Source organism: Oncorhynchus mykiss, chromosome 15 (genome assembly GCF_013265735.2).
Source record: "Oncorhynchus mykiss isolate Arlee chromosome 15, USDA_OmykA_1.1, whole genome shotgun sequence".
Lineage (NCBI taxonomy): Eukaryota > Metazoa > Chordata > Actinopteri > Salmoniformes > Salmonidae > Oncorhynchus > Oncorhynchus mykiss.
Window position 1 is genome coordinate 12,667,810 of NC_048579.1, and position 134,756 is coordinate 12,802,565.

Sequence of the window (134,756 nt, forward strand, 5' to 3'; positions counted from 1 at the left end):
ACCACCTTCATCTCTAGTGGTCAGGTGATGAACTTCAACGCTGACGTCATCGTCGTCTACGTCAGCCAGACGTCTCTAGGCAACGAGGGGGAGGGGCCAGACGATGCGTTCGGAAGCCCCGTCCAGGAACAGGCCAATGAGAGAGCTCCGATGTTCCATAGTTCCATCTCCTCCAAAAGCGTCAGCCATTCGTCAGTGGCGTCCTCAGTAAACTCCATTACCCATAACCCCCTACGGCAGGAGGACAACCTGCCGGTTCAGGAAGTGACTGATCAGTGGCCGAGGGAGAATTGAAACGTGAAAATGGTGGATAGTGTACCATTAAACCACGAGAGGAGCGAAGCCTGTCCAAAATCTACTGCTACGACCTACTCCAAACAATCGTCCACGGTCTTCCTGGGTAGGTGTTAAGTATTGGAACTGGGCCATAGACTTGGAACCTGGAGGACTGTGATCCTCATCTGCCCTTGTGGTTGTTTCTCAATAGTCTCATGTAGAGCTTTGGCGGTCATGAAATTTTGTCAGCTGGTGATTGTCAAGCAAATAACTGCCTGTCTCACAGTAATTGACTGTTAATTAACATAAACACATTCAGCGTCTCCTGGCTTCCACTTCCTACAAGTCACTGATGCAGACCTTTAAAAATGGAATAAATCCATGTAATATAGCCTAAACCATCACAGTAAATCCATTATTTATTTTAGACAGGTCTAAAGAAACATGATATGAAGAAAATGTAGACTATTTCAGAAGAACAGAATAGCATACTGAGTTGTCTTTATGTTAGGTCCTGATGTGGCTATGCCATATGGCTGTGGGCTGCACTATTTCATTTAGAAGACAAGATTTGTTTAGAATTCCGTGGCATCATTTTATATTTTATAATATGAAGAATATAATTGAACAATGGGCTAATGGAATAAAGCTGAATAATAATGACATGGTGCTATTCTGTGTTGAGAGGTTAACAAAGAATCAGGTACAGTACTCTCATATGCTTCATTTAGAGTTATTTGTGTAACTTTAGTTGTGATACAAATGTTGGGCTATGTGTATTGATTTCTAATACATTTTAAGGCTGCATGATGCAACTCTAATGACCATTTGAAAAAAAGTTGCATTAAAGGCATGAGCTCTGCTTTGTTTTTCTGTGCAGGATGTACACACTTCATCAGTCTCTCGTTCACAATTTGACAAGCACTTGATAATGCCTCAAATTTCCCGGCTACATCCCCTTTGTGTGGCCGTAATGCCCCCTAAATGAATCCATGCCCTTTGTGTGGCCGTAATGCCCCCTAAACGAATCCATGTCTTTTGCAGCCAGTGGGCATTGTGGGCATCTACACTATCTACACTAAAGTGACATCAATAAGGGATCACATCTTCCACCCAGACTCACCTGATCAGTCTATTTCATGGAAGGAGCAGGTGTTCTTAATGTTTTGTGGACTCAGTGTATAATATACATGTAAATGTTTGTTTTGTAAATGTTTTTTATGCTGTCAGGTGTAGGACTAATTAAGAAATCTCTGGAACCAAAGACCTTATTGTCTTACTATAAAAACCATGGAAGTGGTTTGGTGATCCACACTCTTGTGAGTAACCGTGTTTAAAAAGACTGGTGTTAGCTTTAGCTCAGAGGGGTAACAATCTTGTGCCCAGCAGGAGACCTAGGATTCACCCACCGAGATAATTAAACACCTACTCATGATTTATTATTGACCTTCATTAAGAACTGAGAGTTTGTTAATCTGGCTCCACAAGTCCAGGTCTGAAACCAGGTATTTAATAGCTAACTAATCAAATATAGCTTTCAGGAGTTGAAAGTGGAAACTTTTAACTTGTTCATATCTGTAAATAAAATGTACATATTGATTCAAATCAAATTGCAATAAATGACAGAACTGTTTTGATAAAAATTCAGTGTGTTTTTTCATCAAGCCCCATTGTGACAGCAGTCGTACTGTTACTTCATGGTTTACTGTCTACTATCTGGTAATTACAATGAATAGTTATTCATCTTCTCTCAGAGCCATAATGGCTGTGAAAACAACGCTAATTACACATGCGGCCAGGCTTCAGTTTCTGTCACTGTCCCAATGCTGACAGACAGACTGACAGTCTTTCATTATCACACAAGATGACTGCCAGCTGGCAGTATAGGACCAACAAAGCATAGGCCAAGTTTAGATAGCGTAGCATTTAGGATTGGACTATTTTCTCTATAACCACATGAGAACGGCTGGCAAAGCTGATTTTGAGCCTGGTTTGTTTGTTTGTGTGTGTGTGTGTGTGTGTGTGTGTGTGTGTGTGTGTGTGTGTGTGTGTGTGTGTGTGTGTGTGTGTGTGTGTCATGCCTCCAAATTGTTAATGAACGATTGATAGGCTGCAGATGAAGTCCCTCTTTCATCAGAGGAGAGTTATGTCACAGAGCAACTCTCACAAAATGTCTATCTGAATAGTAACAGTATTCTCATTCTGTGCCAAGTAGGACCATAGAGGAAGTTCTATTTTTTAAGGAGGCTCCTTAAATTAGCTGGGCATCAAGTTTCACCTGACCATTGTGACTTGACTGTGAAAACCTAGTGTCACATCATCAGGTAAAACCCAGGCCCCGACATGAGAGAAACTGTAAGAAATGAATCTCACACTCCCATGCAGGTTCTGTTTCACCTCAGGTGTAATTCAAGCCTGTCTAAACAGCAGCTGAAAATATTCCAGTTTCAGCGTTTCTCTCTGAGATGTTTCTGGTAGTTTCCAGGTGAGCATCTGTTGCCCTGTGTCACCAGCATCAAACCAGAAAACCTCATCCCTACAGGGAATGCAGTGTGTGTGTGTGTGTGTGTGTGTGTGTGTGTGTGTTTGTGTGTGTGTGTGTGTGTGTGTGTGTGTGTGTGTCTGTGTAAATCCTGCACTAGGTGGAATCCTATCATAGTTAGGTGCCAATGTTATCCAACCATAAACTGTTCAAGAAACCAGCCTTATATTATACACTTCTCTCTTCTGTTCTGTAGAAGCAGCTGAGGACATCTCATTTAAACCATGTGCAGACTAGTTATAACTTCCTGTTTTCACAAACAACAGAAAATACCCTCCTCTGCTGGTGGGCCTCGGTGCCACTACCACACAAATGCACACACACACACACACACACACACACACACACACACACACACACACACACACACACACACACACACACACACACACACACACACACACACACACACACACACACACACACACACACACACACACAGAGTTCTCTAACACATCCATTACTGTGGCAGAAAGACAGACTGATTGAAGAGGGGTTTTCTGAAGTCTCTCAGAGGATATTTGCTTTCTAAGCACAGAGACAGATTGGTCTACCTTCTCTACAACCACATGAGAAGGGTTGGTAACGCTGATTTCGGGCCTGGTTTGCGTATGTGTGTGTGTCTGCACCCCGTTGCATGGAGACTGGATCTAAGCATGTACCAGTGTGAGTGTCTAATGGCTTAGCCACCAACATTAAGGGGTTGGAAATGGAGCAAAGATGCCCTGAGCACTTGTACAAGAAGATGTTTTGTGTGTGTGTGTGTGTGTGTGTGTTGACAGGTCTAGGTGTGACAGCCTATGCAGTGCCCCCATGGGTAGTGATCACTGATCTGATTGTGTTGCATAAAGTGCCCCCTACAGCTCATGTTTAAGAAGTTCAGCTACTTCCTCAAGTCGCCAGCAGAGAGAGCCTATACCACTCGGGACTGCAGCTGACACTGACCTCTGAGGGTTACTACAGGTCAGGGACCTTTCACCTCTCACACCTGACCCTGAACAATAACCCCATACTGTACTTGATTTGAGCTAAAAATTATTATAATTATCTCTCCTTCTCTATCAATCAAATTACATTTGCTTAATTGGCATGATGTAACAATGTCTCTCTGCATGCTGGGAGTGTTTGGTGCATGCTGGGAATTGTATGAGCGAGTGTTGTCTGGAGGTAGATCGCCTGTTTTTTCCTTCTTGTTTTACTTTTCTTGGTGGTTTTCCTTTTTCTATGCATGATTAAGGTAATTATTTTTTTATTTTATTTGTTGTGGTAGAATTAAATATATTGTTTTTCTTGTCGAAAATTGCCCTGGCTTTGGCGGGGATGTCGACCTCACTTCGGCATGGCTTTAGGTGTGTTACTGAAGCTACTGTCACTGTGGAGGAGTTTCTGGTCGCCGTAGGAGAGAAGGTAGGATATGAGAATGTTGCTTATGCGTCACGGATGAATAAAGAGGTGGTGTTTTTTCTTAAAGAAGAGCGTCTTGTTGATCTGATAGTTGAGCATGGTGTACTTCTTAAAGAAGAGCGTCTTGTTGATCTGATAGTTGAGCATGGTGTACTTCTTAAAGAAGAGCGTCTTGTTGATCTGATAGTTGAGCATGGTGTACTTCTTAAAGAAGAGCGTCTTGTTGATCTGATAGTTGAGCATGGTGTACTTCTTAAAGAAGAGTGTCTGGTTGATCGTATGGTTGAACAAGGTGTACTTCTTAAAGAAGAGTGTCTTGTTGATCTGATGGTTGAGCATGGTGTACTTCTTAAAGAAGAGTGTCTGGTTGATCTGATGGTTGAGCATGGCGTACTTCTTAAAGAAGAGCGTCTTGTTGATCTGATGGTTGAACAAGGTGTACTTAAAGATTTGTTTATTCAAGTAACGAATTCAAATGTACCGCCGTTTACTCCCAATGAGCTATTGGAGCGCACGCACGTTATTGCGGTTTGGGAAGTTTTCAAGTTCAATTAATGAATTCATTATTGTTCCACTGTGTTGCAAACACTCTGAAACAGGTTATGTCATTTCGGCGACAGGTGTTTATGTTTTTGGACTCACCGGAGCAGACTTTAGAGTCATCGTTTAAAGTCAAGTATGACAACAGACTGTATATGGCTTATGCTAGTATGGTTAGTCAACGGTGTTTTGAGTGTGGTGATGTTGGCCGTAAGCGACATGCTTGCCCGAAAAGGGAGAAGGCCGAGGGAGGGGCGCAGGTGGTCATCGTAACGCCTGGGCCCACTGATGTAGGGAGAGGTCGTCCTCGTAACGCCTGGGCCCACTGATGTAGGGAGAGGTGGTCCTCGTAACGCCTGGGCCCACTGATGTAGGGAGAGGTGGTCCTCGTAATGCCTGGGCTCAATGATGTAGGGAGAGGTGGTCCTCGTAACGCCTGGGCCCACTGATGTAGGGAGAGGTGGTCCTCGTAACACCTGGGCCCACTGATGTAGGGAGAGGTGGTCCTCGTAACGCCTGGGCCCACTGATGTAGGGAGAGGTGGTCCTCGTAACGCCTGGGCCCACTGATGTAGGGAGAGGTGGTCCTCGTAACGCCTGGGCCCACTGATGTAGGGAGAGGTGGTCCTCGTAACGCCTGGGCCCACTGATGTAGGGAGAGGTGGTCCTCATAATGCCTGGGCTCAATGATGTAGGGAGAGGTGGTCCTCGTAACGCCTGGGCTCAATGATGTAGGGAGAGGTGGTCCTCGTAACGCCTGAGCCCAATGATGTAGGGAGAGGTGGTCCTCGTAACGCCTGGGCCCACTGATGTAGGGAGAGGTGGTCCTCGTAACGCCTGGGCCCACTGATGTAGGGAGAGGTGGTCCTCATAATGCCTGGGCTCAATGATGTAGGGAGAGGTGGTCCTCGTAACGCCTGGGCTCAATGATGTAGGGAGAGGTGGTCCTCGTAACGCCTGGGCTCAATGATGTAGGGAGAGGTGGTCCTCGTAACGCCTGAGCCCACTGATGTAGGGAGAGGTGGTCCTCGTAATGCCTGGGCTCAATGATGTAGGGAGAGGTGGTCCTCGTAACGCCTGGGCCCACTGATGTAGGGAGAGGTGGGCCAACAGTGGTAGAACAGCCACAAGCACCTGTTGCTGAGGAACAAGTTGCTTGTGTTGAGGGTACTGAGTTGCAGCATGTACCAGAGGGGAACATAGCGTCTGATGTGCAGCAGAAACATATTGTTGCAGGAGGTAAGACAGAGCCATTTCCCCAAACTGGTGAGTAGATGCCCAGTATGAGAGATGGGGTAGAGGAGGGGGTTCATGTGGAGCTAGTCTCCCAAGTAGTGGAGGAGATGCCCAGTACGAGAGATGGGGTAGAGGAGGGGGTTCATATGGAGCTAGTCTCCCAGGCAGTGGAGGAGATGCCCAGTACGAGAGATGGGGAAGAGGAGGGGGTTCATGTGGAGCTAGTCGCCCAAGTAGTGGAGGAGATGCCCAGTACGAGAGATGGGGAAGAGGAGGGGGTTCATGTAGAGCTAGTCTCCCAGGTAGTGGAGGAGATGCCCAGTACGAGAGATGGGGTAGAGGAGGGGGTTCATGTGGAGCTAGTCTCCCAAGTAGTGGAGGAGATGCCCAGTACGAGAGATGGGGAAGAGGAGGGGGTTCATGTGGAGCTAGTCTCCCAGGTAGTGGAGGAGATGCCCAGTACGAGAGATGGGGTAGAGGAGGGGGTTCATGTGGAGCTAGTCTCCCAGGCAGTGGAGGAGATGCCCAGTACGAGATATGGGGAAGAGGAGGGGGTTCATGTGGAGCTAGTCTCCCAGGCAGTGGAGGAGATGCCCAGTACGAGAGATGGGGAAGAGGAGGGGGTTCATGTGGAGCTAGTCTCCCAAGCAGTGGAGGAGATGCCCAGTACGAGAGATGGGGAAGAGGAGGGGGTTCATGTGGAGCTAGTCTCCCAGTCAGTGGAGGAGATGCCCAGTACGAGAGATGGGGAAGAGGAGGGGGTTCATGTGGAGCTAGTCTCCCAGTCAGTGGAGGAGATGCCCAGTACGAGAGATGGGGTAGAGGAGGGGGTTCATATGGAGCTAGTCTCCCAGGCAGTGGAGGAGATGCCCAGTACGAGAGATGGGGAAGAGGAGGGGGTTCATGTGGAGCTAGTCTCCCAAGTAGTGGAGGAGATGCCCAGTACGAGAGATGGGGAAGAGGAGGGGGTTCATGTGGAGCTAGTCTCCCAAGTAGTGGAGGAGATGCCCAGTACGAGAGATGGGTAAGAGGAGGGGGTTCATGTGGAGCTAGTCTCCCAGGTAGTGGAGGAGATGCCCAGTACGAGAGATGGGGTAGAGGAGGGGGTTCATGTGGAGCTAGTCTCCCAGGCAGTGGAGGAGATGCCCAGTACGAGAGATGGGGAAGAGGAGGGGGTTCATGTGGAGCTAGTCTCCCAGGCAGTGGAGGAGATGCCCAGTACGAGAGATGGGGAAGAGGAGGGGGTTCATGTGGAGCTAGTCTCCCAGGCAGTGGAGGAGATGCCCAGTACGAGAGATGGGGAAGAGGAGGGGGTTCATGTGGAGCTAGTCTCCCAAGTAGTGGAGGAGATGCCCAGTACGAGAGATGGGGAAGAGGAGGGGGTTCATGTGGAGCTAGTCTCCCAGGTAGTGGAGGAGATGCCCAGTACGAGAGATGGGGTAGAGGAGGGGGTTCATGTGGAGCTAGTCTCCCAGTCAGTGGAGGAGATGCCCAGTACGAGAGATGGGGAAGAGGAGGGGGTTCATATGGAGCTAGTCTCCCAGGCAGTGGAGGAGATGCCCAGTACGAGAGATGGGGAAGAGGAGGGGGTTCATGTGGAGCTAGTCTCCCAGGCAGTGGAGGAGATGCCCAGTACGAGAGATGGGGAAGAGGAGGGGGTTCATGTGGAGCTAGTCTCCCAGTCAGTGGAGGAGATGCCCAGTACGAGAGATGGGGTAGAGGAGGGGGTTCATGTGGAGCTAGTCTCCCAGGCAGTGGAGGAGATGCCCAGTACGAGAGATGGGGAAGAGGAGGGGGTTCATGTGGAGCTAGTCTCCCAGTCAGTGGAGGAGATGCCCAGTACGAGAGATGGGGAAGAGGAGGGGGTTCATGTGGAGCTAGTCTCCCAGTCAGTGGAGGAGATGCCCAGTACGAGAGATGGGGAAGAGGAGGGGGTTCATGTGGAGCTAGTCTCCCAGTCAGTGGAGGAGATGCCCAGTACGAGAGATGGGGTAGAGGAGGGGGTTCATATGGAGCTAGTCTCCCAGGCAGTGGAGGAGATGCCCAGTACGAGAGATGGGGAAGAGGAGGGGGTTCATGTGGAGCTAGTCTCCCAAGTAGTGGAGGAGATGCCCAGTACGAGAGATGGGGAAGAGGAGGGGGTTCATGTGGAGCTAGTCTCCCAAGTAGTGGAGGAGATGCCCAGTACGAGAGATGGGTAAGAGGAGGGGGTTCATGTGGAGCTAGTCTCCCAGGTAGTGGAGGAGATGCCCAGTACGAGAGATGGGGTAGAGGAGGGGGTTCATGTGGAGCTAGTCTCCCAGGCAGTGGAGGAGATGCCCAGTACGAGAGATGGGGAAGAGGAGGGGGTTCATGTGGAGCTAGTCTCCCAGGCAGTGGAGGAGATGCCCAGTACAAGAGATGGGGAAGAGGAGGGGGTTCATGTGGAGCTAGTCTCCCAGGCAGTGGAGGAGATGCCCAGTACGAGAGATGGGGAAGAGGAGGGGGTTCATGTGGAGCTAGTCTCCCAAGTAGTGGAGGAGATGCCCAGTACGAGAGATGGGGAAGAGGAGGGGGTTCATGTGGAGCTAGTCTCCCAGGTAGTGGAGGAGATGCCCAGTACGAGAGATGGGGTAGAGGAGGGGGTTCATGTGGAGCTAGTCTCCCAGTCAGTGGAGGAGATGCCCAGTACGAGAGATGGGGAAGAGGAGGGGGTTCATATGGAGCTAGTCTCCCAGGCAGTGGAGGAGATGCCCAGTACGAGAGATGGGGAAGAGGAGGGGGTTCATGTGGAGCTAGTCTCCCAGGCAGTGGAGGAGATGCCCAGTACGAGAGATGGGGAAGAGGAGGGGGTTCATGTGGAGCTAGTCTCCCAGTCAGTGGAGGAGATGCCCAGTACGAGAGATGGGGTAGAGGAGGGGGTTCATGTGGAGCTAGTCTCCCAGGCAGTGGAGGAGATGCCCAGTACGAGAGATGGGGAAGAGGAGGGGGTTCATGTGGAGCTAGTCTCCCAGTCAGTGGAGGAGATGCCCAGTACGAGAGATGGGGAAGAGGAGGGGGTTCATGTGGAGCTAGTCTCCCAGTCAGTGGAGGAGATGCCCAGTACGAGAGATGGGGAAGAGGAGGGGGTTCATGTGGAGCTAGTCTCCCAGGTAGTGGAGGAGATGCCCAGTACGAGAGATGGGGAAGAGGAGGGGGTTCATGTGGAGCTAGTCTCCCAGGTAGTGGAGGAGATGCCCAGTACGAGAGATGGGGAAGAGGAGGGGGTTCATGTGGAGCTAGTCTCCCAGTCAGTGGAGGAGATGCCCAGTACGAGAGATGGGGAAGAGGAGGGGGTTCATGTGGAGCTAGTCTCCCAAGCAGTGGAGGAGATGCCCAGTACGAGAGATGGGGAAGAGGAGGGGGTTCATGTGGAGCTAGTCTCCCAGTCAGTGGAGGAGATGCCCAGTACGAGAGATGGGGAAGAGGAGGGGGTTCATGTGGAGCTAGTCTCCCAGTCAGTGGAGGAGATGCCCAGTACGAGAGATGGGGAAGAGGAGGGGGTTCATGTGGAGCTAGTCTCCCAAGTAGTGGAGGAGATGCCCAGTACGAGAGATGGGGAAGAGGAGGGGGTTCATGTGGAGCTAGTCTCCCAGTCAGTGGAGGAGATGCCCAGTACGAGAGATGTGGAAGAGGAGGGGGTTCATGTGGAGCTAGTCTCCCAAGCAGTGGAGGAGATGCCCAGTACGAGAGATGGGGAAGAGGAGGGGGTTCATGTGGAGCTAGTCTCCCAGTCAGTGGAGGAGATGCCCAGTACGAGAGATGGGGAAGAGGAGGGGGTTCATGTGGAGCTAGTCTCCCAGGCAGCGGAGGAGAAGCCTGGTACTAGTGATGGGGTGCAAGTGGGGAGTGTTGAGAGGGATGTGGCAGAGGGGAGTCAGGGGTCTGTGTCCTCAGTTGAGGAGGATCAGGAGAAGGATATGGATATCTCTCTTGATATGATAGCAGCTGGTGACAACTCAATTTACAGTCTAGAGGAGGTAAATAGGTTCCTGATTCAGACTTTTGGGAAATCTGTCAAATTGGCAGATGTTTTTGATGTTGGTAAGTTTGTGAGGTCAGCTGTGATGTTACAGAAGACGGTGGGGTTAGACCAGCTGAGTGTGAAGAAGCATTTCCGCTTGAGGAAATATGTTACTGCTGTCACGGCAACAAAAGGTTGTGGGAAACGTGGGAAGGTTCAGAGAAAAATAAAACAATGATGATGATCATGCCTCATAAGGTGTTTTCTTTCTCTTTGTCTGGTTTCTCTGTGGTTTCTTCTGCTTTTCTTTTCTCTTTTCTATATGGAGGTACTAAGGGTAGGTTCTCTCAATATTAATGGGGGAAGGGACAGGAATAAGAGGGCTTGGGTATTAGAAGTAATAAAACAGAAAAGGCTTAATGTAGTTTTCCCACAGGAGACACATAGTGATGAGGCTAAAGAGGTTGACTGGGGTACATGGTGAGAGGGGCAGCATATACTCAGTCATAGTACTAATTACCAAGAGACATGAACTGAGGTTGTTTCTACATGAAGAGTGCCTTGATTAGGTCTCACTTTGCTACCCTCAAGGATATGGATGCTCCTAGTGCTTTTTTAACCTGGGGAAGTCGACATTGCAAACAGATGGTCTGCCTTGATGGGAAGGTGACCAGGGATGACAGTGAAATGCGCCAACATGCCGTGGATTTCTACTCGGCCCTCTATAAGGTGGAGGATTGGGATTCTCTGTGTACTGAACAGTTGTTACAAGGTCTTCCTCAATTGGACCCTGAGCAGAGTGTTGCTTTGGACTCTGACATTACTCTGCAGGAGCTGTCCACAACAGTTATGCAGCTCTGATCAGGCCGAGCCCCTGGCATCGGTGGTTTACCATCTGAGTTCTATAGGCAGTTTTGGGGGTGATGTGTGAATCTTTTCATGAGGTTTCTCTTCCTGTATCCTGTCAACGTGCTGTGCTTTCATTGTTGGGGGGATCTGGCTGTTCTAAAAAATTGGCGACCTGTTGCATTGCTGTATGCAGAATATAACATTATATCTAAATGTCTCTAAAACAGGTTGAAATAATATCTGGAGGGACCAGTCTTACTGTGGACCTCACCTCTCTATAGTTGATAACTTGTTTCTAATAAGAGATGTTTTAGACATTTGTAAACTGTCTGATGTGAATGTGGGTTTACTTTCGTTGGATCAGGAGAAGCCTTTGACCGTGTGGACCACCAGTACTTGTTCAAAACAATGAAAGCCTTTGGGTTTGGGGATGTTTTTTGTCTTGGATGAGTTTACCGTATGTTGGGGCCTCATGTATGGTGAAGGTAAGGGGTGGTTTGAGCTGCCCCATCCCCGTCCAAGGGGGTATCAGGCTGGATGCCAATTTCAGGGCATTTATATTGTCTGGCAATTGAACCAATGCATTGTTTTTTAAGAGCGAAGCTTACTGGTTTCTCTGTGCCAGGGGTAATGAAGGGTCCCACGATAGCACTGTCTGAGTATGCAGATGACATGCCAGTTTTAATTACAGGAGCTGAGGAAGTTGAGGTTCTCTCAAACGCTTTAAAGGTGTATGAGGGGGCCTCCTCAGCTAGAGTTAGTTGGGGAAAGAGTGAATCACTGTGGGCAGGGCAGCTTCAGATAGGGTCCGCTCCACGGTTACTATGGGGGCTTCAGATAGGGTCCGCTCCACGGTTACTAGGGGGGCTTCAGATAGGGTCCGCTCCACGGTTACTATGGGGGCTTCAGATAGGGTCCGCTCCACGGTTACTAGGGGGGCTTCAGATAGGGTCCGCTCCACGGTTACTAGGGGGGCTTCAGACGGGGACCGCTCCACGGTTACTAGGGGGGCTTCAGATAGGGTCCGCTCCACGGTTACTAGGGGGGCTTCAGATAGGGTCCTCTCCACGGTTACTAGGGGGGCTTCAGATAGGGTCCGCTCCACGGTTACTGGGGGGGCTTCAGATAGGGTCCGCTCCACGGTTACTAGGGGGGCTTCAGATAGGGTCCGCTCCACGGTTACTAAGGGGGCTTCAGATAGGGTCCGCTCCACGGTTACCAGGGGGGCTTCAGACGGGTACCGCTCCACGGTTACTAAGGGGGCTTCAGATAGGGTCCGCTCCACGGTTACTGGCAGGGCTTCAGATAGGGTCCGCTCCACGGTTACTAGGAGGGCTTCAGATAGGGTCCGCTCCACGGTTACTAGGGGGGCTTCAGACGGGGTCCCGCTCCACGGTTACTAAGGGGGCTTCAGATAGGGTCCGCTCCACGGTTACTGGCAGGGCTTCAGATAGGGTCCGCTCCACGGTTACTAGGGGGGCTTCAGACGGGGTCCCGCTCCACGGTTACTAGGGGGGCTTCAGATAGGGTCCGCTCCACGGTTACTAGGGGGGCTTCAGATAGGGTCCGCTCCACGGTTACTAGGGGGGCTTCAGATGGGGTCCCGCTCCACGGTTACTAGGAGGGCTTCAGATAGGGTCCGCTCCACGGTTACTAGGGGGGCTTCAGATAGGGTCCTCTCCACGGTTACTAGGGGGGCTTCAGATAGGGTCCGCTCCACGGTTACTGGGGGGGCTTCAGATAGGGTCCGCTCCACGGTTACTAGGGGGGCTTCAGATAGGGTCCGCTCCACGGTTACTAAGGGGGCTTCAGATAGGGTCCGCTCCACGGTTACCAGGGGGGCTTCAGACGGGTACCGCTCCACGGTTACTAAGGGGGCTTCAGATAGGGTCCGCTCCACGGTTACTGGCAGGGCTTCAGATAGGGTCCGCTCCACGGTTACTAGGAGGGCTTCAGATAGGGTCCGCTCCACGGTTACTAGGTGGGCTTCAGACGGGGTCCCGCTCCACGGTTACTAAGGGGGCTTCAGATAGGGTCCGCTCCACGGTTACTGGCAGGGCTTCAGATAGGGTCCGCTCCACGGTTACTAGGGGGGCTTCAGACGGGGTCCCGCTCCACGGTTACTAGGGGGGCTTCAGATAGGGTCCGCTCCACGGTTACTAGGGGGGCTTCAGATAGGGTCCGCTCCACGGTTACTAGGGGGGCTTCAGATAGGGTTCGCTCCACGGTTACTAGGGGGGCTTCAGATTGGGTCCGCTCCACGGTTACTATGGGGCTTCAGTGGGGCAGAGATGGGATGAAGACTTTGCAGGTTATTCTAGGCTCCGATGTCTTTAAAAAAATAACTGGGAGGGTCTAGTGAAGAAGGTGTTTGCCAGATTGTCTAGGTGGCAATGAGTGCTACCCCAGCTGTCTTATAGGGGAAGGGTGCTGGTAGCCAATAATCTAGCTGCCTCTAACCTGAGGCACAGACTAATGATTTTACAGCCACAAGAGCATCAGAGGACCCTTGTCAATTTCTTTTGATCTGGACAACATTGGATTAAAGATGCAGCCCTGTACCTGCCACTGACATTTCTTCCAGGATCATGGCTTTCCTGGCTTCAAGTAGACCAGAGACTGTTGTACTGTGACTGTTCTAGCTGGGTCAACACAGCCTATACATTGATAAGGAGAGCAGCTGTTTGGGCTTCTTTTCCTCTTAAAGCACATTTTACTCTTAAAGCTAGAGGGGGGGTTGATTTGTCTGGCTTGACTCCATTTTATGAGTCTGTATGCAGGCTTGGATAGTTTTTGTCAAGTCCCGTAAGGCCTGCACGCCACCAGGGATGTGGCTTATTGAAGAGCCTCTCTTTTAGAACACTGCTGTCCAGTCCTGTGCAATGGGTTCAGCCAGCCTACGTTCATGCCTGTTAGGTGTGGGGTGTACCAAGCTGGGTCATCTGAGCAGATCGTTGGAGGAGCTGGGAGAAAGAGCGGGGATCCGATCATCTCGCCTACTGAGGAAGGTCGTCTCTGAGGTCTGTGATTCCTTGCCAGTACTTCATCGACAATATGTGACTGACACTTCCCATTCTGATCGGTGGACGGAGGGTCTGGATTATGTGTTCCCTGCGCTGAATGTTTGTGCTGCGGTTGGGGTATTCGAGGAGGACGTGGGGATGCTGCTTTCCTTCGATACCCCGGAGCTGGGGGAGTTTAAGGATGCTGCTTTCCTTCGATACCCCGGAGCTGGGGGAGTTTAAGGATGCTGCTTTCCTTCGATACCCCGGAGCTGGGGGAGTTTAAGGCAGTGGGAAAGAAAGCCATGTACAAAATCTGTGTAAAAGTGTCCCATGTGTCTTCCCTGGAAGTGGTAAAATCAATGAGGTGGGTGGGTGTGTTTGGTCCAGCTGCCTCCCCAAAAGGCTGTTGGCAGTCTTTATATAAACTGCCTATTGATTAGAGGACAGCTGACCTTCAATGGAGGATAATACATGGAGCGATAGCCACCAATATGCATCTTGTACACCTGGATTATACTGTTGGGGAAGGGTGTCCATTCTGTGCTGAGTCTGAAACTCTACCACATCTGTTCTTACAGTGTCCCAGGTTGGTCGGGATGATTGACCTGATCACTAGCTGGTTCTCAGCTCTGGGAGACGTATTTGGGCTACAGTACAGGTTTAGTCAAAGTGGTGTAGTTATTTTTCTTAATTTTGTGTCAGGGGCAGCTAAATTAGCAATATGGAAGACACGAAAGAACAGTTTTCGGGGACAGGGGTCTGTGGAGGTGGTGGGCATGCTGGAGGGGATGTTGAGTTTGCCAATTACAAACTGGTTAACAATATTGATCTGTTTATGAGTATATGGGGTATTTAGAGACGGTTGTGTTTAGTTACTGTGGAGGAAGATTTGGTGTTGTGTTTTTAATTGATGTGTAACCATGCTTTTGCATGGGTGTTTATCATGTTGTGGGTTCCCAGACCCAATAAAGGTCATTTAAAACTCTCTCTCTTTGAATGAGTGTGCCCAGGCAGTGAATGGTAGTGATGAAGGCTGTGAACTGTCATCTACTGGACATCAGCTGGAGATTAACAGACACACAATAATAATGTTATCTTTACACCAAATACAGAGACAATAGTTCCCCTAATCAAATTGTAAATATGAGGGTAGAATGTGAAGAGGGAGAGAAACAGGTGATGCATGATGGGGCTGGTGGTCAGTGTAAGTCGTACAGACAGGTTCTAGAATGTTGAGAGACGGTGTTGAAGTCAGTAAAATATCTGAGACTGGTGGAAAGTAATATATCAAATAATCAGTCAAGAAAAAAACTGCATACAGTATTTCAAGAAATTGCTGTTTTACAGAACACCAACTCATAAATAGCTAGAGCACACTTTCACAACTTTCATGATTCAATATGTACTTTTGGTATTTGGTCAATAAGCAAGTTAAAACGAGAACATCTTCTGTTTCTACACCTTCGATTCCTGAGCTTTCTGGATAAAAGTAAAAAGCTATCAAATAAAATGGCTGAATGACAGAACCCACAATCTGTCTGTTTTCTTCTTTGTAGCAATTTAGACGTTATTTAAACATGCAATATCTTTCTCCACAGAAATTGTCCCATGGGGAAATGTAGTGGTCAGAGCATAGCGCTCAGTCATACAAGAAGATGATGATGAAGATGATGTAGCAGTAAACTTCACCTCGGATTGTAAAAAGAAAAGGTTGTGAGTTTTCCTACACAACATTGACATTGTCTCACAAACGTTGTTAATCACTCAGGATGTGTGGGACAGTTTTTCCAGGAAAGAAAAGTTAATATTATTCTAACCAGGAAATATATTATTTTTTAATATTTGTTCTCTGACAGTCCTTGGTAATGTAAACTGCCATCATCAGCCATGTTTTGTGTCTTTTTGTACTGTAGGGAAAAGGAACAAACATTTTGAAAATAGGCCTTTACAAAACCTGAATAGCGGTATGCTATCTCAGAACTGTTAATAAATAACTGAACGGGTCAATTAACCAATCAATCCCAAGGCAATGGGCGCATTCGAACGGATCACTTTTGTCAAGTCTGTGACCATCGTTGGTCACCGCCTTTTAAAGTGTGTTGCATTATGGGGATAACAATTGTCCGACTTGCTCCTACATGTGGACTGCATGAACTTCATAGAAATCATGTGATCAAAGGTCTTGAAGTTTTGACTGAAGGCGAATGCAAGTTTGTGCAGGTGCTCTTCACCAACGTCATCCTGCAGCCATCACCTGCATTGTGGGAGGTTAATTGTCAACCAAATCATTAGGGTGTTTATGTTTGACACCTGCAAACGTGATCAAAGACTTGACTGATAGAGGAACCAACTTTGAGGCTCTCTCACCAATTGATTGTAGCCTACAATGTTTACATTTGCATTTGTATACATTTTCAGTTTGTACGTGTGTGAAATGGGGGTTGGGGACATTATAAAGATAAACTTTTAGAAACAATGGCAACACTGCCATGCCAATTGACTTTCGGCTGACGCAGATGCACATCCCCGACTTCATTCCTCGACTTTCGTTTACAGTCAGTTGATTTCGCCTTACCACTGAAAAGAGTCCAATAACTTCACAGAATGGAAATCGATCACCCCATTTAACACATTGAACTATGTAGACCAGAACCAGCTGCTATTGCATTGATCTCTATGAGAGAGACACCTAGTTAAGTAGACCGGAATGGATTTGTTAAATATATGGTAAAAGGTCTGAGTGAACTATCTTAAATGATCCACAATCTTTGAAAAAAATGTCACTCTGTTCATTTGGGACATTAGTCAGAGATGAGCCCTGATTGGAGTAGCTGTCATTTTCTTGGTGTTCCAGACAGTAATTCAACATCTGGAAAATAGGTGTACATTCCAAAATATATTTTATTTTGTTTGCTCATTTAACCATTATTCAGCCAGACAATCATAACCAGTTCTCAATTAGCCACTGCTACATTATGGTAATAATAAAATACATATTGTATCATTATATTCTCCAGCAGTTGCCTTTTTTTTCCCCCCGCCAAGCGAGGATATTTTTCATCGAAGTCAATGAAAGAGTGTCAAATTTTGGTTAACAAAGAATTGTATTATCGAATAGAAGTGTTGGTGTGATTAGGTTGTTATGAGTGTACTGATATAAGTAGGACATGACATTCTGGCAACTTTAAGAAAAAACACTTCATATCTGAGTTATGCCATAAAGTCATAAACCCTGCCTATTTAAAAAAGGTATCTAATTTAAAAGTGGTTTTTAACCTAACCATATGCCTATCCCTAACCTCTTTTTTTCATGAATTCTTATAATGTTGTCAATTATGACTTTGTGACTGTGGTAACTAGTGGAAGCCTACTGACATGAAATTGTTTTGCTGCGTTCATCTTTCCTTCGATCCTGACTAGTCTCCCAGACCCCGCCACTGAAAAACACCCTTACAGCATGATGCTGCCACCACCATGCGGGCTGTCATGTGTCTTTTACTGAAGAGTGGCCAAATTGGTGAATGGTCTGCAGAGATGGTTGTCCTTCTGGAAGGTTCTCCCATCTCCACAGAGGAACTCTAGAGCTCTGTCAGAGTGACCATTTGTGTTCTTGGGGACCTTTTAATGCTGAATATTTTTTTCAGGACCCTTCCCCAGATCTGTGCCTCCACACAATCCTGTCTCGGAGGTCTACGGACAATTCCTTCGTCCCCTTGGCTTGGTTTTTGCTCTGACATGCACTGTCAACTTTGGTACCTTATATAAATAAGGTATTTCTGTTTTTGCTTTGTTTATATACATTTGCAAAGATTTCAGAAAAACAGTTTTTGCTTTTGCCTATTGATGAGAAAATAAGTACATTTAATACACTTTAGAATAAGGCTGTAACGTAAAAACAAATGGAAAAAGTCAAGGGGTCTGAATACTTTCCAAATACACTGTACATACAAGATCATAACCTATGGCACTGATCTACAGTTAACCTTTGACTGTAGTGGGCCAAATCAGGACCACATACTGTTTCTTGGTAATGTCATGACGTGGCCCTTTCTGGGTGTAGATCGTGGCTTCCCCCTCTCGCACTCTCTCCTACACCCAGGTTCTGTTATCTCAGGTTGTAAATTCCTGGCTGAGACTCTCTCCCCCTCTCTCTCACTCTCTCCTACACCCAGGTTCTGTTATCTCAGGTCGTAAATTCCTGGCGGAGACTCTCTCCCCCTTTTCATGCAGAGAGAGAGACCACAGAGTGAACAAAGGATTTCACGTGGCCGAACTCCTAAATCCCCAAAATGGGAAAATGAAACTATATGTCCACTTGTGAGAATGTGGGAAGGGTCCGTGGACACTTAAGGGACATTTATGTTGAATGTGTTTCATTTCGTGACTTCACGAAGGACTGGAGACACACATACAGTGGGGCAAAAAAGTATTTCATCAGCCACCAATTGTGCAAGTTCTCCCACTTAAAAAGATGAGAGAGGCCTGTAATTTTCATCATAGGTACACTTCAACTATGACAGACAAAATGAGAAAAAAAATCCAGAAAATCACATTGTAGGATTTTTAATGAATTTATTTGCAAATTATGGTGGAAAATAAGTATTTGGTCACCTACAAACAAGAAAGATTTCTGGCTCTCACAGACCTGTACTTCTTCTTTAAGAGGCTCCTCTGTCCTACAATCGTTACCTGTATTAATGGCACCTGTTTGAACTTGTTATCAGTATAAAAGACACCTGTCCACAACCTCAAACAGTCACACCCCAAACTCCACTATGGCCAAGACCAAAGAGCTGTCAAAGGACACCAGAAACAAATTGTAGACCTGCACCAGGCTGGGAAGACTGAATCTGCAATAGGTACTGTACATAACCGTCTCTCTCTTTCTCTCGCACACAAAACATACATAACAGTCTCTCTCTTGCTTCCCTCTCTCTCTCTCTCTCTCTCTCTCTCTCTCTCTCTCTCTCTCTCTCTCTCTCTCTCTCGTGTAGCGAAATGCTTGTTTCTAGTTCCAACAATGCAGTAATAACCAACGAGTAATCTAACCTAACAATTCCACAACTTCTACCTTATACACACAAGGGTAAAGGGATAAATAATATGTACATAAAGATATATGAGTGAGTGTGTCACGTTCTGACCATCGTTCGTGTGTGTTTTCCTTGTTTTAGTGTTGGTCAGGACGTGAACTGGGTGGGCATTCTATGTTGGATGTCTTGTTTGTCTATTTCTATGTCTGGCCTGATATGGTTCTCAATCAGAGGCAGGTGTTAGTCATTGTCTCTGATTGGGAACCATATTTAGGTAGCCTGGGTTTCACTGTGTGTTTGTGGGTGATTGTCCTTAGTATCATGATGTCCTTGTTCTGTGTTAGTTTTACACAAGTATAGGCTGTTTCGGTTTTCGTTACGTTTATTGTTTTTGTAGTGTTTGTATTGATTCGTGTTTTACGTTTGTTCATTAAAACATGGATCGCAATCTACACGCTGCATTTTGGTCCGACTCTCCTTCTCATCAAGAAAACCGTTACAGAGTGATGGTACAGAACGGCATAGGCAAGATGGAGTAGATGGTATCGAGTACAGTATATACATGAGATTTAAAAAATATATATATATTTTACCTTTATTTAACCAGGTAGGCAAGTTGAGAACAAGTTCTCATTTACAATTGCGACCTGGCCAAGATAAAGCAAAGCAGTTCGACAAATACAACGACACAGAGTTACACATGGAGTAAAACAAACATACAGTATAAACAAGTCTATATACAATGTGAGCAAATGAGGTGAGATAAGGGAGGTAAAGGCAATAAAATGCCATGGTGGCAAAGTAAATACAATACAGCAAGTAAAACACTGGAATGGTAGATTTGCAATGGAAAAATGTGCAAAGTAGAAATAATGGGGTGCAAAGGAGCAAAATAAATAAATGAATAAAATAAATACAGTAGGAAAAGAGGTAGTTGTTTGGGCTAAATTATAGGTGGGCTATGTACAGGTGCAGTAATCTGTGAGCTGCTCTGACAGTTGGTGCTTATGAGTAATGTAGGGTATATAAACATAAAGTGGCATAGTTTAAAGTGGCTAGTGATACATATATTACATAAAGATGGCAAGATGCAGTATATACATATACATATGAGATGAGTAATGTAGGGTATTTAAACATTATATAAAGTGGCATTGTTTAAAGTGGCTAGTGATTCATTTTTACATAAATTTCCATCAATTTCCATTATTAAAGTGGCTGGAGTTGAGTCAGTATGTTGGCAGCAGCCACTCAATGTTAGTGGTGGCTGTTTATCAGTCTGATGGCCTTGAGATAGAAGCTGTTTTTCAGTTTCTCGGTCTCAGCTTTGATGCACCTGTACTGACCTCGCCTTCTGGATGACAGCGGCGTGAACAGGCAGTGGCTCGGGTGGTTGTTGTCCTTGATGATCTTTATGGCCTTCCTGCGACATCGGGTGCTGGAGGTGTCCTGGAGGGCAGGTAGTTTGCCCCCGGTGATGCGCTGTGCAGACCTCACTACCCTCTGGAGAGCCTTGCGGTTGTGGGCGGAGCAGTTGCCGTACCAGGCGGTGATACAGCCCGACAGGATGCTCTCGATTGTGCATCTGTAGAAGTTTGTGAGTGTTTTTGGTGACAAGCCAAATTTCTTCAGCCTCCTGAGGTTGAAGAGGCGCTGCTGCGCCTTCTTCACAACGCTGTCTGTGTGAGTGGACCAATTCAGTTTGTCCGTGATGTGTACGCCGAGGAACTTAAAACTTACTACCCTCTCCACTACTGTCCCCTTGATGTGGATAAGGGGGTGCTCCCTCTGCTGTTTCCTGAAGTTCACAATCATCTCCTTTGTTTTGTTGACGTTGGGTGTGAGGTTATTTTCCTGACACCACACTCCGAGGGCCCTCACCTCCTCCCTGTAGGCCGTCTCGTCGTTGATGGTAATTAAGCCTACCACTGTAGTGTCATACGCAAACTTGATGATTGAGTTGAAGGCGTGCGTGGCCACGCAGTCATGGGTGAACAGGGAGTACAGGAGAGGGCTCAGAACGCACCCTTGTGGGGCCCCAGTGTTGAGGATCAGCAGGATGGAGATGTTGTTACCTACCCTCACCACCTGGGGGCGGCCCGTCAGGAAGTCCAGTACCCAGTTGCACAGGGCGGGGTCGAGACCCAGGGTCTCGAGCTTGATGACGAGTTTGGAGACTACTATGGTGTTAAATGCTGAGCTGTAGTCGATGAACAGCTTTCTTTCTTTCTCTCTCTCTCTCTCTCTCTCTCTCTCTCTCTCATAAAATATACATAACCATGTTTCTCTTTCTCTCTCTCTCAGAAAAGATATAACCTATACTCGCTCAGTCTAATGTCAGTCCAGTAGCGGTGAAGTTGAGCAGGTGGGGCTTCTAGTTCTCAGTTTCAGGAGTGGAGCATGGTTAAAATGACTGGGGAAGCCAAGACAGAAAAAAAGCCATGTTACAACATACAGTGTTGTGAAAATTCCTTTGTTTTCTCTATAACCTGTTAGTTCATATGCATGGAACCTAAAAGAGTTCTAATTGGATCCAAAAGGGTTCTACCTGGAACCCAAAAGAGTTCTAATTGGATCCAAAAGGGTTCTACCTGGAACCCAAAAGAGTTCTAATTGGATCCAAAAGGGTTCTACCTGGAACCCAAAAGAGTTCTAATTGGATCCAAAAGGGTTCTACCTGGAACCCAAAAGAGTTCTAATTGGATCCAAAAGGGTTCTACCTGGAACCAAAAACAGTTCTTCAAATGGTTGTCCTATGGGGACTGTTGAAGAACCCTTTTAGATTCTAGATAACACTACACTCTTAGAGAAAAAAGGTGCTACGGTAAGAGTTGAATGGGGAAAGCTTTCTTTTGATACTATCAGTATCGACACGTGCTCCAACGACACACTTAGTGAATGTTCTCTCTGCATTGACACCGTGATATGTAGGCCTAAAGCCGAGAAAATAAGAAGACAGTGGCAGAATAAATTCATTCACACCTTTGTTTCATCACAAAACCGGACAGCGACCTCTGTCTGATGAAGTCCACAAAGCATGTTGAATGTAACAGACAGTTGCATGACCTACAGCATGGTCAAGCAAGTTAATGTTTCCCACATTTACAGACTACTAAACAACTATTGTTTGAGAACACTGGAGAGCTATCGCAAGTCACAAAGAAAACAGGAGCTGCCTCCACTATTCCAGCACCATTTACACTTCAACATCTCAACATCATCAAATCACCTCTGCTTTGTCTAATCCAGTGACAACTAAAAGATCCCAAAAACAATTTAGTCCAATCAGCGTAAGCTAAATATCATGTGGCTGTCCATGGTAATGATTTCTGTGTCGGTGTGTGTGCTTGTGCGCGTACGTGTTTGTAGAAAAGAGATGCTGACTCACACTTCTTGTAGGGTGAGTCAACATGCCATGATCCTCCTCTCTTTCATGTTGAGAAACGGTCTATCACTCTGTCATTCAGTACACGCTTGTTTTTTGTTGTTGTCCTAGGCTACCTGGCTATAATGCTTGCTCACTAGCCTAACTTCCTTCCATGGGCAACAGTAGCTAAATAACATTAGCCGTCTACATCTAGCTACATATCGAACTTCCATCCTCTCAGGCCAGGGGCACAACAATGTATGAATTAAAGGTTGGATCAGAATAGTCGTTTTAATCATTGAGAATGAAGTAAAACCACAAGTCTAAATCCCTATCTCCATCCATGGCTAACTTAGGAAAGGGAGGATTTTAGCTAGCCACCCGGAGGACAATGACATTTGGTTTTTAATGTGATGTGATTTGTATGACGCAAAATCCAAACTGGCTTTCCTTTACACTTTTTTTGGGTGCCCACGACCAATCACAGCTAAGCTCGCCCAGTTTAGCTCAATGCTGATTGGCTATTACTGTACAATTTTTTTAATAAATCGAGGCCAAATGCTCGCTGGCTTCCATTGCGTTCAATGCTACGGGCGGCAACAATATCATACTCTTTTTGACCAGACAGCATCAGATAGATGGGCTACACATACAGAGACAGAGCGCTGTTTCGCTCGCCCTGAGGCTTTCTCCATTGAGATATGGCTTCCTGCGAATTGAAGGAAAATTATGAAAACACAGAGACGAAAGTAAGATATTTTATATTTTTTTCTTGGTCAATATTTGGGGGAAGCCTGGCTTCCTTTGGCATCCATGAATATATGCCACTTTTTCAGCTCCAGTGTCTTTATCAGAAAGAGTTTAATGAGAAATAGTTTTTGGATGAAGACCGTCAAGTGTAAATGTCTAAAACAGTTTTGTTCTGATGTACACGTACACTTGATTTTTGGCTACACCTGAAGTCACATCGGTTGAAGTGTTTTTATTCCCTTCCTGAGATCAACCTGCTGGTGATATTCTCAGTAGCAGTTATTAAGGATCCAGGAGAGGTTGAGACAGAGAGGGCATTGTCAGAGTAGACCGTTAACCATCTGTCCTGGCATGCGATGGGACACACACACACAAACAGAAGGAGATGAAAGCTTGTTCTGCACACGTTGTCTGCTTAGTGCCGTTGGCTGCACTTGAAAACTTGGCACCAACTTCCTCTTACAAAACACAACTGTGTGTGTGTGTGTGTGTGTGTGCATGTGTGTGTATAGCAAGCATAGTTTTTCTGTTGTTGTGTAATTGACCACAGCCGGGACAGGCCTACCACTTTCCTAGCAATAGAATAAATATCATAAAGACCTTTCACTCATTCACAGCTGAGGTTTGAGCTGGGAACCAAAGATACATTTCTTACACAAGGAAATATTGATCATACTTTATGGTGTCAAGAAGTAGGCTAGAGGAAATAGTTGAAAGACATTGGTTATATGAAGTTATCAAATATATCATTGTATTACACTTTCTTTCATTCATCTTTAATTTGACCAGGAGGTTAATTTGAGATTTGCTTCTGTTTTTCCAGACAGGCCGGGCCAAGATAAAGCCTTACTTTACATTCGTGACATTCTATTTCCTGGCTTGGAAAACAGTCTTACACTTAAAAAACTGGAAACAGAATCCTCAAGTTACATTCCTCTGTCCTTCAACTCACTTTGGTGTAGTTTAAAATGTTTTTTAAAATAGAATCCCTAAATGTGTTTATTATGCACAGTAAACAACAGCTAGAGAAGCTAATGTTGTAGTGTCCAACACACACACACACACACACACCCACACCCACACACAACTCACCCATGTTGAACTAATAACTGACGTCAGCGTAAGATCACCCTGGATCATCATGGTGTGCGATTGGCTTGACTCAAACTCTAACTTCCTCCTAATTGTTTGTTTTTTAATTATGATTGGTTCCTCTGTCAGTGAACTCAGGAAACAATTCAGATTCCCACATCAGAGTAGAGAGAGAGGAACAAAGGCACTTTGATAGCTTCCAGACGGAACGCTCCATTGGAATAACGACTGGCTTCTATTCCATAATTACTGGGCCCTGACAGCTATTGTGTGTGTGTATGTGTGTATGGGCAAGCGTGCGTGGGCTCATTTAGAGATTATGTACAGTAAAATGTTGAATACAGATGAAATAAACACAATGTCATCTGCTTATATAGTGACAAACATTGTGAAATGAACAGTTGAATATTCTGTAAACTGAGATATTATGCTTGTGTTTTGACAGACGATATTTACCGTATAGAACGAAGCATACTATGATGATTTAAAACGCAAATGTACAATGCCATCTCTCACATTTATCCTCCCGTATGCTATTAACCTTATTACCTGCCTCTGTGTACCTTCTGACCCCCCCATGCTCACTCAGTATTTCTTGGTAGTCTTAAAGAAATCTACTTTGAAACCAAAGTATACACCTCACACACATGGTTATGGGCTTAAAAAAAGAAGACACCTGTACCATCTCAGATATAATGCATTGAACATTTATTACATTTTGAGTTTGCATCACAGAAGACTGAACTGTAACAACTGTTTAACATAGAAACACTGGATTTTCAGCAGGTTATTGGAAATAATGTTTAATTATGAAATGATGACACATTTTTAATAATGTTCCCCTTGATGAGGCCACTAGAGGGCGATGTGGTTACTTGACTGCAGGAAAGATACCTCCGATATACTAGACCCACTCAGTTTGTGTGTGTTATCAGATTAGCTCCACTAAATCAGTGTATGTATGCCAGTGTTTTAACGATGTAGCGTTCCTGCAACAGCCAAAATATATGACATGTATTTCCCAAAACACAATGCGGAGATAACATTCACTAAGTATGTCGTTGGATCACGTGTCGATACTGATAGTATCAAAAGAAAGCTTTCCCCATTCAAATCTTACCGTAGCACCTTTTTTCTCTAAGAGTGTAGTGTTATCTAGAATCTAAAAGGGTTCTTCAACAGTCCCCATAGGACAATCCTTTGAAGAACTGTTTTTGGTTCCAGGTAGAACCCTTTTGGATCCAATTAGAACTCTTTTGGGTTCCATGTAGAACCCTTTCCACCTAGGGTTCTAAAGGGTTCTAAATGGAACCCAAATTGGTTCTACCTGAAACCAAAAAAGTGTTCTCCTATTGGGACAGCCGGAGCAACCTTTTATTCTAAGAGTGTAGAATTATTCCACAATACTGTTGACGATCAGCTCCTACACAGATATTATCACCTAGGGCCCCAAAAAATATTAAGGCATCTTATTGTAAAGCTAATCCTTTAATAATGCAGTAAATCATAGATTTTCATTGTGCATGTTGTTACACATAATGAAATATATTGAGGCAAAAAAATACAGACAGTAAGCCTACAATTAGCAAAATAGAAGTCAATTGAATGAACATGAAATTGATTTCAGTATGTCAGTATGTAGCCTGTACTGAATTTATCTTCCACTCTGGTCCCCCGCCTGACTCTCCACCAATGCTACCAGATGGTTCTTTCTGCTGTTGCTATTTATTCGGTAACGTTCCACAAGTACATTTTAATAAATAAAACAAATCAATGAAATAGCTCAGGTCTGGAAAATAAGTCAAACCTGTTCTTAAGTTTTTTTTATGTCTGCTTAGTAGCCGAGGCTATATGGCTGTATCATTAACTTGTTCATTAGCAGACACCACTTGTTGTGTCTACTCAACACATATATTTTAAGAACATAACAAAACATTTCAGATTCTCTTATAATAAAAACCTGACAGTTTTAGTTAGTAATATACTACAGTCCAGTTATAGATTCTACTGACAAAGTAGAACCAGAAAAATAAGTGTGTTTTTTAGGGTGTTCTCGCAGGACAGAGGAAGAGGAATTCTTACATTATTGTTCTAAATGTAATCACCCTTTTCTTCTTCGTCCTCATCATTCTGTTAATTCAAACTCAATTGTGAAGTCATGTGCACAATTATCAGTCGCTATTTGGTTTATATCGCCCAGTCATTGACATCATTAATTCAGTGAGGAGAGAGACACAATAGCGCTTTGGTACCAGTGGGGGTTGGTGGGAGGAACTATGGCTGGAATGGAATTCACAGAACTTCCTTGTTTGCTGCTGACACGCACACTCAGGCATGCACATGCACACTCAGGCATGCACACACACACACACACACTCAGGCATGCACACGCACACACAGACACACAGACACACAGACACACACACACACACACACACACACTGTAGTAACTCTCACCTAATCCCGTGATTAGGTTTTTATTGGATGTATATCACCCTTGGGTGGCTTGTCTCGTAAAAAAAGCTACACGATTGGAATGTGTAACATGTAAACTTGCGCTTGTGCACAAAACAGGGCGCCCATGTTTAATTTACCTTGCACAAGTAATCTCTCTGAACAAGTACAATCAAGCATTTCATGTGGGGATTTGTTTAATCTCAAGTGTTTGTTTCAGATAGAAATGTAAAAAAAATTAAAATTGTTACAGTGTTATTGAATGTTGAGCATCATAAATGATAAACTACTGATCTGAAAGGGAAGGATTCAATCCATAGCGCTGCAGTTCCATGTTGTAGCCAATTTGACATTTAAAGGCAACAGTGTTGGCAGAGGCTGCTTTCACCGGTAAATTCTGCAGACTCAATCCGACATTGCTTTTGAATTTCAAGTGTGCTATAGGGCTGAACTTCAGTGAAATGGATTGAATAGGGCCCCTACCAATGATGTGTAAACCCTGGATGACTGACAGAGGGCGCTGTACTGAAGCCACAGTGCAGCCGTCTTTAGGAAGTTACAGAAATGCATTTATTAATGTCTATCATCGTTTTTAGCAAGTATGTTCTATTACAGACAACTTAAGTCATTCTTTTAAATTATTTAATGTTAACTGAACATGACAATTAAAAATGTATTAATGTACTAATGTTACTGTCCACACATCATTTTGACGTAAAATGGCGCCGGAGAAGAAGAGAGACGTTTACGTGTCCCCAACCGATTGTGTATTTTGTTAATTTATTTGCGTCGTTTGTAACTAATTTTTTTACTTATTTTTTACATAATGTTCCCGCTACCGTCTCTTATGACCGAAAATAACTTCTAGACATCAGGACTGCGATTACACACCATGGACTGGCAGAATACATGTTTTCCTGCAACGAGTCTGACGAGCCCGATGCAAATTATATATTCTCGGGAACAGGCCCAGATCCCTGTGATCTACGCGAAGAGGAAGCAGAGAAAATGGGGCCGGAGGGCGAGCTGCCTTCTGAGAAGTTGTAGGTGATCGAATAAACCCCCACTTCCTTCCATTCTGCTCGCAAACATGCAATCTTTGGACAATAAAATAAATGACCTACGCGGAAGAATAAACTACCAACGAGACATTCAAAACTGTAATATCTTATGCTTCACGGAGACGTGGCTGAACGACGACACCATCAACATACAGCTGGCTGGTAATACGCTGTACCGGCAGGATAGAACAGCGGTGTCTGGTAAGACAAGGGGCGGCGGCCTATGTATTTTTGTAAACAACAGCTGGTGCACGATATCTAAGGAAGTCTCGAGCTATTGCTCGCCTGAGGTAGAGTATCTCATGATAAGCTATAGTCCACACAATCTACCTAGAAAGTTTATCTGTATTTTTTATAGCTGTTTACATACCACCACAGTCAGAGGCTGGCACTAAGACAGCATTGAATGAGTTGTATTCTGCCGTAAGAAAATGCTCACACAGAGGTGGCGCTCCTAGTAGCTGGGGAATTTAATGCAGGGAAACTTAAATCAGTATTACCTCATTTCTGTCAGCATGTTGAATGTGCAACCAGAGGGGAAAAAAACTCTGGACCACGTATACTCCACACACAGAGATGCATACAAAGTTCTGACCGTAATTCTATCCTCCTGATTCCTGCTTACAAGCAAAAATGTAAGCAGTACGCACCAGTGACAAGATCAATAAAAAAGTGGTCAGATGAAGCAGATGCTAAACTACAGGACTGTTTTGCTATCACAGACTGGAAAATGTTCCGGGATTCCTCTGATGGCATTGAGAGGTACACCACATCAGTCATTGGCTTCATCAATAAGTACATCGATGACGTCGTCCCCACAGTGACCGTACGCACATACCCCAACCAGAAGCCATGGATTACAGGCAACATCCGCAATGAACTAAAGGCTAGAGCTACCGCTTTCAAGGAGCGGGACTCTAACCCGGAAGCTTGAAAGATATTCCGCTATGCCCTCCTTACGAACAATCAAACAGGCAAAGCATCAATACAGGACTAAGATCGAATCTTACTAGACCGGTTCCGACACTCATCAGATATGGCAGAGCTTGAAAACCATTACAGACTACAAAGGGAAGCACAGCCAAGAGCTGCCCAGTGACACGAACCTACCAGTCGAGCTAAACTACTTCTGTGCTCGCTTTGAGGAAGATAACCATGCATGAGAGCACCAGCTGTTCCGGAAGACTGTGTGGTCACGCTCTCCGCAGCCGATGTGAGTAAGATCTTTAAATAGGCCAACATTCACAAGGCCACAGGGCCAGATGGATTACCAGGACGTGTACTGCGAGCATGCCCTGACCAACTGGCAAGTATCTTCACTGACATTTTCAACCTCTCCCTTTCCGAGTCTGTAATACCAAAATGTTTTAAGCAGACCACCATAGTGCCTGTGCCCAAGAACACTAAGGTAACCTTCCTAAATGACGACCGAGCCGTAGTACTCACGTCTGTAGCCATTAAGTTCTTTGAAAGGTGGGTCATGGCTCACATCAACACCATCATCCCAGAAACCCTAGACCCACTCCAATTTGCATACCGCCCCAACAGATCCACAGATTATGCAATCTCTATTGCACTCCACACTGCCCTTTCCCACCTGTACAAAAGGAACACCTATGTGAGAATGCTATTCATTGACTACAGTTCAACACCATAATGCCCTCAAAGCTCATCAATAAGCTAAGGACCCTGGGACTAAACACCTCCCTCTGCAACTGGATCCTGGACTTCCTGACGGGCAGCCCCCAGGTGGTAAGGGTAGGTAACAACACAAGTTTTCCGATGACACAACAGTGGTAGGCCTGATCACCGACAATGACGGGACAGCCTATAGGGAGCAGGTCAGAGACCTGGCAGTGTGGTGGCAGGACAACAACTTCTCCCTCAACGTGATCAAGACAAAGGAGATGATTGTGGACTACAGGAAAAAGAGGACCAAGCACACCTCCATTCTCATCGATGGGGCTGCAGTGGAGAGCTTCAAGTTCCTTAGTGTCCACATCACCAACAAACTAACATGGTCCAAGCACACCAAGACAGTTGTGAAGAGGGAAAGACAAAACCTACTCCCCCTCAGGAGACTGAAAAGATTTGGCATGGGTCCTCAGATCCTCAAAAGGTTCTACAGCTGCACCATCGAGAGCATCACTGCCTGGTATGGCAACCGCTCGGCCTTCGACCGGCCCAGTACATCACTGGGGCCAAGCTTCCTGCCATCCAGGACCTCTATACCAGGCAGTGTCAGAAGAAGGCTCTAAAAATTGTCAAAGACAACAGCCACCCCAGTCATAGACGGTTCTCTTTGCTACCGCACGGCGAGTGGTACCGGAGCGCCAAGTCTAGGTCCAAGAGGCTTCTTAACAGCTTGTACCTCCAAGCCATAAGACTGCTGAACACCTAATCAAATGGCTGCCCAGACTATTTGCACTCTTTTACAACACTGATACTCTGTCTGTTGTTATCATCTATGCATAGTCACTTTAATAACTCTACCTACATGTACATATTACCTCAACTAACCGGTTCCCCCGCACATTGACTCTGTATTGTCAAAGACTCCAGCCACCCTAGTCATAGACTGTTCTCTCTGCTACCGCACGGCAAGCGGTCCCGGAGCACCAAGTGTAGGTCTAAGAGGCTTCTAAAACAGCTTCTACCCCCAAGCCATAAGACTCCTGAACATCTAATCAAATGGCTACCTATATTTGCATTACACCGCTGCCACTCTGTTATTACCTATGCATAGTCACTTTAATAACTCTACCTACATGTACATATTACCTCAACTAACCGGTGCCCCCGCACATTGACTCTGTACCAGTACCCCCTATGTATATAGTCTCGCTATTGTTATTTCACTGCTGCTCTTTAATTACTTGTTACATTTAGTTCTTATTTTAATCTGTATTTTTTTTAACTGCATTGTTGGTTAGGGGCTTGTAAGTAAGTAAACCTTGTGGGGAAATCCTGCACGGAGCCTTCACCGTGCGCTGCCACTTTAAGAGAGCATCAGCAGTAAGGAAGGAGGAAATAAAGACAGCTCGTTCAGCTCTTTGGGGAGGAACTCTTGGTTGGCGCGACAGTTTGATTTTGTGTGCAATGCTGCAGAAGTTTGGTTTATTTTCAGCGTGTGTAGTTTATAAAGTATTTAACTCAATCATCGGTGTGACAGTTCTAGGTCGTGGTTGTTATCGTTTGGGACCGCGCCGGTTATGGATCGCATGGATTAGTAGCAACATTGTTGTGAAGCTTTGACATACAAACCAACAAACAATCGAACGGTCAGACAGTACACCGGCACGCCTGAAGACCACAACTAGGATCTCTCATTCTTTCTCCCTCTTTCTCTTCCCGCTATTGTTCCAGTGCTTTACCCTGCAACCAAACTTTCTATTTTTCAAATGCACTTCCCATTGAAGATCATTAGAGCTGGACTAGTATTGCCCTGCCAGAAGTATTTGGGTGGACATTTTAGTTAAGTGAGGTTGCTTGTAAGTTGTGTATTGTTATTTGAACTGTATTGAGGTGGGGTGTACTAATGACACGTGCCCAAGAAGATTGTGGACATTTAAGGCCTTTGTGTCTATGAACACCCCTCACATTCATACCCTCTGCACTCCTCCACTATGAACACCCCCCCCCCCCACCCACACACACACACATTCATACCCTCTGCACTCCTCAACTGGAAAATAATACATATTACTGCAAATCCTCTGACTGGGTTCTTTCTGGTATGAAGTTGCTGTTCAATTGCTCTGCCATTTATTATTATTGTATGAGGTATTCTTGTTGGGGTTACCCCTGTGCTGTGATGTGGGTTTTATATGGTGTGTATTCTCTTTTCTCTCCACTGGCTATCTGGTAAACAGGCTACACTCTAGGCAGTCTCTTCTGCTGATGTGTGTGGGTCTGGTAGTGGTACTCTCTCTATTCTACTCTTTTCCTTTCGGCATGGTTAATACCTGCCTGGCACCCAAACAAAATCTTTATCTCTCATAAATACCGCTACAACCTGATCAACTCTATGAGAAGGAGATGTGTTGCGCTGCATGAGTGAAATGGTGGTCACATCAGATACTGAGTGGTTTTCTGATCTACTCCCCTACTTTTTAAGGTATCTGGGACCAGATGCTTATCTGTGTTCCCAGTCATGTGAAATCCATAGATTAGGGCCTAATAAGGTTATTTCAATGGACTGATTTCCTTATGTGAACTGTGGCTCAGTAAAATCTTTGAAATTGTTGCATGTTGCTTTATATTTTTGTTCAATGTACATGATTGACTCCTACTCATCATTATGTCATGTGCACAGTCTATCACACCACTAGGACGTGACACCCATGTTGATACAGTCAATTGATGAATCAATCATATTTATTTATAAAGCCCTTCTTACATCAGCTAATGGCAAAGTGCTGTACAGAAACCCAGCCTAAAACCCCAAACAGCAAGCAATGCAGGTGTAGGAACAATTGATCCATTCACATCAGATGGGTAAGAAGTCTAAGTCTACGGTGAAGTGCATTTTAGCAAAGATGGTCTATTGTGTTGAAAAGATATTTGGGTGACTGCTCTAACAATAGAAATGTCTTCAAAGATGAGAGGCAGGCGGAGGCGAGATCAGGTGGAACCATTCTAGCCAATGAAATGGCAGATATGCATGTGAACAGACCATATATAGAGGACTCATTTTTGTATCAATGTCGTTATAGCGTCTGTGCCATTTTAAAGTAGTCAATTTTTTTCTGCTTCACTGGCTGGTTGCTCCCAACTCATACGAATCCCGACCCAGTTGACTACTTTAAAATGCTGGAAGCCGTCAATGGCAGTGTCCATTCTAAAATGGGTTATATCCATGATGAGTTCTATCTCAATGAAGTTCGGGTACAACTCTGATAAAAAGTCGTTGAGTAGATTGTTGATTCCTAACAAGCTAACCATATGAAACCTCTATTCCGTCAAATTAGCCTCACATAGCAAATTAGCAATAACATTTTGTTGACCAAATTCCACGTTTTCTCATTGACCTAACTTCGTTGGTTTATTTTCATGAACAGATTTTGAGTGGATTAAAACCTCTCGCCTCACCTCTTGCAGTCAACCAGTCAACCGAGCAATAGGATAGGTTTCAACAGTATACGAGGAGGCAGCGGTTAGAATTATTAACGCTTTGCATCACTGATGGTAAACTGTTAGGGATACGAAAGATGTGTTTGGCTATTATAATGCGTCTTTAGTGGTTAGAGAGGAACATTGTTAGCATGCATCATATCTTACTGAGAAGATCAAATCTCGCTATATGTTGGTAAATGATCATGGCCAACATGGTTTGATGAGGTTTGTGTCTGTTTAACCTTTCTTCGTCTCCAGCTCCTCCACCTCCCTCTCAATGACACTCAGTCTGGCTTCGAAGGCTGCATTTACAGAAAGATACATTAGGATACTGAAACAAAGTTAAACATGTTTTTAGGATAACAGTTCATTGCATCAATGTCTTTGTATTACCTGTGTTCTCCCTCTCACTGGCTGTTACTCTGGCCTCCAGGGCTGACACCACATGAAAGGAAACATTAATAGACATATAGCAGATGTATTTTTCCAAATCAAAGGTAAAGCAAAATGAACTGTTAATTACCTGCATTCTCGCTCTTCAGGTCCTCCACCTCCCTCTCACTGGCACACAGTCTGGCCTTTAAGGCTGTAGATACAACAAAATACACTTAGTAAACTTTAAAGACATAATCTGTAATACAGGTAGTCTAGTGGTTAGTGTTGAGCCAGTAACTGAAAGGTTGCTAGATCGAAATCCCGAGCTGACATGGAAAAAAAAATTGTCGTTCTGCTCCTGAACAAGGCAGTTAATCCACTGTTCCTAGGCCATCATTGTAAATAAGAACGTGATCTTAACAGACTTGCCTAGCTAAATAAAGGTTAAATATATATATATTTTTGGGCCAAACGGCAGCCCTGTGACTTTCTTGCTATAAAGCTGCTCAATGCAAGTCTATTATTAATAGCCTATTCGTTTAATACAATGCAGTGTTGCACATTATTTGAACAGTCTCTTTCCTTTGGTGGCCCTGCACAATATATGTCCTAACTCAATGGAAGACAAATTCCATTTCTATACTGATTTGTGAATTTCATATTTTCATATTGCACAGCATGCTGCCAAATTCAGTGCTGGTGCTATGTCGGAAATTTAGGCTTGAGTCCTAAGAAGCATCAGTAAATTGTCAATTAACAGTAAACTCTACCTTCATTTAATACCTGCATTATCTTTCTTCAGTTCCTTGATCCTGCTCCTCTGCTGCAGTTCAGTATTTGTGACTCTGGGCTCCACCTTCTGTTCCACCACCATGTTGCTCAGCTCCTTCAGCTCAGCCTTGACCCCTCCACTTTCTCCCTGAGCCCATGCTCCAGACACACAGAGCAGCAACACCAGCAGCGCTGCAGCATCCCTCATGTTCAAACAACACTTGTTCACAAATAATGCAGTATGTGTCGTCTGAGGTAAAATGTTTAAAACAAAACAAGGTAAAGAATTCTGATCAAGTGAAACACTAGGTGAGCTGGCACGCCTGCATGTGATTAGAATCTAACGCTGTAAAAGGATGACAGAACGGAACCTTCCAAGAAACACATTGAAAAGGAATGAACCAATCATTAGTGGGACACCACACCCATATAACAGCTGTTACAAACACACACACACAACCTTTCACATGGGCACCTCCCACGCCATATTTCAGCTGTTACAAACACACACACACAACCTTTCACATGGGCACCTCCCACGCCCATATTCCAGCTGACATTTTCGTTGTGTAATTGGAATATTACGTGTTAGCTGTTGTATTAAGTCAAATACATATTGTGCCACAGAATATGATGTAGACTAAATGTTTTAACCATTCTTTTACAGTCTCTCAAATTTCCAGTCATTCCAATTAATTCAGTAACCCTTGATCTTCAAGAATAGTACTTGAAAATATGGATTAGCTAACTTGTTTTACCTGAGCGTAACTCAAAAACTAAGGACTTATTAGCCTACTCTGTTTATTTTGTTGTTACTGGGGATTGATTGGGCTTTTATTTAAATTTTATTGAAATACTGTAATTTCATTCATTCCTATGGACGACTGCTCCTTTTGGGGAGTACCAAAATGGCGGCCGATCGCTTCAAAGCCTCTAATTGGCCAATACATAGCATCAGTAATCCAATGTCAACTTCCACTGCTATGCATGGTGAAGCCCCAAAATGTCCTTCCCTGGGAGCCCGTGTTTCAGACATAACGAAGTGGATGGCGGCAAATGTTTTACTTTTAAACTCTGACAAAAAAAGAGATGTTAGTTCTAGGTCCCAAGAAACAAAGAGATGTTAGTTCTAGGTCCCAAGAAACAAAGAGATGTTAGTTCTAGGTCCCAAGAAACAAAGAGATGTTAGTTCTAGGTCCCAAGAAACAAAGAGATGTTAGTACTAGGTCCCAAGAAACAAAGAGATGTTAGTTCTAGGTCCCAAGAAACAAAGAGATGTTAGTTCTAGGTCCCAAGAAACAAAGAGATGTTAGTTCTAGGTCCCAAGAAACAAAGAGATGTTAGTTCTAGGTCCCAAGAAACAAAGACATGTGCTGTCGGATCTGACAATGAATCTCGATTGTTGTACTGTACAAATAAAACTGAAGGCTATTTAAAGAGAAGCGTTTTATCTATCTTCATAACTTAGCAAAAATCTGAAAGGTTTTGTCCCAAAACTATGCAGGAAAGCTAATCCATGTTTTTGTCACTTCTAGGTTAGACCACTGCAATGCTCTACTCTCCGGCTACCCGGATAAGGCACTAAATAAACTTCAGTTACAGCTACTAGACTCTTGACTAAAACCCCCATTTTTTGGGGAGGGGTCATATTACTCCTATGATTGAGTGTAGTCTGCCCCAGGGGTGCGAAGGGGAACGGCAAGGCACTGGAGTGACGAACCACCCTTGCCGTCTCTGCTTGCTATAAAGCTGAGCAATGCAAGTCTATTATTGATAGCCTATTTGTTTTATACAATGCAGTGTTGCGCCTTATTCTGACGCTATAAAAGGCTGTGACAGAATTGAACCTTCCATTTCTTTATTTATCTATAATGTAACATTTCCTTGGAAGTGACTAGAACTCACATTGAAAATAAATTAACCAGTCGTTTGTGGGCCACCAGTCTCATATGTTACCTGTTAGTTATGTTGCATTATGCATCTCTCTCTCTCTCACACACACACACTCAACCATGCACATGGGCCACTACTCCACCCATATGTCAGCTGTCATTTTTGTTGTGTAATTGGTATATTATGGGTCAGCTGTTGTATCATGGGTAGAAAGTCAAATGCGTATTGTTCCATTTCAGTTGATGTGGATTTTATGTTGAATAATAATAAACTACGTTTATCAATCTAACTCCATTACTATGTGAATGCTATAGGCCCATACATGTATCCAGTGGGTACAGCCAAGGTAGCGAGCCTTGCATCACCACTGGTAATACTATACATTTCATGTGTGGGTAAAATTCCTCGGGAAGCCAAACCAGAAAAACAAGCCATATTACAACGTACAGAAAGCATTCAGAAAATATTCAGACACATTTCCCTTTTTACACATTTAGTTATTTAATGTAGTATTATTTTTTACCTTTATTTAACTGGGCAAGTCAGTTAAGAACAAATTCTCATTTACAATGACGGTCAACCCTGGCCAAGACCTAACCCGGACGACGCTGGGCCAATTGTGTGCCGCCCCATAGGACTCCCAATCACAACCTTTTGTGATACCGCCTGGAATTGAACCAGGGTCTGTAAGTGACACCACTAGCACTGAGACCGCTGCGCCACTCTGGAGCCGTATTTTACAGCCTTATTCTGAAATAAGGCCCTAGGTCTCAACCCTGCCCTGTGCAATTGTGTCCTGGACTTCGATGGGCCGCCCCCAGATGGTGATGGTAAGTAACAACACCTCCACTTCACTGATCCTCAACACTGGGGCCCCACAAGGGTGCATGCTCAGCCCCTCCTATACTCCCTGTTCACCCATGACTGTGTGGCCAAGCACGCCTACAAATCAATCATTAAGTTTGCACATGACACAACAGTAGTAGGCTTGATTAGCAACAACGACGAGACGGCCTACAGGGAGGAGGTGAGGGCTCTGGGAGTGTGCTGCCAGGAAAATAACCTCTCACTCAACATCAACAAAACAAAGGAGATGATCGTGGACTTCAGGAAACAGCAGAGGGAGCACCCCCCTATCCACATCGATGGGACAGTAGTGGAGAAGGTGCAAAGTTAAGTTCCTCGGATTACACATCCCTGACAAACTGAAATGTTCCACCCACACAGACAGTGTGGCAAAGAAGGTTGCAACAGAGCCTCTTCAACCTCAGGCGTCTGAAGAAATGTGGCTTGTCACCTAAAACCCTCACAAACTTTTACAGGTGCACAATCGAGAGCATTCTGTCAGGCTGTATCACCACCTGGTATGGCAACTGCACTGCCCACAACCATAGGGCTCTCCAGAGGGTGGTGTGGTCTGCACAATGCATCACCGGGGGCAAACTACCTGCCCTCCGGGACACCTATAGCACCCGATGTCACAGGAAGGCCAAAAGGATCATCAAGGACAACAACCACCTGAGTCACTGCCTGTTCACCCCGCTATCATCCAGAAGGCGTAGTCAGTACAGTTGCATCAAGGCGGGGACTGAGAGACTGAAAACACTTTAATAATGTCACTTTAATAATGTTTACATACTTTGCATTACTCATCTCATGTGTATACTGCATTCTATACTTTTCTACTATATTTTAGTCTATGCCGCTCTGACATTGCTTGTCCAAATATTTACATATTCTTAATTACATTCCTTACTTAGACTTGTGTGTATTGGTTATATGTTGTGAAATTGCTAGATATTACTTGTTAGATATTGCTACACTGTCAGAACCAGAAGACCAACATTTCGCAACACCAGCAATGACATCTGCCAAACACCTCATCAATCTACACACAATACCCCATCATGACAAAGCAAAAACAGGTTTTTAGAAATGATTGCACTTTTGGCCTTGTTCAGGGAGGTGCCCAAGAACCCGATGGTCACTCTGAGCTCCAGTGTTCCTCTTTGGAGATTGTAGAACCTTCCAGAAGGACAACGATCTCTGCAGCACCACCATTCAGGCTTTTATGGTAGAGTTGCCAGGCAAAAGTCACTCCTCAGTAAATTCCACAAGACAGCTCGCTTGGAGTTTGCCAAAAGGCACCCAAAAGACTCTCACACCATGAGAAACAAGATGTTCTGGTCTGATTGAAACCAGGGTTGACATTTTTGGCCTGAATGCCAAGCATCATGTCTGGAGGAAACCTGGCACCATCCCTACGGTAAAGCATGGTGGTGGCAGCATCGTGCTGTGGGGATGTTTTCAGCTACAGGGACTGGGAGATGAGTCAGAATTGAGGGAAAGATGAACTGAGCAAAGTACAGAGAGATCCCTGATGAAAACCTGCTCCGGAGTCATCAGGACCTGAGGCTGGGGTGAAGTTCACCTTCCAACAGGAGAACAACCCTGAGCACACAGCCAAGAAAACGCAGGAGTGGCTTCGGGACAAGTCTCTGAATTTCCGTGAGTGGCCCAGCCACAGCTGGGACTTGAACCTGATCCAAAATCTCTGGAGAGACCTGAAGATAGCTGTTCAGAGACGATCCCCATCAAACCTTCAGATCAAATGTTATTTGTCACATGCACATGGTTAGCAGATGTTAATGCGAGTGTAGCGAAACGCTTGTGCTTCTAGTTCCGACAGTGCAGTAATATCTAAGTAATCTAATAATACCCCAACAACTACCTAATACACACAAATCTAAAGGGGTGAATGAGAATATGTACATGTAAGTATATGGATGAGCGATGGCCAAAAGGCATAGGCAAGGTCAAATGGATAGTATAAAATACAGTATATACATGTGATATGAGTAATGTAAGATATGTAAACATTATTAAAATTGCATTATTTAGAGTGCATTGTATAAAGTGACTAGTGATCCATTTATTAAAGTGACCAGTGATTGGGTCTCAGTGTAGGCAGCAGCCTCTCTGAGTTAATGATTGCTGTTTAGCAGTCTGATGGCCTTGAGATAGTAGCTGTTTTTCTGTCTCTCGGTGCGGTGATACAGCCCGACAAGATGCTCTCGATTGTGCATCTGTAAAAGTTTGTCAGGGTTTTCGGTGACAAGCCAAATTTCTTTAGCCTCCTGAGGTTGAAGAGGTGCTGTTGCTCCTTCTTCACCACACTGTCTGTGTGGGGGGACCATTTCAGTTTGTCTGTGATGTGTACGCCGAGGAACTTAACTTTCCACCTTCTCCACAGCTGTCCCTTCGATGTGGATAAGGGGGTGCTCGCTCAGCTGTTTCATATCCTTTGTTTTGTTGACGTTGAGTGAGAGGTAGTTTTCCTGACACCACACTCCGAGTGCCCTCATCTCCTCGCTGTAGGCTGTCTCGTCATTGTTGGTATTCAAGCCCACTACTGTTGTCGTCTGCAAACTTGATGATTGAGTTGGAGGCGTGCTTGGCCACATAGTCGTGGGTGAACAGGGAGTACAGGAGAGGGCTCAGAATGCACCCTTGTGGGGCCGCAGTGTTGAGGATCAGCGGGGTGGAGGTGTTGTTTCCTACCTTCACCACCTGGGGGCGGCCCGTCAGAAAGTCCAGGACCCAATTGCACAGGGTGGGGTTGAGACCCAGGGCCTCTAGCTTGATGATGAGATTGGAGGGTACTATGGTGTTGAATGATGAACTTTAGTCAATGAACAGCATTCTTACATAGGTATTATTTTTGTCCAGATGGGATAGGGCAGTGTGATGGCGATAGCGATAGCGTCATCTGTGAACCTGTTGGGGCATTACGCAAACTGAAATGAGTCTAGGGTAGCTGGTTAGCCTCTCAAAGCAGTTCATGATGACAGAAGTGAGTGCTAAGGGCAGTAGTCATTTAGTTCAGTTATCTTTGCCTTCTTGGTGACAGGAACAATGGTAGCCATCTTGAAGAATGTGGGGACAACAGACTGGGATAGGGAGCGATTGAATATGTCCTTAAACACACCAGTCAGCTGCTCTGCGCATGCTCTGAGGATGCGGCTAGGGAGTCGTCTGGGCCAGCTGCCCTGCAAGGGTTAAGACATTGAAATGTTTTATTCACGTCAGCCACTGAGAGGGGGCAGTCCTTGTTAGCAAGCCGCGACGGTGGCACTGTATTATCATCAAAGCGGGCAAAGAAGGTGTTTAGTTTGTCTGAAAGCATGATGTCTGTGTCCATAATGTGGCTGGTTTTGTTTTTGCTGTCCGTGATTTCCTGTAGACCCTGCCACATAACTCTTGTGTCCGAGCAGTTGAATTGTAACATCACCTTTTCCCTGTACAGGCATTTCGCTTGTTTGATTGCCTTGCGGAGGGAATAACTACATTGTTTATATTCAGCTATACTTCCAGACCTCTTTCCATGGTTAAATGCTTTGAATGGTTCTCGTCACTGGTACATCCTGTTTGAGTTTCTGTCTATAAGACGGTATGAGCAAGATGGCGTCGTGGCCGGATTTGCCAAAGGGAGGGCCAGGGAGTGCTTTGTATGCATTGTGGAAGTTAGAGTAGCAGTGGTCGTGAGTATTACCTCTGCACGTAGTGCAATCAATATGCTGATAGAATATAGGTAGCCTTAAATTTGCTTTGTTAAAATCCCCAGCTACAATAAATGCAGCCTCGGGATATATGGTTTCCAGTTTACATAGAGTCCAGTGAAGTTCCTTGAGGGCCGTCTTGGTGTCTGCTTGAGGGGGAATGTACACAGCTGTGACTATAACTGACAAGAATTCTCTTGGTAGTTAAAATGGCCAGCATTTGATTGTAACCAATTCTAGGTTGGGTGAGCAGAAGGACTTGAGTTCCTGTATGTTGTTATGATTACACCATGAGTTATTAAATATAAAGCATACAACCCCGGCCCTTCCTCTTCCCAGAGAGGTGTTTATCTCTGTCGGCGCAATGCATGGAGAAGCCCGGTGGCTGAAATGTTTCCAACAACGTATCCAGAGAGAGCCATGTTTCCATGAAACAGAGACTATTACAATCTCTGATGTCTCTTTGGAAGGCAACCCTTGCTCAAATTCCGTATGCCCTGTCAAGAGACTGGACATTGGCGAGTAGTATACTCGGGAGCGGTGAGCGATGTGCACGTCTATGGAGCCTGGCCAGGAGGCCCTTCTGCGGCGCCGTTGTTTTGGGTCAGCTACTGGGATTAGATCCATTGTGGATTAGATCCATTGTGGTGGTTCTAACAGAGGATCCGCTTCGGGAAAGCCACGATAAACCCGGAATGAGTACCAGTACGCTGCCACAGAAGACTGGGAACAGGAGAGTATTGATAGATTTTGCACTTTGACAGGTTTGAACCCTGTGATCAAAACGGTAATTGTATGGGTAGTGGATTTAATTCAAGAAGTTGTTTTGAGAGTGGAATATAGCTGTGCTCACTTCGCAGACGTGTGAGGGGTTAATAAGGCCACAGGGAAAAGCACTAACTATAGTTTCAACGGCTAAGATAAGACAAAGAAAAGTAGCAGAAAAGCATCAACGTGTAGGGAGACAGCCCCACACCTAAAACAGGACTCTATTGGTCATTGGAATAGGGTGTGTAAAGTGGGTATGGAGCCTGCTGTAGTCGGAGAAAATGCTGCCAGGCAAGCGTTTGCATAATTTTCAAAAGGGCAACAACATATCCTCCGGAAAGTAGCAGGTATGGAACTTTCCCCTAGCGGTGTATAGTCTTTGTTTGATCGATTTAAGTGGTTCATAGAGATTACAGTTTCTATGTGAAGGAAGACGTATGAGATCACGTTTTTTCTGATGTTTTAGTAGAGGCCGGGGATTAAATCCTTCCTTTCGATGAGAAATTGTCTAAATTTGCCACAGGAAAACGTATTTTGGGTTGAAGAATCTAGGCAAAATGCCAGGGGAATGGATTCTAAAGGTAACAAATGTAAATTATTTGGCCAAACACTCCTTGCAAACTCAGAAAACCTTGTTGGTTTTTTTATATCGTGAGACATTTTTTGTGGTTTTATTTTTAAATAGATTTTGGTTTTATATTGTCTAATTCTGGAATAGAATTCTAGAATGGACGAAAGGGTGGAGGGGTCACGAGGAATTAGCACAGGGGTTATCAAACCTCAAATTAACTTTTTCATTTTTTTATGTGGTGCGGTGGTGAGATAATGTCGGCGTGTCTAATGGTAGTACATGCAAGATAAAGGACTGTGGATTTACAATTAGCAGTTTTGGTTTATAGTTAATACATTTAGATTGATGATTAAAATGTAGCATAGTCAATGCTAACAAAATGTACACTCTCTTTTCCAAAAGAGGGGGTCTTATTCGTTGGAATTATTCGTTGGAAGGTCCCTGGAGACTGTGTGGGGAGAGCAGTTAATGATATTCGGCAGTTTTAAGTATGGAAGTATCTGGAATAGGCCATAAACCAGTTCCAGGTAATAAGTGAGGCCTGTTCATGTGTGTTCTGGACCTACGGTTCACCAGCACACACCATTTACTGGTTATGAACGTGCATTAGTGGTGTGTTGATACTGTGGGATTTATTTCATAGGAATATCAAATCAAATCAAATGTATTTATATAGCCCTTCGTACATCAGCTGATATCTCAAAGTGCTATACAGAAACCCAGCCTAAAACCCCAAACAGCAAGCAATGCAGGTGTAGAAGCACGGTGGCTAGGAAAAACTCCCTAGAAAGGCCAAAATCTAGGAAGAAACCTAGAGAGGAATAGTGTGACTAGTGTGTTCTGGGTTAGATGTAATGATAGAGGAGTATTGTTTATATTGCAGAAATCTCACAATGAAAGCAGTGTGTGTGTGTGTTCCCTCTGATACAATATGTTAGAGGTTGGCAAACCTGTTCCTGAGTGCTGCAGGCACTAATGTGTTTTTGATTAACCAACCTGGTAGACCAGGTGTGTTGAATTAAGGCAATAACTGAACTGATCAAGTAGCTCAGGATTTGGGGGAGAAAAATTAGGATAGGGGAAAGAGAAACAAGGGTTAGGGGAAAGACTGTGGAGAGCAGAGGCAACTAGGCCAACACTTTATACAAAGTGGTGTGGCAAAGTAATGTATGGCAAGTTGTGATGCCTTAAAGAAGCTTCTGTCTTACTTTTATACTCTACCATGTATATGTGTTTATGCATACACATGAAAGGCTTGCTGTGATATTCATCTCATTACCTGATACTCATCTTTACATCAAGATCTCACACCTGGAATTTTAGGTTGTTGTATGTCACTGTCTCCACGTTGAAGATGATTGCTGTAAAACACAATGACAGAGATTAAATACCTTGAACTATGAGCACACAAGGAAGCCCTTTAATCATTCACTCTGTGGTTTGACTGAAACTTCCTTTCATCACAAGTATAGAGACATAACAAGGTGAACGAGTTCAAGCATCTTCTGAAGATGACCTTACAGTTTATCATAACACAATTTATTAACCCTTTAAAAGGTATGAGGCCTTGGTTTAACCCCTTCAGACTAAACACCTCCCTCTGCAACTGGATCCTGGACTTCCTGAAGGGCCGCTCCTAGGTGATAAGGGTAGGGAACAACACATCCGCCACTCTGATCCTCAACACGGGGGCCCCTCAGGGGTGTGTGCTCAGTCCCCTCCTGTACTCCCTGTTCACTCATGACTGCATGGCCAAGCACGACTCCAACACCATCATCACAACAGTGGTAGGCCTGATCACTGACAACGATAAGACAGCGTATAGGGAGGAGGTCAGACACCTGGTCGTGTGGTGCCAGGACAAGATCCTCTCCCTCAACGTGATCAAGACAAAGGAGATGATTGTGGACCACAGGAAAAGGAGGACCAACCACCATTCTCTCATCGACGGGGCTGTAGTGGAACAGGTTGAGAGCTTCAAGTTCCTTGGTGTTAACATCACCAACAAACTAACACGGTCCAAACACACTTAAACAGTCGTGAAGAGGGCACGACAAGGCCTATTCCCCCTCAGGAGACTGAAAAGATTTGGCATGGATCTTCAAAAAGTTCTACAGCTGCACCATCGAGAGCATCCTGCTGGTTGCATCACTGCCTGGTATGGCAACTGCTCGGCCTCCGACCGCAAGACACTATAGAGGGTAGTGCGCACAGCCCAGTACATCACTGGGGCCACGCTTCTTGCCATCCAGGACCTCTATATCAGGCGGTGTCAGAGGAAGTCCCTAAAAATTGTCAAAGACTCCAGCCACCCTGGTCATGGACTGTTCTCTCTGTTATGGTTAGGGTTAGGGTCTGCACGGCAAGTGGTACCGGAGCGCCAAGTCAAGGTCCAAAAGGCTTCTTAACAACTCCTGAACATCTACTCAAAGGGCTACCCAGACCCCTCTTTTACGTTGCTGCTACTCTCTGTTAATAATATACACTATCGTTCAAAAGTTTGGGGTCACTTAGAAATGTTCTTGTTTTTTAAAGACGCCTTTAAAAGAGATTAAAATAACATCTAATTGATCAGAAATACAGTGTAGACATTGTTAATGTTGTAAATTACTATTGTAGCTGGAAACGGCAGATTTTTTATGGAATATCTACATAGGCGTACAGAGGCCCATTATCAGCAACCACCACTCCTGTGTTACAATGACTACAATGAATGAATGAAGTTGTACAATGAAGTTGTGTTAGCTAATCCTAGTTTATAATTTTAAAAGAAATTGATTATTAGAAAACCCTTTTGCAATTATTTTAGCACAGCTGAAAACTGTTGTCCTGATTTAAAGAAGCAATTAAACTGGCCTTCTTTAGACTAGTTGAGTATCTGGAGCATCAGCATTTGTGGGTTCGATTACAGGCTTAAAATGGCCAGAAACAAATAACTTTCTTCTGAAACTCATCAGTCTATTCTTGTTCTGAGAAATGAAGGCTATTCCATGCGAGAAATTGCCAAGAAACTGAAGATCTCGTACAACGCTGTGTACTACTCCCTTTGTAGAACAGCGCAAACTGGCCCTAACCAGAATAGAAAGAGGAGTGGGACAACTGGTGCACAACTGAGCAAGAGGACAAGTACATTATAGTAACATTGTACTGTTACCTAGCAGTCATGAAATAGACAGCAACGTTACTTTCAGAAACATAATGATTATGCCATGCATTTCTATCACAAGTTACGGCGCTGACAGTTGGCATGAAATGACAAATAACTTATCGGAAAAGGGTGATGTCTTCACTATGAAATAAGTAAACAAACAGGCTAACGTTAGTCAATATAAAAGACAGCTAACCAGCTAACTTAGCTAGCTAAAATACAATAGAAAGGTATGGGAAGCTTGTTAGCACAACATGTTAGTGCACTTTCAGAACAGAAATACACATCTAAAATCTGGAAATAAAATGGAACACTTACAGATTGGTAATGTTAGAGAAGGATCTCCTCCGTCAATGTTTCATCTTAAACTTGCTTTGATTCCTTAAATCAGTCGGCTTCTGTATTTATATGAACACTGTATATATACAAATAAAACATTTGTTTTTCTAAATATAAAGGCTTTACAAAAAGCTTTATGGCTTTTGCAAAAGAGAAAATCAACCATACACATTTTTCCTACCACCTTTTGCAGCAATTACAGATGCAAGTCTCTTGGTTTATGTCTCTATAAGCTTGGCACATCTAGCCACTGGGATATTTTCCCATTATTCAAGGCAAAACTGCTCCAGCTCCTTCCATTCTGACCAGTTTCCCAGTCCCTGTCGATGAAAAACATCCCCACAGCATGATGCTGCCACCACCATGCTTCACTGTGGGTTTGTGCCAGACATAGTGTTTTCCTTATTTGACAAAAAAAGCTAAATTTTAGTCTCATCTGACCAGAGTACCTTCTTCCATATGTTTGGGGAGTCTCCCACATGCCTTTTGGCGAACACGAAACGTGTTCGCTTATATTTGTGTTTAAGCAATGGCTTTTTTTCTGACCACTCTTCCGTAAAGCCCAGCTCTGTGGAGTGTATGGTTTAAAGTGGTCCTATGGACAGATGCTCAAATCTCCACTGTGGAGATTTGCAGCTCCTTCAGGGTTATCTTTGGTCTCTTTGTTGCCTCTCTGATTAATGCCCTCCATGCCTGGTCCGTGAGTTTTGTTGGGCAGCCCTCTCTTGGCAGGTTTGTTGTGGTGCCATATTCTTAATTTTTTTTTAATAATGGATTTAATTGTGCCTCGTGGCATTTTCAAAGTTTCTGATATTTTTCCATAACCCAACCCTGATCTGTACTTCTCCACAACTTTGTCCCTGACCTGTTTGGAGAGCTCCTTGGTCTTCATGGTGCCGGTTGCTGGGTGGTGCCGGTTGCTGGGTGGTGCCGGTTGCTGGGTGGTGCTGCAGACTCTGGGGCCTTTCAGAACAGGTGTATATATACTGAGATCATGTGACAGATTATGTGACACTTAGATTGCACACAGGTGGACTTTATTTAACTAATTACGTGACTCCTGAAGGTAGTTGGTTGCACCAGATCTTATTTAGCGGCTTCACAGCAAAGGGGGTGAACACATATGCACGCACCTCTTTTCTGTTTTTACATTTTTTTTAAAACAAGTTATTGTTTTCATTTCACTTCACCAATTTAGACTATTTTGTGTATGTCCATTACATGAAATCTAAATAAAAATATATTTAAATTACAGGTTGTAATGCAACAAAATAGGAAAATGCCAAGGGGGTGAATACTTTAGCAAAGCACTGTAGACTATGATGGGGAAATGTCTACTGTAAAAGTCTACTACCCTTTTTAAAATGTTGATGAATGAAATCGGCACCGTTTTTTAATAGTTTGTTGCTACTGTCTAGTGAGGGAGTGGGCAATATGGAATACATTGCAGGAGGAAGGGAGAACTAATAAGAAATGAGAACTTGGACAATGTCAGGTAATAAGTAGGTAAATGTCCAGCCTATCAATTCCTAAAGAAACGGTGCAGCGGTTGCCTTGAGATAACATTAGATATTTGCATGTTATGTACAGGACAGACTGCTAGCCAGCTATTCTCAAAACATTGGATTACCAACTTGAACGGTGACGTCCCAGTTTGCGGCACATTTTCACATGGACGTATATACACTGAACAGAAATCTAAATGCATCATGTAATGTGTTGGTCTCATGTTACATGAGCTGAAATACAAGATGGCAGATAAAAGCTTATTTCTCTCAAATGTTGCACCCTGGTCCTTCCTCCACTGCCCCCTTAACAGTTTATAAATTACTTTTTAGGAAACATTTTCATCCAGACTTTTTTTGATTTGGAAGGTATAGTGACTATTATTGCTTTAATTTATTAATCAAACAAATGGAAAAGTAGGTACTTTTCTCAAAACAATCCCATCTGGTGGATGGAAAGTGTCATCGTTTTTCTTTTTCACGCGGATTTAGATTCTTCAGACTTTTCTGATATCAATGACAACATAATTTGGTTTTATCGCTCACAGTAAAAAAATAAAAAATAAATTCTGAGTTAACATAATAAAAATAGCATAAAAAACACAGTAAGAGTAAATATGGATTACACAATGATTGAGTTCATGGCACTTGGCCCAGAGGGCCAAATTTCAGGCATTTTCCCACTTTGGTGTGGCAAAGTCTAAGGACAATTTTCATTAAGGTCCATGTCTGTGGGTTATGTTCTGGTATGATAACCACATGTATCTACTCCTATAAGTGGTTATCACTGACATTGGTTATTTGTACAAACAGGATTGAGGATATGCAATGTCTCTCGATGTCTCTTTTCAAGTTGGCCACCACTCATTTCAATGTGGAGGAACTGAATAGATTTTTCAGGGCATACATTAATAATAATTGGTGTTATAAGACTAATAAAGACTGAAAATGGGGGCAAACTACCTGCCCTCAAGGACACCTACACCACCCGATGTCACAGGAAGGCCATAAAGATCATCAAGGACAACAACCACCCGAGCCACTGCCTGTTCACCCCGCTATCATCCAGAAGGCGAGGTCAGTACAGGTGCATCAAAGCAGGGACCGAGAGACTGAAAAACAGCTTCTATCTCAAGGCCATCAGACTGTTAAACAGCCACCACTAACATTGAGTGGCTGCTGCCAACATACTGACTCAACTCCAGCCACTTTAATAATGGAAACATTGATGTAATAAATGTATCACTAGCCACTTCAAACAATGCCACTTAATATAATGTTTACATACCCTACATTACTCATCTCATATGTATATACTGTACTCTATACCATCTACTGCATCTTGTCTATGCCGTTCGGGCCATCGCTCATTCATATATTTTTATGTACATATTCTTATTCATTCCTTTACACTTGTGTGTATAAGGTAGTTGTTGTGAAATTGATAGGTTAGATTACTTGTTAGATATTACTGCATGGTCGGAACTAGAAGCACAAGCATTTCGCTACACTCGCATTAACATCTGCTAACCATGTGTATGTGACAATTGTTTTTTAATTTGATTTGATTTAAAAAGAACTGAAGATTTCTGCCCATATCAGATATGTCTATGTCATGGGAAATGTTCTTGTTACTTACAACCACATGCTAATCGCATTAGCCTACGCTGGTGACCCATCGATCCTGTAAATAATTGGTGTAATAAGACTAAAAAGCTTGAAAATGTGTGTTACTGTGAGGAAAATGCTAAAAGATGTCCCAGTATATGTATTTAGTAAAATATTACCAGAGCGTCTGCTAAATAACTAAAATGTAAATGTAATAATGGTAGAAATATGACAGTGACAAAAATAAGGTCTGAAGTTAAGGGGCTCAGGAGATCTTACACATTTTCTTCTATGAGATAATATCAGTCATTTAACATGACCTTTATGAATTGTGAAGCCAATATGTGCTTTATGTGCATAAATGCTTTTTAAAAAATAATGAAATGTGATGTTAGCTGGTGAAAATTATCTCAAACAGTTGAAGTCTGACGTTGACATACACTTAGGTTGGAGTCATTAAAACTATTTTTTCAACCACTCCACAAATATCTTGTTAACAAACTATAGTTGTGGCAAGTCAGTGAGGACATCTACTTTGTGCATGAATTTTTCCAATAATTGCTTACATTACAGTGGGTCAGAAGTTTACATACACTAAGTTGACTGTATGTTTAAACAGCTTGGAAAATTCCAGAAAATTATGTCATGGCTTTAGAAGCTTCTGATAGGCTATTTGACATCATTTGAGTCAATTGTAGGTGTACCTGTGGATGTATTTCAAGACCTACCTTCAAACTCAGTGCTTCATTGCTTGACATCATGGGAAAATCAAAAGAAATCAGCCAAAACCTACAAAAAAATGTTGACCTCCACAAGCCTGGTTCATCCTTGGGAGCAATTTCCAAACACCTGAATGTACCACGTTCATATGTATAAACAACAGTAAGAAAGTATAAACACCATGGGACCGCGCAGCCGTCATACCGCTCAGGAAGGAGACGCGTTCTGTGTCCTAGAGATGAACGTACTTTGGTGCGAAAGTGCAACTCAATCCCAGAACCACAGCAAAGGACCTTGTGAAGATGCTGGAGGAAACAGCTACAAAAGTATCTATATCCAGAGTAAAATGAGTCCTATATCAACATAACCTGAAAGGCCGCTCAGCAAGGAAGAAGCCACTGCTCCAAAACCGCCATAAAAAAAACGGTTTGCAACTGCACATGGGGACAAAGATCGTACTTTTTGGAGAAATGTCCTCTGGTCAGATGAAACAAAAATAGAACTGTTTGGCCATAATGACCATTGTTATGTTTGGAGGAAAAAGGGGGGGCTTGCAAGCCGAAGAACACCATCCCAACCATGAAGCACGGGGGTGGCAGCATCATGTTGTGGGGGTGCTTTGCTGCAGCAGGGACTGGTGCACTTCTCAAAATAGATGGCAGCATGAGGAGGGAAAATTATGTGGATATATTGAAGCAACTTCTCAAGACATCAGTCAGGAAGTTCAAGCTTGGTTGCAAATGGGTCTTCCAAATCAACAATGACCCCAAGCATATTTCCAAAGTTGTGGCAAAATGGCTTAAGGACAACAAAGTCAAGGTATTGGAGTGGCCATCACAAGCAAGGAGGCCTACAAACCTGACTCAGTTACACCACCTCTGTCAGGAGGAATGGGCCAAAATTCACCCAACTTATTGTGGGAAGCTTGTGTAAGGCTACCTGAAACATTTGACCTAAGTTAAACAATTTAAAGGCAATGCTACCAAATACTCATTAAGTGTATGTAAACTTCTGACCCACTGGGAATGCGATGAAAGAAATAAAAGCTGAAATAAATCCTTCTCTCTACTGTTATTCTAATTTCACATTCTTAAAATAAAGTGGTGATCCTAACTGACATAAGACAGGGAATTTTTACTAGGATTAAATGTCAGGAATTGTGAAAAACTTTAAATGTATTGGCTAAGGTGTATGTAAACTGTAGTACAAAACTTATTTTTGTATTTTGTATTTACAAAATAAATCATTTTCGACAATAATTTAAAAAATAATACAAAAACGCCATTTATTACCCTATAGGCTCTCGAACCAACCATGGCGGAGTTAGTGCCTGCTGTCCTGGGATTGGCTCCGGCTCCCTGGGTTGGTCCCAGCCCTCTCTGGGTGAGTTTAGTAGCACCCCCTGGTGGCCACGGACAGGGGGCGGGCCCTCTCTCTGGCGGGCAGCCCCGCCTCCCTGGTTTGTCCCATCCCTCTGTGGCTGTCTCCCCCTCTTTCCCTGGTGAAGACAGCAGGGTGGATGTAGTGGCGCTGCATGGGTGTTGAGGTGTCCCCCCCTCTCCGGGGGCCACCCCCAGCCCTCTCTGGCCATCTCCCCCATCTCCCTGGTGCAGGGAGCTGGCTGGATGTAGTGGCACCCCCTTTTGGCCGTGGGTGGGGGTCGGCACCCTTCTCCGGGTGTAGGCCCCCTTTTCCCTGAGTTGGCCCCATCCCTCTCTGGCCCTCTGTAGGGAGCTAGCTGGATGTACTGGTGCCCCCTGGTGGCCATGGGTGGTGAGGTAGGCACCCCTCTACGGGGGTCTGCCCCCCTCTCTGGGAGTCCAAGTCGAGAACCCCCCCCCTTACTCCTCCTCCTTCCTCCTTCCTTCTTTCACTGTAAGGTCTACCTGTTGTATTCGGCGCATGCGATTTGATCTTATTTTCGTGGCCAGATTTTGGGCCAGATTTGTTTTGCCTCTTGCTCTCTGCACTCACGCATGTGCATCCGAATTTTACGTCATCTAGATTCTACTAAAAGCTTCCGAAAGCGACGTGGCTCCTCTTAGCTACGTCAGTGCCTAGCTACTTCATCTATTTATTCTCAGAGATATTCGTTTGGACGCGTTGATATAGTAACATAGCTCGGGTAAGAAACTACATTTTAAATAATTATTCTAGTTTAGTGGCCAAACTGTTATACCTACGTCTTCTTTCATTGTGGCGCTTGACTACTGTAGCTGGCTAGATTGTTTTGCTGGTAAATAACCAAACAATCTTGAGGCGTTCAGTGCAACGTTGACGTTGAAATTAGAAAGCAATGTCTGTCTTGATTGCTCAACCTAGTGTTTCGTTGTGAAATCTTCTTAGTCTATGGTTGCCATCGACACCAGTTAACTACCTCATGTAGCTAACTAGCTAGTTAACGTTAGCTACAGTATCAGGTTTATTCGTGCACCCACACAGAAAATGGACCAGAACCTCAGCTAACACATTATAAGCCAGGCCTAAATGTTTAAGAATTTATGGACAGAACCGTAACTGAACCCTTTATTATACATAGGAAATGGTGAGGGATGAAGAGACGTGTAGCTAGTGACACTTTGATGGAGCTAGCTAACTAACCCTTGTCTGTCGGACTTGTTTGCTCCCCAGACGAACCATCATGGACCAGGTTATGCAGTTCGTTGAGCCCAGTCGGCAGTTCGTCAAGGACTCCATAAGGCTCGTTAAGAGGTGCACCAAACCAGACAGGAAAGGTATGGTTATCAGTCACCCAGCTCTTCCTTTATATGTCAGTGGTTTACTTATACACTTGAATAAGTAAACCACTGACATCCTGTTTTAGGATCTAAACCACTGACATCTGCTATCCTGTTTTAGGATCTTGTCTTCTGTCAGTTCACTGTCTGCTGAGTGAGGTTACACTCTCAAGCATAAAATCATTGCACAGGTGATTGTCAAAATGGTTACTCGGGTAGCAAGTTAACTGACTGCAACGTTACATAGCTGAGCAACTACAGAGCATTATTAGTAGATGGATAGCACTGATGATGAATCACTGATTGAATCTTCAGTGTTGACTTTATATGACCACAGTCACAGCTTCAGATATAATCTCTTTTAGCATGACATTTGGTGAGTGGAGCAGGCCTGTTTCTATTTTCAAACCCTTGATGTAAAAAAAACAACAACACATTGATCAAGAAGACTCTTGTGAAGCTCTGTCTGGTTTTTCTGCCGTTGTCTGTGAAAGATTCTAATTGTACCATCTCTTCTGATCATTTCTAGAATTCCAGAAGATCGCCATGGCAACAGCGATTGGGTTTGCCATCATGGGCTTCATTGGGTTCTTTGTCAAGCTCATCCACATCCCCATCAACAACATCATTGTGTAAGTAGGACCACACCTTCAACATAGGACTAGACTGCATGACACACACCAGGAGTCAGACAGTAAGTAGTCAGTACTTTATTATGTACATTATTGGGAGAAAACACCATTTAAGTCCATTTGGCTTTGTAGGTTAGTGTTGAAATTGGGTGATTTACCTAAGGTGCACTAGTGTTACCAATGTACAAGCATCCAAAATGTGTAATGTAACCAAGGTATGATGCGCATAGATGCATGTAGTAATGCCTTGGATGATAGGTCTGCATTAATATCAAACATACGGCTGTTTTCCAGCACTTGGATTTGATTGAATGCATTACACATGCTCTATTTCAAATCATAAGGAATAGTGGAGGACTGTAGACTTTTGGGTGAGAAACTTAGTTAGCCTCTGTGGCCCTGTCCATCTGTTGTTCTTCTCTCTCAGGGGCGGCTGAACCTCTGGAGGTGTGATACAACTACAGAACTACAATACCCAGTGACCTGAGACAGTGGGGAAACATGGAATAGTGGTGGGGGGGAATGAAGGGATGTGATTTTTGTTTTTACATTGTGTGCATTGTTTATTTGGCTGTGTTAATAAATTGAAGAAAAAGCTGCTTGTGACGATGATTTATGTATGAGCTGTATATTGTGTACACATCACAGGAGGCTGCTGAGGGGAGGATGGCTCATAATGTCTGGAATGGAGTGGTATCAAACCTATGGAAACAATGTTTCATGTGTTTGATACCATTACTATGAGTCCATCCTCCCCGATTTAAGGTGCTGGGTTCCAAACTGTAGACTTGCACCCTACAATCCCTGCAGATGCCCATGCACCAGAGCAACGGCTGGTCTGTAGTCACAGTTACAGGCTTCCTCTGGTTTCCCTGGCTGACTGGCTCGTAGGTGTTGGACGTGCTCACCAGCCTCCCGAACTGCAGAACCTGGTTGTCTATAACACAGTCAGTAAGACATGCTCAGCCTGCAGAACCTGGTTGTCTATAACACAGTCAGTAAGACATGCTCAGCCTGCAGAACCTACAAGGTAATAGGGGAAAACACTTGAGGTAATGCAGGTTCATTGCAGCCACACCACCGTTTACAAACATACCGTCTGTCCCTGTGTAACCCCAGGGTGGTCCAGACAGACCGCACCATGCTGTGTATTAAAGCACTCCGCTGGGACCAGGGGAACGATGGAGGGTAATCTGTGGCCAGAGAGTGTTCACACACACAAAGACTAGCATTGTGCTTGACCGCTGCATAAGAGAACTGGGAACTGGTATGCCTCAAAGCCAACCCTCTGGACAGGAGAGACTTACACCATAGAGCTAGCTGCATTAAGTTGAGGATTTTCAGGTTCTCTTTTCATGTGTCCATTGGTATTAATCAAATCATATTCTTCACTACATAATTGTAGACTTCATTCATTACAATTCGAAAGATGATGGGGGGGGGGGGTGACACATCAAAACAAAGTGAGAGGACTGTAGCTAGGGTGATGATATTGGTCTTGGAGGTTACTGAAGACGTCATTAGATGAGGTGGTCCTGAGACTAGGTCGACAGGGACCTCGTTTGGCAAAATCGGGTATTACCAGATGTTGCGTTTCTCCTTCCATCAGAACTCAATGAATTGTACAACTTAACTTATTGTCATGTTGTCTATTTAATATGAAGGATATGTTTAGCATCTTTGTGCACGTCAAGGGTTGATATAAAAATGGGTTATACATGGACTGTCTGGATTATGCCATTGTGTAATATTGTCTTGTGATTTCAATAACCACACCTCACATTCCGTTGGGGTTAAAGTTATTCTACCTCATAACCCCATTCTACTGGCAGACAGGCTGAAACCGCATCCGATTCTACTACATCAACACTAACATCTCAGAATGACTTTGTTTGAAAAGTCTATTGGGACAGGAGAACAAAACATGTAGAATATTAAATTAGGTTATTGAATGTGTATATATAAAAAAATAGTCCACCATAATCACGTTTCCTGGATGGTACTAAACAACGAGATCAAATCAAATGTCAGGCGGCTGAATCAGCCTGACAAAACACCATCCTGCTTCAAAAAACAGAACATCCACGATGTCACACTGTTTGTGTGCTTATTGTAAACATCCACGATGATACACTGTTTGTGTGTGTTGTAAACATCCATGGTGTTACACTGTGTTTGTGTGTGTTGTAAACATCCATGGTGTTACACTGTGTTTGTGTGCTTGTTGTAAACATCCATGGTGTTACACTGTGTTTGTGTGTGTGTTGTAAACATCCATGGTGTTACACTGTGTTTGTGTGCTTATTGTAAACATCCACGATGTTACACTGTGTTTGTGTGTGTGTTGTAAACATCCATGGTGTTACACTGTGTTTGTGTGTGTGTTGTAAACATCCACGATGTTACACTGTGTTTGTGTGTGTGTTGTAAACATCCATGGTGTTACACTGTGTTTGTGTGTGTGTTGCAAACATCCATGGTGTTACACTGTGTTTGTGTGTGTGTTGTAAACATCCATGGTGTTACACTGTGTTTGTGTGGTTGTTGTAAACATCCACGATGTCACACTGTGTTTGTGTGTGTGTGTTGTAAACATCCATGGTGTTACACTGTGTTTGTGTGCTTATTGTAAACATCCACGATGTTACACTGTGTTTGTGTGTGTGTTGTAAACATCCATGGTGTTACACTGTGTTTGTGTGTGTGTTGTAAACATCCACGATGTTACACTGTGTTTGTGTGTGTGTTGTAAACATCCATGGTGTTACACTGTGTTTGTGTGTGTGTTGTAAACATCCATGGTGTTACACTGTGTTTGTGTGGTTGTTGTAAACATCCACGATGTCACACTGTGTTTGTGTGGTTGTTGTAAACATCCATGGTGTTACACTGTTTGTGTGCTTGTTGTAAACATCCATGGTGTTACACTGTGTTTGTGTGTGTGTTGTAAACATCCATGGTGTTACACTGTGTTTGTGTGTGTGTTGTAAACATCCATGGTGTTACACTGTGTTTGTGTGCTTGTTGTAAACATCCACGATGTTACACTGTGTTTGTGTGTGTGTTGTAAACATCCATGGTGTTACACTGTTTGTGTGCGTGTTGTAAACATCCACGATGTCACACTGTTTGTGTGTGTTGTAAACATCCACGATGTTACACTGTTTGTGTGTGTTGTAAACATCCATGGTGTTACACTGTTTGTGTGTGTGTTGTAAACATCCACGATGTTACACTGTGTTTTGTGTGTGTGTGTTGTAAACATCCACGATGTTACACTGTTTGTGTGTGTTGTAAACATCCACGATGTCACACTGTTTGTGTGTGTTGTAAACATCCACGATGTTACACTGTTTGTGTGTGTTGTAAACATCCACGATGTTACACTGTTTGTGTGTGTTGTAAACATCCACGATGTTACACTGTTTGTGTGTGTTGTAAACATCCACGATGTTACACTGTTTGTGTGTGTTGTAAACATCCATGATGTTACACTGTTTGTGTGTGTTGTAAACATCCACGATGTTACACTGTTTGTGTGCTTATTGTAAACATCCACGATGTCACACTGTTTGTGTGTGTTGTAAACATCCACGATGTTACACTGTGTTTGTGTGTGTGTTGTAAACATCCACGATGTCACACTGTTTGTGTGTGTGTTGTAAACATCCACGATGTCACACTGTTTGTGTGTGTTGTAAACATCCACGATGTTACACTGTTTGTGTGTGTTGCAAACATCCATGGTGTTACACTGTGTTTGTGTGTGTGTTGTAAACATCCATGGTGTTACACTGTGTTTGTGTGGTTGTTGTAAACATCCACGATGTCACACTGTGTTTGTGTGTGTGTGTTGTAAACATCCATGGTGTTACACTGTGTTTGTGTGCTTATTGTAAACATCCACAATGTTACACTGTGTTTGTGTGTGTGTTGTAAACATCCATGGTGTTACACTGTGTTTGTGTGTGTGTTGTAAACATCCACGATGTTACACTGTGTTTGTGTGTGTGTTGTAAACATCCATGGTGTTACACTGTGTTTGTGTGTGTGTTGTAAACATCCATGGTGTTACACTGTGTTTGTGTGGTTGTTGTAAACATCCACGATGTCACACTGTGTTTGTGTGGTTGTTGTAAACATCCATGGTGTTACACTGTTTGTGTGCTTGTTGTAAACATCCATGGTGTTACACTGTGTTTGTGTGTGTGTTGTAAACATCCATGGTGTTACACTGTGTTTGTGTGTGTGTTGTAAACATCCATGGTGTTACACTGTGTTTGTGTGCTTGTTGTAAACATCCACGATGTTACACTGTGTTTGTGTGTGTGTTGTAAACATCCATGGTGTTACACTGTTTGTGTGCGTGTTGTAAACATCCACGATGTCACACTGTTTGTGTGGTTGTTGTAAACATCCACGATGTCACACTGTTTGTGTGCTTATTGTAAACATCCACGATGTCACACTGTTTGTGTGTGTTGTAAACATCCACGATGTTACACTGTTTGTGTGTGTTGTAAACATCCATGGTGTTACACTGTTTGTGTGTGTGTTATAAACATCCACGATGTTACACTGTGTTTTGTGTGTGTGTTGTAAACATCCACGATGTTACACTGTTTGTGTGTGTTGTAAACATCCACGATGTCACACTGTTTGTGTGTGTTGTAAACATCCACGATGTTACACTGTTTGTGTGTGTTGTAAACATCCACGATGTTACACTGTTTGTGTGTGTTGTAAACATCCACGATGTTACACTGTTTGTGTGTGTTGTAAACATCCACGATGTTACACTGTTTGTGTGTGTTGTAAACATCCATGATGTTACACTGTTTGTGTGTGTTGTAAACATCCACGATGTTACACTGTTTGTGTGCTTATTGTAAACATCCACGATGTCACACTGTTTGTGTGTGTTGTAAACATCCACGATGTTACACTGTGTTTGTGTGTGTGTTGTAAACATCCACGATGTCACACTGTTTGTGTGTGTGTTGTAAACATCCACGATGTCACACTGTTTGTGTGTGTTGTAAACATCCACGATGTTACACTGTTTGTGTGTGTTGTAAACATCCACGATGTTACACTGTTTGTGTGTGTTGTAAACATCCACGATGTTACACTGTTTGTGTGTGTTGTAAACATCCACGATGTTACACTGTTTGTGTGCTTGTTGTAAACATCCACGATGTCACACTGTTTGTGTGTGTTGTAAACATCCACGATGTCACACTGTTTGTGTGTGTGTTGTAAACATCCACGATGTCACACTGTTTGTGTGTGTTGTAAACATCCACGATGTCACACTGTTTGTGTGTGTTGTAAACATCCACGATGTCACACTGTTTGTGTGTGTTGTAAACATCCACGATGTTACACTGTTTGTGTGCGTGTTGTAAACATCCACGATGTCACACTGTTTGTGTGCTTGTTGTAAACATCCACGATGTCACACTGTTTGTGTGCGTGTTGTAAACATCCACGATGTCACACTGTTTGTGTGTTTTGTAAACATCCACGATGTTACACTGTGTTTTTTGTGCGTGTCGTAAACATCCACGATGTTACACTGTTTGTGTGTGTTGTAAACATCCACGATGTTACACTGTTTGTGTGCGTGTTGTAAACATCCACGATGTCACACTGTTTGTGTGTGTTGTAAACATCCACGATGTTACACTGTTTGTGTGTGTGTTGTAAACATCCATGGTGTTACACTGTGTTTGTGTGGTTGTTGTAAACATCCACGATGTCACACTGTGTTTGTGTGTGTTGTAAACATCAATGGTGTTACACTGTGTTTGTGTGCTTGTTGTAAACATCCACGATGTCACACTGTTTGTGTGCTTGTTGTAAACATCCACGATGTCACACTGTTTGTGTGCGTGTTGTAAACATCCACGATGTCACACTGTTTGTGTGTGTTGTAAACATCCACGATGTTACACTGTTTGTGTGTGTTGTAAACATCCACGATGTTACACTGTTTGTGTGGTTGTTGTAAACATCCACGATGTTACACTGTGTTGTGTGTGTGTGTTGTAAACATCCACGATGTTACACTGTTTGTGTGTGTTGTAAACATCCACGATGTTACACTGTTTGTGTGCGTGTTGTAAACATCCACGATGTCACACTGTTTGTGTGTGTTGTAAACATCCACGATGTCACACTGTTTGTGTGTGTTGTAAACATCCATGGTGTTACACTGTTTGTGTGTGTGTTGTAAACATCCACGATGTTACACTGTTTGTGTGTGTGTTGTAAACATCCACAATGTTACACTGTTTGCGTGTGTTGTAAACATCCACGATGTCACACTGTGTTTGTGTGCTTGTTGTAAACATCCACGATGTTACACTGTGTTTTGTGTGCTTGTTGTAAACATCCACGATGTCACACTGTGTTTTGTGTGCTTGTTGTAAACATCCACGATGTCACACTGTTTGTGTGTGTGTTGTAAACATCCACGATGTCACACTGTGTTTTGTGTGCTTGTTGTAAACATCCACGATGTCACACTGTGTTTTGTGTGCTTGTTGTAAACATCCACGATGTCACACTGTGTTTTGTGTGCTTGTTGTAAACATCCATGGTGTCACACTGTGTTTTGTGTGCGTGTTGTAAACATCTACGATGTTACACTGTTTGTGTGTGTTGTAAACATCCACGATGTCACACTGTGTTTGTGTGTGTTGTAAACATCCACGATGTCACACTGTGTTTGTGTGTGTTGTAAACATCCACGATGTTACACTGTTTGTGTGCTTGTTGTAAACATCCACGATGTCACACTGTGTTTGTGTGTGTTGTAAACATCCACGATGTTACACTGTTTGTGTGTGTTGTAAACATCCATGGTGTCACACTGTGTTTTGTGTGCGTGTTGTAAACATCCACGATGTTACACTGTTTGTGTGTGTTGTAAACATCCACGATGTCACACTGTTTGTGTGCTTGTTGTAAACATCCACGATGTCACACTGTTTGTGTGTGTGTTGTAAACATCCACAATGTCACACTGTGTTTTGTGTGCGTGTTGTAAACATCCACGATGTTACACTGTTTGTGTGTGTTGTAAACATCCACGATGTCACACTGTTTGTGTGCTTGTTGTAAACATCCACGATGTCACACTGTTTGTGTGTGTGTTGTAAACATCCACAATGTCACACTGTGTTTTGTGTGCGTGTTGTAAACATCCACGATGTCACACTGTGTTTGTGTGTGTTGTAAACATCCACGATGTTACACTGTTTGTGTGTGTTGTAAACATCCATGGTGTCACACTGTGTTTTGTGTGCGTGTTGTAAACATCCACGATGTCACACTGTTTGTGTGTGTTGTAAACATCCACGATGTTACACTGTTTGTGTGTGTGTTGTAAACATCCACGATGTCACACTGTTTGTGTGTGTGTTGTAAACATCCACGATGTCACACTGTTTGTGTGCTTGTTGTAAACATCCACGATGTCACACTATTTGTGTGTGTGTTGTAAACATCCACGATGTTACACTGTTTGTGTGTGTTGTAAACATCCACGATGTCACACTGTGTTTTGTGTGCGTGTTGTAAACATCCACGATGTTACACTGTTTGTGTGTGTTGTAAACATCCACGATGTCACACTGTTTGTGTGCGTGTTGTAAACATCCACGATGTTACACTGTTTGTGTGCGTGTTGTAAACATCCACGATGTCACACTGTTTGTGTGTGTTGTAAACATCCACGATGTTACACTGTTTGTGTGTGTGTTGTAAACATCCACGATGTCACACTGTTTGTGTGTGTGTTGTAAACATCCACGATGTCACACTGTTTGTGTGCTTGTTGTAAACATCCACGATGTCACACTATTTGTGTGTGTGTTGTAAACATCCACGATGTCACACTGTTTGTGTGTGTTGTAAACATCCATGGTGTCACACTGTGTTTGTGTGTGTGTTGTAAACATCCATGGTGTCACACTGTGTTTGTGTGTGTTGTAAACATCCACGATGTCACACTGTGTGTGCGTGTTGTAAACATCCACGATGTCACACTGTTTGTGTGGTTGTTGTAAACATCCACGATGTCACACTGTTTGTGTGTGTTGTAAACATCCACGATGTCACACTGTTTGTGTGTGTGTTGTAAACATCCACGATGTCACACTGTGTGTGCGTGTTGTAAACATCCACGATGTCACACTGTTTGTGTGGTTGTTGTAAACATCCACGATGTCACACTGTTTGTGTGTGTTGTAAACATCCACGATGTCACACTGTTTGTGTGTGTGTTGTAAACATCCACAATGTCACACTGTGTTTTGTGTGCGTGTTGTAAACATCCACGATGTCACACTGTGTTTGTGTGTGTTGTAAACATCCACGATGTTACACTGTTTGTGTGTGTTGTAAACATCCATGGTGTCACACTGTGTTTTGTGTGCGTGTTGTAAACATCCACGATGTCACACTGTTTGTGTGTGTTGTAAACATCCACGATGTTACACTGTTTGTGTGTGTGTTGTAAACATCCACGATGTCACACTGTTTGTGTGTGTGTTGTAAACATCCACGATGTCACACTGTTTGTGTGCTTGTTGTAAACATCCACGATGTCACACTATTTGTGTGTGTGTTGTAAACATCCACGATGTTACACTGTTTGTGTGTGTTGTAAACATCCACGATGTCACACTGTGTTTTGTGTGCGTGTTGTAAACATCCACGATGTTACACTGTTTGTGTGTGTTGTAAACATCCACGATGTCACACTGTTTGTGTGCGTGTTGTAAACATCCACGATGTTACACTGTTTGTGTGCGTGTTGTAAACATCCACGATGTCACACTGTTTGTGTGTGTTGTAAACATCCACGATGTTACACTGTTTGTGTGTGTGTTGTAAACATCCACGATGTCACACTGTTTGTGTGTGTGTTGTAAACATCCACGATGTCACACTGTTTGTGTGCTTGTTGTAAACATCCACGATGTCACACTATTTGTGTGTGTGTTGTAAACATCCACGATGTCACACTGTTTGTGTGTGTTGTAAACATCCATGGTGTCACACTGTGTTTGTGTGTGTGTTGTAAACATCCATGGTGTCACACTGTGTTTGTGTGTGTTGTAAACATCCACGATGTCACACTGTGTGTGCGTGTTGTAAACATCCACGATGTCACACTGTTTGTGTGGTTGTTGTAAACATCCACGATGTCACACTGTTTGTGTGTGTTGTAAACATCCACGATGTCACACTGTTTGTGTGTGTGTTGTAAACATCCACGATGTCACACTGTGTGTGCGTGTTGTAAACATCCACGATGTCACACTGTTTGTGTGGTTGTTGTAAACATCCACGATGTCACACTGTGTTTGTGTGCTTGTTGTAAACATCCATGGTGTTACACTGTGTTTGTGTGCTTGTTGTAAACATCCATGGTGTTACACTGTGTTTGTGTGCTTCTTGTAAACATCCACGATGTTACACTGTTTGTGTGGTTGTTGTAAACATCCACGATGTCACACTGTGTTTGTGTGCTTGTTGTAAACATCCATGGTGTTACACTGTGTTTGTGTGGTTGTTGTAAACATCCATGGTGTTACACTGTGTTTGTGTGGTTGTTGTAAACATCCATGGTGTTACACTGTGTTTGTGTGGTTGTTGTAAACATCCATGGTGTTACACTGTGTTTGTGTGCTTGTTGTAAACATCCATGGTGTTACACTGTGTTTGTGTGCGTGTTGTGAACATCCATGGTGTTACACTGTGTTTGTGTGCTTGTTGTAAACATCCATGGTGTTACACTGTTTGTGTGTGTTGTAAACATCCACGATGTTACACTGTTTGTGTGTGTTGTAAACATCCACGATGTTACACTGTTTGTGTGGTTGTTGTAAACATCCACGATGTCACACTGTTTGTGTGCTTATTGTAAACATCCACGATGTCACACTGTTTGTGTGTGTTGTAAACATCCACGATGTTACACTGTGTTTTGTGTGTGTGTTGTAAACATCCACGATGTTACACTGTTTGTGTGTGTTGTAAACATCCACGATGTCACACTGTTTGTGTGTGTTGTAAACATCCACGATGTTACACTGTTTGTGTGTGTTGTAAACATCCACGATGTTACACTGTTTGTGTGTGTTGTAAACATCCACGATGTTACACTGTTTGTGTGTGTTGTAAACATCCATGGTGTCACACTGTGTTTTGTGTGCGTGTTGTAAACATCCACGATGTTACACTGTTTGTGTGTGTTGTAAACATCCACGATGTCACACTGTTTGTGTGCTTGTTGTAAACATCCACGATGTCACACTGTTTGTGTGTGTGTTGTAAACATCCACAATGTCACACTGTGTTTTGTGTGCGTGTTGTAAACATCCACGATGTTACACTGTTTGTGTGTGTTGTAAACATCCACGATGTCACACAGTTTGTGTGCGTGTTGTAAACATCCACGATGTTACACTGTTTGTGTGCGTGTTGTAAACATCCACGATGTCACACTGTTTGTGTGTGTTGTAAACATCCACGATGTTACACTGTTTGTGTGTGTGTTGTAAACATCCACGATGTCACACTGTTTGTGTGTGTGTTGTAAACATCCACGATGTCACACTGTTTGTGTGCTTGTTGTAAACATCCACGATTTCACACTATTTGTGTGTGTGTTGTAAACATCCACGATGTTACACTGTTTGTGTGCGTGTTGTAAACATCCACGATGTCACACTGTTTGTGTGTGTTGTAAACATCCACGATGTCACACTGTTTGTGTGTGTGTTGTAAACATCCATGGTGTCACACTGTGTTTGTGTGTGTTGTAAACATCCATGGTGTCACACTGTGTTTGTGTGTGTGTTGTAAACATCCATGGTGTCACACTGTGTTTGTGTGTGTTGTAAACATCCACGATGTCACACTGTGTGTGCGTGTTGTAAACATCCACGATGTCACACTGTTTGTGTGGTTGTTGTAAACATCCACGATGTCACACTGTTTGTGTGTGTTGTAAACATCCACGATGTCACACTGTTTGTGTGTGTGTTGTAAACATCCACGATGTCACACTGTGTGTGCGTGTTGTAAACATCCACGATGTCACACTGTTTGTGTGGTTGTTGTAAACATCCACGATGTCACACTGTGTTTGTGTGCTTGTTGTAAACATCCATGGTGTTACACTGTGTTTGTGTGCTTGTTGTAAACATCCATGGTGTTACACTGTGTTTGTGTGCTTCTTGTAAACATCCACGATGTTACACTGTTTGTGTGGTTGTTGTAAACATCCATGGTGTTACACTGTGTTTGTGTGCTTGTTGTAAACATCCATGGTGTTACACTGTGTTTGTGTGGTTGTTGTAAACATCCATGGTGTTACACTGTGTTTGTGTGGTTGTTGTAAACATCCATGGTGTTACACTGTGTTTGTGTGGTTGTTGTAAACATCCATGGTGTTACACTGTGTTTGTGTGCTTGTTGTAAACATCCATGGTGTTACACTGTGTTTGTGTGCGTGTTGTGAACATCCATGGTGTTACACTGTGTTTGTGTGCTTGTTGTAAACATCCATGGTGTTACACTGTTTGTGTGTGTTGTAAACATCCACGATGTTACACTGTTTGTGTGTGTTGTAAACATCCACGATGTTACACTGTTTGTGTGGTTGTTGTAAACATCCACGATGTCACACTGTTTGTGTGCTTATTGTAAACATCCACGATGTCACACTGTTTGTGTGTGTTGTAAACATCCACGATGTTACACTGTGTTTTGTGTGTGTGTTGTAAACATCCACGATGTTACACTGTTTGTGTGTGTTGTAAACATCCACGATGTCACACTGTTTGTGTGTGTTGTAAACATCCACGATGTTACACTGTTTGTGTGTGTTGTAAACATCCACGATGTTACACTGTTTGTGTGTGTTGTAAACATCCACGATGTTACACTGTTTGTGTGTGTTGTAAACATCCACGATGTCACACTGTTTGTGTGCTTGTTGTAAACATCCACGATGTCACACTGTTTGTGTGTGTGTTGTAAACATCCACAATGTCACACTGTGTTTTGTGTGCGTGTTGTAAATATCCACGATGTTACACTGTTTGTGTGTGTTGTAAACATCCACGATGTCACACTGTTTGTGTGCGTGTTGTAAACATCCACGATGTTACACTGTTTGTGTGCGTGTTGTAAACATCCACGATGTCACACTGTTTGTGTGTGTTGTAAACATCCACGATGTTACACTGTTTGTGTGTGTGTTGTAAACATCCACGATGTCACACTGTTTGTGTGTGTGTTGTAAACATCCACGATGTCACACTGTTTGTGTGCTTGTTGTAAACATCCACGATGTCACACTATTTGTGTGTGTGTTGTAAACATCCACGATGTTACACTGTTTGTGTGCGTGTTGTAAACATCCACGATGTCACACTGTTTGTGTGTGTTGTAAACATCCACGATGTCACACTGTTTGTGTGTGTGTTGTAAACATCCATGGTGTCACACTGTGTTTGTGTGTGTTGTAAACATCCATGGTGTCACACTGTGTTTGTGTGTGTGTTGTAAACATCCATGGTGTCACACTGTGTTTGTGTGTGTTGTAAACATCCACGATGTCACACTGTGTGTGCGTGTTGTAAACATCCACGATGTCACACTGTTTGTGTGGTTGTTGTAAACATCCACGATGTCACACTGTTTGTGTGTGTTGTAAACATCCACGATGTCACACTGTTTGTGTGTGTGTTGTAAACATCCACGATGTCACACTGTGTGTGCGTGTTGTAAACATCCACGATGTCACACTGTTTGTGTGGTTGTTGTAAACATCCACGATGTCACACTGTGTTTGTGTGCTTGTTGTAAACATCCATGGTGTTACACTGTGTTTGTGTGGTTGTTGTAAACATCCATGGTGTTACACTGTGTTTGTGTGGTTGTTGTAAACATCCATGGTGTTACACTGTGTTTGTGTGGTTGTTGTAAACATCCATGGTGTTACACTGTGTTTGTGTGCTTGTTGTAAACATCCATGGTGTTACACTGTGTTTGTGTGCGTGTTGTGAACATCCATGGTGTTACACTGTGTTTGTGTGCTTGTTGTAAACATCCATGGTGTTACACTGTTTGTGTGTGTTGTAAACATCCACGATGTTACACTGTTTGTGTGTGTTGTAAACATCCACGATGTTACACTGTTTGTGTGGTTGTTGTAAACATCCACGATGTCACACTGTTTGTGTGCTTATTGTAAACATCCACGATGTCACACTGTTTGTGTGTGTTGTAAACATCCACGATGTTACACTGTGTTTTGTGTGTGTGTTGTAAACATCCACGATGTTACACTGTTTGTGTGTGTTGTAAACATCCACGATGTCACACTGTTTGTGTGTGTTGTAAACATCCACGATGTTACACTGTTTGTGTGTGTTGTAAACATCCACAATGTTACACTGTTTGTGTGTGTTGTAAACATCCACGATGTTACACTGTTTGTGTGTGTTGTAAACATCCACGATGTTACACTGTTTGTGTGTGTTGTAAACATCCACGATGTTACACTGTTTGTGTGCTTATTGTAAACATCCACGATGTCACACTGTTTGTGTGTGTTGTAAACATCCACGATGTTACACTGTTTGTGTGTGTTGTAAACATCCACGATGTTACACTGTTTGTGTGTGTTGTAAACATCCACGATGTTACACTGTTTGTGTGTGTTGTAAACATCCACAATGTTACACTGTTTGTGTGTGTTGTAAACATCCACGATGTTACACTGTTTGTGTGCTTGTTGTAAACATCCACGATGTCACACTGTTTGTGTGTGTTGTAAACATCCACGATGTCACACTGTTTGTGTGTGTGTTGTAAACATCCACGATGTCACACTGTTTGTGTGTGTTGTAAACATCCACGATGTCACACTGTTTGTGTGTGTTGTAAACATCCACGATGTCACACTGTTTGTGTGTGTTGTAAACATCCACGATGTTACAGTGTTTGTGTGCGTGTTGTAAACATCCACGATGTCACACTGTTTGTGTGCTTGTTGTAAACATCCACGATGTCACACTGTTTGTGTGTGTGTTGTAAACATCCACGATGTCACACTGTTTGTGTGTGTTGTAAACATCCACGATGTTACACTGTGTTTTGTGTGCGTGTTGTAAACATCCACGATGTTACACTGTTTGTGTGTGTTGTAAACATCCACGATGTTACACTGTTTGTGTGCGTGTTGTAAACATCCACGATGTCACACTGTTTGTTTGTGTTGTAAACATCCACAATGTTACACTGTTTGTGTGTGTGTTGTAAACATCCATGGTGTTACACTGTGTTTGTGTGGTTGTTGTAAACATCCACGATGTCACACTGTGTTTGTGTGTGTGTTGTAAACATCCATGGTGTTACACTGTGTTTGTGTGCTTGTTGTAAACATCCACGATGTCACACTGTTTGTGTGCTTGTTGTAAACATCCACGATGTCACACTGTTTGTGTGCGTGTTGTAAACATCCACGATGTCACACTGTTTGTGTGTGTTGTAAACATCCACGATGTTACACTGTTTGTGTGTGTTGTAAACATCCACGATGTTACACTGTTTGTGTGGTTGTTGTAAACATCCACGATGTTACACTGTGTTTTGTGTGTGTGTTGTAAACATCCACGATGTTACACTGTTTGTGTGTGTTGTAAACATCCACGATGTTACACTGTTTGTGTGCGTGTTGTAAACATCCACGATGTCACACTGTTTGTGTGTGTTGTAAACATCCACGATGTCACACTGTTTGTGTGTGTTGTAAACATCCATGGTGTTACCTGTTTGTGTGTGTGTTGTAAACATCCACGGTGTTACACTGTTTGTGTGTGTGTTGTAAACATCCACGATGTTACACTGTTTGCGTGTGTTGTAAACATCCACGATGTCACACTGTGTTTGTGTGCTTGTTGTAAACATCCACGATGTTACACTGTGTTTTGTGTGCTTGTTGTAAACATCCACGATGTCACACTGTGTTTTGTGTGCTTGTTGTAAACATCCACGATGTCACACTGTTTGTGTGTGTGTTGTAAACATCCACGATGTCACACTGTGTTTTGTGTGCTTGTTGTAAACATCCACGATGTCACACTGTGTTTTGTGTGCTTGTTGTAAACATCCACGATGTCACACTGTGTTTTGTGTGCTTGTTGTAAACATCCATGGTGTCACACTGTGTTTTGTGTGCGTGTTGTAAACATCTACGATGTTACACTGTTTGTGTGTGTTGTAAACATCCACGATGTCACACTGTGTTTGTGTGTGTTGTAAACATCCACGATGTCACACTGTGTTTGTGTGTGTTGTAAACATCCACGATGTTACACTGTTTGTGTGCTTGTTGTAAACATCCACGATGTCACACTGTGTTTGTGTGTGTTGTAAACATCCACGATGTTACACTGTTTGTGTGTGTTGTAAACATCCATGGTGTCACACTGTGTTTTGTGTGCGTGTTGTAAACATCCACGATGTTACACTGTTTGTGTGGTTGTTGTAAACATCCACGATGTCACACTGTTTGTGTGTGTTGTAAACATCCACGATGTCACACTGTTTGTGTGTGTGTTGTAAACATCCACGATGTCACACTGTGTGTGCGTGTTGTAAACATCCACGATGTCACACTGTTTGTGTGGTTGTTGTAAACATCCACGATGTCACACTGTGTTTGTGTGCTTGTTGTAAACATCCATGGTGTTACACTGTGTTTGTGTGGTTGTTGTAAACATCCATGGTGTTACACTGTGTTTGTGTGGTTGTTGTAAACATCCATGGTGTTACACTGTGTTTGTGTGGTTGTTGTAAACATCCATGGTGTTACACTGTGTTTGTGTGCTTGTTGTAAACATCCATGGTGTTACACTGTGTTTGTGTGCGTGTTGTGAACATCCATGGTGTTACACTGTGTTTGTGTGCTTGTTGTAAACATCCATGGTGTTACACTGTTTGTGTGTGTTGTAAACATCCACGATGTTACACTGTTTGTGTGTGTTGTAAACATCCACGATGTTACACTGTTTGTGTGGTTGTTGTAAACATCCACGATGTCACACTGTTTGTGTGCTTATTGTAAACATCCACGATGTCACACTGTTTGTGTGTGTTGTAAACATCCACGATGTTACACTGTGTTTTGTGTGTGTGTTGTAAACATCCACGATGTTACACTGTGTTTTGTGTGTGTGTTGTAAACATCCACGATGTTACACTGTTTGTGTGTGTTGTAAACATCCACGATGTCACACTGTTTGTGTGTGTTGTAAACATCCACGATGTTACACTGTTTGTGTGTGTTGTAAACATCCACAATGTTACACTGTTTGTGTGTGTTGTAAACATCCACGATGTTACACTGTTTGTGTGTGTTGTAAACATCCACGATGTTACACTGTTTGTGTGTGTTGTAAACATCCACGATGTTACACTGTTTGTGTGCTTATTGTAAACATCCACGATGTCACACTGTTTGTGTGTGTTGTAAACATCCACGATGTTACACTGTTTGTGTGTGTTGTAAACATCCACGATGTTACACTGTTTGTGTGTGTTGTAAACATCCACGATGTTACACTGTTTGTGTGTGTTGTAAACATCCACAATGTTACACTGTTTGTGTGTGTTGTAAACATCCACGATGTTACACTGTTTGTGTGCTTGTTGTAAACATCCACGATGTCACACTGTTTGTGTGTGTTGTAAACATCCACGATGTCACACTGTTTGTGTATGTGTTGTAAACATCCACGATGTCACACTGTTTGTGTGTGTTGTAAACATCCACGATGTCACACTGTTTGTGTGTGTTGTAAACATCCACGATGTCACACTGTTTGTGTGTGTTGTAAACATCCACGATGTTACAGTGTTTGTGTGCGTGTTGTAAACATCCACGATGTCACACTGTTTGTGTGCTTGTTGTAAACATCCACGATGTCACACTGTTTGTGTGTGTGTTGTAAACATCCACGATGTCACACTGTTTGTGTGTGTTGTAAACATCCACGATGTTACACTGTGTTTTGTGTGCGTGTTGTAAACATCCACGATGTTACACTGTTTGTGTGTGTTGTAAACATCCACGATGTTACACTGTTTGTGTGCGTGTTGTAAACATCCACGATGTCACACTGTTTGTGTGTGTTGTAAACATCCACGATGTTACACTGTTTGTGTGTGTGTTGTAAACATCAATGGTGTTACACTGTGTTTGTGTGGTTGTTGTAAACATCCACGATGTCACACTGTGTTTGTGTGTGTGTTGTAAACATCCATGGTGTTACACTGTGTTTGTGTGCTTGTTGTAAACATCCACGATGTCACACTGTTTGTGTGCTTGTTGTAAACATCCACGATGTCACACTGTTTGTGTGCGTGTTGTAAACATCCACGATGTCACACTGTTTGTGTGTGTTGTAAACATCCACGATGTTACACTGTTTGTGTGTGTTGTAAACATCCACGATGTTACACTGTTTGTGTGGTTGTTGTAAACATCCACGATGTTACACTGTGTTTTGTGTGTGTGTTGTAAACATCCACGATGTTACACTGTTTGTGTGTGTTGTAAACATCCACGATGTTACACTGTTTGTGTGCGTGTTGTAAACATCCACGATGTCACACTGTTTGTGTGTGTTGTAAACATCCACGTTGTCACACTGTTTGTGTGTGTTGCAAACATCCATGGTGTTACACTGTTTGTGTGTGTGTTGTAAACATCCACGATGTTACACTGTTTGTGTGTGTGTTGTAAACATCCACGATGTTACACTGTTTGCGTGTGTTGTAAACATCCACGATGTCACACTGTGTTTGTGTGCTTGTTGTAAACATCCACGATGTTACACTGTGTTTTGTGTGCTTCTTGTAAACATCCACGATGTTACACTGTTTGTGTGGTTGTTGTAAACATCCATGGTGTTACACTGTGTTTGTGTGCTTGTTGTAAACATCCATGGTGTTACACTGTGTTTGTGTGGTTGTTGTAAACATCCATGGTGTTACACTGTGTTTGTGTGGTTGTTGTAAACATCCATGGTGTTACACTGTGTTTGTGTGGTTGTTGTAAACATCCATGGTGTTACACTGTGTTTGTGTGCTTGTTGTAAACATCCATGGTGTTACACTGTGTTTGTGTGCGTGTTGTGAACATCCATGGTGTTACACTGTGTTTGTGTGCGTGTTGTGAACATCCATGGTGTTACACTGTGTTTGTGTGCTTGTTGTAAACATCCATGGTGTTACACTGTTTGTGTGTGTTGTAAACATCCACGATGTTACACTGTTTGTGTGTGTTGTAAACATCCACGATGTTACACTGTTTGTGTGGTTGTTGTAAACATCCACGATGTCACACTGTTTGTGTGCTTATTGTAAACATCCACGATGTCACACTGTTTGTGTGTGTTGTAAACATCCACGATGTTACACTGTGTTTTGTGTGTGTGTTGTAAACATCCACGATGTTACACTGTTTGTGTGTGTTGTAAACATCCACGATGTCACACTGTTTGTGTGTGTTGTAAACATCCACGATGTTACACTGTTTGTGTGTGTTGTAAACATCCACGATGTTACACTGTTTTTGTGTGTTGTAAACATCCACGATGTTACACTGTTTGTGTGTGTTGTAAACATCCACGATGTCACACTGTTTGTGTGCTTGTTGTAAACATCCACGATGTCACACTGTTTGTGTGTGTGTTGTAAACATCCACAATGTCACACTGTGTTTTGTGTGCGTGTTGTAAATATCCACGATGTTACACTGTTTGTGTGTGTTGTAAACATCCACGATGTCACACTGTTTGTGTGCGTGTTGTAAACATCCACGATGTTACACTGTTTGTGTGCATGTTGTAAACATCCACGATGTCACACTGTTTGTGTGTGTTGTAAACATCCACGATGTAACACTGTTTGTGTGTGTGTTGTAAACATCCACGATGTCACACTGTTTGTGTGTGTGTTGTAAACATCCACGATGTCACACTGTTTGTGTGCTTGTTGTAAACATCCACGATGTCACACTATTTGTGTGCGTGTTGTAAACATCCACGATGTTACACTGTTTGTGTGCGTGTTGTAAACATCCACGATGTCACACTGTTTGTGTGTGTGTTGTAAACATCCATGGTGTCACACTGTGTTTGTGTGTGTTGTAAACATCCATGGTGTCACACTGTGTTTGTGTGTGTGTTGTAAACATCCATGGTGTCACACTGTGTTTGTGTGTGTTGTAAACATCCACGATGTCACACTGTGTGTGCGTGTTGTAAACATCCACGATGTTACACTGTGTTTTGTGTGCGTGTTGTAAACATCCACGATGTTACACTGTTTGTGTGTGTTGTAAACATCCACGATGTTACACTGTTTGTGTGCGTGTTGTAAACATCCACGATGTCACACTGTTTGTGTGTGTTGTAAACATCCACGATGTTACACTGTTTGTGTGTGTGTTGTAAACATCCATGGTGTTACACTGTGTTTGTGTGGTTGTTGTAAACATCCACGATGTCACACTGTGTTTGTGTGTGTGTTGTAAACATCCATGGTGTTACACTGTGTTTGTGTGCTTGTTGTAAACATCCACGATGTCACACTGTTTGTGTGCTTGTTGTAAACATCCACGATGTCACACTGTTTGTGTGCGTGTTGTAAACATCCACGATGTCACACTGTTTGTGTGTGTTGTAAACATCCACGATGTTACACTGTTTGTGTGTGTTGTAAACATCCACGATGTTACACTGTTTGTGTGGTTGTTGTAAACATCCACGATGTTACACTGTGTTTTGTGTGTGTGTTGTAAACATCCACGATGTTACACTGTTTGTGTGTGTTGTAAACATCCACGATGTTACACTGTTTGTGTGCGTGTTGTAAACATCCACGATGTCACACTGTTTGTGTGTGTTGTAAACATCCACGATGTCACACTGTTTGTGTGTGTTGTAAACATCCATGGTGTTACACTGTTTGTGTGTGTGTTGTAAACATCCACGATGTTACACTGTTTGTGTGTGTGTTGTAAACATCCACGATGTTACACTGTTTGCGTGTGTTGTAAACATCCACGATGTCACACTGTGTTTGTGTGCTTGTTGTAAACATCCACGATGTTACACTGTGTTTTGTGTGCTTGTTGTAAACATCCACGATGTCACACTGTGTTTTGTGTGCTTGTTGTAAACATCCACGATGTCACACTGTTTGTGTGTGTGTTGTAAACATCCACGATGTCACACTGTGTTTTGTGTGCTTGTTGTAAACATCCACGATGTCACACTGTGTTTTGTGTGCTTGTTGTAAACATCCACGATGTCACACTGTGTTTTGTGTGCTTGTTGTAAACATCCATGGTGTCACACTGTGTTTTGTGTGCGTGTTGTAAACATCTACGATGTTACACTGTTTGTGTGTGTTGTAAACATCCACGATGTCACACTGTGTTTGTGTGTGTTGTAAACATCCACGATGTCACACTGTGTTTGTGTGTGTTGTAAACATCCACGATGTTACACTGTTTGTGTGCTTGTTGTAAACATCCACGATGTCACACTGTGTTTGTGTGTGTTGTAAACATCCACGATGTTACACTGTTTGTGTGTGTTGTAAACATCCATGGTGTCACACTGTGTTTTGTGTGCGTGTTGTAAACATCCACGATGTTACACTGTTTGTGTGGTTGTTGTAAACATCCACGATGTCACACTGTTTGTGTGTGTTGTAAACATCCACGATGTCACACTGTTTGTGTGTGTGTTGTAAACATCCACGATGTCACACTGTGTGTGCGTGTTGTAAACATCCACGATGTCACACTGTTTGTGTGGTTGTTGTAAACATCCACGATGTCACACTGTGTTTGTGTGCTTGTTGTAAACATCCATGGTGTTACACTGTGTTTGTGTGGTTGTTGTAAACATCCATGGTGTTACACTGTGTTTGTGTGGTTGTTGTAAACATCCATGGTGTTACACTGTGTTTGTGTGGTTGTTGTAAACATCCATGGTGTTACACTGTGTTTGTGTGCTTGTTGTAAACATCCATGGTGTTACACTGTGTTTGTGTGCGTGTTGTGAACATCCATGGTGTTACACTGTGTTTGTGTGCTTGTTGTAAACATCCATGGTGTTACACTGTTTGTGTGTGTTGTAAACATCCACGATGTTACACTGTTTGTGTGTGTTGTAAACATCCACGATGTTACACTGTTTGTGTGGTTGTTGTAAACATCCACGATGTCACACTGTTTGTGTGCTTATTGTAAACATCCACGATGTCACACTGTTTGTGTGTGTTGTAAACATCCACGATGTTACACTGTGTTTTGTGTGTGTGTTGTAAACATCCACGATGTTACACTGTTTGTGTGTGTTGTAAACATCCACGATGTTACACTGTTTGTGTGTGTTGTAAACATCCACGATGTTACACTGTTTGTGTGTGTTGTAAACATCCACAATGTTACACTGTTTGTGTGTGTTGTAAACATCCACGATGTTACACTGTTTGTGTGTGTTGTAAACATCCACGATGTTACACTGTTTGTGTGTGTTGTAAACATCCACAATGTTACACTGTTTGTGTGTGTTGTAAACATCCACGATGTTACACTGTTTGTGTGCTTGTTGTAAACATCCACGATGTCACACTGTTTGTGTGTGTTGTAAACATCCACGATGTCACACTGTTTGTGTGTGTGTTGTAAACATCCACGATGTCACACTGTTTGTGTGTGTTGTAAACATCCACGATGTCACACTGTTTGTGTGTGTTGTAAACATCCACGATGTCACACTGTTTGTGTGTGTTGTAAACATCCACGATGTTACAGTGTTTGTGTGCGTGTTGTAAACATCCACGATGTCACACTGTTTGTGTGCTTGTTGTAAACATCCACGATGTCACACTGTTTGTGTGTGTGTTGTAAACATCCACGATGTCACACTGTTTGTGTGTGTTGTAAACATCCACGATGTTACACTGTGTTTTGTGTGCGTGTTGTAAACATCCACGATGTTACACTGTTTGTGTGTGTTGTAAACATCCACGATGTTACACTGTTTGTGTGCGTGTTGTAAACATCCACGATGTCACACTGTTTGTGTGTGTTGTAAACATCCACGATGTTACACTGTTTGTGTGTGTGTTGTAAACATCCATGGTGTTACACTGTGTTTGTGTGGTTGTTGTAAACATCCACGATGTCACACTGTGTTTGTGTGTGTGTTGTAAACATCCATGGTGTTACACTGTGTTTGTGTGCTTGTTGTAAACATCCACGATGTCACACTGTTTGTGTGCTTGTTGTAAACATCCACGATGTCACACTGTTTGTGTGCGTGTTGTAAACATCCACGATGTCACACTGTTTGTGTGTGTTTTAAACATCCACGATGTTACACTGTTTGTGTGTGTTGTAAACATCCACGATGTTACACTGTTTGTGTGGTTGTTGTAAACATCCACGATGTTACACTGTGTTTTGTGTGTGTGTTGTAAACATCCACGATGTTACACTGTTTGTGTGTGTTGTAAACATTCACGATTTTACACTTTTTTTGTGCGTGTTGTAAACATTCACGATGTCACACTGTTTGTGTGTGTTGTAAACATCCACGATGTCACACTGTTTGTGTGTGTTGTAAACATCCATGGTGTTACACTGTTTGTGTGTGTGTTGTAAACATCCACGATGTTACACTGTTTGTGTGTGTGTTGTAAACATCCACGATGTTACACTGTTTGCGTGTTGTAAACATCCACGATGTCACACTGTGTTTGTGTGCTTGTTGTAAACATCCACGATGTTACACTGTGTTTTGTGTGCTTGTTGTAAACATCCACGATGTCACACTGTGTTTTGTGTGCTTGTTGTAAACATCCACGATGTCACACTGTTTGTGTGTGTGTTGTAAACATCCACGATGTCACACTGTGTTTTGTGTGCTTGTTGTAAACATCCACGATGTCACACTGTGTTTTGTGTGCTTGTTGTAAACATCCACGATGTCACACTGTGTTTTGTGTGCTTGTTGTAAACATCCATGGTGTCACACTGTGTTTTGTGTGCGTGTTGTAAACATCTACGATGTTACACTGTTTGTGTGTGTTGTAAACATCCACGATGTCACACTGTGTTTGTGTGTGTTGTAAACATCCACGATGTCACACTGTGTTTGTGTGTGTTGTAAACATCCACGATGTTACACTGTTTGTGTGCTTGTTGTAAACATCCACGATGTCACACTGTGTTTGTGTGTGTTGTAAACATCCACGATGTTACACTGTTTGTGTGTGTTGTAAACATCCATGGTGTCACACTGTGTTTTGTGTGCGTGTTGTAAACATCCACGATGTTACACTGTTTGTGTGTGTTGTAAACATCCACGATGTCACACTGTTTGTGTGCTTGTTGTAAACATCCACGATGTCACACTGTTTGTGTGTGTGTTGTAAACATCCACGATGTCACACTGTGTTTTGTGTGCGTGTTGTAAACATCCACGATGTCACACTGTTTGTGTGTGTGTTGTAAACATCCATGGTGTCACACTGTGTTTGTGTGTGTTGTAAACATCCATGGTGTCACACTGTGTTTGTGTGTGTGTTGTAAACATCCATGGTGTCACACTGTGTTTGTGTGTGTTGTAAACATCCACGATGTCACACTGTGTGTGCGTGTTGTAAACATCCACGATGTCACACTGTTTGTGTGGTTGTTGTAAACATCCACGATGTCACACTGTTTGTGTGTGTTGTAAACATCCACGATGTCACACTGTTTGTGTGTGTGTTGTAAACATCCACGATGTCACACTGTGTGTGCGTGTTGTAAACATCCACGATGTCACACTGTTTGTGTGGTTGTTGTAAACATCCACAATGTCACACTGTGTTTGTGTGCTTGTTGTAAACATCCATGGTGTTACACTGTGTTTGTGTGCTTGTTGTAAACATCCACGATGTTACACTGTGTTTGTGTGCTTCTTGTAAACATCCATGGTGTTACACTGTGTTTGTGTGCTTGTTGTAAACATCCATGGTGTTACACTGTGTTTGTGTGGTTGTTGTAAACATCCATGGTGTTACACTGTGTTTGTGTGGTTGTTGTAAACATCCATGGTGTTACACTGTGTTTGTGTGCGTGTTGTGAACATCCATGGTGTTACACTGTGTTTGTGTGCGTGTTGTGAACATCCACAATGTTACACTAGCAATGAATGGGGAGTGAAAACAGTCCTGAAAAGAATGAAAGGAAGTAATTGGCCATAGAGGACATTGAGGCAGAGGCATACCATATGTTGTGTGAATGATGCGAGTCCTCCAAACCGTTCCCCTGCAGAACCTATGCTGAAGACACTAGTTGTAGTTAATTTAACCACTAGGGGCAGTACTGCGCTGTGGAAAGAGGAACAGTGGATTGTTGGGGGAAGATTTTTTTAGATACACAGGCACACACGTACGCAGCCCATCAAACATGTAATGGGCAGCCCTATCAATGCCTAGCACTACATGACCAAAAGTATGTGGACACCTGCTTGTTGAACATCTCATTCCCAAATCATGGGTATTCATATGGAGTCCCCCCTTTGCTGCTATAACAGCCTTCACTAGATAGCTTTCCACTAGATGTTGGAACATTGCTGCTATAACAGCCTCCACTCTCCTGGGAAGGCTTTCCACTAGATGTTGGAATATTGCTGCTATAACAGCCTCCACTCTTCTGGGAAGGCTTTCCACTAGATGTTGGAACATTGCTTCCATTCAGCCACAAGAGCATTTGTTAGTTCAGGCACTGACGTTGGGCGATTCATCGAGGTTAGGGCTCTGTGCAGGCCAGTCAAGATCTTCCACACTGAACTCGACAAACCATTTGTATGGACCTCGCTTTGTGCATCGGGGCATTGTCATGCTGAAACAGGAAAGAATGTTATTGTATGCTGTAGCATTAAGATTTCCCTTCACTGGAACTAAGGAGCCTAAACCGAATTAAAAAAAACAGCCCCAGACCATTATTCCTCCTCCACCAAACTTTACAGTTAACACTATGCATTCGGTCAGGTAGCGTTCTCCTTGCATCCGCCAAACCCAGATTCGTCGTCAGACAGCCAGATGGTGAAGCGTGATTAATCACTCCAGAGAATGCATTTATACTGTTCTAGAGTCCAATGACGGCAAGCTTTACATCACTCCAGCCGACGCTTGGCATTGAGCTGCTCGGCCATCGAAACCCATTTCATGAAGCTCCCAACGAACAGTTATTGTGCTGACTTTGCTTCCAGAGGCAGTTTGGAACTCCCTAGTGAATGTTACAGAAGATGTTTACGCTCTTCAGCACTCGGCGGCCCCGTTCTGTGAGCAGCCACTTCGGCTGAGCCGTTGTTGCTCCTAGATGTTTCCACTTCACAATAACAGCACTTAGTTGACCGGGGAAGATCTAGCAGGGCAGAAACGTGACAAACTGACTTGTTGGAAAGGTGGCATCCTATGAAGGTGCCACATTGAAAGTCACTGCTCTTCAGTCATGCCATTCTAATGTTTGGCTATGGAGATTTCATGGCTGTGTGCTTGATTTTATACACTTGTCAGCAACGGGTTTGGCTGAAATAGCCAAATCCAGTAATTTGAAGGGGTGTCCACATACTTTTGTGCATATATATAGTGTAGGTTGGGGCTAATTAAGCTTGCTCAAGTCACGGCTCCACGCCTGATAAGATTTCAAACAGAAGGGAGGAGAGAGCAAGAGACACAGTTCCATTTCAGCCCAAATGCCATTCCGCTAGAGCCGCCCCCAAAGACTATTTGGAGTCATCACCCCCCTCCCCCCTCTCTCTCCTCCTCACCTCTCTCCAGAGTAATTTGTAGTGTAAATATGGGTATTTAAAGCGGTCACCTTCTCTGGTCTCAGGGCTGAAAAGGCAATTACAGCCAGCAAACAGCTTCATTGTTATCAGTGGAGGTGCGGCGCTCATTCCGGTCCCTGGAGCAACACTGGCTGCCATCGATCGTTATCAGGGCTGAGGAGAGGATTACTAATGAAGCTATCCTGAGGCCCCGTAGTCTGTTTGTGTGGGTAATTGAGGATGGTAACTGTCTGTGTGTGTGTGTGTGTCTGTGTGTGTGTGTGGTTCTTCACATCAGGTAGCTTTCTGTTCATTTCCTCTCCCAGCATGACTCTCTGTATAGCTCAGATCTAAAAGGACATAAAACTGTACAACAGCAGTTTCCCTCCCTTCCTCTCATCTTGACACAGCACGGCTGGAGAATACTTTGAGGATACTTCACCTCCCTCTTATTTTTTCTATTTCTTCAGACCTTGAGCAGGAGATGGAATGAGAGAGAGAGCGAGACTATGCCAAGGTCAGACAGTGAGATAGTTCAGCAGCATCTGATTTAGTCCAGGAGAAAATGGAAAGAAATGCCATCTCCCGCTCCCTCCCTCTTTTCCTGCAGAGAATAAACCCAGACAGTCATTAGTACATACTGCAGCTTTAGATACAATACAAATAGGTATTCACTCACCTGTGTGTGTGTGTGTGTGTGTGTGTGTGTGTGTGTGTGTGTGTGTGTGTGTGTGTGTGTGTGTGTGTGTGTGTGTGTGTGTGTGTGTGTGCGTGTGTGCGTGCGTGCGTGCGAGTGTGTGTGCGTGCGTGTGTAAGAGAGAGAAAGAAAAAGTACATAATAACATATCCATTTCTCTTGAATATAAAAAGACAGCAAGGAGACAGATAAAGCAAAGAGGTCAGAGAAGGAGAATTAGAGAAATGTCCTGCTTGACTTCAGCAGTTAGGAGGACATGTTTATACCTTTCTGAACAGGTCTGACACATGTCTAGACGGATGAAGAACTACACTGTTCTATTATTGCTACAGTCTGATACTTACGCTTACACCTCTCTCTTGCTAGGTGTGTGTACATGCGTATCTGGAGGCGAAGAAACACACACCTGTTTAGGTGAGGTGCTGGCTAGCGGAAGAGAGCACTTGAAAAAGAGAGCCGCACACTCTAGGAGCTCAGATGCAACAATTTAATAACCAAGACAAGACAAGCTGTCTTCATCAGGGTGAATTTAGTCAGGTCGCCCAAAAAGTTACATATTTTAGCTTTAACCAATCCAAACACACACCGGCTCTGACGCTCGTCGAATGTGGCAGGGCTTGCAAACCATTACAGACTACAAAGGGAAGCACAGCTGAGAGCTGCCCAGTGACACAAGCCTACTAGACGAGCTAAACTACTATGCTCGCTTCGAGGCAAATAACACTGAAACATGCATGAGAGCACCAGCTGTTCCGGATGACTGTGTGATCACGCTCTCCGTAGTCGATGTGAGTAAAACCTTTAAACAGGTCAACATTCTCAAGGCCCGCAGGGCCAGACGGATTACGAGGACATGTACTGCAAGCATGTGCTGACCCACTGGCAAGTGTCTTCACTGACATTTTGAACCTCTCCCTGTCCGAGTCTGAAATCCCAACATGATTTAACTTTTTATGGCTGCAGGGGCAGTATTGAGTAGCTTGGATGAAAAGGTGCCCATTGTAAATGGCCAGCTCCTCAGTCTCAGTTTCTAATATATGCATATTAATATTAGTATTGGATAGAAAACACTAACGTTTTCCAAAACTGTCAAAATATTGTCTGTGAGTATAACATAACTGATATTGCAGGCGAAACCCTGAGGAAAATCAAAACAGGAAGTGGCTTCTATTTTGAAAACTCCATGTTCCATAGCCTCCCTTTGCTGGATTTAAAGGGATATGAACCAGATTCCTTTTCCTATCGCTTCCTCAAGGTGTCAACAGTCTTCAGACATAGTTTCAGGCTTTTCTTTTGAAAAATGAGCCAGAACGATAACATCGCGTCAAGTGGTCACATGAGTTTTGCTTGCGCAACAGAGTTTGGATAGGTATTGCTTTTCCCTCTCCTACTGTGAAAGACATTTGCGGTTGAAATATTATCGATTATATATTTTAAAAACAACTTGAGTATTGATCATAAAAAAACGTTTGACATGTTTCTGTGGACATTATGGAAACTTTTTGGAATTTTTGTCTGCGTTGTCATGACCGCTCTTTCCTGTGGATTTCTGAACAAAACGCGACAAACAAATGGAGGTATTTTGGATATAAACATAATCTTTATGAAACAAAATGAACATTTGTTGTGTAACTGGGAGTCTCGTGAGTGAAAACATCCGAGGATCATCAAAGGTAAACGATTAATTTGATTGCTTTCTGATTTTCGTGACCAAGCTTCCTGATGCTAAGTGTACTTAATGTTTTGTCGAGCGATCGATAAACTTACACAAACGCTTGGATTGCTTTTGCTGTAAAGCACATTTCAAAATCTGACACGACAGGTGGATTAACAAAAGGCTAAACTGTGTTTTCCTATATTGAAACTTGTGATTTCATGGATATAAATATTTGTAGTAATATTTATTGAATGTAGCGCTATGCTATTCAGCGGTTGTTGATGACACTTATCCAGATAGGGGGATTGCAGCCATAACAAGTTAAGCAGACTGCCATAGTGTTCTTGGGCACACACTAATACTAAGGTACCACTACAGCTCAACATTCAACACCATAGTGCCCTCAAAGCTCATCAATAAGATAAGGACCTTGAGACTAAACACCTCCCTCTGCAACTGGATCCTGGACTTCCTGATGGGCCGCCCCCTGGTGGTAAGTGTAGGTAACAACACATCCTCCACGCTGATCCTCAACACAGGGGCCCCTCAGGGGTGCGTGCTCAGTCCCCTCCTGTACCCCCTGTTCACTCATGACTGCACGGCCAGGCATGACTCTTAAACCATCATTAAGTTTGCCGATGCACCGAGCACGCCCACATTCTCATCGACAGGGCTGTAGTGGAGCAGGTTGAGAGCTTCAAGTTCCTTGGCGTCCACATCACCAACAAACTAACATGGTCCAAGCACACCAAGACAGTCATGAAGAGGGCATGACAAAACCTATTCCCCCTCAGGAGACTGAAAAGATTTGGCATGGGTTCTCAGATCCTCAAAAGGTTCTACAGCTGCACCATCAAGAGCATGGTTGCATCACTGCATGGTATGGCAACTGCTCGGCCGCCGACCGGCGCAGTACATCACTGGGGCCAAGCTTTCAGCCATCCAGGACCTCTATACCAGGCGGTGTCAGAGGAAGACCCTAAAAATTGTCAAAGACTCCAGCCACCCTAGTCATAGACTGTTCTCTCTGCTACCGCACGGCAAGCGGTCCCGGAGCACCAAGTGTAGGTCTAAGAGGCTTCTAAAACAGCTTCTACCCCCAAGCCATAAGACTCCTGAACATCTAATCAAATGGCTACCTATATTTGCATTACACCGCTGCCACTCTGTTATTACCTATGCATAGTCACTATAATAATTATACCTTCATGTACATATTACCTCAATTCCTTTGACTAACCGGTGCCCCCGCACATTGACTCTGTACCGGTACCCTCTGTTTATAGTCTCGCTATTGTTATTTTACTGCTGCTCTTTAACTACTTGTTACTTTTATTTCGGATTCTTATTTTTTGAACTGCGTTGTTGTTTAGGGGCTTGTAAGTAAGCATTTAACTGTAAGGTCTTTTATTCGGCACGTGACTAATAAACTTTTATTTTATTTGACACTTCAGTAAGAACATTTACAGCTTCAACTAATCCTCCAAACACATTAGCACCCTGCATTAGCTCTTTCTGAGCCTCACACACACAACTCTCTCTCCAGATCATGTCTTCCTCTTTCCAAAACTCAGGAGAGAGATCCACTGCGTGATGTCATTAATTACAACACAAGTAAGATTGTTTTCTAGTATTCACCTTTCACACACAAACTGAAATGCTCGATGACATCACATGGCTCAGCCACATACGCTACTGTACCTTATTGAACATTCATTCTCTATAAAACTACAGCTCCTACATTGCCCTCCATTAACTTAATGTGATCTTTTTGGAGGGGTTGAAGCTTTGCTCAACAGAGCCATTAAAGTTAACGGGGGTCAGACTCTACTCTTTTTAAGCTTCTACCCAGCGGCCAATTTGGTGCTCTTGCCATGTTTTGAATGCCAAATGGCTACCCAGACTATTTGCATTGACCCCCCCCCCCCCCCCCCCACTCCACTGCCACTCTCTGTTGTCATCTATGCCTAGTCACTCTCTCCACACCACTGCCACTCTCTGTTGTCATCTATGCCTAGTCACTCTCTCCACACCACTGCCACTCTCTGTTGTCATCTATGCCTAGTCACTCTCTCCACTCCACTGCCACTCTCTGTTGTCATCTATGCCTAGTCACTCTCTCCACTCCACTGCCACTCTCTGTTGTCATCTATGCCTAGTCACTCTCTCCACACCACTGCCACTGCCGAGAGGCAGCCCCAAAAGGCACAAGGGGAGCGTGGTCAAGCCAGGTAGGAGACCTGCGCCAACTTCCCATGCTTACCGGAGAGAGAGAGAGGGACCGGGCAGGCATCGTGTTATGCATACATTATCGGCAGGGCTAGAGTGGGCATCGAGCCAGGTGCTATGAAGCCGGCTTTACGCATCTGGTCTCCTGCGTACATGGCACCAGCCTTACGCATGGTGTCCCCGGTTCACCAACACAGCCCAGTGCGGGCTATTCCACCTCGCTGCACTGGCCTGGCTACCGGGAGCATTCAACCAGGTAAGGTTGGGCAGGCTCGGTGCACAAGAGCTCCAGTGCGCCTGCACGGTCCGGTCTATCCAGTGCCACCTCCGTGCACCAGCACCAGGCTGTCTCTCCGTCTTCTGCCTACAGGTGATCCCGTCTGTCCTGAGCTGCTAGAGTCTCCCATCTGTCCTGAGCTGCCAGAGCCGTCAGAGCCGCCAGGAGCTGCCAGAGCCGTCAGAGCCGCCAGGAGCTGCCAGAGCCGCCAGAGCCGTCAGCCAGCCAGGAGCTGCCAGAGCCGTCAGCCAGCCAGGAGCTGCCAGAGCCGTCAGCCAGCCAAGAGCTGCCAGAGCCGTCAGCCAGCCAGGAGCTGCCAGAGCCACCTGTCACATCGGCGATGCCGGAATCGCCCTTCACTCCGGCGCCGCCAGAGTCTCCAGTCCACTCGGGACCCGTGGCGTGGGTCCCCAGTCCAAGGTCGGCGGCAAGGGTCGCCGCTCTAAAGAGGCCAAAGAGGCTGTCTAAGAGGCGCACTAAAACTATGGTGGAGTCCACGTCCCGCGCCAGAGCCGCCACCGCGGACAGACGCCCACCCAGGCCCTCCCCTATAGGTTCAGGTTTTGCGGCCAGAGTCCACACCTTTGGGGGGGGGAATCATACTTAGGTAGCCTGGGTTTCACTGTTGGTTTGTGGGTGTTTGTTTCCGTGTGAGTGTTTGACGCCACACGGTACTGTTTCGGTTTTCGTTTTCATCACATCGTTTATTGTTTTGTATTTCAGTGTTCAGTTCGTTTTTAATAAATCGTCATGAACACTTACCACACTGCATCTTGGTTCGATCCTTACTCCTCTTCAGACGAAGAGGAAATCTGCCATTACAGAACTCCTAATCTGTCCACTAGTTTCTCTAAAATACTGTTGCCAGGTTACTCAGTCAAACACACATTTACGGAAACATGGAGACATTTGCATATGCGCACACACACAAAAGCTGAGGGTCCAATACTTTTCTTATCTTCATCCATCCGATCCCAGGGGAAATATTCTACTGCCTTCTTTTTTAATTGTGTGATGAATTATTCATTTTATTATGCCTTGTTAATCTGAAGGAGCCTCTCACGCATAATCCCACCCTTATTATCAATCAGGTGCCAAGGTAACAGGTAGGAAAGCATGCACAAACACGCTCACGGATGGACGCACGCACACACATACAGGTAACAAAATAAAGGAATCACTTGAGTAAATGAGGAATACAAAGAATATTGAAAGTGTGTGCTTACACACAGGTGTGGTTCCTAAATTAATTAAGTAATTAACATCCCATGATGCTTAGGGTCGTGTATAAAAATGCCCAGCTGCCCATTATTTTGGCTACCATGACTAGAAGAAAAGGTCTGTGACATTGAAAATGGGGTTTCAAATGAGCATAGGGGGTTTAAAGGGTGTGTGTGTCTCCGTCACCAGATCTCTACCCAATTGAACACTTATGGGAGATTCTGGAGCGGTGCCTGAGACAGCGTTTTCCACCACCATTAACAAGACACCAAATTACGGAATTTCTTGTGGAAGAATGGTGTTACATCCCTCCAATAGAGTTCCAGAATGTTATAGAATCATGCCAAGGTGCAGTGAAGCTGTTCCGGCAGCTCGTGGTTCCAACACCCTATTAAGACACTATGTTAGTGTTTCCTTTATTTTAGCAGTTACCTGTATATTCACTTGCAAGGAGCCAAGAAGCAAGCACACACACACGCACATACATGCACGCACATACATGTTCCAACACCCTATTAAGACACTATGTTAGTGTTTCCTTTATTTTAGCAGTTACCTGTATATTCACTGGCAAGGAGCCAAGAAGCATGCACACACACACACACACACGCACATACACCATGAATGCTTCTGCCTGGATTCCCCTTGACACTGAATTATACAACCAACCTTAACAGATTGTTGAGGTCCCCCCCACCCCCTGTACCGGTGGTACTGTGGTCTGAGCTAACTCATTAACAACACAGCTGGTCACTGGGCCTAGGACTGGGACAAACCACAGGGGGACGGGGGAGGACAGACAGACGGGGTGATTTTGTGAACAAAGCGGAGGGAAAAAGGAGTTTGTTTGTGTGTACTCACCCAGGTTCCATTTGAGTCCAGTGGTGTGTGTTCTGCACGGTCCTCCTATAGCTATTAGACTGCACCATCTCCCGTCCAGTGCTGGATTAACTCCCAACCTGTGTCTCCTGCCCTAAAACACACACACACACACACATCAGAAGCAACAACATAAAAAACTACAAACCAGGTAGGTGTCTCTTTAATGTTTTCTGTAAGGTTTGATTTTGGATTGATACACACAGACACACAGGGATTGATACACACAGACACACAGGGACAGACACACAGAGACACATAGGGACACACAGACACACAGGAACACTCAGACACATACACAGACACTCACAGACACTAACACATTTATCTTTCCCAGAACCTCTCACCCATAATGTTCAATTAAAAACATCACAGTTAAACCTGATGATTACAATTAGCACTTCACTGACAGAACACACACACACACACAACAGGGAGGAGAGATGACGCATGAATACACACACACACACACACACACATGAGAAGTCAGAACAGAATGAGCTTCCAGAATAACTCTGGATCTAATACTGTTATAGTGCTGGCTGGTTAGAAGCCAATTACCACCTACTGTACATGATAACACTATGAAAAGAAATCCAATCTTCTATATTCCCGTGAAATTTGAGGTGTGTATATATATACAGAGGCTTGCGAAACTTTTCACCCCCCTTGGCATTTTTCCTATTTTGTTGCCTTTCAACCTGGAATTAAAATAGATTTTTGGGGTGTTTGTATCATTTCATTTACAGAAATGCCTACCACTTTGAAGATACAAAATATTTTTTTATTGTGAAACACACAAATAAGAATAAAATACTGAAAACTTGAGCGTGCATAACTATTCACCCCCCTAAAGTCAATACTTTGTAGAGCCACCTTTTGCAGCAATTACAGCTGCAAGTCTCTTGGGGTATGTCTCTAAGCTTGGAACAGCTAGCCACTGGAATTTTTTTTGCGATTCTTCAAGGCAAAACTGCTCCAGCTCCTTCAAGTTAGATGGGTTCCTCTGGTGTACAGACATCTTTAAGTCATACCGCAGAATCTCAATTGGATTGAGGTCTGGGCTTTGACTAGGCATTTCCGAGACATTTAAATGTTTCCCCTTAAACCACTCAAGTGTTGCTTTAGCAGTATACTTAGGGTCATTGTCCTGCTGGAAGGTGAACCTCCGTCCCAGTCTCAATTCTCTGGAAAACTGAAACAGGTTTCCCTCAAGTATTTCTCTGTATTTAGAGCCATCCATCATTCCTTCAATTCTGACCAGTTTCCCAGTCCCTGCCGATGAAAAACATGGGGATTGTGTTCTCGGGATGATGATAGGTGTTGTGTTTACGCCCGTGTTTTCCTCGATTGCCAAAAAGCTACATTTGAGTCTCATCTGACCAGAGTACCGTCTTCCAAATGTTTGGGGAGTCTCCCACATGTCTTTTGGCGAACACCAAATGTGTTTGCTTATTTTTTTATTTAAGCAATGGCTTTTTTTCTGGCCACTCTTCCGTAATGCCCAGCTCTGTGGAGTGTACGGTTTAAAGTGTTCCCATGGACAGATACTCAACTTTGCAGCTCCTTCAGGGTTATCTTTGGTCTCTTAGTTCCCTGTTTGATTAATGCCCTCCTTGTCTGGTCCGTGAGTTTTGGTGGGCGGCCCTCTCTTGACAGGTTTGTTGTGGTGCCATATTCTTTAAATTTTTTAATAATGGATTTAGTGGTGCTCCGTGGGATGTTTCTGATATCTGTTTATAACCCAACCCTGATCTGTACTTCTCCACAACTTTGTCCCTGACCTGTTTGGAGAGCTTCTTGGTCTTCATGGTGCCGGTTGCTGGGTGGTGCCCCTTGCTGTGTGATGCTGCAGACTCTGGGGCCTTTCAGAACAGGTGTATATATACTGAGATCATGTGACAGATCATGTGACACTTAGATTGCACACAGGTGGACTTTATTTAACTAATTACGTGACTCCTGAAGGTAGTTGGTTGCACCAGATCTTATTTAGGGGCTTCACAGCAAAGGGGGTGAACACATATGCATGCACCACTTTTCTGTTTTTTTACATTTTTTAAAACAAGTTATTGTTTTCATTTCACTTCACTAATTTAGACTATTTTGTGTATGTCCATTACATGAAATCCAAATAAAAATCCATGTCAATTACAGGTTGAAATGCAACAAAATAAGAAAAACACCAAGGGGGATGAATACTTTTGCAAGGCACTGTATATGTATGTACAGTAGATACTTTTGTACCTGTTTCCTCCAGCATCTTCAAAATGTCCTTTGCTGTTGTTCTGGGACTGATTTGCACTTTTCGCACCAAAGTACGTTCATCTCTAGGACACAGAACGCGTCTCCTTCCTGAGCGGTATGACGGCTGCGTGGTCCCGTGGTGTTACTACTTGCGTACTATTGTTTGTACAGATGAACGTGGTACCTTCAGGTGTTTGGAAATTGCTCCCAAGGATGAACCAGACTTGTGGAGGTCTAAAGCTTCTAAAGTCATGACATCATTTTCTGGAATTCTCCAAGCTGTTTAAAGGCACAGTCAACTTAGTGTATGTAAACTTCTGACCCACTGGAATTGTGATACAGTGAATTACAAGTGAAATAATCTGTCTGTAAACAATTGTTGGAAAGATTACTTGTGTCATGCACAAAGTAGATGTCCTAACTTACCTTCCAAAACTACAGTTTGGTAACAAGAATTTGTGGAGTGGTTGCCATTGGATGAATCCCAGAACATACATTCCAGTCTGTGCTGCAAAACAGTCCTGTAGCGTAGCATCCGCGTCATCTGACCATTCCCTTATTGAGCGAGTCACTGGTCCTTCCTACTTTCCTATTTTAGTTTTTGCTTGTAACCAGGAATCAGGATGATTAATTTGTGGTCAGACTTGCCAAATGGAGGGCGAGGGAGAGCTTTGTATGTGTCTCTGTGTGTGGAGTAAAGGTGGTCTAGAGTTTTTTCCCTCTGGTTGCACATGTAACATGCAGGCAGAAATGAGGTAAAAAAAAGGATTTAAGTTTGAGCCACTTCTGGATGAGCATTTGCTTATGGCCTTAAACAGCTCGTTGAGTGTGGTCTTAGTGCCAGCAACGGTTTGTGGTGGTAAACAGACCACCACAAATTTTTATGAGAACTCATATAGTGTGGTCTATAGCTTATCTTGAGGTACTCTACCTCAGACGAGCAATACCTTGAGACTTCTTTAATATTAGACATCGCGCACCAGCTGTTTTTGACAAATAGACACACACCTCCGCACCTCGTCTTACCAGACAAAGCTGCTTAGTCCCCTGAAGCTAGGAAAGCAGAGTCCCTTCCCATCTTCCGAAAACATCTGAAACCCTACCTCTTCAATGGGTATCTTAAATAATCACCCCCCGCTCACACACACACACACACCTAAAAAAAAAGCCTTTTGTGAAACAGCAATCGCACTTCACAATTTGTTCCTACTTTACTAGCTATGACTTTGCTGATAGCTACTTTATTTAGGAAAAATGTACTTTCTATGCCTGTGATATGTGGTTGTCCCTCCTAGCTATCTGTAGATGTAGGGACTAACTGTAGGTCACTCTGGATAAGAGCATCTGCTAAATGACTCAAATGTATTGGGATTCTGCTACTCTGTTTATTATCCATCCGGACGGCGTATTCACTTTTACCCCTACCTACATGTACAGTACCATTCAAAAGTTTGGACACACTTAGTCATTCAAGGTTTTTTTTAAATACATTTTTTTTACTATTTTCTACATTGTAGAATAGTAGTGAAGACATCAAAACTGTGAAATAACACATATGGAATCATTTATTAAGCAAAAAAGTTTATATTATATTATATATATTTTAGCCACCCTTTGCCTTGATGACAGTTTTGCAAACTGTTGGCATTCTCTCAAACAGCTTCATGAGGTAGTCACCTGGAATGCATTTCAATTAACAGTTCTGCCTAGTTAAAAGTTCATTTGTGGAATTTCTTTCCTTCTCAATGCGCCAAGTCCATATTATGACAAGAACAGCTCAAATAAGCAAAGAGAAAAAACAGTCCATCATTACTTTAAGACATGAAGGTCAGTCAATACAGAACATTTCAAGAACTTTTAAAGTTCTTCAAGTGCAGTCGCAAAAACCATCAAGTGCTATGATGAAACTGGCTCTCATGAGGACCGCCACAGGGAAGGAAGACCCAGAGTTACCTCTGCTGCAGAGGATAAGTTAATTAGAGTTACCAGCATCAGACATTGCAGCTCAAATAAATGCTTCACAGAGTTAAAGTAACAGACACATCTCAACATCAACTGTTCAGAGAAGACTGCATGAATCAGGCCTTCCATGGTCAAATTGCTGCAATGAAACCACTACTGAAGGACACCAGTAAGAAGAGACTTGCTTGGGCCAAGAAACAAGAGCAATGGACATTAGGCTGGTGGAAATCTGTCCAAATGTAATATTTTTGGTTCCAATCACTGTGGGTTTGTGAGATGCAAAGTGGGTGAACGGATGATCTCCGCATGTATGGTTCCCACGTGAAGCATGGAGGATGAGGTGTGATGGTGCTTTGCTGGTGACACTGTCTGTGATTTATTTGGAATTCAAGACACACTTAACCAGCATGGCTACCACAGCATTCGGCAACGATATGCCATCCCATCTGGTTTGCCCTTAGTCCCACTATCATTTGTTTTTCAACAGGACAATGACACAACACACCTCCAGGCTGTGTAAGGGCTATTTTACCAAGAAGGAGAGTGATGGAGTGCTGCATCAGATGACCTGGCCTCCACAATCACCCAACCTCAACCCAATTGAGATGGTTTGGGATGAGTTGGACCGCAGAGTGAGGGAAAAGCAGCCAACAAGCACTCCTTCAAGACTGTTGGAAAAGCATTCCAGGTGAAGCTGTTTGAGAAAATGCCAAGAGTGTGCAAAGCTGTCATCAAGGCAAAGGGTGGCTACTTTGGAAAATCTAAAATATATTTTGATTTGTTTAACACTTTTTTGCTTACTACATTTATTTATTATTATTATTATTATTATTTTTTTAAATATTTTTTTATTCACCTTTATTTAACCAGGTAGGCTAGTTGAGAACACCTTTATTTAACCAGGTAGGCTAGTTGAGAACACCTTTATTTAACCAGGTAGGCTAGTTGAGAACACCTTTATTTAACCAGGTAGGCTAGTTGAGAACACCTTTATTTAACCAGGTAGGCTAGTTGAGAACACCTTTATTTAACCAGGTAGGCTAGTTGAGAACACCTTTATTTAACCAGGTAGGCTAGTTGAGAACAAGTTAATTTAACCAGGTAGGCTAGTTGAGAACAAGATCTCATTTACAACTGCGACCTGGCCAAGATAAAGCAAAGCAATGCGACACAAACAACAACAAAGAGTTACACATCGGATAAACAAACATACAGTCAATAACACAATAGAAAAAGTCTATATACAGTGAAATGATTCGATATGTGTTATTTCACAGTTTTGATGTCTCCCCTATTATTCTACAATGTAGAAAATACTAAAATGAAGAAAAACCTTTGAATGAGTAGGTGTGTCCAAACCTTTGACTGGTACTGTGTAGATGGTACTGGTACTGTATATATTACCCCAATCACCTTAACTACCTCACACCCCCAGCACATTGACTAGGTACCGGTATTCCTTGTATATAGCCTCGCTATTGTTATTTTATTGTGTTAGTATTTCCTTATTTAGTGCAAATGTTCTTACTTTTTAACTGTGCATTGTTGGGAAAGGGCATTTCACAGTAATGTTGTATTTAACTGTGCATTGTTGGGAAAGGGCATTTCACAGTAATGTTGTATTTAACTGTGCATTGTTGGGAAAGGGCTCACATTTCACAGTAATGTTGTATTTAACTGTGCATTGTTGGGAAAGGGCTCACATTTCACAGTAATGTTGTATTTAACTGTGCATTGTTGGGAAAGGGCATTTCACAGTAATGTTGTATTTAACTGTGCATTGTTGGGAAAGGGCATTTCACAGTAATGTTGTATTTGCCGCACGTGACAAATAAAATTAGATTTTGATGGGATTTATTAACTGAAAAGCCTTTATTTTTACAAAGCCAATGAGGAAAGTTGGAGTTCCAAAACTAAATTTGGATTACGTTCCTTGAAACATTCCAGTTATTTTTGGCAATGTTCTACAGAACAGCAGAACACTGTTTCAAATGTCAAGGACATCTCTAGTGTATCTGGTTTCTACATTCAATTTTATTGTCCCATAAAACATAGAATGTCAAACTAATCTGGGTCTGTCTGTATTCCGGGCTTTGGTCTGAATAGCATGTCTTTCCATGTTCTGAAGCTGAAGTTCACCACAGTACAATCCTCCATCATGTAAATCACCTCGGCTCCTCACACAAGCCATCACTACTCAAAGGGCATCGGTAAACAAGCATACATTTTCAAACCAAATCTCTATTTGTAGAACATACGCCCAGCCAGGTCACACGTGATACAAGTCAGTGTTCGACGTCCATCCTTTTCTGAGGACGGCTGGAGATGATGCAGAAACTTGCCACTAGGGACAACAATGAGCGATGTTACCTTCAAGTAGCCTTTGGTTTTGCTAAGGCGTTGTGGACGGGGATGGTGGACGGGCGTAAGCATCTGCCATAACATAAATTGTGACCTTATTTGACCTTTTCTGCTGCTTTTGAGACACGGTTCAATCCCACTTTGAGACAATACTTGTTGAGTAATTAAAACACTAAATAATCACAACTATTGGTCACTTATGTATTGTTATAATATGTATACATTATATAATTGTCAGTTAATTACAATATTAATGAAAAATATTTTTTTACTGCACTCTAGAGTTGTAGGCCTTGATACCTTACAATGTATTTACATACATACAGATTCCGTGTGTGTGAGAGAGAGAGGAGAATGTGTGTGTGTGTGTGTGTGTGAGAGAGAGAGAGGAGAATGTGTGTGTGTGTGTGAGAGAGAGAGAGGAGAGTGTGTGTGTGTGTGTGTGTGTGTGTGTGTGAGAGAGAGAGAGAGAGAGAGAGAGAATGTGTGTGTGTGTGTGTGTGTGTGTGTGTGTGAGAGAGATGAGAATGTGTGTGTGTGTGTGTGTGAGAGAGAGAGAGAGAGGAGAATGTGTGTGTGTGTGTGAGAGAGAGAGGAGAATGTGTGTGTGTGTGAGAGAGAGAGAGAGGAGAATGTGTGTGTGTGTGTGTGAGAGAGAGGAGAATGTGTGTGTGTGTGTGTGTGAGAGAGAGAGAGGAGAATGTGTGCGTGTGTGAGAGAGAGGAGAATGTGTGTGTGTGTGTGAGAGAGGAGAATGTGTGTGTGTGTGTGTGTGTGTGTGAGAGAGAGAGAGAGAGAGAGAGAGGAGAATGTGTGTGTGTGTGTGTAAGAGAGAGAGGAGAATGTGTGTGCATGTTTATTTTTTCCCCTTGTCATCCACCCCCCACCCTCTGCTATTCTGCTTCATAAAAAGCTGAGGTCTGGAACTCCCTCCAGGTCACCTCTCTCTTCATTCATTGGCCTTGTTTATCTGATGACTCACCCTGAATTTTAAATCACCACATACATTCATTGCAGAGAACAAACTTCAGTTTGGCCGGGGAATGGGTAGCCAGGGAATGGTTTTTGGTACATAAGAAATACTTTTGCATGACAATAAACATATTTGCCTGCCACTCCTGGGAACCCTGTACCTACAGTGCCTTCAGGAAGTATTCAGACCCCTTTGACTTTTTCCTCATTGTTACATTACAGGCTGATTCTAAAATTGATCAAATATTTTTTCCCCCCCATCTACACACAATTCCCTATAGTGACAAAGCAAAAACAGGTAAAAAAAAAATAATGACAATTATAATTTATTTTTTTAAATAATGAAATGTCACATTTACATAGGTATCAGACCCTTTACTCAGTACTTTGTTGAAGCACCTTTGGCAGCAATTACAGCCTCAAGTCTTCTTGGGTATGACGCTACAAGCTTGGCACACCTGTATTTGGGGAGTTTCTCCCATTCTTCCCTGCAGATCCTCACAAGGTCTGTCAGGTTGGATGGGGAGTGTCGCTGCACAGCTATTTTAGGGTCTCTCCAGAGATGTTAAATCGGGTTCAATTCCAGGCTCTGTCTAGGCCACTCAAGGACATTCAGAGATCTATCCCGAAGCCTCTCCTGCGTTGTCTTGGCTGTGTCCTTAGGGTCGTTGTCCTGTTTGAAGTTGAACCTTTGCCCCAGTCTGAGAACTTGATCCAGAGCACTCAGGACTTCATCAAGGATCTCTCTGTGCTTTGCTCCATTCATCTTTTCCTCCATCCTGACTAGTCTCCCAGTCCCTGCTGCTGAAAAACATCCCCACAGCTACCACCACCATGCTTCACCGTAGGGATGGTGCCAGGTTTCCTCCAGATGTGGCAGTTGGCATTCAGGCCAAAGACTTCAATCTTTGTTTCATCAGATCAGAGAATCTTATTTCTAATGGTCTGAGAGTCTTTAGGTGCCTTTTGGCAAACTCCAAGTGGGCTGTCGTGCCTTTTACTGAGGAGTGGCTTCCATCTGGCCACTCTACCATAAAGGCCTGATTGATGGAGTGCTGCAGAGATGGTTGCCCTTCTGGAAGGTTCTCCCATCTCCACAGAGGAACTCTAGAGCTGTGTGACCATGGCCCTTTTCCCCCGATTGCTCAGATTGGCTGGGCGGCCAGCTCTAGGAAGAGTATAGGTGGTTACAAACGTCTTTCATTTAAGAATGATGGAGGCCACTGTGTTCTGGGGATCTTAAATGCTGCATACATGTTTTGGTACCCTTCCCCAGATGTGTAACCTCGACACCATCCTGTCTCGGAGCTCTACGGACCATTCCTTCGAACTCATGGCTTGGTTTTGCTGACATGCACTCTCTCAACTGTGGGACCTTATATAAAATGTGTGTGCCTTTCCAAATCATGTCCAATGAATTGAATTTACCACAGGTGGACTCCAATCAAGTTGTAGAAACATCAAGGATAATCAATGGAAACTGGATGCACCTGAGCTCAATTTCAAGTTTCATAGCAAAGGGTCTGAATACTTTTGTAAATAAGATATTTATTTTTATTTTTATTTGTAATAAATTTGCAACAATTTCTGAAAACATGTTTTTGCTTTGTCATTATGGGGTATTATGTGTAGATTGCTGTGGCAGCAGAATCAGAATTCTTTAGGTAACTTTTATAAATAAGATGTTTTATTAATTTTCATAAGCATGTTTATGTAGGGAAAGTTACTTGGGCCCAGAGAGGGGAGAGGTCGGGTCATTCTTGATAGGCCCCATGTATGGACTTCTGGGTGAGGCTGTCGGGCAGTGGTGGAGAGCATGGCCGATCTGAAAGAGATGAACAAAGTGACAGTAACTATACAGGTCAACAACATGTTTGTGTGCACATCTGTTGGTGTGAGTGAGTGAGTGTATGTAATATAATTATGAATGACCTGTATCCATCTGGGTTTTCCTCAGTAGTTTCTCCCTTCACGGCCAGTATAGTAAGACCTGGTGCAGCCGGTAATTTACATACCACAGCAGAGGACTGCTGTGACTGCAGATGAACTGCTAGGGGTGGCAGATCTAAACGAGAAAGGCCTAGATTCAATCAGATGAAGAGTTAACCGCCTGAAAGCCGACACCCGCATAGCTGAGGTGTAACTGCGTCGGAACTGTCAAATCGGTGAGCAGCTGCACCCATCCTACCTGTGTTACAAATTCAAAACGAGAAAGTTTAGGCTATACAGACATATTGATGCTCAAATTAAAAAATAATTAAATTAAATAATGATGATTTCTATCAGACTACTCAAGGTGTAGATTACATCTCACATTCCAGTGTTCAAACTTGTAAACAGGGCTGCATGAGTTTTCTGTTAATGCGACTCCGTACAGCCAATGGCAATGTCCGCTTTAAGTATAATGCCAGGGAGCAGCTTGTGAATGACAGCTCTAACACAGTTCCACCTCAGACACCACCAAAACAACCGCTATGTGGATGTCAGCTAAAGTGGATGTGATTGAATAGAGCCCCAAGTGAGGGAGAGTATGCATGTGTGTATACATGTATGTGATAATCACCTGTCACAGCCGGTGTAGCAGGTGCAGGGGCTGATGAATGCAGCTGTGAGGACTGTGGTTGAGCTAATAGGGGTGTCAGATTTAAAAAAGAAAGGTAAACATTTTTTAAGTGAAAATAATTATACAACAAAACCGAGTGAGTGAGTGAGTGAGTATACGTGTGTGTGATAATTACCTGGACCACATCACATGGCTTCAGGTCTTCAAGCCTCTGGAAGTTCCAGCGTGCCACTCCAGACGGTGGAAACACGGTTACCTGTCACCCACGAGCAGGTTGGCAGATCTTAAAGCAGGTTGGCAGATGACAAAACCTTGACTATACACAAACCTAAATTAAAGTGTGTGTGTGTGGCAACCACGCAGCAGACTTGATTTTCCCTACTGCTCATTGTACTTCCCCTCGCAATCTGTGGTGTGTGTGATCTGTGTTATTGTGACTCAGACCTGAGTCAACCTGACCACATCCTCGTAGTAGGACATGCAGTGATTCTCTTTGGGGGAAAAAAAAACTGTGTACAGTAAAAAGGATATAAAATATTCAGATCTGGATTGACAAGTAGGCCAAATCATGTGACGTTACAAAACCTCTAGGGCTTAGTCTACACAAATGAACCCGCTGTTTGAACCTGTCTCTCTCTACCGGACCTACTGTTTGATCCCGTCGCTCTCTACCGAACCTACTGTTTGATCCTGTCTCTCTCTACCGGACCTACGGTTTGATCCTGTATCTCTCTACCGGACCTACTGTTTGATCCTGTCTCTCTCTACCGGACCTACGGTTTGATCCTGTCTCTCTCTACCGGACCTACGGTTTGATCCTGTCTCTCTCTACCGGACCTAAAATCAAATCAATCAAATCAAATTTTATTTGTCACATACACATGGTTAGCAGATGTTAATGGGAGTGTAGCAAAATGCTTGTGCTTCTAGTTCCGACAATGCAGTAATAACAAGTAATCTAACTAACAATTCCAAAACTACTGTCTTGTACACAGTGTAAGGGGATAAAGAATATGTACATAAGGATATATGAATGAGTGATGGTACAGAGCAGCATAGGCAAGATACAGTAGATGGTATCAAGTACAGTATGTACAAATGAGATGAGTATGTAAACAAAGTGGCATAGTATAGTATAAAGTGGCTAGTGATACATGTATTACATAAGGATACCGTCGATGATATAGAGTACAGTATATACGTATGCATATGAGATGAATAATGTAGGGTAAGTAACATTTATATAAGGTAGCATTGTTTAAAGTGGCTAGTGATATATTTACATCATTTCCCATCAATTCCCATTATTAAAGTGGCTGGAATTGAGTCAGTGTCAGTGTGTTGGCAGCAGCCATTCAGTGTTAGTGGTGGCTGTTTAACAGTCTGATGGCCTTGAGATAGAAGCTGTTTTTCAGTCTCTCGGTCCCAGCTTTGATGCACCTGTACTGACCTCGCCTTCTGGATGATAGCGGGGTGAACAGGCAGTGGCTCGGGTGGTTGATGTCCTTGATGATCTTTATGGCCTTCCTGTGACATCGGGTGGTGTAGGTGTCCTGGAGGGCAGGTAGTTTGCCCCCGGTGATGCGTTGTGCAGACCTCACTACCCTCTGGAGAGCCTTACGGTTGAGGGCGGTGCAGTTGCCATACCAGGCGGTGATACAGCCCGCCAGGATGCTCTCGATTGTGCATCTGTAGAAGTTTGTGAGTGCTTTTGGTGACAAGCCGAATTTCTTCAGCCTCCTGAGGTTGAAGAGGCGCTGCTGCGCCTTCTTCACGATGCTGTCTGTGTGAGTGGACCAATTCAGTTTGTCTGTGATGTGTATGCCGAGGAACTTAAAACTTGCTACCCTCTCCACTACTGTTCCATCGATGTGGATAGGGGGGTGTTCCCTCTGCTGTTTCCTGAAGTCCACAATCATCTCCTTAGTTTTGTTGACGTTGAGTGTGAGGTTATTTTCCTGACACCACACTCCGAGGGCCCTCACCTCCTCCCTGTAGGCCGTCTCATCGTTGTTGGTAATCAAGTCTACCACTGTTGTGTCGTCCGCAAACTTGATGATTGAGTTGGAGGCGTGCGTGGCCACGCAGTCGTGGGTGAACAGGGAGTACAGGAGAGGGCTCAGAACGCACCCTTGTGGGGCTGTAGTCGATGAACAGCATTCTCACATAGGTATTCCTCTTGTCCAGATGGGTTAGGGCAGTGTGCAGTGTGGTTGAGATTGCATCGTCTGTGGACCTATTTGGGCGGTAAGCAAATTGGAGTGGGTCTAGGGTGTCAGGTAGGGTGGAGGTGATATGGTCCTTGACTAGTCTCTCAAAGCACTTCATGATGACGGATGTGAGTGCTACGTTTAGTAGTCGTTTAGCTCAGTTACCTTAGCTTTCTTGGGAACAGGAACAATGGTGGCCCTCTTGAAGCATGTGGGAACAGCAGACTGGTATAGGGATTGATTGAATATGTCCGTAAACACACCGGCCAGCTGGTCTGCGCATGCTCTGAGGGCGCGGCTGGGGATGCCGTCTGGGCCTGCAGCCTTGCGAGGGTTAACATGTTTAAATGTCTTACTCACCTCGGCTGCAGTGAAGGAGAGACCGCATGTTTTCGTTGCAGGCCGTGTCAGTGGCACTGTATTGTCCTCAAAGCGGGCAAAAAAGTTATTTAGTCTGCCTGGGAGCAAGACATCCTGGTCCGTGACTGGGATGGATTTCTTCCTGTAGTCCGTGATTGACTGTAGACCCTGCCACATGCCTCTTGTGTCTGAGCCGTTGAATTGAGATTCTACTTTGTCTCTGTACTGGCGCTTAGCTTGTTTGATAGCCTTGCGGAGGGAATAGCTGCACTGTTTGTATTCGGTCATGTTACCAGACACCTTGCCCTGATTAAAAGCAGTGGTTCGCGCTTTCAGTTTCACACGAATGCTGCCATCAATCCACGGTTTCTGGTTAGGGAATGTTTTAATCGTTGCTATGGGAACGACATCTTCAACGCAAGTTCTAATGAACTCGCACACCGAATCAGCGTATTCGTCAATGTTGTTATCTGACGCAATACGAAACATCTCCCAGTCCACGTGATGGAAGCAGTCTTGGAGTGTAAAGTCAGCTTGGTCGGACCAGCGTTGGACAGACCTCAGCGTGGGAGCCTCTTGTTTTAGTTTCTGTCTGTAGGCAGGGATCAACAAAATGGAGTCGTGGTCAGCTTTTCCGAAAGGGGGGCGGGGCAGGGCCTTATATGCGTCGCGGAAGTTAGAGTAACAATGATCCAAGGTCTTTCCTCCCCTGGTTGCGCAATCGATATGCTGATAAAATTTGGGGAGTCTTGTTTTCAGATTAGCCTTGTTAAAATCCCCAGCTACAATGAATGCAGCCTCCGGATAAATTGTTTCCAGTTTGCAGAGAGTTAAATAAAGTTCGTTCAGAGCCATCGATGTGTCTGCTTGGGGGGGGATATATACGGCTGTGATTATAATCGAAGAGAATTCTCTTGGTAGATAATGCGGTCTACATTTGATTGTGAGGAATTCTAAATCAGGTGAACAGAAGGATTTGAGTTCCTGTATGTTTCTTTCATCACACCATGTCACGTTGGCCATGAGGCATACGCCCCCGCCCCTCTTCTTACCAGAAATATGTTTGTTTCTGTCAGCGCGATGTGTGGAGAAACCCGTTGGCTGCACCGCTTCGGATAGCGTCTCTCCAGTGAGCCATGTTTCAGTGAAGCAAAGGACGTTACAGTCTCTGATGTCCCTCTGGAATGCTACCCTTGCTCGGATTTCATCAACCTTGTTGTCAAGAGACTGGACATTGGCAAGAAGAATGCTAGGGAGTGGTGCGCGCTGTGCCCGTCTCCGGAGTCTGACCAGAAGACCGCCTCGTTTCCCTCTCTTTCGGAGTCGTTTTTTTGGGTCGCTGCATAGGATCCACTCCGTTGTCCTGTTTGTAAGGCAGAACACAGGATCCGCGTCGCGAAAAACATATTCTTGGTCGTACTGATGGTGAGTTGATGCTGATCTTATATTCAGTAGTTCTTCTCGACTGTATGTAATGAAACCTAAGATGACCTGGGGTACTAATGTAAGAAATAACACGTAAAAAAACAAAAAACTGCATAGTTTCCTAGGAACGCGAAGCGGCCATCTCTGTCGGCGCCGGAAGTACTGTGAGTACCTACTGTCTCAACCTCTAAATGCTCAGCTATGAAGAACCAACTGGCATTAACTCCTGAAGTGCTGAACCATTTCACCCTCTATAACCACTGTGATTATTTGACCCTGCTGGTCATCTATGAACATTTAAATTCCTTGAAGAACGATCTGGCCAAAATGGCTGTACTCTTATATAATTTCCACCAGCACAGCCAGAAGAAGACTGGCCACCCCTCAGAGCCAGGCTGCTCTCTAGGTTTCCGCCTTTCTAGAGAGTTTTTCCCTTACTGCTTCTACATCTGCATTGCTTGCTCTTTGGGGTTTTAGGCTGGGTATCTGTAGAAGCACTTTGTGACAACTGCTGACGTAAAAGGGAATTCACAGTCGTATGAAAAAGTTTGGGCTCCCCTGACAATTTCCATGATTTCCATTTATAAATAATTAGGTGTTTGGATCAGCAATTTAATTTTGATCTATCAAATAACTGATGGACACAGTAATATTTCAGTAGTGAAATGAGGTTTATTGGATTAACAGAAAATGTGCAATATGCATCAAAACAAAATTAGGCAGGTGCATAAATTTGGGCACCCCAATAGAAAAATCACATCAATATTTAGTAGAGTCTCCTTTTGCTAAAATAACAGCCTCTAGATGCTTCCCATAGCCTCTAATGAGTGTCTGGATTCCGGATGAAGGTATTTTGGACCATTCCTGCTTACAAAACATCTCCAGTTCAGTTAGGTTTGATGGTTTCCGAGCATGGACAGCCCGCTTCAAATCATCCCACAGATTCTCAATGATATTCAGGTCTGGGGACTGGGATGGCCATTCCAGAACATTGTACTCGTTCCTCTGCATAAATGCCCAGGTAGATTTTGAGCAGTGTTTTGGGTTGTTGTCTTGTTGAAATATCCAGCCCCGGTGTAACTTCAACTTTGTGACTCATTCTTCAATATTATTTCCAAGAATCTGCTGATATTGAGTGGAATCCATGCGACCCTCAACTTTAACAAGATTCCCAGTACCGGCACTGGCCACACAGCCCCACAGCATGATGGAACCCCCACCAAATTTTACTGTGGGTAGCAAGTGTTTTTCTTGGAACGCTGTGTTCTTTTGCAGCCATGCACAACATCCCTTGTTATGACCAAATAACTCAATCTTTGTTTCATCAGTCCACAGCACCTTATTCCAAAATGAAGCTGGCTTGTCCAAATGTGCGTTTGCATACCTCACGCGACTCTGTTTGTGTGCAGAAAATGCTTCTTCCGCATCACTCTCCCATACAGCTTCTCCTTGTGCAAAGTGCGCTGAATTGTTGAACGATGCAGGGTGACACCATCTGCAGCAAGATGATGTTGTAGGTCTTTGGAGGTGGTCTGTGGGCTGTTTTTGACCGTTCTCACCATCCTCACCATCTGCAGCAGGATGATGTTGTAGGTCTTTGGAGGTGGTCTGTGGGCTGTTTTTGACCGTTCTCACCATCCTCACCATCTGCAGCAGGATGATGTTGTAGGTCTTTGGAGGTGGTCTGTGGGCTGTTTTTGACCGTTCTCACCATCCTCACCATCTGCAGCAGGATGATGTTGTAGGTCTTTGGAGGTGGTCTGTGGGCTGTTTTTGACCGTTCTCACCATCCTCACCATCTGCAGCAGGATGATGTTGTAGGTCTTTGGAGGTGGTCTGTGGGCTGTTTTTGACCGTTCTCACCATCCTTTGCATTTGCCACTCCGATATTTTACTTGGCCTGCCACTTCTGGCCTTAACAAGAACTGTGCCTGTGGTCTTCCATTTCCTCACTATGTTCCTCACAGTGGACACTGACAGCTTTATTCTCTTCGATAGCTTTTTGTAGCCTTCCTCTAAACCATAATGTTGAACAATCTTTGTTTTCAGGTCATTTGAGAGTTGTTTTGAGGCCCCCATGTTGACACTCTTCAGAGGAGAGTCAAAGAGAACAACAACTTGCAATTGGCCACCTTCAATACCTTTTCTCATGATTGGATGCACTTGTCTATGAAGTTCCAGGCTTAATGAGCTCACCAAACCAATTGTGTGTTCCAAATAATCTGTGCTAAGTAGTTACAGGTATTCAAATCAACAGAATGACAAGGGTGCCCACATTTTTGCATAGCCTATTTTTCACATCTGATTTAATTTCATACAACTTAATATTGCCCACACTAAAAATCTTTGTCTGGACAATACCCCAGTACTCAGCTTTTATTAGAAAATGAATGGCATGCCACTGTGATCATTTTCTGTGACGACAGAGTAAATTATTATGCAGTCTCAGAGGGGTGCCCAAACGTTTCCATATGACTGTATACAATACATTTCATTGATTGCTTGTATATGCTTCTATTCATTAACTCTACATCTAAATACGAACTTCATTTATCTTAAAATGTCCTCAATAGGATGTTGTACCTTAAGCCAACACTTTTTCCTGTTTTTCCTGCTGGGGACAGAGGGCTTCAAGTTTGGGAATGGATCGGGCCTAGAGAATTGGAAAATTAACAATTATTAGTGCGCACATTTATGAAATTCAATTTTGGGTTAGCGGTTTATCTCTTCTGATTGAGAATTGCTGATGATATACTGTATATGTCCATTTTCTTTTTTTCGAAATCTGCCACTGAACCATAGAATTCTATCTAGTGAGAGTGCACACAACCGTTATGTTATTTTTGACCTGGTAATATAAGCTATTTTTTTCAAGGGAGACCTGGCAAAGAGGGCAGCGTTCTCAAGTAACAGGCGTATCCATAGCAGCAGTTATGGTATGGATAAAGACAATGTGACAACACCACAGCTGCATGAATGTGTGATCTCTATAATATTAGCTAATTTAACCATTTCCAGACCAAAAGAATAACAGAACAGTAGGAAGATTACTGTTGTTGTACTGTAGCCTACTGTACCCCATCACATCAACCAACTAGTATCTAGTGACAAGGCTGCGTTGTTTTCGTTTAGTAATGTTGTACTGTAGCCTACTGTATCACATAATCAACCAACTAGTATCTAGTGACAAGGCTACGTTGTTATCGTTTAGTAATGTTGTACTGTAGCCTACTGTATCACATAATCAACCAACTTGCCAACTAGTAATGACAAAGCTATAGTGTTGTCATTCAGTAATACTATAACAGTATTGTAGCCTGCTGTGCACCACATTAACCAGCTACTTTAATTATCTAGCTAACGTTAGCTACAAAGATGGAGGCATCCACATAGGAGATTAGCTGGTGTTGTTAGCATTAGCTAGCTAGCATGTTAGCTATCAAACTATGTTAAGCCATGCTTATATAGTAAGATAAGGCCAATCGGACTGAAACATTTAACAGGCTGAATGTAAATGTATGTGACTCACTAGCTAAAACTTTAGCTTGCTAGCTCAGTGACTGCTGCTGGGCGAATCAATATGCGCCTCTTCCTGTTTACAGTTCCCTATGCAAAATCAGACGGGCGCCACAAAACCAACCAGTGGCCAGACGTATATTACACCCGGGTTGTTTTAGAAACCCTGCCGCATCGCGCCAGCCACGCCAAAGGTTGCATGTTGAATCTAGCGATAGAAAGTTGTTTTTGAGATTTTTGTTTTAAGACTATCCCAAACCTTAACCATTCGGAGTTAATGCCTGAACAGAACCTTAAACACTTAGAAATTTAACATTTGGAACAATTTAGAAAATTGATGTTCGACAAACATGGCTGAGCGTCTAATTCTGACAGCTGGAAGCACACGCGTGCACGCACACACACACACACACACACACACACACACATACACACACATACACACACGCGCAGACATCTATTACCTATTATCGTAAATAATTTGCGGTGAGGGTGTTTAATTTGTATCTCAAATGATTTTACCTGGTCTCCAAATCAATCCTTCACTCCCTCCCTCTTCTCAGGTGAATGAGTTTACAAGGAGCCTGAGCACAGTTATTTTGAATTAAAGTTTTTGCTCTAGCAATATTACCACCCACATACCCCAGTTTCTCCCTCCCTCCCTCTCTCTTTCTCGCCTCTCTTCCCTCCCCCTCTTTCACCCCCCCCCCCCTCTCACTCTTTGTTGTTTGTCATTATGCCAAAGACATCTTGTCATTTGCTGCTTCATACCTCAACACCTCCAATTAATCTAACTCCTATGAGTCACACACAAACACAGACACACTTAATCAAGCTCGTTTGTCACCGCAGTACGGATGTAATGAACTGACTGACAGACTGAACGTATGGGGTTTAACACAGAGGTGAACACAACCTTGTCAAGGACCCTTACACTAACATTTGTAACTAAAGTGTTTTGAAGACTTGACTGGGTGCATGTGTGTTGCATCATGGCATGTCAGTACCACGGTAATATCACGGTACCAAAACGGCATGATACTTATGATACCAACATTAGAATACTGTACAGTCGTGGCCAAAAGTTGAGAATGACACAAATATACATTTTCACAAAGTCTGCTGCCTCAGTTTGTATGATGGCAATTTGCATATACTCCAGAATGTTATAAAGAGTGATCAGATGCAATTAATTGCAAAGTCCCTCTTTGCCATGCAAATTAACTGAATCCCTAAAAAACATTTCCACTGCATTTCAGCCCTGCCACAAAATGACCAGATGACATCATGTCAGTGATTCTCTTGTTAACACAGGTGTGAGTGTTAACGAGGACAAGGCTGGAGATCACTCTGTCATGCTGATTGAGTTTGAATAACAGACTGGAAGCTTCAAAAGGAGGGTGGTGCTTGGAATCATTGTTCTTCCTCTGTCAACCATGGTTACCTGCAAGGAAACACGTGCCGTCATCATTGCTTTGCACAAAAAGGGCTTCACAGGCAAGGATATTGCTGCCAGTAAGATTGCACCTAAATCAACCATTTATCGGATCATCAAGAACTTCAAAGGAGAGCGGTTCAATTGTTGTGAAGAAGGCTTCAGGGCGCCCAAGAAAGTCCAGCAAGCACGAGGACCGTCTCCTAAAGTTGATTCAGCTGCGGTATCGGGGCACCACCAGTACAGAGCTTGCTCAGGAATGGCTGCAGGCAGGTGTGAGTGCATCTGCACGCACAGTGAGGCGAAGACTTTTGGAGGATGCCTGGTGTCAAGAAGGGCAGCAAAGAAGCCACTTGCAAAAGGTACAGGGATTGGACTGCTGAGGACTGGGGTAAAGTAATTTTCTCTGATGAATCCCCTTTCCGATTGTTTGGGGCATCCGGAAAAAAGCTTGTCCGGAGAAGAAAAGTTGATCGCTACCATCAGTCCTGTGTCATGCCAACAGTAAAGCATCCTGAGACCATTCATGTGTGGGGTTGCTTCTCAGCCAAGGGATTGGGCTCACTCACAATTTTGCCTAAGAACACAGCCATGAATAAAGAATGGTACCAACACATCCTCTGAAAGCAACTTCTCCCAACCATCCAGGAACAGTTTGGTGATGAACAATGCCTTTTCCAGCATGATGGAGCATCTTGCCATAAGGCAAAAGTGATAACTAAGTGGCTCGGGGAACAAAACATTGACATTTTGGGTCCATGGCAAGGAAACTCCCCAGACCTTTTTCCCATTGAGAACTTGTGGTCAATCCTCAAGAGGTGTGTGGACAAACAAAAACCCACATTCTGACAAACTCCAAGCGTTGATTATGCAAGAATGGGCTAACATCAGTCAGGATGTGGCCCAGAAGTTAATTGACAGCATGCCAGGGTGGATTGCAGAGGTCTTGAAAAGCAAATAGACTTTTGCATCAACTTCAGGTAATTGTCAAAAGCCTTTGACACTTATGAAATGCTTGTAATTATACTTCAGTATTCCCATAGTAACATCTGACAAAAATATCTAAAGACACTGAAGCAGCAGACTTTGTGAAAAATAATATTTGTGTCATTCTCAAAACTTTTGACCACGACTGTAGTACCGTTTCATATGATACTACAGAATTTTTCAGCCCGACCAATCTAAAGAACCTGTTATAAAATATTTTAAAGTCAGTTGTGTTTACAAATTCACTCGAATTTAAGCAACAGCCACTAGTCTCTTGTATGCCCTGGTCCAATACTATTCACTTTCATGCGCATTTCATGTGTCATCCGTAATCAGCCAGCCGCTTCCCCGACCAGCCCGCCCCTGACTCACGTGCTTTTCTCTGTCCGCTCTTTACGCGCTTCTATTTCTCCATCAGTTTAAAAAAAGATATATTTTAGCCGTGATGGCGAGCGGAGATGCAGACCCAGCCCCTGCTAAATTTTCTGTTGTTAGATTTGTACATTTGTTACATTGAAGTAGCGAGCAATATTGACAGCCTACATTGTATCATTGCATTGCCTGTTATAACCAAGAGCACAGACAAGTCTGAACGAACTTTGAAAGTTCACTGTTATGCAGCTTCTGGATGTCAGAGGTAAAATGGAGCACCGCTTGGCGACAGGCATGCTTGCAGATTTACAGCAAAGAAAACGTCTCGTCTCTAAAACGGGTAAAAACATATGACCCATTTTACCGGAGATTACTTTTTTTCTTTCTATCGGGACTCGCGCGCATTATATATTATTTCACAAATGTCACGGCCGTTTTAAACTAATCCGGGTCGCAAATGATTGGTTTGATAACAATAACAAACATTGTTCAGTCATGTTACCTAGCTAGCAAACAACCTAGTAACTTAACAGTAGGTTTAGGCACATCTGATTGGCTCAGGAATGAAAGAAAAGGGTCTGCTACTCATGAGTTGTGATTCATATAGGTAGGATTCATATAGGTAGGATTCATATAGGTCGGATTCATATAGGTAGGATTCATAAAGGTCGGATTCGGATAGGTAGGATTCATATAGGTAGGATTCATATAGGCCGGATTCATATAGGTAGGATTCATATAGGTAGGATTCATATAGGTAGGATTCATATAGGTAGGATTCACATAGGTAGGATTCATATAGGTCGGATTCATATAGGTAGGATTAAATATAGGTAGGATTCGTATAGGTAGGATTAAATATAGGTAGGATTAAATATAGGTAGGATTCGTATAGGTAGGATTCATATAGGCCTAATGGAAGCCTGAACCATTTCAAAAATCTATGTATTTCTGGTGCGTCTTAAATTCTGTTTGGTGCCTAACGTTTTAAAAGTTGGGAGTAGTGTGTTTGTGGGAGAGAGAGTGGTGTGTGTTTATGAGAGTGAGGGAGACGGAGTGTGTGTCTCTGTTAACTGAAGAGTTAACAAGGTTTAATGCAGTGTTTTCCCCTTACTGTGACACATTGACATTCAGATCATTATGCATGTATATTCCTTCCATCCATTCCTTCAGCCAAGTTACATTTGCAAATGTGAGCAAATCAGCCATTCTATGCAGTATTCTATTAAACACTGAACAGTGTGAAGCTAAATTCAATGTGTTGTACTGAGTAGAAGTGTGATTTTCAGTGCCAGGTTTTTGGAGAATGTTTTAGAAAACAGGAACAAGCGCCCGGGGGACGGCACGATACTACTTGGTATTGTGATACTTGGCCTGGTATTGTATGTAAAATGTTAGTGTCGTGAAAACACTAGTATGTGCGTATAGTTACCGGCCGTAGCAGGTAGGCCAGACTGCATCCCTGTAGAAACACCAGAGGTAGGTTGTGTCATGTTGAGGGCGTGGTACAGTCTCTACTGAAGCCACGGTCTGGTCAAACCTTCCTGTCAGCCAGACCACCCAGGGTCACTATAGTATCCACTTGGAGAGAGAGACCGAGAGAGAGAATAGTTATCATCTGAAGGTCTTACCCTGGAGCATTGGTGTCTTCTTTGGACCATGGGAAAGAGTCCCCCCATACTGACCCCCCAACACTACCTCCAGCAGCATTTGTTCTCCAACTCGACTTAACACCACTTTTGAAGTCTGAAAATATCCTACAAACTGTGATTGCCATTTTAAGTCAGGAAAGAGAAAAGTGTAGTCTTTAGATGGAAAGGTTGACATATTTTTATCTCTTCAAACATCTGGAGAGCCATCGAAATAACTATAATTTACCCAAACCCCTCCCTCTCTCTCTCCCCCTCTCTGACCTCACACTTCTTCTATCTGTCCACCTGCTCTCCCTTATTCCCTACCTCTATTTGTCCAGTCTCTCTTGGGTAAATACATACTTTTTTGACAGCATCCCATCTGATTTAAACAAAACTTTCCATACATGTTTGCCTCACAAGTCCTCAACTGGCAGCTTTATTAAATAGTACCTGCAAAACACCAGTCTCAACGTCAACAGTGAAGAGGCGACTCCGGGATGCTGGCCTTATCAGACTGGCCAATAAAAAGAAAATATTAAGATGGGCAAAAGCACACAGACACTGGACAGAGGAACTCTGCTTAGAAGACCAGCATCCCGGAGTCGCCTCTACACTGTTGACGTTGAGACTGGTGTTTTGCGGGTACTATTTAATCAAGCTGCCAGTTGAGGACTTGTGAGGCGTCTGTTTCTCAAACTATACTCTCTAATGTACTTGTCCTCTTGCGCAGTTGTGCACCGGGACCTCCCACTCCTCTTTCTATTCTGGTTAGAACCAGTTAGTGCTGTTCTGTGAAGGGAGTAGTACACAGCGTTGTACGAGATCTTCAGTTTCTTGGCAATTTCTCGCGTGGAATATCAAATCAAATCAAATTTTATTTGTCACATACACATGGTTAGCAGATGTTAATGCGAGTGTAGCGAAATGCTTGTGCTTCTAGTTCCGACAATGCAGTAATAACCAACAAGTAATCTAACTAACAATTCCAAAACTACTGTCTTGTACACAGTGTAAGGGGATAAAGAATATGTACATAAGGATATATGAATGAGTGATGGTACAGAGCAGCATAGGCAAGATACAGTAGATGGTATCGAGTACAGTATGTACATATGAGATGAGTATGTAATATATATAATAGCCTTCATTTCTCAGAACAAAAATAAACTGACGAGTTTCAGAAGAAAGTTCTTTGTTTCTGGCCATTTTGAGCCTGTAATCGAACCCACAAATGCTGATGCTCCAGATACTCAACTAGTCTAAAGAAGGTCAGTTTAATTGCTTCTTTAAAATCAGCACAACAGTTTTTAGCTGTGCTAAAATAATTGCAAAAGGGTTTTCTAATGATCAATTAGCCTTTTAAAATGATAAACTTGGATTAGCTAACACAACATGCCATTGGAACACAGGAGTGATGGTTGCTGATAATGGACCTCTGCACGCCTATGTAGATATTCCATTAAAAATCAGCCGTTTCCAGCTACAATAATCATTTACAAAATTAACAATGTCTACACTGTATTTCTGATCAATTTTATGCTATTTTAATGGACAAAATAAATAGCTTTTCTTTCAAAAACAAGGACATTTCTAAGTGACCCCAAACTGTTGAACGGTAGTGTATATTTTTTCCACATTCACATACATTGTAGCTTAGACCCTATTACACATCTGAAGTTTTTGTGTTGTGCCCACAATTGTTTGATACACAACATGCTCTTGGTGTGTGTCATTTGAATCACATAAATATAATGAATAGAAGGGGCCTATCCCTTCAGACCACTGTAATTTAGCAGGTACACCATTGAAATGTTATGTTCTAATTACTACCACAAATACGGCCACCCACCGTCGAATGTCAACTTAAATGGTTCTATTATCTATATTTCCTATGGAGGTTTGACTTTATAATAAATCCAAAAATACCATTAAAGTCAACATTCTCTGATGTCTGGACAGCCAACCATTTTTCTGATACCATTTGAAAGTAGCAATTTAAATGCTATTCCCATTTTAGTACATTTATCAGCCAAAACATGACACCCATCCTGTAGGCCTGATCACCAACAACGACGAGACAGCATATAGGGAGGAGGTCAGAGACCTGGCCGTGTGGTGCCAAGACAAATCAAATCAAAGTTTATTTGTCATGTGCGCCCAATACAACAGGTGTAGGTAGACCTTACATTGAAATGCTTACTTACAGGCTCTAACCAATAGTGCAAAAAAGGTATTAGGTGAACAATAGGTAGGTAAAGAAATAAAACAGTAAAAAGACAGGCTATATACAGTAGCGAGGCTATAAAAGTAGCGAGGCTACATACAGTAGCTAGGCTATAAAAGTAGTGAGGCTACATACAGTAGCTAGGCTACATACAGTAGCTAGGCTATAAAAGTAGCGAGGCTACATACAGTAGCTAGGCTATAAAAGTAGCTAGGCTATAAAAGTAGCGAGGCTACATACAGTAGCTAGGCTATTTCCAGTAGCTAGGCTATAAAAGTAGCGAGGCTATTTCCAGTAGCTAGGGTATAAAAGTAGCGAGGCTACATACAGTAGCTAGGCTATAAAAGTAGCGAGGCTACATACAGTAGCTAGGCTATAAAAGTAGCGAGGCTACATTCAGTAGCGAGGCTATATACAGTAGCGAGGCTATATACAGTAGCGAGGCTATATACAGTAGCGAGGCTATATACAGTAGAGAGGCTATATACAGTAGAGAGGCTATATACAGTAGAGAGGCTATATACAGTAGTGAGGCTATATACAGTAGAGAGGCTATAAAAGTAGCGAGGCTATAAAAGTAGCGAGGCACCACTTAGTCAGGCTGATTGAGGTAGTATGTACATGCATATATGATGAACTGAGACAACAACCTCTCCCTCAATGTGATCAAGACAAAGGAGATGATTGTGGACTACAGGAAAAGGAGGACCGAGCACGCCCCCATTCTCATCAATGGGGCTGTAGTGGAGCAGGTTGAGAGCTTCAAGTTCCTAGGTGTCCACATCACCAACAAACTAACATGGTCCAAGCACACCAAGACAGTTGTGAAGAGGGCATGACAAAACCTATTCCCCCTCAGGGGACTGAAAAGATTTGGCATGGGTTCTCAGATCCTCAAAAGGTTCTACAGCTGCACCATCAAGAGTATACTGACTGGTTGCATCACTGCCTGGTATGGCAACTGCTCGGCCTCTGACCGCAAGGCACTACAGAGGGTAGTGCGTAGGGCCCAGTACATCACTGGGGCCAAGCTTCCTGCCATCCAGGACCTCTATACCAGGTGGTGTCAGAGGAAGGACGTACAAATTGTCAAAGACTCCAGACACCCCAGTCATAGACAGTCATAGACTCTGTTACCGCACGGCAAGCAGTCCCGGAGCACCAAGTCAAGGTCCAAGAGACTTCTGTTGGGGAATAATCAGAATTGGTTGGTAACATAGGTAAGATGTTTTATATTCATCATATGTTTGTAAGTTACTTCTCATCAGAATGTGTTTGTATAATACTGTGGCGGGGTTGCAGTATCTGTTCTATGTCAAGACTAAGTTGTTTGGGCCGGAGAGAGGGGAGAGGCCAAGCGTATATCTCTTGGCTCCACAATGTCTGTGTGCCAGTCAGTGTGTCTCTGTGATCTTGTCAAGATAGGATGGATTTGATATATGCCTGTTGATATGGAGGATTGGTTTATGTTTCTGAGTTTGAGTAAAGAACATGTTTTAGGAGACAAAGCTGAACGATGAATTATGCCGATGCTGTCTTATCCTGTGTGTGTCTTTGCTATAAAGGAACTAAGTTGAAATGTGGAAGGGGCTCTCAGAGAATTAATTGATAGACACTGAATTGATCTGAGAGTCACAGGGTTGTGATAGAGCTCATATAATTAAAGATGGACTTTGATAACTAATCCTGACTTGTGTGTGGTTTGCTCTCATGATTTGGTAAATAGAGGAAATTTCCACGACACTTCTAAACAGCTTCTACCCACAAGCCATAAGACTCCTGAACATCTAATCGAATGGCTACTCAGACTATTTGCATTTCCTCCTTCCCCTCTTTTACACTGCTGCTATTCTCTGTTATCTTCTATGCATAGTCACTTTAATAACTGTATATATTACCTCGACTCTGTATCGGTACCCCCTGTCTATAGCCTCGCTATTGTTATTTTGCTCTTAATTACTTGTTACTTTATTTATTTATTTTATTTTTAGGTATTTTTCTTAAAGCTGCATTGTTGGTTAATAAGGGCTTGTAAGTATTCGTTTCGCTGTAAGGTTGTATTCGGCACATGTTACAAATAACATTTGATTGATTTTGTTGTGTCTCAACCAATGGAGGTCACAACACAGAAACCTCAGATTATGTAAAATAGAGTCTAAGCTACATCTGTGAATAGGGAAAAATATGTTCACACGTTTTTAGATAATTGACATTAAATGTACCAAAAATGACTACGTTTTTTAGAAATTATAAAATAGTTTGACAACCCTGTTTGTAAGATTTTAAATGATGTCAATCTCAACCTTTTATCTTTTTAAGCGATGAAGGGTGGGGTTAAATGGGTTAACTTTCAGCACCTTTATCTCTTTAATGTTCTGGCACTCAGTTCCCAAAAAGTCACATTCTGAGCATTTCTACAATGGGCAAATATGTATGGAAGGTAAGTGATTAAATTCAAATGGATTTACCCTCTCTTCAATATAGCTCTCCCGCTCTCCCGCTCTGCCTCTCGCCATCCCCTCTCTTTCATTAGCTCTTCTCCCTGAGAGTGTTCTGAAGGACACAATGCAGCAGAGAGAATCCAATGTGTGCAACCGTTTTACATATATTTTATATACACACATATGCTGTTCTAGCTCATGTTCTCTACGGAACTGTAAACCATAGGGGAGCAGGTAGCCTGGCGGTTAAGAGCTTTTGGGCCCGAGCCGATTAGGTGAAAAATCTGTCGATGTGCCCTTGAGCAAGGCACTTAACCCTTATTGCTCTTGTAAGTGGCTCTGGATAAGAGTGTCTGTTAAATGATTCATATGTAAAAATGTAAATGAGCACAAACACTACCATACTGGCTGACACTCCACGGCACCTTGACCCTGGTTACGGTATGATAATGACAGAGACAGGGATCGTCTTTATTTACATCTTTCATCTATGCCTTTGGCCACAAATAAACACATTTAGAACTGACTATTGAGGTAAAAATCCACATCTGTCAAACAACCACACACAACAGAGGACAGCTTTAGAAAAACACTTTTCTCTTATAAGGATGCTTGCACACCAAACTGCTTCAAAAATAATTTATCTGAATGACAGTGTTCTGTAAACAAGCGTTGCCAAGCTACAGTCCTTGGAGACAGAGAAAGATTATAAAACAGAAAGAAAGTATTATGTTAAATCTTTGTTGCAACTTCAGTGCCTTTAACCACAGCCTAGAATAAGACAAACAAACAGGTAACAGCACAGACAGACACAAATGGAAACAGGACAAACCAGTGGCCTATATCATACAACTTATGTAACCTCCAAAGAAGTACTAGCCTGATCCTAGATCTGCATGTGCTTTAGCCAACCACTCTGACTGCTGTTGTCATGGTTGATGTACAGGTCTGGGACCAGGCTACTGAAGTACATTACGTAGCACTACCTACTTTAGCTCCTACAAATCTACAGACAGCGCTCTGTCTCTCACTATTGAGTTATTATACAAATAAATCAGGGGTGCAATTTTCACTGGGGATGGGGGGGACATGATTTGCATATTTCAGTCTTATCAATCACTTAAACATATTTAATAATGATCTCTTACCTTGATGACTGTGGGCTAAATACAGACGGCTAGAAGGGTCATGGGTCATATTATATTGTGTAGAAATGCAGGAAATTAGCTAAAGATTGGGAGGACCTCCAGACCACCTGTCAAGTTATGCCCACCCCCACACTTTAAACAAAGTTGCGCCCCTGCAAATAATAATGTTCTGTCTGATATTCTGGCATTGAGAATGTTATGTGATAATTTAATAATGTGACAATGTGATGATGTGACAATGTAATGGTATGACAATGTAATGTTATGGCAATGTAATGGTAGGACAATGTAATGGTAGGACAATGTAATGACGTGCCAATGTGATGTTATAATGTGATAATGTTATAATGTGATAATGTTATAGTGCGATGATGTTATAGTGTGATAATGTTATAATGTTATGCGATAATGTTATAGTGTGATAATGTTATAGTGCGATGATGTTATAGTGTGATAATGTTATAATGTTATGCGATAATGTTATAGTGTGATAATGTTATAGTGCGATGATGTTATAGTGTGATAATGTTATAATGTTATGTGATAATGTTATAGTGTGATAATGTTATAGTCTTAATGGTTGTACAGTCGTCTCAAATAAAACTGAAGGACCTCGGCGTTACTCAGGACCCTGATCTCTCTTTTGAAGACATATCAAGACTGTTTCAAGGACAGCTTTTTTCCATCTAAGTAACATTGCAAAAATCAAACTTTCTGTCCAAAAATGATGCAGAAAAATGTATCCATGCTTTTGTCACTTCTAGGTTAGACTACTGCAATGTTCGACTTTCCAGCTACCCGGATAAAAGACAAAATAAACTTCAGTTAGTGCTAAACACGGCTGCTAGAATCCTGACTAGAACAAAAACATTTGATCATATTACTCCAGTGCTAGCCTCCCTACACTGGCTTCCTGTTAAGGCAAGGGCTGATTTTACTGCTAACCTACAAAGCATTACATGGGCTTGCTCCTACCTATCTTTCCGATTTGGTCCTGCCGTACATACCTACACGTACGCTACGGTCACAAGACGCAGGCCTCCTAATTGTCCCTAGAATGTCTAAGCAATCAGCTGGAGGCAGGGCTTTCTCCTATAGAGCTCCATTTTTATGGAATGGTCTGCCCACCCATGTGAGAGACGCAAACTCGGTCTCAACCTTTAAGTCTTTACTGAAGACTCATCTCTTCAGTGGGTCATATGATTGAGTGTAGTCTGGCCCAGGAGTGTGAAGGGCTCTTTCATACCGTCCCTAGGAGGGGTGCGTCACTTGAGTGGGTTGAGTCACTGATGTGATCTTCCTGTCTGGGTTGGCGCCCCCCCTTGGGTTGTGCCGTGGCGGAGATCTTTGTGGGCTATACTCGGCCTTGTCTCAGGATGGTAAGTTGGTGGTTGAAGATATCCCTCTAGTGGTGTGGGGTCTGTTCTTTGGCAAAGTGGGTGTGGTTATATCCTTCCTGTTTGGTCCTGTCCGCGGGTGTCATCGGATGGGGCCAGTGTCTCCTGACCCCTCCTGTCTCAGCCTCCAGTATTTATGCTGCAGTAGTTTGTGTCGGGGGCTAGGGTCAGTGTGTTATATCTGGAGTACTTCTCCTGTCCTATCTGGTGTCCTGTGTGAATTTAAGTATGCTCTTTCTAATTCTCTCTTTTTCTCTTTCTTTCTTTCTTTCTTTCTTTCTAATTCTCTCTTTCTTTCTCTCTCTCGGAGGACCTGAGCCCTAGGACCATGCCTCAGGACTACCTGACATGATGACTCCTTGCTGTCCCCAGTCCACCTGGCCGTGCTGCTGCTCCAGTTTCAACTGTTCTGCCTGTGATTATTATTATTTGACCATGCTGGTCATTTATGAACATTTGAACATCTTGGCCATGTTCTGTTATAATCTCCACCCGGCACAGCCAGAAGAGGACTGGCCACCCCACATAGCCTGGTTCCTCTCTAGGTTTCTTCCTAGGTTTTGGCCTTTCTAGGGAGTTTTTCCTAGCCATCGTGCTTCTACACCTGCATTGCTTGCTGTTTGGGGTTTTAGGCTGGGTTTCTGTACAGCACTTTGAGATATCAGCTGATGTACAAAGGGCTATATAAATACATTAGATTTGATTTAGTGTGATAATGTTATAGTGTGATAATGTTATAGTTTGATAATGTTATAGTGTGATAATGTTATATTGTGATAATATGATGTAATAATTTTGTGATGACTGCCAGAGGGATGAATCTAATGACGATCATTAGTCTTAATTCCCATAAATCTGTCTGTCTGGAAACCTGCCAGATATGAACTGTTACAGTACATTGTGGTTACTCACTATACTGTCATCGTTGTCAAGCTCAGGCTTTAAACACTGCTACAGATGATTTGTATACCTTCAGCACAGAGAGGTTAGATAATACTCAAGAGAAGAACAAACAGAAGGTTAAAAGGGATGTTTTGGCAGAAAGCTCAGAGTTCGAGGATAGATGGACTGATTCTGTCTCAGTGATTAACTAGACAGACTGTTTGAGGACACTGGTTCGCTGGCTGAGTGACAGTTCATCAGGGACCCCTGTCTCTGTGTGTGTGTGTGCGTCTCTCAACTGTCAGAGAGGAAGTGTGTTTGTCCGAGTGTTATTCTCCCCAAATCCCTCACTGCACACATGGACCTTTCACTCTTAACCACCATCACACAGAAACAGAAAGGTGTAAATAACCTGACAGAGGAAGGAGAGGGGGAGGACATGGGAGGGAGAAGAGGAGGATTACCCGAAGCGGTTGTCTTTTGATCTCCTCCACCATGATGGCCAGACATTTAGTGAAGTCAGTCAGCTCCTGATCTGCTGTCTCTATCAACCGACACTTCTAGAAAGAGGAGGGGGGGGGGGGGGGGGGGTGAGACGGACAGACAAACAGAGAGAGATAAACAGAGAGATACAGAGGCAGGCAAAAATAGCAAAACTCCCTATTTATTCTGTGAATAATGTGCGTCTCTGAGCGCTCTCAAACACACTATGTTCCAGTGAATGCCCTTAAAAATGTAGTTCATTCCAGGTGAGGTAGGCTCCATCTTATGCCCCCTTCACCCCCTGAAGAACACCGCTTTCCCTCCCTACTCTCTCTTTCATTTATGTAGAGTTATGCACATCTCCTGAAACACCTCAAAGCCCCTAGATCTGTTACACAATTCTCAAAGATGAACATTACCATAGCTTGTGATTCTCTCTGAGTAACATTAGAATAAATTCAACCGTATTCTCTCTAGCATCACCATAACATTATGCAGGCAGATCCTGGAAGGCCATGTGTTTTTGTTGTTAGTTTCTCTACTTAGTGATTGTCCAGGTGTAAATCTGTCTCTGATTAGAAGGAAAGGTTGACTGTGGGTCTTATCACCATAATGCAGAGAATAACGGCGGATCATTGTTAAACTGGTTCATTCTCCTGGAGGACAGAGAACACTGTTATTAACTGTTTCATTCTCCTGGAGGACAGAGAACACTGTTATTAACTGGTTCATTCTCCTGGAGGACAGAGAACACTGTTATTAACTGGTTCATTCTCCTGGAGGACAGAGAACATTGTTATTAACTGGTTCATTCTCCTGGAGGACAGAACACTGTTATTAACTGGTTCATTCTCCTGGAGGACAGAAAACATTGTTATTAACTGGTTCATTCTCCTGGAGGACAGAACACTGTTATTAACTGGTTCATTCTCCTGGAGGACAGAGAACATTGTTATTAACTGGTTCATTCTCCTGGAGGACAGAGAACACTGTTATTAACTGGTTCATTCTCCTGGAGGACAGAGAACACTGTGGTTCATTCTCCTGGAGGACAGAGAACACTGTTATTAACTGGTTCATTCTCCTGGAGGACAGAGAACACTATGGTTCATTCTCCTGGAGGACAGAGAACACTGTTATTAACTGGTTCATTCTCCTGGAGGACAGAGAACACTGCTATTAACTGGTTCATTCTCCTGGAGGACAGAGAACACTGTGGTTCATTCTCCTGGAGGACAGAGAACACTGTGGTTCATTCTCCTGGAGGACAGAGAACACTGCTATTAACTGGTTCATTCTCCTGAAGGACAGAGAACACTGTTATTAACTGGTTCATTCTCCTGAGGACAGAGAACACTGTGGTTCATTCTCCTGGAGGACAGAGAACACTGTGGTTCATTCTCCTGGAGGACAGAGAACACTGTGGTTCATTCTCCTGGAGGACAGAGAACACTGTAGTTCATTCTCCTGGAGGACAGAGAACACTGTTATTAACTGGTTCATTCTCCTGGAGGACAGAGAACACTGTTATTAACTGGTTCATTCTCCTGGAGGACAGAGAACACTGTGGTTCATTCTCCTGGAGGACAGAGAACACTGTGGTTCATTCTCCTGGAGGACAGAGAACACTGTTATTAACTGGTTCATTCTCCTGGAGGACAGAGAACACTGTTATTAACTGGTTCATTCTCCTGGAGGACAGAGAACACTGTGGTTCATTCTCCTGGAGGACAGAGAACACTGTGGTTCATTCTCCTGGAGGACAGAGAACACTGTGGTTCATTCTCCTGGAGGACAGAGAACACTGCTATTAACTGGTTCATTCTCCTGAAGGACAGAGAACACTGTTATTAACTGGTTCATTCTCCTGGAGGACAGAGAACACTGTGGTTCATTCTCCTGGAGGACAGAGAACACTGTGGTTCATTCTCCTGGAGGACAGAGAACACTGTGGTTCATTCTCCTGGAGGACAGAGAACACTGTGGTTCATTCTCCTGGAGGACAGAGAACACTGTTATTAACTGGTTCATTCTCCTGGAGGACAGAGAACACTGTTATTGACTGGTTCATTCTCCTGGAGGACAGAGAACACTGTGGTTCATTCTCCTGGAGGACAGAGAACACTGTGGTTCATTCTCCTGGAGGACAGAGAACACTGTGGTTCATTCTCCTGGAGGACAGAGAACACTGTTATTAACTGGTTCATTCTCCTGGAGGACAGAGAACACTGTGGTTCATTCTCCTGGAGGACAGAGAACACTGTTATTAACTGGTTCATTCTCCTGGACGACCTAGATAAGATGAATCTAAGAGTATTTGCCTGTTGTGTGCAAAATCTTTTATATTTTATTTACCATTGCTCCTAAACATAATGCAACTGTTACAATATATATTAAAACATTTCACCCAACAATATATGCGGTTCCCCAATTGCCACTTTTAAATGGTATTCAAGTTTATGGAATTTGAAGCATACTGTTTGCAAACATCACAACTTACTAATGCTATACATATTGAACAGGAGGCTTTCAGAAGTCTGTTTTTGTGTCGCAAGAAAAGACTTCAAAGGAGCGACAGAAGCATTCTCTAAACACCTTGTTTAATAGAACTAATGCATTCAGCAGAGCGGGAGAGAGATTCTGTTTTGAGCAAGCGCACGTGTCACGAGAGGGGTGTGTACTGGCAAACACATTGCAATAAAGAATGTAAAGATAAGGAATAAAGGACAGCTTGAACAACTTCAAAAGATGCCCCCCCAACAAACAGCTGTGTTTGTGTAGAAGTGGAACAGCAGCCTGCATTCCCAGTAGTACTCCAAGAGGACGGTTGGTTTAGAGAAGGTCAATACTATATCAGTACACACCTAATGTCCAGTCTTAGCTTTAGGATACATTTCATTTCCTTTGATTAATAATAGTAATGGTCACCGATATGGACATTCTACAGCAATATTGGTTGTATTTTTTTGATACGATATCGATAAATATTGAAATAAAACTCCCGCACTACTATTTCAATGTTCACGTTGCTCTTTACCCCCACAGCTCTGTGGAGTCCACAACTGTTTGGCTGATTGGCTAAAGGGCCAGTTGTGAATGTTCTGGAAGCCAACCAGTCTGAACTCAACAGGAAGCCCATATACCTCTGATGGGCCATCAGAGGGCCAATTATGTATGCTGACTAGCCTGTACGGAGGGTTTTGTGGAACAGTCATGTATGCTGACTTGATAGCCTGTACGGAGGGTTTTGTGGAACAGTCATGTATGCTGACTTGATAGCCTGTATGAAGGGTTTTGTGGAACAGTCATGTATGCTGGCTTGATAGCCTGTATGAAGGGTTTTGTGGAACAGTCATGTATGCTGACTTGATAGCCTGCATGAAGGGTTTTGTGGAACAGTCATGTATGCTGACTTGATAGCCTGTATGAAGGGTTTTGTGGAACAGTCATGTATGCTGGCTTGATAGCCTGTACGGAGGGTTTTGTGGAACAGTCATGTATGCTGACTTGATAGCCTGTACGGAGGGTTTTGTGGAACAGTCATGTATGCTGACTTGATAGCCTGCATGAAGGGTTTTGTGGAACAGTCATGTATGCTGACTTGATAGCCTGTACGGAGGGTTTTGTGGAACAGTCATGTATGCTGACTTGATAGCCTGTATGGAGGGTTTTGTGGAACAGTCATGTATGCTGACTTGATAGCCTGTACGGAGGGTTTTGTGGAACAGTCATGTATGCTGACTTGATAGCCTGTACGGAGGGTTTTGTGGAACAGTCATGTATGCTGACTTGATAGCCTGTACGGAGGGTTTTGTGGAACAGTCATGTATGCTGACTTGATAGCCTGTACGGAGGGTTTTGTGGAACAGTCATGTATGCTGACTTGATAGCCTGTACGGAGGGTTTTGTGGAACAGTCATGTATGCTGACTTGATAGCCTGTACGGAGGGTTTTGTGGAACAGTCATGTATGCTGACTTGATAGCCTGTACGGAGGGTTTTGTGGAACAGTCATGTATGCTTAGAGCTAGGGTTACTTTCACAAGCCAAGAGGAAAGATACATCGATATCATCATGATATACCTTGCTCAATGATATCGATATGATAAAGAATGATAGATATTGGTACCCATCACTAATAAAGGAAAGAGATGAATACCTTTACTCCGGTGTGTGTGCAGGTAGTCTGTTTCCAAAGGCTGGTTGAGAATGATCAGACATATGTTCTGTGTGCCTGGTGAAATCCAGAGAGAGAAAGAGAGCAGAGAGGAAGAACATTACTTTAATTTGTTACACAATACCAGATCTATTCTGAAACAGAAACGATGCTTTACTCCCAGGTGATGTTATTGTTACAACGTTTTGTGTCTTCCTCAGGCATCCATATCCCAGGTGTTGGTGGGATGTCTTCCTCAGGCATCCATATCCCAGGTGTTGGTGGAATGTCTTCCTCAGGCATCCATATCCCAGGTGTTGGTGGGATGTCTTCCTCAGGCATCCATATCCCAGGTGTTGGTGGGATGTCTTCCTCAGGCATCCATATCCCAGGTGTTGGTGGGATGTCTTCCTCAGGCATCCATATCCCAGGTGTTGGTGGAATGTCTTCCTCAGGCATCCATATCCCAGGTGTTGGTGGAATGTCTTCTTAACAAAGACAGAATCTGTCGTTCTGTCCCTGAACAAGGCAATTAACACACTGTTCCCCAGTAGGCCGTCATTGTATATAAGAATTTGTTCTTAACGGACCTGCCCAGTTAAATTTCTAAATAAAATTAAGGTATAACAATAGACAGTCTACTTAAACACAAAAACAATTATATATTTTCATGTCCTTATTGAACACACCGTGTAAACATTCACAGTGCAGGGTGGGAAAAGTATGTGAACCCTTGGATTTAACAACTGGTTGACCCTCCTTTGCCGGCAGCAATAACCTCAACCAAATGTTTTCTGTAATTGCGGATCAGACCTGCACAACGGTCAGGAGGAATTTTGGACCATTCATCTTTACAAAACTGTTTCAGTTCAGCAATAATCTTAAGATGTCTGGTGTGAACTGTTCTCGAGGTCATGCCACAGCATTTTCAAAATCGGGTTGAGGTCAGGACTGGGCACTCCAGAAGGTGTATTTTCTTCTGGTGAAGCCATTCTGTTGTTGATTTACTTCTGTGTTTTGGGTCGTTGTCCTGTTGCACCACTCAACTTCTGTTGAGCTTCAATTTGGCAGACAGCCTTACATTCTCCTGCAAACTGTCTTGATAAACTTCAGAATTCATAATAGCAAGCAATCTGACACTTGATGATTCTTCTTAACCTCATTGAGCATTCTGCGCTGTGCTCTTGTAGTCATCTTTGCAGGACGGCCACTCCTAGGAAGAGGAGCAACAGTGGTGAACTTTCTCCATTTAGACTATTTGTCTTACCGTGGACTGATGAACATAAAGGCTTTTAGAGATACTTTTGTAACCCTTTCCAGCTTTATGCAAGTCAACAATTCTTAATATTAGGTCTTCTGAGATCTCTGTTGTAAAAGAGACAAGGTTCACATCAGGCAATGCTTCTTGTGAATAGCAAACTCAAATTTTGTGAGTGTTTTTATAGGGCAAGGCAGCTCTAACCAACATCTCCAATCTCGTCTCATTGATTGGACTCCAGGTTAGCGGACTCCTGACTCTAATTAGCTTTTAGAGAATTCATTAGCCTAGGGGTTCACATACTTTTTCCAACCTACAATGTGAATATTTCAATTATGTATTCAATATAGACAAGAAAAATACAATCATTTGTGTTATTCGTTTAAGCACACTATGTTTGTCTATTGTTGTGACTAAGATGAAGATCAGATCAAATTTCATTACAAATTTATGCAGAAATCCAGGTAATTCCAGTCACTGTATATATATTTTCTGCTACTTCGCTCACACAGATCAAATCAGACTGGGTCTGAATCCAACCGGGTCTATACGGGGCCAGGTCTGGTTGTCCTCGGATCCAGGTCTCCACATTTAAAACATTAATTTATTCGGGTCCTGGGTCCATTTCAGAACAGCGTCAACTTTTTGGATCCCAGAAGACCTCTAGTCTGGGAGTGGTTTGAGTGGAGGGGAAAATGTGCTGTTATTGGCAGATAGATTTAGAACCATATAGATAATATTAAATTACTAGAGGGGCGATGTCAAACCCTCAAAGTTCCAGAATGTGGCAAAAATGGCAGCCATCTTGGTCAAAGGGAAATGCAAAACCAGTCAAATTGGAGGCATAGGTGATGCATTTTCTGCTTTGACTTAGGTCATGCAGGAAAATAAAAGGCATGCGATATCAGAAATCATGTAATGGAATTATAGTCAACCTAAAATATTGTCATACTGTATACACTGAAGAAAAAGATAAAACTCAATATGCAACAATTTCAAGAAATTAACATTCAATTATCTGGCAAAAGCTCTGGTGGACAATCCTGCAGTCAGCATACCAATTGCACACTCCCTCAAAACTTGAGACATCTGCGGCATTGTGTGGAGTGACAAAACTGCACATTTTAGAGTGGCCTTTTATTGTCCCAAGCACAAGGTGCACCTTTGTAATGATCATGCCATTTAATCAGCTTCTTGATATGCTGCACCTGTCTGGATTATCTTGGCAAAGGAGAAATGCTCACTAACAGGGATGTAAACAAATGAATGCACAAAATGTGAGCAAAATAAACTTTTTGTGCATATGGAACATTTCTGAGATATTTTATTTCAGCTCATGAAATGTGGGACTAACACTCTACATGTTGCATTTACTGTTCAACATAATTATAGTTTAAATGTGTTTTGTACACTTTCTGTATAAATAGCCTCAAATATACATACACAGACCATAAATGTAAATCAGATTTATGGAGAGCTGTGAGTGCTATAATATGATACAATACCAGTACTTGTTGCATTTACTTGTCTAAGTCCTTTCATCAACTGATTACAGCTGTGGATTCACTGCATTGTTTGAATGGAATGTTGGCATATTGGCAGTTAAATTGAAAAAGATGATGGAATCATTCGTGTCAAAGTGTATATGGCTAGTGAGCTAACACACACACACAATACAGACACATAATTCACTACACTGTTTTACACAGCATCTTATCACAGCCCTGGAAAACAATGACCAACTCCCTGACCAACACGGCTGACCTTCGGACCATCGTATGAAGGTTCATGGCCATTCTAGTATTCTAACTATGTGTGGAACTATTTCTTATTGGTCATGGTAGGTCAAATGGAAGGTCAAAAACCCCTCCCACAAAAACACACATCTTCAGGTGGTCTTTTTAAAACTTTATCATTATTTTTTACAATTTGACAGTATTGAAATATAAAAACACAGGAAAATCATGTTTCACTATACTGGGCCTAAGTTAGTTTCAAACTGTGGCCAATAGGCTATTGTGGCCATTAGAGCATAATGCAGGCCCGTAAGTGGCCTTACAACAAAACCAATGGAGCAAATGTCATAACATTTCCACAGTGCCTTTAGTAAGTATTTATACACCTTGACTTATTCCACATTTTGTTGTGTTACAGCCTGAATTTAAAATGGATGACATGTATTCATTTTCTCAGACCCATCTACACACAATACCCCATAATGACAAAGTGAAAACATGTTTATAGACATTTTTGCAAATTTATTGAAAATTAAATACAGAAATCTACATTTACATAAGTATTCACACACCTGAGTCAATACTTCGTATAAGCACCTTTGGCAGCGATAACAGCTTAGAGTCATCTTGAGTATGTCTGTATCAGCTTTGCAAATCTGGATTTGGGGATTTTCTCCCATTCTTCCTTGCAGATTTTCTCAAGCTCTGTTAAAATTGACAATATTCAAGTCTTTCGCCAGATTTTCAATGAGATTGAAGTCTGGGCTTTGGCTGGGCCACTCATGGACTTTCACATTCTTGTTCTGAAGCATTTCCAGCATTGCTTTGGCTGTGTGCTTGGGGTCATTGTCTTCTAAGGTCGTGTGCACAGTTCTCATTAAGGATTTGCCTGTATTTGGCTCCATTCCTTGTTCCCTCTATCCTTACCAGTCTCCCAATCTCTGCTGCTGAAAAGCATCCCCATAGCATGATGCTGCCACCACCATGCTTCACGGTAGGAATGTGTTAGACGGGTGATGAGTTTAAATTAGGCATACTAAGACAAAATAAATGTGAATAGTGTGTAAATAGTGCAGAAAATTAAGAAATGTATTAAAATGATGGAAGTGAATCCTGGAATTAAACTATGCAAATTAGCAGAAGCTGTGTGCATTAAATAAAAAATAAAATCTCTAATAAGCGCCTGTAGTGTTCTGTGATTTTAGCAAATAAAACACCCAATCTATTAAAATTGAACTTTGACATTATGTCCAGTAATACTATCCTAAAGTACTACAGGCTAAATTGTAGTTTTTATTTATTTTATTATTAACTGTTTTGGGAGGTAGGCTTTAAAATACCTTGCTTTTTATTACACTAACATCTCTATAGACTACCGTGGGAGATTCCCATCAAGAACAGAAGAAACTTTCTGTTGAGAGGATTCTTTCAACGACCTGTGAAGTTTCAGTACTGCGAACCGTTGTTTTGGGGATTTCTGTCTTGCGTACTGTTATGTTCTTTGTTTCTATAAATACAAAAACAAACAATTGGAAAAAGTCTGAAAAGTTATTTTCAAGGACTCTTACACGGGTGCTGATACAACAACAGTCAGTTACTATGGTTGAGGAAGTCTCTCTGTCAGTCATCTGTACATCCAGTCAGACTGGCATTTCAATTTTGATGCATCCTCTTAATGAGGATCTGTTGACAGGAAGAGAGCCAAGCGGTTTTCATAAACTCTCATTTACAGTGTCTTAACACAGACAGCTGTCTGTCACACACACACACCAAATGACTGTGCTCAAGGAATTTGTGTTCATTAAAATACAATAGACCGTTCTCTTAATAAATATGCATGCTGGATGTGTTCTAACATGCAGAGAAAGAGGTTGTCCACAGGCTGTTGTTTTTACCATCTGCCCACAATGAGATGATCAGGACTCAGAATACCATGCTAATACTCCACATGGAATGCCCACGTGTAATAAATATGTAGAGCTTGTCTCAACTTAGAAGAGTCTGACTCATGAGGGGGATGGAGAGAGAGGGAGACAGCTAGGGGGAGATCAAGAAAGAGAAAGGTGGGAGAAGATGGAGAGCAGAACATGATAAAACTGAGAGTTTTACAGTCTGCCCCTTAAAATGAAATACTTTTGCAATCAGAGAATAGCCTAGATCCTATCATTTCATCTAAAAGCACACTCTGATGTGTGGAATATGGTATTATAATGTATATAATAATCAAATACGGTCAATTCTGAAAACAACCCTGGGATAGAGGCATAGAGCAGAATGAAAAGTCTAGAGCAAAACCCTGTTCCAGAACAAATCACACACACACACAGTGCACGGCACATGCACACACAAACTTACAGGCAGTGTATTGACAGTAGATAACAGGGATTTAGAAGATAGCCCTGGACACATAACTACCTTCCTACCTGGGGTATGAGTAACTCTGAGCAACACAGAGAAAATAACACCTCCTGCCCCCCCCCCCCCTCCTCCTTCCTCATCTCACACTTCTCTCTCCATCTCTCCCTTACAATTTCCTGAGTCGCCCCTCTCCTACATTTACCATCCCTCTTTTCCTCCCACTCCTGAATTCCAAATCCAACACATGAATACAAAGGTACAGAGAACACTGTGTTTATTACAGTTGGAACAAAACAGCTTTCTTTTAGCCCTCTGAGATGTACAGGACCATTCAAGTCAGCGTTATTCCAGACCATGATAATAAGTATATATTATATATATATATCTTGTTTGGCAACTCACAGAAACTCAGTCCAACTTTCTGTAATAGGGGACAAGACTCGGTCTACTGTGAATTGTCCCGAGTTGGACATTTTACATCTGCAGATCTAATCACTGAATTGTTCCATGCATGACGCCCTAATAGGCTAGACAGTACTGCTGCTTTTGTGTTCTATCTGATAATTGCACCCAACTGGTGTCCCAGGTCTAAATCAGTCCCTGATTAGAGGGCAACAATGAAAAGCTGAGTTAGCGGCAGCTAGGCTATAGCCCAAAACTAAGAGGAAAAACTGAACGACTGCTTTTTTGCAGTGAAAGACTTCTGTAAGGAAGGTCTGTATGTGCCTGTGTTTTTCAGAGATAGATGGAGAGAGAGATGGAGAGAGAGAACGAGAGAGAGAGTGTACAGCTAGCAGACAGTCTAAAGGAGTGAATTCCTCATCCATGACCATCCAGATATTCCCTCTTCTGCACAAGTACTCAACTGGAACAGAAAAACACATACTATCCCTACACTTCCTTTCTTCAAAGTTGATCAAACTCTTCAAATAATCGGCAATGACCTAACATCTCTGACACCCAAAACTTTGAACACAAGTAGGCCTACCAACCCGATATCATAACCTCTCACTATCAAGGCAATTTCTCCCAATAAAATCACCTGTCAACAACATAGCTGTCAAGCCAAGTGGCAGACTCTAGGTAGAAGGTTTCCCAACATTCTAAGGTATGGGTGTCAAACTCATTCCATAGAGTGCCTAGTATCTGCGGGTTTTTTGATTTTTCCTGTCAATTAAGACCTAGACAACCAGCTGAGGGGGGAATCGGTGAGATCACAGCGTGGGGATGAATGGAGGTAGGATAAAAAAAATAAACAAAGGAGGAAAGTGGAACATATTCTAAATAAATATGGAGTGGGGATTGCACAAGCCTTCTGGGAGATCTGGAGAAGGAAAGTGAATGTGACGAGAGTGAGGGTGAATTCATTATGGTGGCAGGTGCAGTGATGACCGCCGACAAGGAGCTGAGTGTAGAGGGAGGCAATGTGGTGAGGAAGGTTGGTGCCAAGTACTACGTGCTCTATTAACTCAGAGATGGAACCTGACGAGAGTATGGATGTACAGTGCATTTGGGAACGTATTCATACCCCTTGACTTTTTCCACATTTTCTTAAGTTACAGCCTTAATCGAAAATGTAAGTTCATCGTTTTTTTTCCTCATCAATCTACACACAATACCCCATAATGACAAAGCAAAAACAGGTTTGTACAGCAAATGTGTATTTAACCAAAACTACTGAAATATCACATTTTACATAAGTATTCAGACCCTTTACTCAGTACTTTGTTGAAGCACCTTTGGCAGCGATTACAGCCTGAAGTCTTCTTGGGTATGATGCTACAAACTTGGCACACCTGTATTTGGGGAGTTTCTCCCATTCTTCTCTGCAGATCCTCTCATGCTCTGTCAGGTCGGATGGGGAGCGTCACGGCACAAAATGTCTAAAAAACAGTTTTCGCTGTGTCATTATTGGGCATTGTGATGTCATTATGGGGTATTGTGATGTCATTGTGGAGTATTGTGTGTAGACTGATGGGGAAAAAAATCTTTAATTCCATTTTAGAATAAGGCTCTAATGTAACAAAATGTGGAAAAAGGGAAGGGGTCTGAATACTTCTCGAAAGCTCTGTATACGGAACAAAAACATAAAACGCAACGTGCAACAATTTAAAAGATTGTACTGAGTTACAGTTCACATAAGGAAATCACAGTTGAAATAAATGAATTTGGCTCTAATCTATGGATTTCACATGACTAGGAATACAGATATGCACCTGTTGGTCACAGATAACTTAAAAATTTAAAAAAAGCAGGGGCGTGGATCAGAATGGTGAACACCATTTGCCTCATGCAGCACAACACAATCTCCTTGGCTCTTCAATGGCTGTGCGAAGTTGCTGGATATTGGTGGGAACTGGAACACGCTGTCGTATACGTCAATCTAGAACATCCCAAACATGCTCAATGGGTGACATGTCTGCTGAGTATACAGGCCATGGAAGAACTGGGACATTTTCAGCTTCTAGGAATTGTGTACAGACCCTTGTGATATGGTGCCGTGCATTATCATGCTGAAACATGAGGTGATGGCGGCGGAGGAATGGCAATGGGCCATGTGGCACTACGTTCACAACTGTGACATCAGCAAGCCGCTCACCCACACAACGCCATGCACATGGTCTACGGTTGTGTGGCCGGTTGGACGTACTGCCAAATTCTGTAAAACAACATTGGAGGCGGCTTTTGGTAGATAAATTAACATTCAATTCTCTGGCAACATCTCTGGTGGACATTCCTGCTGTCAGCATGCCAGTTTCACGTTCCCTCAAAACATCTGTGGCATTGTGTTGAATCACAACATTTTTGCAGCATGTTATTGTGCCCAGCACAAGGTGCACCTAGTGGGCTCTTTTATTTCAGCTCATGAAACATGGGACCAACACATTCCATGCATTTTATATGTTTTGTTCGGTGTAGTACCTGCGGTGAGGACCGCTGAATTCGGGCTTTGTCCTAAGGATGATTCTGGCCCAGTGGGAGTGAGATTTGTGGAGAGAATGGATCCTTGCATGAAGTATGTAGAGAAGAGATTTCTAGATGTGAGAAATGTGCAGGAGGGCACGAGACGAAGGAATGTGTAATATCGGTGGAGAAAATTGTGTGTCTTAGTTGTGGGGCTGGAGATCGGAGGTGTCTGGTGAGAGGTTGCCAGGGTTACAGTAGAGCAGGAAGTGTTATAAAGCAGTGAAGAGAGTGGTAGAGGAAGATGGGTACAGGGTTAGAGAACCTGAGAGGTTTCCTCTGTAGTAAAGTCCAACAGAGAGTGGTAGAGGAAGATGGGTACAGGGTTAGAGAACCTGAGAGGTTTCCTCTGTAGTAAAGTCCAACAGAGAGTGGTAGAGGAATATGGGTACAGGGTTAGAGAACCTGAGAGGTTTCCTCTGTAGTAAAGTCCAACAGAGAGTGGTAGAGGAAGATGGGTACAGGGTTAGAGAACCTGCGAGGTTTCCTCTGTAGTAAAGTCCAACAGAGAGTGGTAGAGGAAGATGGGTACAGGGTTAGAGAACCTGAGAGGTTTCCTCTGGAGTAAAGTCCAACAGAGAGAGATGGGAAGAATATGTCCTTCAGTAAAGTGGGTTTCTTAGCATTCATAGCCATGGTTGTCAACTCTACTGCAGAAATGATACGTAAATCACAGAAAGTAGAGGTTGTGGCGGCAGCGCCAGAGAAGTACTTGGGCTTGAGGTTTTACTGTAGAACAGTTGCAGGGGGTGTTGAGAGGCAGTGTTCTAATCCTACTCCAGACCATTAGTCTGAGAGGGGGGGGTTCTGTTCTCTCAGACTGTTGGTCTGGAGTAGGATTAGATAGGGTTGAATAGTGGAATGGGGGGGGGGGGTAGGGTTCTGTCCTCTCAGACTGTTGGTCTGGAGTAGGATTAGGTAGGGTTGAATAGTGGAATAGAGGGGGGGGGGGGGGGGGGTTGTTATAGAGGTTAATAGTTGTCAGGGAAATGTTCCTTTTCCCCAATTTTGTATTGACGTATCAAGAATGTAATGTAGGTGGCCTTGACCGGCGTCACACACCAGTACAGTAGGTGGCAGTGTATGCACCTAAAAGATGGATGCGATCCACCAACCAAATCCTAAAGAAGAAGAGCAGCGTTCTTTACTAATTAGTGACCTTAATTCATCAATCAAGTACAAGGCAGGAGTGAAAACCTGCAGACACCCATTGAATGAGTTTGACACGGGTTAAAGGAACAGGTTTCCCAACATTCTAATGACCTCTGACTCGAACACGGATTGCCCGTCCCAGCATTGTGATCTGATCTTTTGACCAGTCAGAGACAACAGCCAGTTAATCAGCTTCATGGCAGCTTTATACAAGGGGTGTATTCATTACGTCTTCCAACGTAAACCGTTTAAGAACCAAACGGAAGCAAACAAAACGAAATGGAGAGGACCTACTTGAATGTGTCCAATAGAAGCTCTTGTTTTTGTTGCAAAACGTTTTGTTTGGAGTAAATGGTTTGTTGCAAAACGTTTTGCAACAGAATCTGCATAATTGAATGCACCCCATTTAATTCCATCTAAGCAGCACGGACAGTGATGAGTTTTTCTGAGGGATTTCTTGAGGGTAACAGAAATACAGTGACACCAGAGTTTATGTTTAGAGTTGATATGGCTAATGACAGGTGGTGTCAACAGGTCTCCATATGCAGAAGGAATAGTGCAGGAAGTAGCTTCGTTAACATTTATATATATATATATATTTTAAATGTTTACTTTAAATGTTACAGATGGTCAAAATCTTTAATATAAATGTTACTTTGTTCTTGGCAAGTTGCGCGATGAAGCTATAGGTACAGGTAGACCAAAGACCGACAGATGGCAATATTAAGGCGTTATTTTACCGTTCAAATGCATGTTCTGCAACCAGCAATACATTCAATCCCTCGCGGACCGGTTCGTACCTAAAACATTCTCTACTCAGCATGCATAGGCTTCGACATCCTCCTTAACGTTGTTTAATGACGAGGCAAAAAAAATGAAAATAAGCATACCTTATTTATGAAACACCCTTTTACACCACCACGCTACATGCTAATCCCAGATGTTGTGTATAGATGCTGATGCTGCATATAATGCGTTTGGACGGTAAAATGACTCCAATTGTAACCCCTGACCTAATTTTATGAGGTACTTTTGAAACTCAATTTACGTATAACGTTAGTGATTTCCTTTTTTATATATTCATTTTTTACTTTGGTTATTTTATGTTTCTTTAGAGGAAATATACGTGTAGTGATGTCCTGTGTTTTTTTTCATTGCATTGTAATTTTATTAGAATAAATAATAAAATAAAACATAATTTCACGCGCAAACGATTATCACAAGAACGTCGCCGACACAGATCCACAAGCCTACGTCCACACATTAAAAACGTTTTACTGTCAACACGACTTCGGTAGAATAATCATGTCTTGTTTTTTAGGTGTAAGTTTATAAAATACTCACTGAGTCAAGTAACAGTATTAGCATGAGCTCCTGATCAGATGAGTAAATAGTCAACAACAGCTCTGGGTCTGACAGCCAGGACCATTTTTCAGCAAGACGGACCTACTCTGGTGGAAAAAGGTCCGTAGACTCTGTGATGGCGCCATCTATCGGTGGGCAATAATATAATCAAGATAGTTCTAAGGAAATGCAGGATATGATCTTTTCGGTTTTAGGTCTATCTAGTCCAGAGAAAGAATCATATATCTGTGCCTAAGGTGCTAAACACAGCAACAGTGAATACGGTGATTAAGGTCTCAACCCCCCCAGCCCCCAACACCCCTATTCATAATCAAATCCAAATTTATTTGTCACATGTGCCTAATACAACAGGTGTAGACCATACAGTGAAATGCTTACTTATTAACCAACAACGCAGTTTAAAGAAAAATAAAACAAACAATTAAAAGTAACAAATGATTAAAGAGCAGCAGTATAATAACAATAGTGGGGCTATTACAGGGGGTACAGGTGCAGAGTTGATGTACGGGGTCACCGGTTAGTCGAGGTAATTGAGGTATTATGTACATGTAGGTAGAGTTAAAGTGACTATGCATAGATACTAACAGAGTAGCAGCAGTGCAAAAGGGGAGGGGTCAATGCAAATAGTCTGGGAAGTCTTTTGATTAGATGTTCAGGAGTCTTATGGCTTGGGGGTAGAAGCTGTTTAGAAGCCTCTTAGACCTAGACTTGGCGCTCTGGTACCGCTTGCCGTGTGGTAACAGAGAGAACAGTCTATGACTAGGGTGTCTGGAGTCTTTGACAATTTGTAGGTCCTTCCTAATGTAACAGTATAGACTTTACACCCGTCCCCTCGCCCCGACCCGGGTGCGAACCTTGGACGCTCTGCACACGTCAACAGTCACCCTCGAAGCATCGTTACCCATCGCTCCACAAAAGCCGCAGCCCTTGCAGAGCAAGGGGAACCACTACTTCAAAGTCTCAGAGCAAGTGACGTCACCGATTAAAACGGCACTACTGCGCACCACCGCTAACTAGCTAGCCATTTTTCACATCGGCTACACTAACAACGCCTGGTATAGAGGTCCTGGATGGCAGGAAGCTTGGCCCCAGTGATGTACTGGGCCGTATACACTACCCTCTGTACTGCCTTGCGGTCGGAAGCCGAGCAATTGCCGTACCAGGCAGTGATGCAACCAGTCAGGATGCTCTCGACGGTGCAGCTGTAGAACCTTTTGAGGATCTGAGGACCCATGCCAAATCTTGAGGGGGAAACTCCCCCCCCCCCCCCCCCCCCACACACACACACAAAAGTAAAAGCCTTAATCTGAAGGGTAGGTTGTAACATGAGACAGTACATGGGGATGATTTCAACACAGCAATATACACATCAGGGGTCTTCATCTCTGGAGCGTATTAACTAATCAATCTTCAGTCACTTTCTACTAATCAAAGTCCTCAGTCACGTTCTACTAATCAACGTCTTCAGTCATTTTCACATACAAACACACTCTATTCATTTGTCTGGATAGGGAGTGTGTATAGAGAGTAACCTAGTAGTCAATACACTGGGACATTAGTATAGAGAGTAACCTAGTAGTCTATACACTGGGACATTAGTATATAGAGTAAGCTAGTAGTCTGTACACTGGGACATTAGTATAGAGAGTAACCTAGTAGTCTGTACACTGGGACATTAGTATAGAGAGTAACCTAGTAGTCTGTACACTGGGACATTATTATAGAGAGTAACCTAGTAGTCTATACACTGGGACATTAGTATAGAGAGTAACCTAGTAGTCTGTACACTGGGGCATTAGTATAGAGAGTAACCTAGTAGTCTGTACACTGGGACATTAGTATAGAGAGTAACCTAGTAGTCTGTACACTGGGACATTAGTATAGAGAGTAACCTATAGTTTATGAACTGGGACATTAGTATAGAGAGTAACCTAGTAGTCTGTACACTGGGACATTAGTATAGAGAGTAGCCTAGTAGTCTGTACACTGGGACATTAGTATAGAGAGTAACCTAGTAGTCTATACACTGGGACATTAGTATAGAGAGTAACCTAGTAGTCTGTACACTGGGACATTAGAATAGAGAGTAACCTATAGTTTATGAACTGGAACATTAGTATAGAGAGTAACCTAGTAGTCTGTACACTGGGACATTAGTATAGAGAGTAACCTAGTAGTCTATACATTGGGACATTAGTATAGAGAGTAACCTAGTAGTCTGTACACTGGGACATTAGTATAGAGAGTAACCTAGTAGTCTATACACTGGGACATTAGTATAGAGAGTAACATAGTAGTCTGTACACTGGGACATTAGTATAGAGAGTAACCTAGTAGTCTATACACTGGGACATTAGTATAGAGAGTAACATAGTAGTCTGTACACTGGGACATTAGTATAGAGAGTAACCTAGTAGTCTATACACTGGGACATTAGTATAGAGAGTAACATAGTAGTCTGTACACTGGGACATTAGTATAGAGAGTAACCTAGTAGTCTGTACACTGGGACATTAGTATATAGAGTAACCTATAGTTTATGAACTGGGACATTAGTATACATAGTAACCTAGTAGTCTGTACACTGGGACATTGGTATAGTGAGTAACCTAGTAGAGAGTGGCAGACAGGCTCGTGGTCAAGGCAGGCAGGTACAGAGTCCAGAACAGGCAAGGGTCAAAATCGGGAGGACGAGAAAAAGGAGAAAAGGCAAAGCAGGAAAACGAACACAAACCGGTTTAGCATATCCCGAAGCACATCATTGACCAAAGCCTGGAAAACAGATGGGGCTTTGGTGAGTCCAAATGGCATGACCTGGTACTCATAATGTCCCCTGGCTGTGTTGAAGGCTGTCTTCCACTTATCCCGATTGCGTATTCGAACCAGGTGGAAGGCATTTCGAAGGTCCACCTTGTAAAATATGGTGGCCCCCTGGAGAGGTTGAAACAGCGAGAAGAGGCGATGTAGGGGGGTAACAATTCCTGACAGTAGTGTTGTTATGTCCCCAGTAGTCAGTGCACAAAGAAAAACCCTGCGCAGGAGATGCAGACAGACGGACGGCCTCAATGGCCTGAGACTCCTCTATGTCCTCCTCCGTAGCTTTGGTCTCTGCTCCAGACAGAGATTACAACCGACCCCGAGGTGGTGTAGTGCCTGGGAGAAGGTCAATGGCCTGAGACTCCTCTATGTCCTCCTCCGTAGCTTTGGTCTCTGTTCCAGACAGAGATTACAACCGACCCCGAGGTGGTGTAGTGCCTGGGAGAAGGTCAATGGCCTGAGACTCCTCTATGTCCTCCTCCGTAGCTTTGGTCTCTGCTCCAGACAGAGATTACAACCGACCCCGAGGTGGTGTAGTGCCTGGGAGAAGGTCAATGGCACAATCATGAGGACAGTGTGGGGGAAGGGAAGTAGCATGTGCCTTACTGAACACTTCCAGGAGGTCATGGTATTCTATGGGGATAGCAGAGACATCCACAGTATTGCTAACATCCTGAGGAAGGTGACTTGAGGAAGGCTGTGCTGCTTGAAGGCAGTGGGAATGGCAAAATGAGCTCCAACCCAGGATGGAGCTTGTGGTCCAGTCAATCACAGGATTGTGTTTTTGGAGCCAGGAAAATCCCAACACAACCGGAACAGGGGGAGATACAATGAGGAGGAACTGTATTGTCTCACTGTGGTTACCTGAAACCCATAATTGAACAGGCACAGTCCTATGGGTGACTTCCCCTATAGAGCGGCCGTCCAGTGCCCTAGCATCCATGGGAACCGAGAGAGGCTGAGTGGGAATACCAAGCTCCAAAGCTATCGTGGCATCCATAAGATTTGTATCAGCCCCAGAGTCAATGAGCACTCAGAGACTTAGATTGGTCTCCCCACAGCACAGGAGTGAAAAGGGGTGTGCGGGTGATGGGAATTAGGGA

At 43.2% G+C, this 134,756-nt stretch overlaps 2 protein-coding genes, 1 long non-coding RNA gene and 1 pseudogene across 3 annotated transcripts in view; 2 read left to right on the plus strand and 2 right to left on the minus strand.

Annotated features, from left to right (window-relative positions):
- LOC110489589 (tumor necrosis factor receptor superfamily member 11A) overlaps positions 1-1,919 on the plus strand; it is a 23,962-nt gene extending 22,043 nt beyond the window's left edge. Inside the window, exon 9 of the mRNA XM_036943718.1 lies at positions 1-1,919. This exon is cut by the window's left edge and continues 23 nt beyond it. Within this exon, the coding sequence (XP_036799613.1) occupies positions 1-294 (294 nt within the window). The 3' untranslated portion in view covers positions 295-1,919.
- A 48,849-nt stretch (positions 1,920-50,768) lies between these two features.
- On the plus strand, positions 50,769-52,932 carry sec61g (SEC61 translocon subunit gamma). The gene is made up of 4 exons (XM_021562321.2): positions 50,769-51,087; positions 51,594-51,697; positions 52,230-52,332; positions 52,760-52,932. The coding sequence occupies exons 2-4, from the start codon at positions 51,604-51,606 to the stop codon at positions 52,767-52,769; spliced, it is 207 nt and encodes a 68-aa protein (XP_021417996.1). The 5' UTR covers positions 50,769-51,087; positions 51,594-51,603; the 3' UTR covers positions 52,770-52,932.
- Positions 52,933-52,991: 59 nt separating this feature from the next.
- On the minus strand, positions 52,992-116,270 carry LOC118938943 (annotated as a pseudogene).
- LOC110489587 lies at positions 94,603-101,982 on the minus strand. Its single transcript, XR_005036043.1, has 4 exons — positions 101,913-101,982; positions 95,510-95,590; positions 95,335-95,397; positions 94,603-94,836 (listed from the first exon to the last, which is right to left on the minus strand). It is a non-coding gene; the product is annotated as an uncharacterized LOC110489587 (long non-coding RNA).
- Positions 116,271-134,756: the final 18,486 nt, after the last annotated feature.

Coding starts and splice junctions, on each gene's coding strand:
- sec61g (XM_021562321.2), top strand. CDS start 51,604: ATGGACCAGGTTATGCAGTTCGTTGAGCCCAGTCGGCAGTTCGTCAAG. Junction 51,698..52,229: donor CACCAAACCAGACAGGAAAG/GTATGGTTATCA, acceptor GATCATTTCTAG/AATTCCAGAAGATCGCCATG.